We start from the raw sequence: 142793 nt of genomic DNA, 5'->3' as shown, positions 1-142793 counted from the left end.
GGCCTGGCTGAAGAGTCTTTTCCCTAAGAATCATGGGGGCCACCATTATTATATGAATCCGCTGCAACAACATTATGCCATTGGTACATTTTCCTCAGTTTATTTCTTTATTCCACTTCACTGCACTGACCTCATTGACCATCAGTTGTATGACTGGCTTGTTATAACTGTAGATAAGCAGATCAATTGAAACAGACTTTATTAGAAAGTCTATAGATTTAGTTTTCCACATATTCACCATTGGATAGATAAGATATGTGAGGGAATTATATAGACTTATGATTTTTTATGGACTATGGCCACTGCCTGATTCTTAACTGCATGAAATAATAGTTGCAATTACTCATCAATGATCAGTTAATATGCTTTATATTTTAATATACAGAGCCTCTGAATAGAAACATCTTGTGACTTATTTTTTCAAACATTCATAAGTCCTGTGGCCCTCTGTTTATGCTCTCCCTCCAGTCCTCCCTACAATCCAACAGTACAGGTTCAGATTTCCTCCGGTGTTAGTGTGTCGTGTTACAGACCTTTCGTCCAGAATGGTGCAGATGTTTTGGCAGAAAAATAAAAAAGAAGTTGATGACCCAGTGTCCATTGGAGAGACACTGCCCAATGGAGATGGAACCTTCCAGAAGACCATATACCTCGCTTTGACACCGAAGGAGCTGATGAAGAACCGGTACACATGTGTTTTGAAGTTCCTGAGCATTTCTGAAGAAACACTCATCACTATGTCTCAGGACTCTGCGTTTAAATGGAGCCCTGGTAAGGAGCCACAACAGGTACCACAGGAACGTGTACTGCCTGTCATACACAAAGATCAGATATATGTGTGCACCTTAGTGTTTATGTTTTAAAAATGCTCACTAGTGTGTGCATATGTTTGGATCAAAGATGAGTTAAATATGGAGACTAGTTTCCTTAGGTCTATTTACTGGTTAGATAAATGTGTAATCCATTGTGTGTGTGTGTGTGTGTGTGTGTTAGAAACCCACTTTTACTCTAAAGCCCATCGTTCCAAATGGGGACACAATGATGATGAAGACTATGATGATGAAGAATATGATGATGAAGAATATGATGACTGGTAGTGTGCATTCATTCAGAGGTATGCAGGCATTTGATTGAATAAATCCACAAAGACTGGTGAGGTCCAGTTCATGTTTGAATACTTCCTCTTTTCCACAGAGATGATGTTGCTTTTAATAATGTTAGTGACGGTCTCTGACAATTTACTGTAACTCAGTGTCTGGGGCTCCGGCGATCAGCTACAAATATTAAACCACAGATAAATATGTGGCCATAACTAAGTACAAATAGACAATGTAATAGTCAAGATTATTGAAGATTACTATATGTGTACACGAGTTATTCCTCTATGTGTTTGTGTGTTTTCCTGCAGAAAGACCTGAGATTGGATGGAAAATGGCGGCCCTGATCTGATCTGGGGTTTCAGATTTGAGTGTGTGATTGTCTGATTAATCACAAATCTTTTAAATCAAAGAGAATCCTGTGTTACCTCCTCCTCAGCATAACTTCCTCAGGGTGCAATCAATTCTGTTACTGTGAATTAAAATATGTTGATTTAAGATCTTAAATAGGTTATAATATGTAAACTGTATAATGTATGGTTTAAATCCTTTAAAGGGTGTGGCATATGTGACTTGTTTAATTTGTAAATGAAGGATAAAAATACCATTAATGATGTGAACTGTGCCAAAAAACCTGAAAGTGAAATTTAATGTTACACAGTTAAAATGTAAATAATTTATTTTTTTAAGGCATATTTTTCCATTTTCATGTTTTTAATTGACCACTAGGCAATGTTCACAGCTGAGTTTTTCTAAACTCATAAAGGGTGATATATAAACACAATAAAAAAAAGTAAAGCTTTCAAATGATCACAAATAAAACACTTGGCCTAGGTTCTGTTATTAAAAACAAAGCACTACACAATGTTAGGATAAACTGTCACTGCAAGTTTCAGTTCAAGTCCTTAAATGTATAGGTTTAAGGGTACTCTGATTTATACACACTGGGAAAGTACGTGATGCCCTGTGTTGGAGTGGCACTCCATCCAGGATTCTAAATTTTCCATCTTGGAAAAAAATAATCCTGTATTCTTATTTCATTTTTCTGAATAGTTAACAAATATCATAAACGTTGTGATTAGGCTTCTACCTATAATATTACTTGTTACACACTGTTTTCACAAGTTTCTGGAGGTGTAACAGTGGTGGCAATCTTAAATCAACTTGTGCTCACACAACTTTCAGATGTAATTTAGAACTTAGTTTAAAATTTCATATTAAAAAATGGCTTTTTCAAAAAAGGCACATAAACATAAACATTCATTCATTCATTGCTTGTAACCTCATCCAGTTTTGGGTCGTGGTAAATATAAACAATGTCCAATTGCTCAAATATTGAAGTCACAATCTTCACATAATTAATTTTAATACATACATTAATAAATGTTTAAAATAGCAACACACTCGTTTAAATAATTAAAAAAATACAAATATTAAATTTTACCCCACAATATACATATATTGTAAATACGCTCACAGCAGAAAGTCAAAGGAAAATACCAGAGACAAAAGCAGTTTCCCAGACAACAGTTCTAAAAATAATCCAGACTAAAAGTACAGACAAATTGAGACCCATAATATCCACTCAAGACGTGTTGATGCACCAAACTTGTTCACATCATATAAACAGCCCTGCAAGTCTTTATCTATGAGAGAGAGGAAACCAGTTTGCCAGTTTGAGAAAAAACTGAACTAACAAGCAAGAAACGAGTTTAAGAACATTGATCCGATCCATACAAATGCATCACCCGTCTTAACAGTCCAATCTCAAAAATACGAAACACATCGCGTCCAGTATCAGTCCAATACACAACACTGATTTTTACGGGATGATTTTAACGTATTTTATTTGACAACTCTATTCACCGAAATTCGGGAAGTTCTACTAGATTTTAACGTCGTTAAATTTAGGGCACCTTCAAAAGTGTTTCACAGTCACCCCCCTCCTAACTCTGTGATATGAAGCTGAATTCAGCGGCATTTTGTTCCATATTAAATGTTGCGCAAATACATTGTTTTGGTTGGCCCGCACGTCCTAAAACAACGGTGCTAGCGGTGGCTTGTTCTCCTGCTGGCCACATTTGTGGGTCAGGCTGCATTTGTATGTGAATCGGGTGAAATACAGGAAAGTCTTAAAATGCAAAAACCCGCGAGAGGAAATAAATACACGTCACGGAAAACACGTGAGTGACTTGATCCACAAACGCAGATTCAACAATTTACAAATACATTTTAAATTCGAGACTTCGACTTTACAAATATATGCAATGTAAATTTAACCAGATATTTTTATTTTCGCATAAGATATATCTATGAAAACCAAAAACATGTATCTATGAATGTAACTGTACTTGTACGGTGTATGGAAATAAACTATTACAATCAATAATCTGGGCCGAGTCTGGCACTAATGGCGTGCTTCTGGCTCAAACTCGGCCGTGGTCCGGTTATCGCGATTTAGTTATGGCTTGCCGGACTAGGGCCGAGTCATTTGAGCCGAGCCTCAGCCACAACTCTGGGCCGAGAGTTTCCCACACTCGGGCCCAAACTATCGGCCCACTCTACGGCCGTACATCACAACGCCGACTCCTAGCACTTTTCCATTTACAGTCCAATTTACATTTTTTCCTTCATTGGGTTCTTTTGTTATTCTTTATAAATAAGATTAGTAAATAATTTTAATCCAGTACAGTGTCAACATTTTTAGCATTTAATCATTTTATATCAGGCTTATACTTATTATTATATCTCTCATATTTGTTGGTAATGTTTGTATTAGTTTGTTTTCCAGAATAAAAGTCTCTGTGAGTTTAAAATCTATGTGAGGAGATTATAAATGAGTATTTATAATCCTGTACAGGACAGTAATCTGAGTGCTCCGATGGTGGACCAGCAGTGGTCTACAGTCCCTCTATATTTACACAAATCACACTAACAACCGCTTATTTGACGTTTTCGTTACACCTTAAACAGTGAAGCAGTTACAAGTGCATGGATAAAACTGCAGCACCGTTTAATGTGACACAAAGCTGCAACCTTTTTTTTCTATTCCACCTTGAATACTGCAGCTGTTATAGAATTAGTGTTGGCTTATTGTTCTTGTACAATATATGGACATGAAGGGAGATAACACTCCTGTATCGTTTTAAAACAAGGCTTATCCAGTCTCTGAAGCTTTATTTATAGTCTACTTACATCTGGACATCTGGTGGAAAGTAATTGACACTACAGGTGGAACTGAATTTTGATTAGCTGTGCATACTGGGTAATACATATGCGCAACACATCTTATTAAATTATTTCCATGGAGTATTCAGATAATAGTATAAATAGACATCTTTGGAAAAATATATATAAAAGGAAATGTGGGCGAGCCAGTTTCAATGAGCCCAAAGTAGCTAATGCAATAAATAACAGTATTGTAATATTGTGTGTGCTATGTTTGTAACTGTCAAAAAGGAAGGAAGGACGGCCCATTATCAGAATTTTGCTTAGAGCCCCAGGGATGTCCAGACCAGCTCTTGAAGTTGTGAATTTCCTGACGGCGAGTGTCATTTCAAGACAAAAATAAAGAAAATAATTGAATGCCTGTTACGATCTTTAATTAACCCAATTGAAAAGTCACTGATGCACTAGTTGAAATAGCATCATGCTAGCAGAGGAAACCTGATTATTGATGAAGGTAAAGTAAGCCTGCTGAAAAAGCCAGTTAAAATGTTCATGCATTAAACACTACAGTATTTAGAGCAGACTGAATTGATGTTTATGTTTATTCCTGATGTTATGACTGTATATTTATATACGTGCATATAATGAGTTAATAGCTGTTCACAAATCTGTTTTGTTTTTCTACCTGTAGAAAAATATTCATATATTTTTTTGTAAAGGCAGCAGCTCCTCCAAAGGCCAGTCAGGTGAGAGTTTTTTTTTTTACAGTTTAAGGAAAACTTAAAAAAATAAATAAAGTTAATAAAAAATATTTGTAATATATCCTTATGTAAAAAATAAATACACATTTAATTGAGAAACTTTTTGTCTGCTGTCAAATGTCACATTCAGACATCCAGGTTATTAAACAGAACAACTATCCCAGTAAACATTTAGCCGTTGATTCAACGTTGAAATAACGTAATGACTGCCGTCTAATCAACGTTCTCTAAAGGTTGAAAATGAAAGTTGAAAAGACGTCCAAACACAGACATTGAAAAGACGACTATTAGACGTATTTAGGACGTCCATTGATGTTATTAATTGGTCCTGAAATAAATTACTTGTATAAAACGCATTTTGGACGTCCACTGACGTTATCGATTGGTCACCACTTCATCCATTACATGATAATCTGTAACCGCTTATCAAATTTAGAGTCACGGGGGGTCCAGAGCCTACCTGGAATCATCTGGCGCAAGGCGGGAATACACCCTGGAGGGGACGCCAGTCCTTCACAGGGCAACACAGACACACACACATTCACTCCTATGGACACTTTCGAGTCACCAATCCACCTGCAACGTGTGTTTTTGGACCGTGGGAGGAAACCGGAGCACCCGGAGGAAACCCACGCGGACACGGGGAGAACACACCAACTCCTCACAGACAGTCACCCGGAGCTGTGTGACTGCGACACTACCTGCTGCGCCACCGTGCTGCCGTTGGTCACCACTTAACTAACTTATTAAGAAGGACTTTGGACGTCCATTGACGTTTAAAATATGTCTTTGACGGACAGACTACTTTTAGACCTATTTTGAATGTCCAGGGACGTTCCTTGTTTACTGGGATAGAGCAAATGTAAGTTGATTGTACCAGTCTGTATTGTCAGTATTTGAGCATATTTGGGACCAGCTACTGTAAGTAACATGTAGCTTTGCTTTATCTGTACCTTGTCAAAGAAATTTGATGATATGATGCAATTGCCCCTAGCCCCCATTGGTTAAAGCTTAGCCCCCTAATCATTTATCTCTAGTGACGGCCCTGAGCGATGGCATCAACACCAGTGAAATCTGTGCCTGAGAAATTTTAAATTGCACTCTAAGACTGAGCGGCTGTTTGTGTTGTAGTTCCCCTGCTTGGAATGGAGGTCACAGTGATTAATTTACTAGTGCAATGGTTCTCAAACTCTTTAGGCCACATACCGCCCGTTATCAAACCAAAACCTCCAAGTACTACCTTTGAGTTTTATCACTGATGCATGTGCCCCTGGTCCTTCCCCTGTTCAAGGGGCAGGTCTGGGGCATAAGGCAAAGTCTTGAATTTATTTTTGCATGTTTTTTAACTTGAAATCTGCATTCTTTACACATAACTAATAATAATTAATAAAAATATAGAGATAATACATTTCTGAAAATTTTTTTGGTAAATGGTATTAAGCTTTTTGAAAATATCAGTTATGTGCTTAAAAAGGTGCAGCGCTCGAAGAAGCTTACAGCAGTTCTCAGCGTTTGTATCAAGAGGTCAAGGAAGCGCAGTGTTAAACCGTGTATTAGGACTCTAATGGTGTGAGGAGCGGCCATGTTTTCCTTCAGTAGAGCGTTTTCTTCTATTTCGTCTTCACATGTACAGAATTCTTGCTCTGCGTCTCTTATTTTAGTCCTTGATTTTGTTCTTCTGGGCATCTGAGCATTTCTTGGGTCTGGTCTCAACTTGTTTTTCTCTTTTCCACTTTACACTTAGTAATAATGTCCAAATTACTCACATCTGTCTCTAGCCATTGTTTACGTCAGCTTAGCTTTGTTTACATAAACATGGATTTTGTTTTCACAAAATATTAGAGGATCGCATTCCCTCCCTTGGTGGAAAACCGCAGGAAGAACAAGTCCTACCGCCCCTCGCCACCTTCCCTTACAGACGTAATGAACTTCGGTTTATGCCTGGGCCATGTTGTATTTTTTTTAACACAAATGAATTTTAATGAGACCCTGCGAAACATTATGTAATACATGGAAACTTTGGATTTCTATTTTTAATAAATCCCTTAATATTAGTAAATCTTTCAAGGAGGTTTGGCGTACCACCTCTTGGTGCTTCACGTACCACCAGTTGTACGTGTACCACAAGTTTGAGAACCACGGCACTAGTGCATTGGTCAGGATTCATGATGTGCGATCTCTGGTGGCTAGATAGGTGAACTACCAAAATACAGACAGGCTCTCCAATGAATTTTTTTTTAATTAAACAGTAGTAGACAACAGGAGCAAAGATATATCAAGTGATCAGAAGATTTCTGGCCAATATATTCCTCTAATAAGTTCTGAATCATTTCTGGGCAAAAACTCTGAGGCATTTCGTCTGTCTTCATTTACCCAGAAATTCTGTACAATAAGATAAAAATGCAAAATGAACCAGTTGGTCCCACTCAAAAAAGAAAACACAGAAACCAACAAAACCTCATGAGTACAACCCTTTGCTGCTGCTGCAGATGAAGTTTAGTGTCTGAGGCTGATCTCACCGGATCCCTCCTGTTCTATCTTCTTTACTGGTTCCATTACCCAGAGCCCAGTAATTGTTGCAGATAAATGCCGCACACACCAAGAACCAGAAATTTAGAATACTTTAGAATAAATAAAATAAATTTAGAATAGTGACTTATCCCCAGCCACACCAGAGTATTCGAGGCGTTACTAGTCACATTTTCCACCTTCTTCTGGAAGTCCAGAGAGTTGACTGTGACATGCTCAATACATGTATTTCTGCAGGAGCTCACATCATTTTTCCAGGTTTTATTCTCATTCTCCTGAAACAAACCTGGAGACAGTAAAGAACACAGTGCAGTGAACTAGGGCCCAATGAAAACACTGAGGAATCTACAGACATGGGCTTTAATGATAGAAACATCTGATTAAAACTGTGAGTTAAAGCTATTTTTAGTTGAGGTCCTAAAATGCATTCATTCATTCATTTATTCATCGTGTGTAACCGCTTGTCCAGTTCAGGGTCGTGGTGGGTCCGGAGCCCAGCCGAAATTATTGAGTGCAAGGCAGGAATACACTCTGGAGGGAGCGCCAGTCCTTCACAGGGCAGCACACACGCGCACACACACACACACACACACACACTCACACATATGAACGGAAATGTATTTGTCTGCATAAAAAAGAGAATACTTACTGTCTTTTAGAGTTATTGCTGTGTTGACCAGGGTAGGCAGGTTTTGTGTAGCTGTGAGAGAATCGAAAAAGTTAGAGGTGGAGGAAGAAGGTGAGTTTTGTGAAGATTTGAGTGTCGTAGATGAGATGGAGGTGTCGTCAGTAGTCATGCTTTGTGTAGCTGTGAGTGAATCAGATGAGGTGGAGTTGTCGTCACTAGAGGAGCTTTGTGTAGTTGTGAGTGAATCAGGCGAGGTGGAGTTGTCCTCACTAGAGTAGCTTTGTGTAGCTGTGAGTGAATCAGACGAGGTGGAGTTGTCGTCAGTAGAGGAGCTTTGTATAGTTGTGAGTGAATGAGATGAGGTGGAGTTGTCGTCACTAGAGGAGCTTTGTGTAGTTGTGACTGAATCAGACGAGGTGGAGTTGTCCTCACTAGAGGAGCTTTGTGTAGTTGTGAGTGAATCAGGTGAGGTGGAGTTGTCGTCACTAGAGGAGCTTTGTGTAGTTGTGAGTGAATCAGACGAGGTGGAGTTGTCGTCACTAGAGGAGCTTTGTGCAGCTGTGAGTGAATCAGACGAGGTGGAGTTGTCGTCACTAGAGGAGCTTTGTGTAGCTGTGAGTGAATCAGATGAGGTGGAGTTGTCGTCACTAGTGGACCTTTGTGTAGTTGTGACTGAATCAGACGAGGTGGAGTTGTCCTCACTAGAGGAGCTTTGTGTAGTTGTGAGTGAATCAGGTGAGGTGGAGTTGTCGTCACTAGAGGAGCTTTGTGTAGTTGTGAGTGAATCAGATGAGGTGGAGTTGTCGTCACTAGAGGAGCTTTGTGTAGCTGTGAGTGAATCAGATGAGGTGGAGTTGTCGTCACTAGAGGAGCTTTGTGTAGTTGTGAGTGAATCAGACGAGGTGGAGTTGTCGTCACTAGAGGAGCTTTGTGTAGTTGTGAGTGAATCAGACGAGGTGGAGTTGTCGTCACTAGAGGAGCTTTGTGTAGCTGTGAGTGAATCAGATGAGGTGGAGTTGTCGTCACTAGAGGAGCTTTGTGTAGTTGTGAGTGAATCAGACGAGGTGGAATTGTCGTCACTAGAGGAGCTTTGTGTAGCTGTGAGTGAATCAGATGAGGTGGAGTTGTCGTCACTAGAGGAGCTTTGTGTAGTTTTGAGTGAATCAGATGAGGTGGAGTTGTCGTCACTAGAGGAGCTTTGTGTAGTTGTGAGTGAATCAGACGAGGTGGAGTTGTCGTCACTAGAAAAGCTTTGTGTAGTTGTGAGTGAATCAGACGAGGTGGAGTTGTCGTCACTAGAGGAGCTTTGTGTAGCTGTGAGTGAATCAGATGAGGTGGAGTTGTCGTCACTAGTGGACCTTTGTGTAGTTGTGACTGAATCAGACGAGGTGGAGTTGTCCTCACTAGAGGAGCTTTGTGTAGTTGTGAGTGAATCAGGTGAGGTGGAGTTGTCATCACTAGAGGAGCTTTGTGTAGTTGTGAGTGAATCAGACGAGGTGGAGTTGTCGTCACTAGAGGAGCTTTGTGTAGTTGTGAGTGAATCAGACGAGGTGGAGTTGTCGTCACTAGAGGAGCTTTGTGTAGTTGTGAGTGAATCAGATGAGGTGGAGTTGTCGTCACTAGAGGAGCTTTGTGTAGCTGTGAGTGAATCAGATGAGGTGGAGTTGTCGTCACTAGAGGAGCTTTGTGTAGTTGTGAGTGAATCAGACGAGGTGGAGTTGTCGTCACTAGAGGAGCTTTGTGTAGTTGTGAGTGAATCAGACGAGGTGGAGTTGTCGTCACTAGAGGAGCTTTGTGTAGCTGTGAGTGAATCAGATGAGGTGGAGTTGTCGTCACTAGAGGAGCTTTGTGTAGTTGTGAGTGAATCAGACGAGGTGGAATTGTCGTCACTAGAGGAGCTTTGTGTAGCTGTGAGTGAATCAGATGAGGTGGAGTTGTCGTCACTAGAGGAGCTTTGTGTAGTTTTGAGTGAATCAGATGAGGTGGAGTTGTCGTCACTAGAGGAGCTTTGTGTAGTTGTGAGTGAATCAGACGAGGTGGAGTTGTCGTCACTAGAGGAGCTTTGTGTAGTTGTGAGTGAATCAGACGGGGTGAAGTTGTCGTCACTAGAGGAGCTTTGTGTAGTTGTGAGTGAATCAGACGAGGTGGAGTTGTCGTCACTAGAGGAGCTTTGTGTAGTTGTGAGTGAATCAGACGAGGTGGAGTTGTCCTCACTAGAGGAGCTTTGTGTAGTTGTGAGTGAATCAGGTGAGGTGGAGTTGTCGTCACTAGAGGAGCTTTGTGTAGCTGTGAGTGAATCAGATGAGGTGGAGTTGTCGTCACTAGAGGAGCTTTGTGTAGTTGTGACTGAATCAGACGAGGTGGAGTTGTCGTCACTAGAGGAGCTTTGTGTAGTTGTGAGCGAATCAGATGAGGTGGAGTTGTCACTAGAGGAGCTTTGTGTAGTTGTGAGTGAATCAGACGAGGTGGAGTTGTTGTCACTAGAGGAGCTTTGTGTAGTTGTGAGTGAATCAGACGAGGTGGAGTTGTCGTCACTATAGGAGCATTGTGTAGCTGTGAGTGAATCAGATGAGGTGGAGTTGTCGTCACTAGAGGAGCTTTGTGTAGCTGTGAGTGAATCAGACGAGGTGGAGTTGTCGTCACTAGAGGAGCTTTGTGTAGTTGTGACTGAATCAGACGAGGTGGAGTTGTCGTCACTAGAGGAGCTTTGTGTAGTTGTGAGTGAATCAGACGAGGTGGAGTTGTCGTCACTAGAGGAGCTTTGTGTAGCTGTTAGTGAATCAGACGAGGTGGAGTTGTTGTCACTAGAGGAGCTTTGTGTAGCTGTGAGTGAATTAGACGAGGTGGAGTTGTCGTCACTAGAGGAGCTTTGTGTAGTTGTGAGTGAATCAGATGAGGTGGAGTTGTCGTCACTAGAGGACCTTTGTGTAGTTGTGACTGAATCAGACGAGGTGGAGTTGTCGTCACTAGAGGAGCTTTGTGTAGTTGTGAGTGAATCAGGCGAGGTGGAGTTGTCGTCACTAGAGGAGCTTTGTGTAGTTGTGAGTGAATCAGGTGAGGTGGAGTTGTCGTCACTAGAGGAGCTTTGTGTAGTTGTGAGTGAATCAGACGAGGTGGAGTTGTCGTCACTAGAGGAGCTTTGTGTAGTTGTGAGTGAATCAGATGAGGTGGAGTTGTCGTCACTAGAGGAGCTTTGTGTAGCTGTGAGTGAATCAGACGAGGTGGAGTTGTCGTCACTAGAGGAGCTTTGTGCAGCTGTGAGTGAATCAGATGAGGTGGAGTTGTCGTCACTAGTGGAGCTTTGTGTAGCTGTGAGTGAATTAGACGAGGTGGAGTTGTTGTCACTAGAGGAGCTTTGTGTAGTTGTGAGTGAATCAGATGAGGTGGAGTTGTCGTCACTAGAGGAGCTTTGTGTAGTTGTGAGTGAATCAGATGAGGTGGAGTTGTCGTCACTAGAGGAGCTTTGTGTAGTTGTGAGTGAATCAGACGAGGTGGAGTTGTAGTCACTAGAGGAGCTTTGTGCAGCTGTGAGTGAATTAGACGAGGTGGAGTTGTTGTCACTAGAGGAGCTTTGTGTAGTTGTGAGTGAATCAGATGAGGTGGATTTGTCGTCACTAGAGGAGCTTTGTGTAGTTGTGAGTGAATTAGACGAGGTGGAGTTGTTGTCACTAGAGGAGCTTTGTGTAGTTGTGAGTGAATCAGATGAGGTGGAGTTGTCGTCACTAGAGGAGCTTTGTGTAGTTGTGAGTGAATCAGATGAGGTGGAGTTGTCGTCACTAGAGGAGCTTTGTGTAGCTGTGAGTGAATCAGATGAGGTGGAGTTGTCGTCACTAGAGGAGCTTTGTGTAGTTGTGAATGAATCAGACGAGGTGGAGTTGTCGTCACTAGAGGAGCTTTGTGTAGTTGTGAGCGAATCAGATGAGGTGGAGTTGTCACTAGAGGAGCTTTGTGTAGTTGTGAGTGAATCAGACGAGGTGGAGTTGTTGTCACTAGAGGAGCTTTGTGTAGCTGTGAGTGAATCAGACGAGGTGGAGTTGTCGTCACTAGAGGAGCTTTGTGTAGCTGTGAGTGAATCAGATGAGGTGGAGTTGTCGTCACTAGAGGAGCTTTGTGTAGCTGTGAGTGAATCAGACGAGGTGGAGTTGTCGTCACTAGAGGACCTTTGTGTAGTTGTGACTGAATCAGACGAGGTGGAGTTGTCGTCACTAGAGGAGCTTTGTGTAGTTGTGAGTGAATCAGATGAGGTGGAGTTGTCGTCACTAGAGGAGCTTTGTGTAGCTGTTAGTGAATCAGACGAGGTGGAGTTGTTGTCACTAGAGGAGCTTTGTGTAGCTGTGAGTGAATTAGACGAGGTGGAGTTGTCGTCACTAGAGGAGCTTTGTGTAGTTGTGAGTGAATCAGATGAGGTGGAGTTGTCGTCACTAGAGGACCTTTGTGTAGTTGTGACTGAATCAGACGAGGTGGAGTTGTCGTCACTAGAGGAGCTTTGTGTAGTTGTGAGTGAATCAGATGAGGTGGAGTTGTCGTCACTAGAGGAGCTTTGTGTAGTTGTGAGTGAATCAGACGAGGTGGAGTTGTAGTCACTAGAGGAGCTTTGTGCAGCTGTGAGTGAATCAGATGAAGTGGAGTTGTCGTCACTAGTGGAGCTTTGTGTAGCTGTGAGTGAATTAGACGAGGTGGAGTTGTTGTCACTAGAGGAGCTTTGTGTAGTTGTGAGTGAATCAGATGAGGTGGATTTGTCGTCACTAGAGGAGCTTTGTGTAGTTGTGAGTGAATTAGACGAGGTGGAGTTGTTGTCACTAGAGGAGCTTTGTGTAGTTGTGAGTGAATCAGATGAGGTGGAGTTGTCGTCACTAGAGGAGCTTTGTGTAGTTGTGAGTGAATCAGATGAGGTGGAGTTGTTGTCACTAGAGGAGCTTTGTGTAGTTGTGAGTGAATCAGATGAGGTGGAGTTGTAGTCACTAGAGGAGCTTTGTGTAGTTGTGAGTGAATCAGATGAGGTGGAGTTGTCGTCACTAGAGGAGCTTTGTGTAGTTGTGAGTGAATCAGACGAGGTGGAGTTGTAGTCACTAGAGGAGCTTTGTGTAGTTGTGAGTGAATCAGACGAGGTGGAGTTGTTGTCACTAGAGGAGCTTTGTGTAGTTGTGAGTGAATCAGATGAGGTGGATTTGTCGTCACTAGAGGAGCTTTGTGTAGTTGTGAGTGAATTAGACGAGGTGGAGTTGTTGTCACTAGAGGAGCTTTGTGTAGTTGTGAGTGAATCAGATGAGGTGGAGTTGTCGTCACTAGAGGAGCTTTGTGTAGTTGTGAGTGAATCAGATGAGGTGGAGTTGTCGTCACTAGAGGAGCTTTGTGTAGCTGTGAGTGAATCAGATGAGGTGGAGTTGTCGTCACTAGAGGAGCTTTGTGTAGTTGTGACTGAATCAGACGAGGTGGAGTTGTCGTCACTAGAGGAGCTTTGTGTAGTTGTGAGCGAATCAGATGAGGTGGAGTTGTCACTAGAGGAGCTTTGTGTAGTTGTGAGTGAATCAGACGAGGTGGAGTTGTTGTCACTAGAGGAGCTTTGTGTAGCTGTGAGTGAATCAGACGAGGTGGAGTTGTCGTCACTAGAGGAGCTTTGTGTAGCTGTGAGTGAATCAGATGAGGTGGAGTTGTCGTCACTAGAGGAGCTTTGTGTAGCTGTGAGTGAATCAGACGAGGTGGAGTTGTCGTCACTAGAGGACCTTTGTGTAGTTGTGACTGAATCAGACGAGGTGGAGTTGTCGTCACTAGAGGAGCTTTGTGTAGTTGTGAGTGAATCAGATGAGGTGGAGTTGTCGTCACTAGAGGAGCTTTGTGTAGCTGTTAGTGAATCAGACGAGGTGGAGTTGTTGTCACTAGAGGAGCTTTGTGTAGCTGTGAGTGAATTAGACGAGGTGGAGTTGTCGTCACTAGAGGAGCTTTGTGTAGTTGTGAGTGAATCAGATGAGGTGGAGTTGTCGTCACTAGAGGACCTTTGTGTAGTTGTGACTGAATCAGACGAGGTGGAGTTGTCGTCACTAGAGGAGCTTTGTGTAGTTGTGAGTGAATCAGGCGAGGTGGAGTTGTCGTCACTAGAGGAGCTTTGTGTAGTTGTGAGTGAATCAGGTGAGGTGGAGTTGTCGTCACTAGAGGAGCTTTGTGTAGTTGTGAGTGAATCAGACGAGGTGGAGTTGTCGTCACTAGAGGAGCTTTGTGTAGTTGTGAGTGAATCAGATGAGGTGGAGTTGTCGTCACTAGAGGAGCTTTGTGTAGCTGTGAGTGAATCAGACGAGGTGGAGTTGTCGTCACTAGAGGAGCTTTGTGCAGCTGTGAGTGAATCAGATGAGGTGGAGTTGTCGTCACTAGTGGAGCTTTGTGTAGCTGTGAGTGAATTAGACGAGGTGGAGTTGTTGTCACTAGAGGAGCTTTGTGTAGTTGTGAGTGAATCAGATGAGGTGGAGTTGTCGTCACTAGAGGAGCTTTGTGTAGTTGTGAGTGAATCAGATGAGGTGGAGTTGTCGTCACTAGAGGAGCTTTGTGTAGTTGTGAGTGACTCAGACGAGGTGGAGTTGTAGTCACTAGAGGAGCTTTGTGCAGCTGTGAGTGAATCAGATGAAGTGGAGTTGTCGTCACTAGTGGAGCTTTGTGTAGCTGTGAGTGAATTAGACGAGGTGGAGTTGTTGTCACTAGAGGAGCTTTGTGTAGTTGTGAGTGAATCAGATGAGGTGGATTTGTCGTCACTAGAGGAGCTTTGTGTAGTTGTGAGTGAATTAGACGAGGTGGAGTTGTTGTCACTAGAGGAGCTTTGTGTAGTTGTGAGTGAATCAGATGAGGTGGAGTTGTCGTCACTAGAGGAGCTTTGTGTAGTTGTGAGTGAATCAGATGAGGTGGAGTTGTCGTCACTAGAGGAGCTTTGTGTAGTTGTGAGTGAATCAGACGAGGTGGAGTTGTAGTCACTAGAGGAGCTTTGTGCAGCTGTGAGTGAATCAGATGAAGTGGAGTTGTCGTCACTAGTGGAGCTTTGTGTAGCTGTGAGTGAATTAGACGAGGTGGAGTTGTTGTCACTAGAGGAGCTTTGTGTAGTTGTGAGTGAATCAGATGAGGTGGATTTGTCGTCACTAGAGGAGCTTTGTGTAGTTGTGAGTGAATCAGATGAGGTGGAGTTGTCGTCACTAGAGGAGCTTTGTGTAGCTGTGAGTGAATCAGACGAGGTGGAGTTGTCGTCACTAGAGGAGCTTTGTGTAGTTGTGAGTGAATCAGACGAGGTGGAGTTGTTGTCACTAGAGGAGCTTTGTGTAGCTGTGAGTGAATCAGACGAGGTGGAGGTGTTGTAAATAGCCATGCTTTGTGTATTTGTGAGTGAAATAGTGGAGGAAGAAGGTGAGTTTTGTGTAGATGTGTGTGTTGTGGAGGAAGAAGGCAAGTTTTGTGTAGATGTATGTGTTGTGGAGGAAGAAGGCAAGTTTTGTGTAGATGTATGTGTTGTGGAGGAAGAAGTTGAGTTTTGTGTAGATGTGTGTGTTGTGGAGGAAGAAGGCGAGTTTTGTGTAGATGTGTGTGTTGTGGAGGAAGAAGGCGAGTTTTGTGTAGATGTGTGTGTTGTGGAGGAAGAAGGCGAGTTTTGTGTAGATGTGTGTGTTGTGGAGGAAGATGGTGAGTTTTGTGTAGATGTGTGTGTTGTGGAGGAAGAAGTTGAGTTTTGTGTAGATGTGTGTGTTGTGGAGGAAGAAGGTGAGTTTTGTGTAGATGTGTGTGTTGTGGAGGAAGAAGGTGAGTTTTGTGTAGATGTGTGTGTTGTGGAGGACGATGGTGAGTTTTGTGTAGATGTGTGTGTTGTGGAGGAAGAAGGTGAGTTTTGTGTAGATGTGTGTGTTGTGGAGGACGATGGTGAGTTTTGTGTAGATGTGTGTGTTGTGGAGGAAGAAGTTGAGTTTTGTGTAGATGTGTGTGTTGTGGAGGACGATGGTGAGTTTTGTGTAGATGTGTGTGTTGTGGAGGAAGAAGGTGAGTTTTGTGTAGATGTGTGTGTTGTGGAGGACGATGGTGAGTTTTGTGTAGATGTGTGTGTTGTGGAGGAAGAAGGTGAGTTTTGTGTAGATGTGTGTGTTGTGGAGGAAGAAGGTGAGTTTTGTGTAGATGTGTGTGTTGTGGAGGAAGAAGGTGAGTTTTGTGTAGATGTGTGTGTTGTGGAGGAAGAAGGTGAGTTTTGTGTAGATGTGTGTGTTGTGGAGGACGATGGTGAGTTTTGTGTAGATGTGTGTGTTGTGGAGGACGATGGTGAGTTTTGTGTAGATGTGTGTGTTGTGGAGGAAGAAGGTGAGTTTTGTGTAGATGTGTGTGTTGTGGAGGAAGAAGGTGAGTTTTGTGTAGATGTGTGTGTTGTGGAGGAAGAAGGCAAGTTTTGTGTAGATGTATGTGTTGTGGAGGAAGAAGGCAAGTTTTGTGTAGATGTATGTGTTGTGGAGGAAGAAGTTGAGTTTTGTGTAGATGTGTGTGTTGTGGAGGAAGAAGGCGAGTTTTGTGTAGATGTGTGTGTTGTGGAGGAAGAAGGCGAGTTTTGTGTAGATGTGTGTGTTGTGGAGGAAGAAGGCGAGTTTTGTGTAGATGTGTGTGTTGTGGAGGAAGATGGTGAGTTTTGTGTAGATGTGTGTGTTGTGGAGGAAGAAGTTGAGTTTTGTGTAGATGTGTGTGTTGTGGAGGAAGAAGGTGAGTTTTGTGTAGATGTGTGTGTTGTGGAGGAAGAAGGTGAGTTTTGTGTAGATGTGTGTGTTGTGGAGGACGATGGTGAGTTTTGTGTAGATGTGTGTGTTGTGGAGGAAGAAGGTGAGTTTTGTGTAGATGTGTGTGTTGTGGAGGACGATGGTGAGTTTTGTGTAGATGTGTGTGTTGTGGAGGAAGAAGTTGAGTTTTGTGTAGATGTGTGTGTTGTGGAGGACGATGGTGAGTTTTGTGTAGATGTGTGTGTTGTGGAGGAAGAAGGTGAGTTTTGTGTAGATGTGTGTGTTGTGGAGGACGATGGTGAGTTTTGTGTAGATGTGTGTGTTGTGGAGGAAGAAGGTGAGTTTTGTGTAGATGTGTGTGTTGTGGAGGAAGAAGGTGAGTTTTGTGTAGATGTGTGTGTTGTGGAGGAAGAAGGTGAGTTTTGTGTAGATGTGTGTGTTGTGGAGGAAGAAGGTGAGTTTTGTGTAGATGTGTGTGTTGTGGAGGACGATGGTGAGTTTTGTGTAGATGTGTGTGTTGTGGAGGACGATGGTGAGTTTTGTGTAGATGTGTGTGTTGTGGAGGAAGAAGGTGAGTTTTGTGTAGATGTGTGTCTTGTGGAGGAAGAAGGCGAGTTTTGTGTAGATTTCAATGTCTTGGATGAGGTGGAGGGAATCTCTCCCGTGTGAGGAACATTAATAAATGAATCTCCTACTTCTATGCTGTGTCCTCCTCCACGCAATATGTTTCTCCAACTTCTGCTTGGACGATTATAAACAGAAACAGATGCACTCTGGTAGCACACAAAGGGAAGCTGTTCCTCACATCCCACATCTTCCCAGAAGCCGAAATCTGTTCCATTTGTTCTGACAGCCGTGCAGTTCTCTGTTCCGTTCTGATCATTAGGTTGGTTTGAGGCCCAGTATCGGAAAGAAGAGCTGCTCTGATCTGACCAAACCCACGCGTCTCGGAAAAGACCGATCCACTTAAAGTTCCCTGAGAGACTAGAGATCTTTTTGTTCTCATCCTGGTTCCTCACACTGACCAGGTTTGTGTAGCTCTCTCTGCAGAATGTCTGAGCATCAAGCCAGCTCTTCTCGTCCTTATTAAAGATGTAGTAAATGTTGTTTTCTCCTATAAAGACATTAATCACAGATTTATATGTTGTATTTGACTTAATTTGCTGTCAGACAGTAATCTTCAAATCTACAAAAAGGCACCTTAACTAAAGGAAGAAGAAACATTTTTAGCATCAGTGTAAGTACACTTTAAAGTGTACCAAGCATTTCTTGACTATTTTAATTGGTTAGTTCATCAAGAATCAAACAAATTCAGGAAAAATTAAAAACAACTAAAATGGAGATGGAAGGTTCTGTTCCAACAGCAACAAAAAGCAAAGAGTAACTGGACACAATTCATTTGAATACTGAAACAGTTGTGTATGTTATGTTTTGCATACATGCCTACCATAATAACAAACATAACTATGTGGGGTGGAGCAGCTGTCATCAACCCAGTAACCATCCCCTCTCAACACCGCACAGTCCCGACCAGAGCTCATGTTACTGGGACTGTTATGTGCCCAATTACTAAACAACATCTGACTTTTTGTGTAATGTCCAGGCTCCATCAGTGCCCACATCCATGTCTTAGTGTCCCCTCTCTTCAGTCCGATCCAAACAGAAGAGCCAGAGATGGAGGACTGCTTGATGGTTTCATTCAGGTCCTGCACCTGGTACATGTTGAGGACAGTAGCCAGGTCAGTGTAATTCCGTCTGCAGTATCTCTGAGCGTCTCTCCAGTTCCTCCTATCATTTATGAAGTGATACTGAAGAGAACCACACACAGACCCACTGTAGAGAACTGTGAAGAAACACATATATCAGAACCCTCTCACACCAGAATTTTCCAGCAGAACCCTCCCACACTGGAGGGAGGTTCAACTGTTGAATGTAGAATTACCTAAGAAGAGGAGGCTGAAGGTCCAGATCATTTCTGAAAGAAGACAAATACATAGATTGAGTTATAACACATTTCACAAAATATCCGCTCATGGAAATGAACACATTCTTGTGCAAGTGTCACTAATTAGGCTACAGAACCATTACTAAAATAATTGATAATAAAAAGTTCTCACACTCACCCAGTCACTCACAACTATTTCACACTCTCACTGACTCATACACACATTCCCTGTTTTGGACAGTGTCTCACACACACACACCCAGTCACTCACACACACAGAACTCTGGACAATGTCATACAGTAACTCCACTGACCAACATGTGTTTGGACTGTGGGAGGAAACTGTGCACCCTAAGGAAACCCACACGGACACGGAGAACACACCACACTCCTCACAGACAGTCACCCGGAGGAAACCCATGCAGACACAGGGAGAACACACCACACTCCTCACAGACAGTTCCCTGAAGAGAGCATTGATCCCAGGATCCTGAGACCTTGCAACACTATCTCCTCCATCCAGGGAGACTGAAAGGTGATGCTCTGAGCAGAAGGCTGCCAGTTTAAAATGTACAAAATGGGTAGAATCCTATAAGTGATGTTTTAATCCAGATTAAAGATCTTCTTACTGGTGCTGTGAGTTCTGTCAGTGTTTTTCTGTCCTTTTCATTGATTTCTCTCTTCCTCTGAACGTCACTGAGCTCTTAGGTGTTGTTCTCTTCTCTTTATCTCTATATCCTCCTCCCCCTCCACCTTCCAGTTTTGTGTGGTTACAACCAGTGGATGCAAATGTCCATTATGTTCTGAGAGACAGTCATTATTCATTAATACAGGTGGTTTTGTTAATACAGGGGAATTGTTAAACAAGTGGCAATGTTTTTAGCACATCTGCAGTTGTTTGTGTCAGGTGGAGGATGTTGTAAGATTTAAAATGCTCATTGCTTCAAAATCAGTCTGGCCAGCAGATTCTCAGAGGGCATAAAATTAACCCTGCAGTAGAAAGCCCGTTACACCCTCTCAAATCTCAACAACTAGGTCTAGGAGGGAGTGCCCATGCAGTACAATGTGTTTCAAAGAGATGTGAAGACATTCTACAGAGAAAAGAACATAATCTTATTCTTGAAGTGAAATACTGACCATAGTTGACACACCCAGAGAACTGTCAGCATGATTTGCATAAACCTAAAATAATTTTCTGATGAATGTTAACAATGGAGACAAAGGGTAAAATATTTTGCCTTTTACAGTGGAAGTTTGGAGGAAGTGAGATGATGGGGGAGATATTCACTGGACTATTAATGAATAAATTTGACACATGGCCCAAAGATTTTGATTGGCAGCTTCACCCATAGAATAAAGTGTCAGGTCATGAAGTCAAATGGTGAAAGCATTGCGCCCTTCTGCTCAACTGACGGTGAGCAGGCTCTGGAGTTAGAGAAGACCCCAGGTTCTATCAAATGAACCGGATCATTCAGCCTCCTGGAACATCATTGACAGCACACTTATGACATCTGGTGACATAATTCTCTGTGGATTGTGCTGGATTTTCTGGGGGATTCAACTGACAAATCCTTGAAACTACCTGGGGTCTTGTTACCAGGGGTCTTATGACAGTGGGTCCTTATTCAAAATTGCATCCCCTGCTGCCCACCTGACCTGCTCCAAGAAATATTAAGTGCAGGGCTTCAGATATAAATAACCAGTCCTACCACAATAAGTTAACACTCACCCTTGAACGTAAAAATGAACACGGTAATGTCACATAGTAACATTAGTGTGGGAAGAAACCCACGCAGACATGGGAAGAACACATCACATTCCTTAAATAGCACTTTTACACCAAAAGAACTCTGGTTCCTGAACCGGTTCCATTACTGATCCTTGGATCCTCGGTGCTCTCCAGTGAACTGGCCATAGAGCATTTCCACCAGTTTAGATGGAAACTAAGGATATGTAAATTTGATCAAGTTCATAGCCGTGCGCTGGGCTAGTTGAGAAAAGTAGCCAACGTGCCTTGTGTCGCACTAAACACAGATCCAGAAACGCACACAAACAGCACGTTCCTGTTTTATCACAGAATTTTTTTATGTAACACTCTAGCTAAATGATCTCTGATCATTTTCTGGAGATTCGTTATCTTGACTTGCCCATGGATACCGTAACAGTTTGCACCGAACCGTGTCTTTGGCTCCAAAAAAGTTTTGTTGTGTTGGTGGAAACATGCAGAAAGTTTCCAAATTACGTTCACAAATGGGGAGGGTCCAACCTAAAAAAAAAAAAAAGTGATGCTGCCCAGTAAGACAACACAACACGTAACATAGGTTCTCGATGGGTGGTCCATCACACTGTGCACTGTGGTTGATTGAACCTCATTTAACTAATATGAATCAGCCTTTTTCCATATAAACACGGTTAAGTCCAGATATTAGCCCATGCTCACAGATGAATACTTTAAAATCCAATTCACAATTGGTTCAGTAAAATGAAATGTAAATTTCAATACCAAGCACCAAAATTTCAAAACCAAGCACACCATTGTTTTTCTTGTGAAATTCCCTATAAGTTTGATGTGTCACATGACCCTCTTCCCATTGAAAAAACAAAAGTTGGATCCAAAATGGCCGCTATGGTCACCACCCATCTTGAAAAGTTTCCCCCCTCCCATATACTAATGTGCCACAAACAGGAAGGTAATATCACCAACCATTCCCATTTTCTTAAGGTGTATCCATATAAATAGCCCACCCTAGTTAAGAGCTCTCTTTTTCATGTGTCAATGCAATATGGGCAGTGTTTATTTGGATGTGTAAAGTAGGATGAAATAGGTTACTCAGATTTCTTCTATTACTTTAAATTATGGTTGGAAAGCCCCTGCTTACAATTCAGTTATGATCAGTAAGAATAACATTACTGATAATATAAAATTAGAATTGTTACTAATCAAATTCAGAGTATCTACAATATAATTTGTAAAAGTAAAAATGAAATTATATCTGTAATGGCAACTACAATCAAAAATTAATAATTTTAGTTATACCAACACTTTGTTATAACTAGTTATATTTTTTTCAGATATCTCCTATTATGTGATGGAAATCCATAATATAGATTAGGAGATTTACAACTCTTATTGTTACCAGTGAAAATTGCATTTCAGACCGCTGTTCAGTGAGGGAACATATGTATTTACATCTTGCCTATGTCAGGGACAGTAAAAAAGCTGTCTGTGTCCTTTCATTGTACTGTGAGAATAATAGCTACACAAAAAGGGTCTATAAAGATGTAGAGCTGGAGAAAATAAGTCCACACTGAGTTATGGAAATCCTACAGAAGCACAAAGAAACTACTGATGGTCTGTTATTTCAGTGATGGCTTGAACAACAGGGCAATCGTTTTCTGAGAAAACATTCTTGTCTTTAAATCTGGAGATTTCTAGCCAATATATTCCTTCAATTATTTTGAATCCTTCCTGGACAAAACCTCTGAGGCATCTCTACTCTCTTCGTTTACCCAGAAATTCTGTACAAGAAGATAAAAATGTCCAGTTTGTCACACAAACAAACTAAGAAATGAACAAAACTTCATGAACACAAACTTTTATTGCTGCTGCAGAGAGTCACAGGAAGACTGACCCACTGATGATTTCCTCCAGACTGCATTGCTCAGACGAGGTGGAGATATTGTCACTAGAGGGGCTTTGTGTAGATCTGAGTGAATTGGACAAGCTGGAGGTGTTGTGAAGAGTTGTGCTTCATGTAGTTGTGAGTGAATCAGACGAGGCGGCGGTGTCATAAATAGTCATGCTTTGTGCAACGGTGAGTGAATTGGACAAGGTGGACATGTCACTAGAAGAGCTTTGTGTTGATGTGAGTAAATTGGAAGAGGTGGAGGAACAAGGTGAGCTTTGTGTAGTTTGTGGTGATGTGGATGAGGTGAAGGAAACAGGTGAACTCTAATTTGGGGTGATATGAGTGAGGTGGAGGGCACAGGTGAGCTTTGTGTAGTTTGTGGTGATGTGGATGAGGTGAAGGAAACAGGTGAACTCTAATTTGGGGTGATATGAGTGAGGTGGAGGGCACAGGTGAGCTTTGTGTAGTTTGGGGTCAAGTGGATGAAGTGGAAAAGGAAGGTCAGCTTTGTGTGGTTTGTGGTGATGTGGATGAGGTGCAGGAAGCAGGTGACTCTCACTCCCACCTTCTGAGTCTCACTCCTATTTAGCTGTTGAATGTAGACATACCTGAGAAAAGAAGGCTGAAGGTTGAGGTCCAGATCATTTCTGATTCTATAATACAAATTCCCCTGGCTCAACATCAGAGGAAGCCCTGAGAGCTGTTTGCTACCTATGTAAACCTCACTCAGTGAGAGAGAGAGACAGGTTTGTGTTTGTATGTGACAAAGAGACAGCGAGAGAAGACCTGAGAGCTGGTTGTGTGTGAGAGTGTGAGCAAGCGAGCGAGAGAAATGTGTGTGAGACTTGATTTCACACAGTGCTGTAAACCTGAATTACACAGCAGAAGGTGACCAGAAGACAAAAAAAAAAAAAAAAAAAAAGCCAGTTCTTACATTGTATTCCTTTAAATAAAACACAGCAATTTTTTTAAATGACTCGATAAAAAACAATTTAAAAAATGAAAACATATTGAAATATATCCTTATATGAAAATAAAAAAATTGAGAAACTATTTCTGCTGTCAAATGTCACATTCAGACATCCAGGCTATTAAACAGAACTACAACTATAGAACAAATGCTCATTGGGTGTAACAGTCTATACTCTTAATGTCCGAGTGTGTTTTGGACCTGCTACTGTAAGTATGTCATGCCCTGTCCTGTCCTGTCTGTTGCTCCCACCATGTGCTTGCTTAGCACATGGCCTTTTTTGTTATTGTTCCTGCCTCCGTCCGAGTCCCGCCTTAGTTCCTCCTTCTCAAGTCCCTTTGTCTCTGTGTATGTTGGTTGGACATTCCATGTTTGTGTGTCTGTCTTGTTTGTTCCTTGATTCGATTCACCTTCCTGCATATCTGTCTGTTTCTTCCATGTGCTTTGTGTTCTCATTTGGTTTGTCCGTTTTAGCTTCCTGTTTAGCTCTCTGTTTAGTCTCTCTGTCGGTGACGGGTGACTGTCTGTGAGGAGTTGGTATGTTCTCCCCGTGTCCACGTGGGTTTCCTCCGGGTGCTCGGGTTTCCTCCCACAGTCCAAAAACACACATTGCTAGGTGGATTGGCGTGTGTGTGTGTGTGTTGCCCTGTGAAGGACTGGCGCCCCCTCCAGGGTGTATTCCTGCCTTGCACCCAGTGATTCTGGGTGGGCTCTGGACCCACCGCAACCCTGAACTGGATAAGCAGTTACAGATAATGAATGAATGAATAATATAAGTTACATATTAGTAATGATTTTTAGTACAAAATTGTGGTTCCAAAATAGTACACTTTAAATACACTCTAGTTCCATAAGGGTCTTACTGGTGCTGTGGTTTCTGCCAGGATTTCTCTGTCCTTCTCATTGGTTTCCCTCTCTTGAACTTGACTGAGTTCCTGAGCTCTCCTCTCTTTAGCTCTCTTTCCTCCTCCTCCCAGCTCTGAGCAGTGTGGTTTCTTCCAGTGGATGCAAATGCTGAGGGGTAAGCTCTATTAATTAATCTGTAAACCAAAAGTGACCCTGCACTAGAGAACCCTCATACAATGAACAAAAGGTGTGTGTTTTTATCTCCTCATACTTCATGCCTTGGGTCAAACACAGACAGACACATTATCATAAAGCCACCACATCATCATCACCTTTCCGTTTAATCCATCAGGGTTTTATGAATCTGGGAAGGTATGTAAAAAGATCTCAAAACAATTAGAAATCAGCCATTCCACTGTCCGGAACATAATTTACCAGTGGAGAACATTTAAACCAAATGCCAACATGGCCAGGTCAGGTCTTCCTAGCAAGTTCAGTCTAAGAGCAGACTGCAACGTGTGTAAAGAAGTCTCCAACAATCCTAAAATGTCATTATGTGACCTACAAGTAGCTCTTGCCCAGTTGATGTCAAGATACATGAATCTACCATCAGAAAAAGACTGCATGAGTTTGATTTTCGTAGAAGGTGTGCAAGGAGGAATCTCTTGCTGTCAAAAAAACATCAGGGCAAGTTTGCCAGGCCGCACCTAGAAAAAGACCCGGACTTCTGGAATAATGTGCTTGGACAGGTGAATGCAAAGCTGAATTATTTGGGCACATTAACAGAAGACATGTCTGGCACAAACCAACAGAGCATTTGAGTACAATAACTATATCAACCGTGAAGCAGGGAGGTGGAAATGTCATGGTCTGGGGCTGCTTTGCGGCAGCAGGGGCTTGGCAAGCTCTCCATCATAGAATCTACTATGAATTCTTCACTGTATCAGAGGGTGCTTGAGGAATGTGAGACTATCTGTCCAAAAACGGAAGGTGAATTGGACATGAATGCAGCATGTCCATCACCCAAAACATTCCAGTAAATCTACAAGAAATGGTTCAAAATAAGAAACGGAGAGTTCTGGAATGACCAAATCAGAGCCTGGAGCATAACCTAACAGAGATGCTGTGGGGTGATCTGTGCATTCAAGAAACTCCTCAAACATCACACAACTGAATTGTCCAGATTTGGTAAAGTGCATCTTTCCTCAGAGCAAGTGATACACCACAGTAAAGGTGGCAAAGTCAGTGTCATGTACGTGTGACCATTCAGTCATCATATTCTAACCTTAATTGTTTAGCATCTGAGCAGATAAGCTATTGGCCTTTATGTTACTGTATTGTTATCTGTGTTTTATGTTGACCTTTGCCTTAAATATGAAAAATATTTCTAGACCCACAGGTGAAATATTAATTATTTATTATGTGAACGGCAGGCGGCGCTAAAGTGTTATTTCAATGTAACTCCACCTCGGTAGATACGAGTTCATGGGGAGAAAAAGCTTCCCGTTGCTGAAATGGCGGCGTGGGGCAGGTTCGCTTTTGGGTTTCGGGTCCTGTTCAGGCGCTCCTTCTCGGGGAGGATTCACAGGCTTGGCCCCGCGGTGGGAGGGGGCGTTCTAGGCTGTTTAGTCGCTGGTGGTCTTATTCAGTATCGGTCTGAACCGGGTTGGAAACTTTTAAACCGAGCTGTGTGCGCCGAGCAGAAGGTAAGTTTCTGTAAAGTTTCTGAGGTCGCGCCCCAAATCGCTACATTCTCCCTATATAGGGCACGTCGTTGGTCTCAAACTATCTCCTGCACCCTAAACGTGGAATGAGTTGTACATAAGAAGTCGTAAACCGTTTTCTCAAAATAAGTCAAATCCTGTTTTGGGTGTAGAAGCCTCCTAATGTGTCTCGTATCTTATATATCTAGGGTACTACGAAAGGAGTACGGGACACAGCCTTTTGTGTTTATCAATGACAACTCCCTAACAGTGAGAAACACAGTGGTTCTATTCAAATAGGATCCTATCTGTATTGGAATTTTCCTTTCCACCTTAAATCGCACAGCTGCTGCACCGAGTACTGAATGTTCTGCATGTATCTGCTTCACTCTTTAAAGTTAAACTAAGAATTGCAATTTGATGTCTGTGCCAGTCTGTATTGATTAGATATGGTCTTAATATTTATTTTTCTTCTGTGACAAGGGATGCCATGTCAAGCAAAATCACCAGCTCAAACTGTGTCAAAGCCCAGACATCAGAAGCTACAGTAAATTAACATTTATTTGAGGGAATTATTCACAGACCTAACACACACATACTCTTATCCAGTTATCCATAAATATAAGTACTACCTTAAACTTAACCCTAACTACTACGATAATCCTGACATGAACTCTAAAGCTTATCCTAACTTTAAGGCTTCACTTTAAGTTACACTCACAGACAGTCATAAATATGATGGCATGTGTTAACTTGGTATGTCCTTTTTAAGATTTTAAGATTCATGTGACTTTTAATAACACTTTTTTCAGTATATATATATATATATATATATATATATATATATATACACACACACACACACATATTTTGGATGTATTTGAGCTGTTCTGAAGTTTCTCCCATTTGTATGTCGGTGCGTGTGTGTTATAAAGGATGAAGCAGCTCCAGTGCCTGCGGTCTCCATGCGGCGTGTGCGTTTTAACCGCTTTGCCTCCGTGATTTATGATCAGGAGCTTTACATGACACCAAGAGACTTCCTCTACTCCATCATGCTAGAGGATGTGGACCGTGAGTGCCTGAACAACATGCATGCACGTACACACACACACACACTCACAAACAGAGGTTATCTCCACCCACCCAGTTACATGCACATAAGCTTGTTCAGAGAAGGTGTGCGCACCTGTGTTGTGAAGATTACACACATGAAATGCTGGGTAATACACATTACAAAATAAGAGTAATGTGAGTTTATTTTAGATGCAGTGCATCTCTCTTTCTCTCTCATACACATTTTTTGTCTTTGTCTTTTGCAGGTAAATTCCATAAAAAGACACTAACCAAAGCGGTGAGTGTGAACCTCCTCCAGATTAAACTGTACTTTGCTGTTTGAGAGGCTTTTCAGGAGCTAATGAGGGGCATAGCTTTATCCTTGCCTTTGCTTGGTATTTTCTGTTGTAGTGTGTTTTATCAGAGTTTTTGATGTAGAGGGTTTTTAAGCTGTAACAGCAGTTTAATATTGATTGAGCTAAGGTTGATCATACAGAATTACAACAGGATTTTATCTCCAGTGCAGTTAAATGTTTGTTCCCATAAGTAGCTGCATTTTTTTATTAATTAAAAAACCCTTTTTCCTGGTGTATAGATGCTCCTGAAGATTGTAATACAAGAGACATTGTGTGTTGTTTTATTACTGTTATATATTATTATTGTTCACATTACTATTACAGCTTTAGAATTGTGGTGCTTCACTAAGCTGTAATAGAGGAAAATAGAGCCTTTCTCATTGCTACTCCGGGCACAGCACTGCAGAAACTACACTATGTAACTTTTGGAGGCAGAAAGGAAGCAGCAAATTAGAATCGCAAAAACAGAGGAAAGAAGGACAAATAATGGAAGGACCTAGGCCCTCATTTATAAAGGATGCATCCGCACAAAAACAGGTCAAAAATATGCGTGCGCAACATCTCATGCCAAAATTGTGATTTATAAAGAACTACTTTGCGTAAAAATGAGCACATATTTAAGCAAGTTTTGACCCATGTGTAATCAGAAAACTTTGCAGAGAGAACGCAAATTGTTGACATCAAGGCCTTTGCTTGGTATTTTCTGTTGTAGTGTGTTTTATCAGAGTTTTTGTTTTATGTTTGTTTTAGTTTTCTGTCCCGACGATTTGTTTCTCTGTGTGAGCAGTACAGAAGTGAAGATCTGTGTGAAAGTGATTTAGTGATGACACTGATGCTCTAATGTGACTGGTTGCTCTACAGGAGGTGGAGAAGATGCTGAATATGGCTTCTAAAGTGAAGGGAGGAAGCAATCTGTTTAGAGGAATTGGAGACAACGGTTTGTACATGTGCATTTCACACAGGGCATGCATAAATTCATAGTAAACACTTGCACACACTAAAAAACACATTACAGCAGGTATTGACAGGATTCGTTAATGTTTGTTTAGGTCCGTTGACTTAAGAGGTGTCTCTTTTCCAACTAATCTCTGTTTGAAGTCTTGATTTATTGTTTATTTAAAGTCATGTCACATGGTGTGATGTCTCAAGATAGCTTAAAGGCTAACTGGTCCCTTTTTGTTTCTCTTTACAATAGTACAATTCAGGACATGGTTTTGATGTAGAGGGTTTTTAAGCTGTAACAGCAGTTTAATATTGATTGAGCTAAGGTTGATCATACAGAATTACAACAGGATTTTATCTCCAGTGATAACTTAACCTGCTAAAGGTGACCTGTTATCTTATGCCTTTCTTGTTTTATTGCAGGGCTGATCTCTTACACTGAGTACCTGTTCCTCCTCACCATCCTCACCAGTGAGTAATTAATTACACAAGCCAAAGTGGGGTTGTATGAAACATGTTTCTGGACACATTGCTCCCCCTTCTGTTCAAGCAGAGCCATGACAAAGTCCAGTCAGTGCTTGCATGTTCGGTGTAGAAGGTCTTTATTCCCTTCTAGGCCTTGCTAAGCTTGCTTGGTCATGGCGATCTAAAGCTGCTCTGAAGTGTCTATTGAGCAACGCTTTTCTAAGGAGGTTATACCAGCTGCAGTTGTGCAGTTAAATGTTTGTTCCCATAAGTAGCTGCATTTTTTTATTAATTAAAAAACCTTTTTCCTGGTGTATAGATGCTCCTGAAGATTGTAATACAAGAGACATTGTGTGTTGTTTTATTACTGTTATATATTATTATTGTTCACATTACTATTACAGCTTTAGAATTGTGGTGCTTCACTAAGCTGTAATAGAGGAAAATAGAGCCTTTCTCATTGCTACTCCGGGCACAGCACTGCAGAAACTACACTATGTAACTTTTGGAGGCAGAAAGGAAGCAGCAGATTAGAATCGCAAAAACAAAGGAAAGAAGGACAAATAATGGAAGGACCTAGGCCCTCATTTATAAAGGATGCATCCGCACAAAAACAGGTCAAAAATATGCGTGCGCAACATCTCATGCCAAAATTGTGATTTATAAAGAACTACTTTGCGTAAAAATGAGCACATATTTAAGCAAGTTTTGACCCATGTGTAATCAGAAAACTTTGCAGAGAGAACGCAAATTGTTGACATCAAGTAATAAAATAGTAAATGTGCAAAGCATTCTTATATGTATCAGTCCTTAATGCATAGATTAAAATAAAAAAACAAAGATTAAAAATTTAATGAAGATTAAAACATGTTTAAAATAGCTTTAAAAATGCAGAAATTTAAAAACATAAGGATTCGTTGCTTGCTGTATCCCATTCTACTTTATTTGTAGTATTGTTTTAAGCTATTAATGATCTTACTTTTTTGGGAGCACAATATTTTCTGGCTTTTGTGCGCACGCACACTTTCACTCCAGAATCGATGCAGAATTTTATAAATGAGGCCCCTGGTGTTTTGAGACAGACACTAGCTGCAGTATTTCATATAAGAGGGTGATGGCAATTATGAGAAATCTACAAGCCGTAGAGCAGAACGGTGGGGAGGATAAAGAAATCTGAAGCACTTGTGCTTACAGATCTATAAACTGTTTCCATAATGCAATAGGGGGAGTGTTGTCTTCTGAATAAGAGAAAGCCTGACTGCAGAGGCAAAATGAAAACTATTTCCGTAAAGAAAAGCAAATGTTGCATCAAGGCTGAAGCAAATGTTTGCAGAACCTCTAAGCAGTTCTGGGTTGAAGTGGTTTGCACTATGTTCCGAAGAGGGTGGTCCTCTGTCACTGACTGAACTGCACTGTGTGATTTCAGAGCCACGCACAGGCTTTGACATTGCTTTCAAAATGCTGGACGTCGATGGCAACCAGCATGTGGACAAGAAGGAGTTTGAAAAGGTACAGTGCTGCCAGAACTAACAGAACGGTCTGAATGTAGGAATATGTTCATTTTTTTTAATGAATTAATAAAATGTGTTGGGTATTAAATATGACTAAATATTCCTCAGGAATGTCCTCTTGCGTCCACTCAGGAGCAGCCTGGTCTCATAGTTATATATGTTTTTTTGTTTATAAAAGGTAAAAAAAAAAGACAAACACCGCACCCCTGTCTGCCCCATTCTGGCTCAGTGCTGATGTCTCTGCCTAAGGCTGGAGACATTCCCCATATCCTCCATCTCCATGGCAACAGTTAAAGCAAAACCCAGGGGTGATTATTTTATTTATTTCCCCCCAAATCTTGCACCAGTGTGGGCCTGTCCCTTTAAGAGCCTGATTTAAAGGGAGAGTATGGAAACGCCTTTTCAGCATGCAGTCGTGCATGAGCCTGATCTGATGGCCTCAGATTCAACAGCAAGTGGTGAAGTGTAAAGTTGTGTACTGAGCTCGTAGCATTTCTCACACACCACTAAGGACCTGACATGATGCATCAGGATTGTGAGATCAGTCCTCTCTCTCTCTGCACTGAGCGCGTCTGAGGGTCTTGGTTAATGTAATGAGCCTCAGTGTGATCAGTGGCTTGTGTGCTATGCCGCTTTCCCCCCTGTATGGTCCCTACTTGCCTCTACTCTGTTTTTTGTTTTTTCATTAGGTAAGTTTGGCCTTGGTTTCTGGAAATGGTTTCTTTTATAAATCCTGCTCTCTCGTGGTTCTCTAAAGAGTGAGGTGTAAACTTGCAGAGCACTGATTGGTCAGAGAAAGTCATCACTCTAGATCACACAACACAGACGTCCTGCACAAACTCGCCATCTGTAAAATCTTTACAGCAGACATCACATTTGTTTTTATCTGATACACAGTGGCAGCTCATAATTACGTTGTCGTCCTTTGAAAACCTTAAAACGCTCCTTGGATTGTGGACGATGAAGATCCTTTTGAAAGAAGAATGCTGCAACAAGGATAAAAAAAAAAATACTTATCTCTCCCTGAACTGATGGTGGAGCTGTGTTTAATCCCAACCAAAAACACACGAATACACAACCAGGTACCAGGGACCGAACAGAGAGTAGAGTCCAGTAGAGTAGATACCATACAGTGGAAAAGCACATTTTCACATTGAATTAGAAAGAGATACAGGATTGTGAATACTGTGATCTGTCCATTGACCCATGCTGCTTTGTCTTTGTTTACGCTGGCGGGGAACTGCTCAGGTGAATGAGAGGTATGTGGTCAGGCATGGCTGCTGTTGAATGTCAATCAGGCTGAAGTTCCATGGATCTTTGAATTGCCTAAATAATCATGTACTGTTTTCCCAAAGCTGAAGATCATTATTGGACAAAGGAAGGTTACTAAAGATGCCACGGAGGTGGGTTCAGTTTTATTCTCAGTAGTTCACAGAAGTGGTGCTGATATTTTCAGTGAGATAATTTCATCATATTTAAGGTGTGTTGTGTTTCTGCTTTCCTTTATGTGTCCAGGCTGCTGCAGTGGAAGATGGAGATGATCCCAGTACTACACTCCAGGCTTTCTTCTTCGGCCGCAAGGGCCACAACAAGCTCCAGTATAAAGAGTTCTGCAGGTCAGTGTGATTCCTTCAGAGCTTCAGTGTCTCAGTGGGGCTACTTTTGTTTGTTTTTCATTGGTGATTGATTCACTGAGACATGTACTGAAGCAGAAGTTCACACTTGTATTAAAGGGCTTGTATTGAAAGGCAGCTTTCTCTCCTGTTTTAAACAGCCCTATTTAGTACAGCTGCTTTCAACGCCTGTTCCTTTAAATGATAATGTGCCGCTCGCTGTGTTCGCTGTTCACCCCAACCCTGACCCACAGAGCTTGTTTTATCTCACGTTTCTTTGACTTGCGCAGCACACAAACTGACTGGGTGGTCTTGTTTCACAGCGAGTGGATTGATGAGCTCCAGATCCCCACATAAATGTACACATGCACTGAATATGGGATGTTTTTTTTTTTTTTTTTTTTTTTTTTTTTTCATAATTTGTCCCCTTTCAGGTAAAACCAAAAGTCCTGCCTGTTCCTGCTTGGGCGTCTTCAATGATTTTGGAGTAAATTAACTGCCTTACGGAGAAACCCTGCCTCTGACTTTGTGCATTGAGTGTTTTGAGGGTGTTTGAGTTTGAAAGTTGTGGTGTGGTCCTGTGCAGGTTTATGGAAGACCTGCAGGCGGAGGTGCAGGAGATGGAGTTTCTCCAGTTCTCCAGAGGCATGGACACCATGAGGAGGGAGGACTTTGCAGAGTGGCTGCTGTACTACACCAACGAAGAAGACAATGAGGCATACTGGGAAAACATGAGGAAACGAATCCCCACAGGAGAGGTATAACACACAAATATCTAGCTGATTTCTATCTTTTTCTCTCTCTGTCCTCACTTTCCTCTCACACTCTACCCTCCCTCATCTCTCTCTCTTATAGAGCATCACGTTTGAGGAATTTAAAGCCTTTTGTGTGTTCTCTAATAACATGGAGGACTTTGCTTTATCCATGAAGATGATTGCTGAAGCCAACAAACCAATCGGAATGGGTGAGCACTCCCCTCCTCTCTCTGTTTTTATCTCCAGCTGTTATTCTTTTAGTGGCGCTCTTAAAGGTGCCAGGGGCTTTATGATCATAAAGCATTAAGAGAATTGAAAACCTAGATGTAAAACCTTAAAGACATCTTGTACATCCTCTAGATGGTGATGGAAATAATTTTCCAATCTATCTTTTTATTTTCTTGCACTCCCTGTACTGTAGGGGTGGGCAACATGGCAAAAATATACACAGCATTTCTTATGACGCGTGTGCCCCATTATCCTTATCACATTTCAGTTACGAGACATATTTTCCCCCGCAGCTCAGTTTAAGAGGGCAGTGAAGATCGCCACAGGAGAGGAACTGTCCGAGAATGTCCTGGACACAGTGTTTAAGATTTTTGATCTGGATGGGGACAACTGTCTGAGCCATGCAGAGCTCATCGGAGTGATGAAAGACAGACTTTTGCGGGGACTCAGGGTAAGACCTTTTTATATGCTGTTTGATCTCTGTTGTTTAAACCCTCAGTGTGTGTGAAAAGACTCCACAATGAGGACCCACAGTGAGGATTACACTTATCTAAGCTGCACCCAGAACTAGGATGGCCTGGTTAAACATATAGTACTTTATTTATAAGTAGTGCATGAGGGCTGCTTGCACATGAGAACAAGAAAAATCAGTTCCAGATTCAGTGGGTTTTGGTGTATTGAATGAAGTCCAGTCAGGGATTTTGACCAGGTTTTGGGGTCTGAGGAAATAAATAGACACAATGGCTAATTCTGTGTGATAGTATTTCTTAAAGTTCTGAAAAAATATGTAATTGTGTATTGAAATAAATGTGTATTTATTGTGCATTTCTGTCTGTGTCTGTCTCGTTGTTTACCTGCACACAGGTTCGATCCAACCAGGGTGTGTCTGGTTTTTGGAAGTGTGTGAAGAGGGAGACGTTGAAAGGAGCTCAGGAGGCTATTAGCCGTAGCGGCCGAAGCCCTTTCTGAGTGGAACCAGTTTGTCAGTGGAGGGGATGGTCCTGTTTGTTAAGGGGTGGGGCTTGTTAATGGAGGGGATGCCTAAGGGTGTAGAGGGGCCAGTGGGACACGTTAAATTATGGGCACATGAACCTGCTTTTGAGAAGCTTCTGCAGATTACAATTCTGGCTCTAAAGAGATCATGTGAACAGTGTCGTCAGAAGCTTGTGTTTATTAGAGCTGTAACTACATTCTGCAGGACAGGACATTTTACAATTAAAAGGAGGGTGGTGGGTATGTTCACAATTGTATGTATAAGTAACTCACTGAAAATGACTTCAGAAGCACAGTCTCTGGGCAAAGGATGTAAGAACCCCCCCCCCCCCCCCCCCCCCCAAAAAAATGTTCTTTTTAAATACATTAGTTCATCAGACTCCAGATGAGAATCGGATTCTTAATGCCATGTATTTCCAAAGAACACCAGTCATTCTGCAATCCTCAGTAATATCCTCTTCTCTGTGTATCTGTCTGTAATGGTGGTTGTGATGATGGTGTAAGCTGCTCAGAAATTTTCTAGTTTTTGGAGAATCCAACTAAACTCTTGCAACATTTCATAATTTGCAGCTTTTGGACTGAATCCCAAAGAAAGCCCTTTATTTCTGACATGTTTACAGGGAGCGTCTATCTTTTACTTGTGAAATGGTACTATGAAAATCTGTCCTGATGTTCAAGAAAGGTCCCAGATTTGTCCCAACGAAGACGTTGCTTCACTCCTTGTCCAGCAGGACACAGATGCACTTTTCACGTGTTTATAGCTGTGTGATGTTCAGCTTTGAGGCTTATTATTTTATAATTATTAAAAATAGCATTAATAAGCTTGATTCGTATGGGCGTGGATAGAGCTTCACATAAAGCTTGGGTGTGGTTTTGTTTACACTTTATTTATAATTTACTGGGTGATATTTTGATATTCTCTCTTTGCTGTGAGGGATCCTGTGGATGAATGTCATGAACTACTTTTTTATTTTTAATCCTGTGATTTTTATTTTAAACCTGTTCCTTAAGTTTACAAGGGTGTTTATAGAAAAACGTGGAATTACACTGATGTTTCAGAAATTCAGCATTATTTCTTTATTGCAAACAGGCTCATTGAGAGTGGGCTTGCAGTGAAAAACTTTGGGGAGAAACTTAGTCTGAATTGTTCACAGTGGTGGTGAATGGAACCAGATGTCTGCCTCTAACAGCTCCTCACAAAGTGATGTCATTTAATATTTATTATATACCCTATCGTCTGAGATGATGATTTCAAGTATTTCTGAGAAGGTTTTGGACTGATGTATTTTTACAGTTCATTGTGGTGGAATAATGCATTCAGGATGTGACAAGATCAAATTTTCCCCAACAAACACTTTTTTCCACTCTATTTTGCCATCATCATCACTTTATAATTCCTCAGAGAGGCTGCAGTTCAGTGCTGGAGGGGGACAGGAAGTAAAATGCAGGATTTTGTTTGTGGAGATGAAGATGCCTGGTTCCATTCCTTACCACAGGATAGAAATCTGAATCCACAAATTACTCTTCATTAACCTCCTCACACCAGACACTTTCCATCACTGTGTCGACAGCTCAGAGATCAATTTCTACTGAGGTTTTGGTGGAATTCTCCTTTTAAAATGGATTTTTACTGTGACTTGGCAGGTGAAGTAACCTAGCCCAAGACAAGGGTAATCTGTGTCAGAGACACTGTCAGGCAGCATTGGAGTGTGGCTGGTCTCAGTTCTGTGTTTATATATTTTCTGATTAAATTGGATGTAGTTGGGTCTGTGTGTAAACAGATGCTTTGTTTCCTGCTTTTTTTTGTGCTGGTGCTGTAATGTGTGGAAATCAGAATAAAGTAAATGGTTTACAATAAATAAAACATGAAAGTTAAATGTGAGAGTGTGAGACTGGAAAAACACAACAGAAAACAGAATATTTCACTCAAGGGCATGGGTAAAACCAGCCTGCAAATTGAGTCCATCTCTGTTCAATGTCTATAATCAATAAGTTAGCAGCGTTACTGGAACAATCTGCAAACCCTGGACTCAACCTGAACAACATGAAGGTTAAATTCCTGCTCTAAGCTGCTGCTGCTGTCCCCCACAGAGAATGCTTGTGCAGTTCTGTCAGAACTGGGACCTGACAGTCAATTTGGGAAAAACTAAAATTGTAATCTTCCAGAAGAAACCCAGGTCTCAGAGAAACAGACACATGTTCAGTCTAGGAAACAATGCCCTAGAGCACTCTTACAATAGACAATTGTACAATTGGCCTGACTGTAAGCACCTCAGCAGGCTTTGATCAGGGAGTGAATGACCTAAAGGTATAGGCATGAAAAGACTTCTGTGCAACAAATTCCATAAAATTGCCCTCCCAGTCAGAATCTCTTGCAAAAGTTTTAAAAGTGTGATTGCGCTGTGTGGATGTGAGGTTTGGGGTCCACTCAGTAAACTCAACTACAGTAGATGGAACAAGCATCCCACAGAGCCTCTGCATGCACGATTCTGCAGAAATATATTAAACGTTCAAAGAAAAATATCCACAAATGTGTGCATGGCAGAATCCAGCTGATTTCCATTGTTGTTCCAATTCAAAAGAGAGCTAAAATAATTTTGGCTCCATCTAAATTCTAGAGAATCAAACACACTGCAGTACAAAGCACTGAAAACCCAAGAGCTCAGCCCTAAACCCAGTCCCCTGTGTCAGCTGGTTCTGAGACAGACTAACCGACTGACCCCTAATACACCACAGCGTCAGTCCAGCAGTGCTGACCATAATCCAGTTAGACTAAACCAAAATATCAAACACACACAAACCTGCCCATCAAGAACACTGGGTTCAAGTCTAGATTAGAATGCTATCAGACCCTAAACAGACCATATGAATTGGCAGAGTATCTCTACACCATCAGAGATCCACAGATAGAGTGGTGAGGCTGAGAGAGAGCTACACTTTATCCTCCACAGCCAAAAATTCTGAATTCAGGAAATGAAAATTCGACCTAAAAACTCGTCTGAAGTACAGTGAGCAACACTCATCACTCCTCCCACACACTATTAACACCCATATCAAACACTGTAAATAAGAATGTAAATACTTATTATTGTACATTACTTTGTTATATTTCTCAAAATACTCAACATCCTGATAGCAGCCAGTAAGTTTAAAGATCTGATGACATAAAAAAAGATTTGTTGTGTATTTAAGCCAAGAAATAGCAAAAACTGTAAATATTTATATCCAATCATTTCTTTCGGACCCAAGAAAATGATTGAATGGCTTAACTGACAATGTACTTACCCATGACCGGTCCAAAATCTACGCTTTCACACCGGACCTGAATGTTTATTCGTTTCCACATGCGCTGCTACATACATACATTCATACATATACAGTATACTGGAGACAGAACCGTTGTTGAAAATGAAAGAATTGGGTTGGACTTTTTAAGTAGGATTTCTTTCCAACCCCAGCCAGGCTGACTGGTTTCTACAAAATCACCAACCCTAGCTTTAACTAATATTTTATTCTGTTTATTCAGTAATATTTTACCATGATATTTTTAGTGGATTAATTGGCTGACTTAATTAATATTATCTATTTAATTTTATTTGATCAATGAATTGATTAATTTCTTAATTAATTAATTAATTAAGAAATTATATTTGTATATATAACATATATTCCGTATATATATATATATATATATATATATATATATACACTGAATATATTTGTTATATATACTTTAATGTATTTTAATATGTTGTTCGTGTCCATTTATATATATTCGTGTCCAGATATATATATATATATATATCTTAATTCTAAAGGGATTCTTTTATTCAAACATGTTTTGAACTGTCAAAAACTTGAACGAAGTTGGTAAAACTCAGTTTAGCCAATCACAGTGCAGAAGCTGCGGTATGTCAGCCAATCACAGCGCAGAAGGGCGGGGCTAATTAGGAAATAGGCGGAAAGAAAAGGCAGCACTCGAGATGCCGGTGAACGGTTGCTACGGCAACAAGCGATTTCACTTTAGACCAAAACAATCTCCTCTCTTTCTTTCCCTTTCTGCCTCATCTTTTTCATCTCTACTCTTTTCTCTCTATCTCTTTCCCGCCCCTCTTCCCCTTCTCTCTTCTCCCCTTTCTCTCTATCCTTTTCTCTCTCTTTACGATCACTCTCTTCCTCTCCCCCTGTGCGGACATAAATCTTATAACAGTGGAAAGAGTTCATGGCAAAAGATGAGTAAGTGAAAGTGTGAGAGTGAATGCATATGGAAGAGTGAAACAGAAGTGGTTGAAAATGTAGGTAAGTTAAAGAACTGTCTGTGAAAGAGTGAGTGAAAATAAATGAGTGTAAGACTGATTGAAAGTGTACACTTTCACTCGGGAGGAGGGAGGGGGGGGGTGGCGTGCGTATGTGTGTGAGCGAGAGAGAGAGAGAGAGAGAGAGAGAGAGAGAGAGAGGTGCACGCTGGTGCACTCTCGGTTGATTTTGGCGCCTTGTGGAAACCGGGGAGGATAGGAGGAGAAGAGTGTAGCGGATCAGTGGAGTGGAGTAGAGTGGAGGAGCGCGGACGGTGGTGGTAAACGTGAATCATCCAGTGTCTTCGGCTCGTTTCTGTGGTTGTTCCCCGTGTTTGAGACGCTCCGCCCGGGGGAGTTTATGCCCGCGGGTCGGCTAGAGGATGATCGCCGGAGGGCAGCTTCAGCACAACGGGCTGCAGCCGCTCGCCGAGCCGGAGAGCCTCGACTCCCGCAAGAGAGCGTCCGAGAGTCCGGCCGAGGCTTCGGGGAGCAACAAGAGAACCAACACTGGGGGTAAGAGGACCCGGAGACATGGAGGGGTGGATATGAGTTAGATGTGGGGTAGCACAGGATTGCTGTGTTAGATTCGGGAACATTTGAGGCACCTAGAGGGCAGACTGGGGTTCGATTCCCAAACCAGGCAACCACAACTATACCACACTGTACTTGGGCAGGACTCCTAATTTTCAAAATGATATTTTCTCTAGATACGAGCGTTTGGCAAGTGTTGGCTAGGGACTAGTTTCATTCCTTCTTGGTTACAACTGGCTAGTTATAAAAATAGTTCTTTCAGTGTCAATACAATATTTAGCCTTGTTTGCTTGGGGGTATTATAAATTAAAATACATATCCTGAGTGAGATATATGGTCAACAACGTGGCTGAGCATTTCCATTTTGAAATTGCAGCATTCCAAACCCACTCTCAAAAACAGATTCAGACAAACCGAGTTTCTGACATCACACACCTACGGAACCAATCCGATCAACTCATAGGGCAGGGCTTTCACAATGCAGGCAGTTGATGCAATGGTGGGCAGACATAGAGCCAGGGAATAATTGAATAATCACAGATCGGCGCATAATGAATAAAGGTGAAAATATAGTTACATTTAAGAAATTTAAGTTATGGTTATATTTGTAAATATAATGAAGAAGTTGGTTAAATTGAGAACAGAGAAGAAAAATAACAGAGCTCTTCTCCTTGCTCCTCACTACAGTGTGCTTGGATAAGGGTGAACAGCAAACAGCCCCTTGTCATTTAAAGGAACAGGCGCTGAAATTGGCCATTCTGAAAAGGGCTGTTTAGACAGGGGGAGAGTGCTGCTGGGATATTTGATCCTTGTGGTGTTTTAAGGAAAGCAGGTCACAAACGGTTCATTAAGACATGAGTAGGGCTCTGCAATATTGTATTGTGTGCAATAATATCGTAATATTAAACGATAAAAAAAACTATCATGATATTCTGACTTGTTTACATAATGACGTCATGCAGTTACATAATATGGCGTACATTAATTATGTGAGTCATTTAGGCACAGCGACAGGTATGGTGGAAATTTGCTCCAAAAGACAGGTGACTTCAGTTGTGTGGAGGTGGTTTGGATATTAAATATAAATATTCTAAATATTTTTTATACATTGTCAGATTTTTGGTAAGTTACGGTTGTTTACAAAATAAGCAGAGGCTTACACATTTATTTGTTATTTCTTCTGAATATTTGTAATTGTTACATTTGTACTAAAATAAAGTGTAATTAAATATTATTTAAATAAGAAATTAAAAATATTATTAATTCAATATAATTCATATTAATATAACATTTATTTTGTTGCAACAGTGTGTTATTGAAACTAATAAAATTTTCTTCTGTGTTTTGTGATATCGCCAAGAATATTGGTATCGGTCAAGAAATCCTTGAAAACCCAACTCTTCCGAGAGTATCTCTTGCACTGAAAGTCTTTCTTTAATGCACTTATTACTTCCTGAAATATCGTGATATTATTTTAGCACCATATCGCCCACCCCTAGTGCTGAGTAACACTGAGAATCTCCACAATGCAGAAGGGAATTAGAGGGTCGTGCTTAACCCTGTCAACGACAAATGATCAGTACAGAACGTAAAGTGCAGTCTGTGTGATTTGCTAGCTCTGTCAGATTGTTTAGTGGGAACGGTCTGAAATAGGATGGGAGCTTTCCAGAAATATCGAGTGTCTGTCTTTTTAATTGTTTACGACTCTGTGTGTATGCTTCTTTTTAACGTCTTTTTAAGACAAGACAACTGAACTAAACAATGCAATCAAGACAAGCTGTGAGACGTCCTTTGTTTTAGTAACAAAAGGAAAGGAAATAATGGAAAGAAAACATTCAGAAAGAACAAAAGCTATTAAGAACCAGACAGAAATCAGAATATTCTGCAGAGACAGAGACCTGGGTTAGTTGTAGTAGCTGTGAGCTGATTGTAGATGCTCTGGGGGTGGTTGTAGAAGCCCTGGGGGTAGTTGTAGCAGCTGTAGCATGGTTATAGAAGCCATGGGGTGGTTGTACAAGCTGTGAGGGGGTTGTAGTACCTATGGGGTTGGTTGTTCCCTGTGATTCTGGGTGGGCTCTTGACCCACCGGGGCCCTCAACAGGATGAATCAGTTAGATGAATTAATGAATCTTTAATGACAGTAAACAATCCGCAGCACTTTTCTGGCGCACAGTTCCATGCAAACTTCATCAAAGCACCAAAATCAGAGCATCTAAACCCCGGCTTCCTCTGTCTGCTGTGACCCTGTCTTCCCTCGGGCCTGCAGCGACAGTGGTGGGGGTCAGCAGGGGTCCGAGTGTGTCGGCCAGCTTTGTGTGCATTGGGCTAAATTGGGCGTAAAATGAATGGAGCGCTTCACGGCTCTCAGCAGCCGCAAAAGTGAGGCCTATTCAGATGCAGTAATAGACCCCTATGGAAACAAAAGCTTTAATTCTCTCTGTGTGAACTGAGGCCAGCAGCCAATCAGAAACACTGTGTAGGGGCCTTTTAAAGCCCGGCTGACTGAAAACTGCCGGGAAGGACTGGGAGGATGTGGGAGGGTGTTTTAAACACTTAAAGTGATTTCTTTTTAGTTTGAAGTGCCGCTGGGCTGGCGGATAGAAACATTAACGTCAGTCTCTCAGCCGAGTCAGAGACGAGTTTTACTCTTCTTACACATCACTCGGAAACTGGAGCTTTCATTTCGCTTTAGTTTTAACTTAAAGCAACAGTCTGAGGATTTAAAATTTGATCTGAAATCTCTATCAGGCTAATCTGACACTCGATTAATAATAAGCTTAATATTTATAGCATCTTTCACACTCGGGATTAGCTCAGCATGTCTCCATAGACTATAACAGATGAGCCCGGGCAGCTGATTAGAACCGAAAAGCGCTGGAGTATTACAGTTGGAGCCAGTAGGCAGCTGTTTGGTTTATATGAGTTTTACTGTGTCAAAGAGACTCAGATTGGACCTGCTTTCCCAGGACAGCGCTGCTCTTTCCTGCAACAGTTGTTTCTCTCCTGGAGAAGTGTGACGCCTCTTAGCGATTAGTGTGTATTACATGTTATTAACTTGTTTCCAACAACTAGTTTTGGTAACAGAACATATTGTGCTTGGTCTAAAGCAGAGGTGTCTGTGTTTAAAAAGTAAGTTGCAAATTAGTTTAAAAAAATCACTTTATTCAGATCTCATTAATTATTTCTTATTATTATTCTTTCATATTCCACAAAGTCAAAATCTGATCTAATGTAATGCAATAATATTAAATATCAATTTAAAAAAATGAACTACTACTTTGGGTTCAGATTGCATTTTATTTATGCTGAAATATGTATTAAATGTCGGCTAAATCTCACTTTCTCACCCCCCCCCCCCTTCGTCTTTTCTTCTCTCTCTCTCTCTCTCTCTCTCTCTCTCTCTCTCTCTCTATCTCTCTCTCTCTCTCTCTCTCTTTCTCTCTCAATTCAATTCAGTTCAATTCAAGGTGCTTTTTGGCTTTTAAGTTTAATTAAATTTGTAATGTGAAAGCCTGGGTTTCTTCTTTGAGAAGAAAATAAACATCCAAATGTACACATTTGTAATTAAATATTTCCAAAAGGTAACATATTAGAATCTTGGAAACGAACAGTAACATTTAACACAAGTAACACTGGCCTGGAACCTCAGCCTTTCCAAAAAAAAACAAATTCTCTTTCTCACACACACACACACACACACACACACACACACACACACACTCAGAGAGCTCCTCTCTTACCTTGTTTAATGCATCTGTTTCTCTCTTAAAAAGTTGTTGAAACTGGAGAATGGTGGTGTTTTATTGTTTAAGCCCAAAGGAGCGTTTATTTTCTCCATTAAAGATGTGGTGTCTGTGCTTTTGTTCGATGTTAAAGCTCCCCTCTGAAACCCAAAAATCATCAAAAGTACACTGACATGATTAATCACAGAACATAACAAAATCTGAGTGATTAACAAAACAAAAGTTTTACGCCACTATTATACATTTATTATATATACATTTTTTTAAAGGCCTCAGTTTAGAGAATAACAAAAATGCAATTCATTTTTAATCAATTGACGGACAGAAAAAAACACTATACATTTTAAAACACTATTTAAAAAAAAAACTTAAATAGTAGCCAATTTAGAAAGTAGCAAATACATTAAAAAGGTCCAAATAAAGTTTGTATATTTTTATGTCCAAGAAATACATTTATATTTAGAACCCTCTGTATCTGTTTAATTCCTTAAATAGACTGTTATTAAAGTGCCTTTAAGACTGATTTATGTAAATGTAATCTTTTAAAATGCGCTCCTTATAGCTTCGTGGTGAAAGAGTGGGGGTTGACCACTAGGAGCAGAAAAGTGGGGAGTTCATGTAAAGGACGTCATAAAACCTTTTTTTATGAGAGCTTATGGGAGTTTCTACTGGGTTAGTCTTGCAGTGTACTTCGCAGATCAGAGACACTGTGGTACTTTGAGAAATTTAACTCATGATTTCAGGAAAATAAGGTTTTAAAAGTTTCTGATTAATTTTGAAATGATAGTTTTGCAGATCAGTGCTTAGAACACTATGGGATTTGAAATAGATTTTAGGGCTTTATGAAATTCACCACCGAGTTAGAGAAAGTGTAGTGTGTTAGGTTAAAAGTTTTTGGTGTGTGTGTGTGTGTCTCTCTGTGTGTGTATTGAAAAAAACAGCCCCTGCTGAGGAGAGAGTGCAGCTGTATCTGAGTGTCATTGTAGCAACATCTCTCCGGCGTCTGAGAGAAGAATGTGGCTGAGGAGAAAGACACACACACACACTCAGAGAGCTGTGATACCACCCGTGGATATCATTGTTTGACGCCAAGAAGCTTTTGAATGAGACAATACAAAGCCCACACAGTGTGTAAGAGAGGGGAGAGTTATAGACGTCTCTGTGCTGACATCTCTGATATAGTTTATAGGGGATATATTATTAAAAAAAATAATAAAAATTATTCAATACATGTACACATTAATGTGTGGATCTGGAGCCCACAATCACTGGGAAACAACACCACCCAGTCAGTTTTTTATGTGCTGCCAGTAAATTCAGGCAACATTGGATTAAAAGAGCTGTTCAGATTCTGCTCCGCTACTGACGTCAGCTGCAGAGACTTTAGAATTCCTCCGCCCCCTCGTCAAAATCCTTCCAATCACAGTGCTGGACCCGTGTTTATTTGAGAGAGCAAAAAAAATAAACACAATGAGCGTGGAGAAATAAAAGCACTGAATAAAAACAGTGAAAATGAGAACGGAGAAGAAAGAGAACCAAATGAAAACAGCTAAAAACTCACTTCTCACTTCTGTGCACTTAGTTTGGGGTGAATAGCGAATGGCTCATTATCACTTAAAGAAACAGGCACTGAAAGTGGCCGTTCTAAACAGGGCTGTTTAGACGGGGAGAACGCTGCTGTGAGGCTTGTTGGGTTTTGACCAAAGCAGGTCACAGACATTTCATTAAGAACCAGAACTGTGTTCCCTTGGGGAAAAGGGGGAGAATACATCCCTTTAAGTCAATTGAACAGTATTAATGACTTAAGGGTTGCTTACACCATGATGTTAGTAATCACAGTGGTTGCAGTTAATGAATTGTTGATGAAGACCTGTTTTGTCTGACTGAATCGGAGCCGGGAAAAGGCTGAAGGCAAAAAATAATCTCAGAGGCCACTCGTGCCACAAGCGTTGCATTTTTATGGAGACTGAAATGTGAAATGTAAAATATTGTGGCTGGGGGCCACAATATACTAGCCCTGCTGTATATGAGAATGTGTGTGTGTGTGTGTGTGTGTGTGTGTGTTAGAGAGAAGGACACAGGTGCCCTTGCAGTGTATGGTGACGTGAGTAGACTGTGAATGGGGCAGGTGGCGGGGAGGGGAGGGGCTCATGGTTTCTAGAATGTCCAGTCCGTGCTCTGAACGTGATTGGCTTGCCTGAGCATTCTAGCACATCCTGCCTTGCCTCTCTCTGAGTCTCTCTCACACACACACAATGCGCAACACACACACACACTCTCTTTCACACAGAGCCGTATAGACAATTTGTAGCTGCGAGATGAAAAATGGTACTATGCAAATGGAGCAGTGACCGTGGGGGTTAGACACGATGCCCCTCCCCCTTGAAAAGCACCACACATTCACATATTGGTTCTTGGATGCGCGTAGGATTTATAGGCGCTCGTTTAAACCGGACGGTCACTCTGCGGCAAACCTTCCCTTCAATTTTCACATCTTCCTCTTTCACTTTCCCGTCTCTCGGCCTCTTGTATCTTTAACCCCCCCACCCCCCCCAACCAACACCACCACCACCACACCACTTTCATTCTCAGGGTCTCTCCCTTTCTTTCCTTTCCACCCCCTCCCTCTCTCCATCCCTCCCTCTCTTGCTCACTCTCTCACCCTCTGTCTCTCTCTCTGTCTTTTCCCTTTGTGTCTTCCATCCCTCTTTCCCTCTTTCTCCATCCGCGTTTTCCAACATGGCTGTCCATGGCGCCCCTCCACCCCTTTTCCTCGCTCGCTGCACCTCCTTTCCTCTTCGCGCAAGGTCACTCCCTCGATTTTTCTCTACCTCTGCAACCTTCCCCGCCATCGTTCCACCTTTCCGTCTTTCGCCCGAACGTGTGTGGGGCGCTATGTCTTTTGCCGTGCTGCGTCAAATAGGGTGGTGAAGTAGTAGAAGAAGAAGAAAGCCCATGTGTGTATTTGTGTGTGTGTGTGTGTGTGTGCGTGTGTGTGTGTGTGACGTTGGGGAGGGGTGCAGGGTGATTGGACACGCTAGGTGCCTCTCTGTACAATGCTGCAGAGCGCTGGAGTTGTCCATGAATATGGATGAGAGAGAGCGGAGAGGGTGATGCAGTAGGAAGATTCCCCCCTTCAGTCCTCCAACGCTTGAACAATACACAGCCTCTCAGCCTCCAACACACACGCACTGACACAAACACACACACACACGTAGACGCACACACGTACAGCAGCTGCATAAAGATCTCACACAATCAGAGAGAGAACGAGAAAGAGACGGGGTGCTCTGTGGGGATGGAGAGACGGACTCTCTGACGTTGTCCCCCCGTATCTCTGAGACTAACCCGGATAAAGAGGGGAGGAAACGAGCGTTGACCGTCCAAATTCTTCGACGCAGAACGCTCTTCTCCATGCCCATACAGCCGCCGGCTGCTTCGCGCCTCGCGTTCATGGCCGTCTGAGCTGATTCGGACCACAAGCTCGCCACAATGGGTGAGATATCCAGCTCCCCTTTTGTTGACTTGTTGAATGCGGTGCGTCCGGATGAGGTTTTTTTGTGTGCGTTTCATCTTTTTCTTTCATCGCCATCCATCGGCGTCCATTCATTCATTCCATGACTCAGAGTTGCTTGTTTGTCCTTGCCGAGCGTCCAGGACAGGCCCCCCTCTTTTTCACATGGGTGCGTATTGGTGAGTGTGTGTGTATATTGGGGTCCCTACAATGCAATCCCTCTTGATGACCCACCCCCCTTCATGTGCTTGCACAAAACTCCCTTGACACTTTGAGTGTGTGCATATATATATATATATATATATATATATATATATATATATATATATATAATGAGTATGAGTTTGTGTGGGTGAGAGTGTGTGTGACTAACAGATATGGTTTGGCTTCAGTCTCCTAGTCTCCGCCTGCATTCGTGGCTGTGTTAGTTTGGTTCCCTAGCGGATCGCAGCAACAGATTGTCATATTTACTCTGGAGCAGGATGCAGAAAAACCTGTTACTCATGCCGCGGCTTCTCCTCGCACCTCCCCTCTCATTATCCACACGCGGCACAGTGCCGCAAGCAGGAGGGGGAAGATGGCTCACCACATTCTCCTATGCCTCTCTGGTACCAGCTCTCAAACACAGTGCGATTTTGGTGGCTTTACGTCCACAGGTAACTAACATGAAGCCACTTACCATCCCCGGGACCCTGCACACCAAGAAGGTGCCATGAAGAATGTGAATGCGTCTGTAGGAGAAGGAGACATAACGGGAGAAGAAAGCCTGATGCCAATCAAAACTTGTCCACAATCAGATCAGAATTGTTCTCATGATCTCTGAGCCAGGTCTTTACTGTGGTGCCATGACCCCATGAGGAAACAGGCATTCCGGAAGGGGGGCGTGAACTCACGGTGGATGGAGGAGGGGAAATCTTCTGCACGCCAAGGTCAAACGCTTGTCTGGAAAAGGCGGTCGCTGTGCCTTGTGTTCTACCTATGGTATGAGGTTCACGCTATTGTTGGTGGTCATGAGATGCAGGCACACTTGAGACATGCATTTGGTGATGAAGTGCGTGGCAAGATGCCGGCACATGAGACATGGAGTTGTGGCGCATCATATGCTGCCTTTTGGAAGGTTGGTGTGAAGTCACATTTTGCGGGTACAGTCAAGTCATAACCCTGGCTCTAATGTGATGCGCTGAAATGTTAGGGATATGTGCCTTTTATGTGCGTGACGCATTTCACACAATGATTATGGCACATTTGGTGGTTACACGGGTGACATGTCCATGGCGGTTTGGTGGGTCACGTGATGGACAATGTCACTGTGTGGCTGACATATGTTCTTATGAAACATGGAGTCATGGTTCCCCCAGTTGATCCATTCTTCAGTGATCACAAGAACGAATACTGCCTTCATTTTGATGGTGGTCAAGCTTCAATTGGTATTCATTTTCCTCCTGTCTTCTTCTTTTATCATATTAGCACACATCCTCGATCCCACAGCCTGGCCGAGATCTACTCAAACCTCTGACGTGCTTCCGAAGTCACGTCCGCTCTCCCCTGTCCACTGCCTACTCCCTTATTAGCAGTGTAACCCTTTAGAAATGACTGATATTATGTAGATCTTTTGGAACACTCAGAACCTCTAAATGTCTTAGAATGACCTTCTAGGTCCCTTGGAAGCAGCGGATCTCTGCGATGGACTTCCGTCTCCTCATCCGTCTGCCGATTGCCCCTTTAACAAAGTCCGCATTGATGAAGCTCACCCTCACATCCTCTCCTTTAACAGCTCTCTCATTGAGAAGATTGGGATCGGCCCTCTGTGTGTTGCTGCAGCTCAGTGTGTGAATCAGAGTCGTATCATTAGATGTCAGTCAGGCAGCAGTGTGAGGCGAAGAGGGAGGGAGGGAGGGAGGGAGGGAGAGTGATGCCGGAGCGATGATGTAATGCATATCCCACTGCGCACCTGGGCTGCTGCAGAGGACAGGTACGAGCCTCCATCACCATCTCCAGCTTACCTGCTACCAAGGCCATTCTGCTTGGCCGGAACATCTTCCCTGTCCTTCCCTCAAACTCGAGGAAGATTAAGAACATGGTTATGCAGCTCGGTCTTGTGCCGGAAAATTGCCTCTCGGCGGCCAGCATTTGCATTGATTATTTAATGAACTATTTTCTCAAGAGGGCAAAGAACAGAGCGAAAAAGAGAGAGAGAAATGAACAAAAGAACGTCAGCATTGCAGATAGTGCTTCTCGGATTTAAATTAAAGGGGGAAGAAAGGCAGTTCAGTTGAGCCTTAATGAACAGCTCATGTTCAAATCTCCGTGTTTGGAAAACAGAGAGAGTGTTTTCTATATGCGATTCTGGAAATTTCTTTTGCCATTTAAATTCTGCTTGAGTACCAGCAGCGTCTGCACAGCTGCGCCTGAGAAACACAGGTTGATTCTCTTTCAGTCCTTTCTTCCCTCCAATCACCCGCTTGCGTTCAAGCAAGCTGCTGTTTTCTCTAAGTTGGATTGATCTCGCCTTGATCAGCCCTCCCACTCGGAAGTCGATTAAGCGCGCCCGGCCTGGCTGCGTCCATCCTTAGGTGGTGTCAATTAAGTTTGTCTAGATTTTCCAGATGGCTCTGGTGTTGATTAGATTTGTCTAGATAGGGCCGGTCGCTCTGATATCGATTTGAGTTGCCTTCCAGGGAGAGGGAAGGAGAAGGACTCGCTCAAATGACCCCCTCAGAGGATAAAGGCTGCATTCGCGGCTCTCGGCTATGCAGAGCTCATCTAAGCGATGGGAAGGGTGCTATTTAGGGGACTTGGTTGTGGTTTGGAATGCATCCAACCCGTCTCTTTTTAAAGACTTTACCACTCTGAGAGGTAATCAGAGTGGCTTCGAGATAGTAATAAACTCCTTCTGCCCATGACTATCACCATCATCACCACCCACATTCACACAGTGGCCTTTCTCGCCTGGTCAGTACTCTTTTACATGTTTGCAGAGAAACTTGTACAAAGGTTACAGCAAATAAAACCACTGTTTATGTTTTCATATGCACATGATGAACATATGCATTCCAACAGATTGCACCACACAATCGGAAGTGCTGTGGATCCAGTTTTCACAGCGGACTGAAAATACTTATCACAGTATTGCAACTGTGAATAACTTAGAATAGTTTGCTCAGTTAGCAGTGACTAAAATAATCATTAGTTGCAGCCCAACTTCATTCACAGGTTTGTGCATGATAGTTCCTTCACTTTATGACCACAGGTAACTAGTGCAGCCTGAGTGATGAAAATATTCAAATAAGTGACCTATTTTTTATAAGTTAATGAATATAAGTAACAGTGCTTTTTTAAATTTTATTTATTTATTTATTTTATTCAGTTGTGACTATAGACAACATGTGCAGCTAATTAGGCAAGAGCTAAGTCAAATTGATTGTTTATCCTGGGTGTCCAGTTTACTAGAGAGAGCAACAGGAGTGTGAAAGGGAGGGAGAATAACGTGGGAGTGAGGACAGCGTTAGTCTTTTCACTAGGGAGAGCGGGAGGGACTCAAGAGTGAGGACAGTGTGGCTGGTTCAGAGAGAGAGAGGGAGGGACATGAGAGTGAGGACAGCATGGTTGGTTCATTAGAGAGTGTGAGGGTGAGGACAGGGCCTGCTCCAAAATAAGGAAAGCTGATGAAGAAACCAAGCTGAAAAACTGAATGAGACTTGTTTAATTTTTCATATTTTGATTCTGTCTTGTCCAGGACCAGTGTTTGGAACCACTGTTTCAATACGACTAGTATAGGAATCCCTGTATTACCTTCAAATATCCCAGCGATCTCCTGACCCAAACTGTCGACCAGAACATCAGGAGAGCTGTAATTACACTGGAAACGTCTGTACAAGTCATGAAGTGTGAAAGAGCTGCTAATGGTGTAGATTGCCTTAAACTCAAAATACAGACACAGTTGGTGCATGGTTCGTTAGAGAAACCGAATGGCATCATAAACTCCTCGCTCTCGCTCAGTGTGAGCCGCCCGACAGGTTTAGTGCGGTGGAGATGAAGGAGAGCTGAGCTGTTTAGTGATTTCTTTCCGAAGAGAAGCACTCTTCGGTCCCCAGGTAGACCTGGGAGAGACCTGGGTAATTGGGCTTTAAATTCTGCCCGAACATGACTGTGACCGAGGAACACTCTTAACAAACATGAACATAATCCAAAAAGACTTTGTACCAACTATTCGTCTCAAATCTGTCTTTGCCCAGCACTTTGTCACAGAGTTTTCCTTCGAGAACCTTAAATGAAATGGAAGTTATGGGGCAGCCATGGTGTTAAGGTTAGAGAGGGCTTTGATCTGGAAGGTCACTGGCTCACTGTCATCTCCCTCAACATTCACGGCTATTTGAGCAAGCCACCTAAAAGCTGTGTGTTTGTGTGTGTGCTCGCTGTCCCTAGTGCATTAGTGAGTGTGTGCGACAGGAACCCAACAAATTTCTCTCTGACCCTGAATAAGACCGAACCGTCCAAGCATTGGAGGTGGACTGAGAAACCTGACCTTTCTGATCCAGACTTATTTATTTATCTATTACACTTCTATATATGCTTTACAATCAACACTCAACATTCAATCCACACACCCACTGGTGAGAAGCGGCAGCCAAACGCACACAGCGCACTTGACCAACCCTTCACAAGAACAGCCAGCTGCCATTGTCTCTGGACAGATGTTTTAAATTTAAACTCTCTGCCTATTCTCTGGTGCTCAAGCTGTGTGCTGGTCAGACAGGTTCTTATCATTTTCTTCTGACCAGCATCAGATAAACGGCAAATCAGAGATGTTGTGTTAAGATTTCTTCAAATGTGAAAGGTGAGAAAAAAAGGGTTGCTGTCTATGGCAGAGACCATACAGTCCCCACTCAATTGATGGACACTTTTATTTGGAAGTAAGGGTGATTGGCAGGGTCTCCCAAATCTAACTTTCTCTACTTCTCCTTTTTCCTCTTTCTCTCTCTCTCTCTCTCTCTGCAAATATTTTAAAAATATTTCTGTCTCTTTCTCCATTTGTGCCTCTCCCTCTCTCTCATTCTGTGTCAGTAGTTTTCTTTTACCACTTTCTTCTTTCACCTTTTTTTGAATCTGTCTTTCCCTCTCTCCATTGGCATCTCTCTCTCTCTCTCTCTCTCTCTCTCTCTCTCTCTCTCTCTCTCTCTGCAGTAGTAGGGGGTCAGTTGCAGTAGATTGAGGGCAGGCGAATGTGTGGAACTCATCTTATCTCTCAGATTTATTACAGGCACTTTAACCAGAGTAAAGATTCTGTACACGTCCCTCTCTCTCTCTTTCTCTCTCCCTCTCCCTCTTTCACACCCACCCACCCACACACACACACACACAGACACACACACCTGTAGCTGACTCTCAGCACTTCTCATAATACACAGAAACAGGCCTGCCTCTTGCATCTCACTCACAGATTAGGAACACTTGAGCTCTCCGCGGCAGACCGAGTGGAAGCAGTCTTCTCCGCTCTTCAGAAGGTGCAACTCTTCACGCGCTTTGTTTTGAGAGAAAGAAGCTTTGGACAAACACAGCGGAAGCAGCAGAACACTCCGTACACAAAACCAGGGGTGTGTTCGCACAGGCAAACAGGCTTTTGTTTGCAAATTTTCCCAGAGAAATGCTGGATTGTTTTTACTGTTGGCTTTAGGAAGAAAGGCGAGTGGTCCGAGGGTCTGGGAGCTGCAGGTGTTTCATTTATTTTCTCACTGGGGCCTCTCGCAAGCAACAAAAATCTGAAAAACAAGCGGGCAGGAAAATTTGTTTTTTGAGTAATTTTTTCGTAATACTGGAGTCAAACTGACACAATATATTGCAACTATAGAATTATTACATTGTTTTACACCTTACATCTTACTGTATGTACACTGCATTTTCATCGTGATTTGTAGATTTAAATACATAAACTGGGCTGAACGGAGTTTCTCAAAGATCTTTGCAAATCTTGTGTGAAGTGAGAATTACATTAAAAGCTCTCCCAGTTTAGAGGGTCCTAATATGGCAGAGATGGTCTTTAATCTGCAAATCTGTTGGGAAACTGGGGCCAGAACTGGCCGCTCAGTTCTCTTCTGTGTCCACTTCAGGGACTAGTCTTAAGCCTTTATTTCCCTGTTATTGATTTTCTAGCAGTTCTTCAGGGTCTTTTATTAAATGATCATTGCATGTTATGAATTATTCAGTGTTAAAGGATCCAGATGCTGTTGGTGATTTGTGATTAATTGTTTTTATCTCAGAATCACAACTTGAAAGAGTGAGATATTAATTACATCACACTTTATTTAAGTGAGGAAGTGTGTGTGTGTGTGTGTGTGTGTGTGCGTGAGAGAGAAAGAGAGAGAGAGAGAGAGAGAGAGAGAGAGAGAGAGAGAGAAAGAAAGAGACCTCTTGGGGAACATTTGTCTGTGTGTGGTTACTCCTCTCACTGAGTTTGTGTGTGTGTGTGTTTGCATTATGTATGTGTGTAGTGTATATTGTCTTTTATGTGATTGTGTGTGTGTGTTGTCTTTCTGTGTGTGTGAGAGAGAGTGTGTGTCTAACTGTTGGCTGGATCCTCCAGAACAAATCTGAGGCTTTAGCTCCATACGCTGCAGCTCTAGCCGAACTCAGTCAATTACACATGGGCCCACAGCCTCATGTGCACACACACACACACACATAGAGCTACAATTCACTAGTAATCAGCGCTGACAGGGGCAGTTTGTTCATTAGGGCGATGGGGAGATGCACCACCAAAAGTGAAAGGAAGAAATTATATTTTTCATTCTACTACAGTAAACATCCATGGCTCTGTATTAACCAAGCTCTGCCAGAGGGTTTGTCCCGCTTCTTAGTATCACAATCCAATCAGTGTTAGGTTGGTTCCATACAGTCCCGCCTCTTTTTCTGGCAATTTCAAGATGGTAGAAAACTGCCCCAGACTCCTCAAATAAAAGCTCATGTTAAGGCTCTTTTTTTTCGAGCGGCACAGCGTTCAGTACCTTCTCAGTGGGTTCTGGGAGGGCTCACCCCAACATTCTTTCGTCATATACAAGGCGAGGCTTGTTCCAAATGGCCCCATGCTCTATTCCCTACATTGCTTACTATGTAGTGAAGTATGCAGTGAATAGGGCCACTAAGCGCTGAGATTTTACTCCAGAAGTAAAACAAACTGAAGGTAACAAATCCACTGCGTCAGTTTCTGAATCCAATCTTTTTTTTGATCAGGAACATCACTGGGTCTCTGTCTGCTCTCTGCGCCTGGGGAAAATCACTTGGGTTTAAATTATTTAGAATTAAATCTCCAAATCTTTTACATTTTGTTTGTAGTCTGATTAAAATCTTCTACCCCTGGTTTATTACTTCAGTGAGCACAGAACCAAGAAGAACCCAGACTTTTATTCTTTTAAGAAAAATAATCCTGAGCTTTGCTTTTAAATTTATGTGTAATTGTTTTAATAATAAAGAAATATAGGGTTTATACCAGAGAGAATACACTACAATTTGTGCCTCCACGCTGTGAAAATAATTGAGCAGATCCGCTTCAGGGAACACAATGATAATTCTACCTTTTACATTTTTATTCTGGGCTTAGCAAAATATATCATTATACATTTATAAATAAAAAATATGTAAATAATTTATTAAATGTGCCTTAAAATTTTTTGCATTTAATGCGTACATGAAGTTATATATTAAACTGAATAGTAATCAGTATATTTAAATGCATATTAAGTTCTATATTAAACTGTTTATAGAGTAAAATGAAAATGTTAGAAACTGAAAAATAGTTCATCTTTATAATTTAAGAGTTTCTGTTAATCTGACAGCATGATGATGTATCAGTACAGTAATATTTAAAGCTACATTAAGGAACAGTTAAAATATCATTTTAATTTAAATATAATTAATGTTGCAACATTTTTGACCAATTTTATGATTTAATTTTGATTATTTTCTATAATAACATTAGGCCCAGACCTGATTTTATAACCAAGACCAAGGATTTCAGGCACTAATTCTGAGCACTGAATGTTGGGTGTCATGCGGTCAATTAGTTGTGGTTGTGGTCATGTCTGCAATATTCAGTTGTCTCTATAACTGCTATAACTCTGTTATAGAAGGTAAATGACCCCCATTTAAACATGTTAAGATGTTGTTGATGACGCAGCCTAGAATTAAAACAGCTCAGTGATCTGAAAACTGCACCCTTTCAAACCGCGATTTTGACATAAACGTCTTTCCATTCTAAATATAATTATAAATAATAATCTATAAATAAATGACTCTGTTATCTGTTTAGATGCTGTAATCTCTGCTTAAACCGAAAGCGAAAGGAACATGTGAAGCAATGCAGCAGCTCTTTCATCTCTGCTGCCCTCAAATCCTTCTGATCTGAATCAAATGAATTATGCGTAAGAGGTTTCCATCACATTCCCTTTTATGAAACATGTAGCGACCTGTGGGGAATCTCACTTGTTGCTAAAAGGCGTTGTGACTATTTCAGGCTCTTATTGAGATTTGTTTATTTCTCCGTTTGTGGCCGTTGCTGTCCAGTGGGATATATGTGCGTGAACAAACAGATCAGACTCTCAGCAGTCCTCCAGTGGTACAAGAGTGAAGAAGAAACACGTAATCTGTACATTAAAGAGGATATATTAAAATTTATGTATTGTTCGGTGCATGTGCACATTAATGTCTGGATCTGGAGCCCACCAATTCACACAAGGTGAAACAAGGCCACGCAGTTTTCTGTGTACTGCCTAAGTCAGACAACATGAGAAAAAACGAGCTGTTCTGATTCAGCTCCACTTCTGATGTCAAGTGCAGAGACCCACATTTATGTGAGAGCACATAGTCAAGCGAAAGTGCCTAAACACTAGAGCTTCTGCTCCTCGCTCCTCACTGTTGTGCACTCAGGTCGGGCGTTCTGAACAGGGCTGTTTAGACAGGGGGAGAATGCTGCTGTGGGACTTGGGAGGTTTTGACCAAAGCAGGTAATAGACGTTTCATTAAGAAGTAGAACTGTGTTCCACTGTGGAGAAGAGGAGAGAAATATCACCCCTTAGAAGTAAATGTAAAGAAATGTTAATCTAATACCTTTAATTCTTTGTTAGCCAGCTCACTCATATTTGAATCTTTTCAAGTTCATACTTCAAAACACACCTTATCCCATATATTACACACTGAGAGGAGAAGCCACCTCCAGAGATACCATTTGTGAAGCACTGAAAGATTGTGTAGCGCTGTTTATATCAATATCAAAAGTTTAAAATCAGGCAGTTTTTAAATCACTGAGCTGCAGGTTTAATTTCACTCTATCAACAACAATAGCACCTTAACGGGTTTTAAATGGGGGTCAGTTAGGTTCTATAAAGGTGTTGGACCAATCAGAGGTGGCTGGACACCTGGTGCTAGGCGCTCAGAGCTCAGAATTACAGATGGATCTTACTGTTTCTGATTATAAAAAAAACTAATTGTGATTTAAATCACTTTTCCAAAATTGCAGTTAGAGATTCAGCCAGACTGCGTATTCAGTCATGTTCATTTTATCACTGAATCAAAGTGGAAGTGTGAAATGTGATACAGAAAACATGTTCTTCATTATTTATGAAAATGGAATTGTGTAAAATATTTTGTACTTAATGTACTAACGTTTTAAAAATAGAGTAAATCTGTAAGAAAAACATATTTAATTCTAGAAGCAGAACCTGCAGAAGTTCTCACGCCGATCCATTACTAGTTTTTGTCCTGTGTGTGTTTCCAGTAGGTGTCTGTGTCCGAGGCCGAGGGGTGTGTGTGTGTGTGTGTGTGTAGGACGCAGTGTCGCTGTGATGGTGCGGATAAATTTAGCCTCTGCCAGCCCAAAGCAGGTCACTCTCCTCTGCAAGAGAAAATAAAAGTGGGACAGTGTAAGAATCATCAGGAACGAGAGAGAGAGAGAGAGAGAGAGAGAGAGAGAGAGAGAGAGAGAGAGAGGGAGGGAGTACAAAAAAAGGACAAGACTATGGAGTCTGAGGTCATTCTCCATTAACTTCTTAAACTCTGAGGGTCAGTCTGTGGACCCCCGCTTCAGTTCCTCACTCTCCTGACCACACAGGTGTCGTTCACTGTAGTTCCTGAGATGTTTTTCAGAGTTGTAGACATGAATTAGTTTAGTGTCAATAGTTGGTTGCATTTTCTGCTGCTCAGAATTTAAGGAATCCCAACCCACATTCAGTGATGTTGAGGTCTGGGCTCTGGGACGGTCAGTTCACAGTACTGAGAACATCAGCAGCATATTTTGCTTGTTCTTCTTTTGTTTCCATTTTATCTTCCATTTCAGACCCACACTGTCTTCTCACAGTGGGAGGGATGTACACAGACAGGTGTGGCCAGCTGTGTTCTGATCTGAAGTGAGAGTGGAAATTGTTCTGTCTCTCACCTAGAAAAACTTTATACTACAATGAGGCACCAGATCTTGCACGGTGGTTAAGAGTCCCACCTCTGTACCTTTTGTTTGTGCCCAAAATTTCTTCTCCATTTATCAGATGCCTTGGGAGTGGGGTGAGCACATGCTTCCTCTGAGACTCATGAAACAAGACGATTCAGTCAGTTTTTTGAGGACTGAGTCTAAAACATAGCAAAAGCCATTCTGATTTTGCTCCGCTTCTGTGAACTTTTTCAAGTCTTTCCAATCACAGTGTTGCACCTGCGTTTATGTGAGAGCACAAAGACAAGGTTAAGTTCAACAAAAAAGACACAACGAGCAGGAAGAATAAGAGAACTGAGTAAACACTGAGAAAATGATAACGGAACAGAAAGAGAACCAAGCGAAGACGGCTCCTTGCTCCTCACTGCTGTTCATTCAAGGACAGGGTGAACAGCGAGCGGCTCATTATCATTTAAAGAAACAGGCACTGAAAGCGGCCGTTCTGAACAGGGCTGTTTAGACTGGTGGAGAACACTGCTGTGGAGAAGGGATAGAATATGTCCCTCTTAAGGACATACCTGAGTATGAAGGGTTCTGTCAGGCTCCGTGTGCTGGCTGCTCTGTGGCTGAAGCCTGTGGAGAGCTGTGGACTGTTACATAACCTTACTACAACATTCCCAGATAAGAGTCACACACACACACAAACCCCTTCAGGTCAAGTCATGCCACCTCACACCAGGCTGATGTAAATTTTAACACACAGCAAGGTCTTACATCGCAGCTCTGCTACCTGGCCCACAGTACTCAACGCCAAAGTTAATGCCTGTGTGAATCAAGAGAACGCCGTTCCCCTGCTGTTTGAATGGCCTCTGAAGGACAGCTTTGTAATCTGGGGACAGTTGGGGGCAGCTATGGCCTGAAGGTCAGAGGAGTGATCCTGGAAAATGGAACTCACTGGGGCTAGTGCACCATTTTGTGTGTGTTTGTTTGTTCACTGCCACAGATGAGTAAAATGTGGAGAAACAGTTTTGTGGTAATGCAGTGCAATGATGATAAAAGCATGTTTCATTTCATTTCATTTTCATTTCCTTGGCCTTCATACACTACACAAGGTTTGTGGACATTGGCTGGATCACAAACACCACTCCAGCTCATCCCGGAGGGTACAGAATGACGCTCTATTTCAACAGACAAACAGACAAACACCACTCTACGCGTGGGTTGCTGTTTCAGAGTGTCCAATTTCATTTCATGCTTTTCTATGTAGATTATAGAACAATTGTGTCAGCAAAAGGAGCATCTTAAAGTAGCTGAATTCACTCATTAGGAGTGTACACACACTTTCAGACATAGTTTGGAAGTGAACCCTCTCAAGGACGTTATATTCAAGGTGCAGTTCCCTCCACACCTCGTTTGTTGAAGAAGAAGCGGAGATGTTATATTATGATTGTTATTCGACTGAACACTGAAAAACATTACTTTATTTTGTACGTGCAAAAATAAATAAATAAATAAATAAAAAAAATATATATATAAGTAACGTAATAATTATCAGTTATATCTCTGGATGTACACACTTTAATGATTTAAAGTACATTCATAGTCTTATTTCAGTGAAGGTTACTGTTGTTTTGCTGTTACCTGTGAGCTCATAGATACATGTATAATATACATTATAAATTACATACTGTACCTATAACTTTACATATAATGTTATACATAAGAAAGCATACATTTAATGCATTTATGCATTATTAAACTGATGATGTCCCTACACTTCTAGCTTGTGTTTGCAATTTGCTTTTTTTTTTTTGTTTTGTTTAAAAAAGAAATTGTGTTCATATATTGTACTAAAAATACAAATATGTTAATGTCATACAATACTATTAATGTATTTCTGAGTTTTAAAACTTCTCTGTGATCTGTGGCTTCCGCAACAACCCCCCAACCCCAAAAAAACTAATTTAATTTCTAATGCTAACCCACGAAAGTGAAACTGTGATTGGGAAAGTCTCCATGTGGAAAGGAGAACTGTATCAGGGATATTTTCCTCAGATAGTCTTTTGATGATTTACGTCACTCCTCTCTCTTCTCCGAACAACACATTCCAGAGTGTAGAGATGGAGAAGAGAAACAGATCGTTATTCCTCCGTACTTTATTCCAGGGCTGTAAATCAGAACAGAGCAGGAATGGGTTCAAATCCACTGACGGTTTTATGATTTTGCTGAAGCCATAGTGAGTTTATGTTTATCTTAATGTGATATAGAAATGAAGACTGATTTTTCTTTAATATTCTATTTATTTCTGTGTGTGTGTGTGTGTGTGTGTGTGTGTAGAAGAGGGTGAGTACTTCCTGAAAGTGCTGATCCCCAGCTATGCAGCAGGTTCGATTATCGGTAAAGGAGGACAGACCATCGTCCAGCTACAGAAAGAGACCGGCGCCACCATTAAACTGTCCAAATCTAAAGACTTCTACCCAGGTAACACCATGTCTTTTTTTACTGATGTATTTTTCATTTAATTTTAAACATCAGCTGATTTTACATTGTTTGAACATTTCTGAGACGAATGAACCAGTAGGGATCAGAGACAGCACCATGTTGCTTTTGTTTCCTGATAACAACATTGATATTGAAACCTGAGGACATTTAAATACTACAAAGCTTTAACGTGTGTTTAGACTGTGGGAGGAAACCTAGAGAGACACAGGGAGAACACACATGCGCTGACATGCACCAACTTTAATATTTGAAAGCAATTCATGCCAAAAAGGAAAACGCAAAAATAGCAGAACATATGTGCGGTATGTTTTTTTTTTTACAGATTTATGTTCTTTGAAAAATTCAACACCTGGAAAACAAAAGCCGTTTTGGCAGGTTCACAGAACGCAGACTAAAGACAGTTTAATAAATAAAGAGCAGAGCATCTCTGTGAAATCTGGAGCTTGGACAGAGTGCAGGGTCCAGCTCCAGACAGCTGCAGTTAAACTGCGCAAGCGACTGTGCTTAACTAAATGTGGTTAGGTGCGTTTGTGTGAAGCTGCTTCATGAAATAAATACAGTGTGATGTGTGCTAAAGTGGATTTAGAACTGGTTCTCAAACATCCTCTTTAAAAGTGACTTGGATTTAATGGAACTGTAAAATAAAGTATGATTCTGTTTAGAGGTGCTTTACTGGTTTAACCCTTTGGGGTCTAAGGAGTTTAACCCTCTGGCATCTACATCTTTGATGTGGTTTTTAAATACTAAGTTTATGCTAACATGATGCTACAATATCCAGCACATGTTGAACTCACTTAAATTATATTAATAAAGATAATGAAGATAAATGAACTTGATCTTGGTCAAGATGTGAAAATGCAGTTAGTAAATGGTAAATGGGCCTTTTACAGTTAAGACGTAACATCTCTTTTACTTCAGGTGTGTTTTGGTGGGATTTTGTCATGTGTTAGCATGTTATGTGTATGTGGCTAGTCAGTGTTGACGAGCTAGCTAGCTACTCTGACCTCCAGTTTCCTTTTTGACTCATTTAGAAATCTGACACTTTCACACCCAAATCCTCATTCTGGATACGAGATCAGATTTGCCCCAAGAGACGCGTCTGACTCCGGCTGTTTTAATGAGCATTCCTCGCTCGGTTGAAGCTGTGATCATTTTCTGGTAAAACTGCTCAAAAGGTTTAGTTGCTAGATTTGATTTCACAGTGTGCATAACATCATCACACTCAGGGAAGGACCAGCAGAGAACAAGCGAGTGTGTGTGAGAGAGAGAGATGGGGTGAAGCGGAGTGAAATGTATTTGTGATGATTGCTGCAAAGTGTGGAACTGAATAGCTGTGTTTTCATTCAGTGCCTTAATCACATATGCAGGCTTGTGCACACACACAGTCTTGTACCTGTGCATTGTGGGGACATTCACAATGGGGATACCATTTGTGGGAACTTGCGATTAACATTTCCAGATGTTCTATTATATTAACATTAACTCACAAACCTTAACCTTAAAATGTAATGATTTACATTGTGGAGGGTGTATACGGGTCCCCACAATGTGTTATGTCCCTGGTATACACACACACACACACACTATATATATATATTTTTTAATGTGCACCCGTTACTGACACACAGCTCATATAATCTCCATAGCAAAGTAAAATTAAACGCAGATGCTCTGGAGCAACTGCACATGAGCCTAAAGCTAATGACAGAGCTCCATTCAGTACCTTTAAGACGAGCTGCAGTGGTGTTTGTGATAGCGAATTAATCATTAATCCATCAGCACCTGACCTCACTGATGTTCTCATGGTTGAAAACCATCAAATTCTCACAGAAATGTTCCGACATCTAGGGTCCAGCCTTTCCAGTAGAGTGTTACTGCAGTGAATGGTCACTTTCAGATATTCACTGCTACTAAACATTTATGGCGCTTTTCCACTGCATAGAACCTACACGACTCTGCACTGATCTTTTGCTTTGCCACTGGCCAAATCTGGTGCCTGGTCCCTGGAAATTCACCATGAAATTCAGAGCTCATTCAAATCCAGCACAAACTCACTGCTTGTAAAATCTCTTAAATTACAGCAGCTTTCACATTTATTTTTATCGGATTCACAACAGCAGCTCATAACTTTAGCTGTTTTGAAGGGGTTTATATGCTCCTTGGGTCGGTGGCCAACGACAATTTCCAGTGAAAGTCGAACGTGCAACAAGTAAAACTGATCTGTGAGAACTGAGCCGTGTTCGGTCCAAAAAACAAAAACAACACATGAATACATAATGAGTAAACAGAGCCTAACTTTTGCGCTGCCGTTGTTGTGTTTTTTGAAAAGCCAGCGATTCCTGTTAGAGACAGGATTTTGCCACGTCACCAGGTCCATTTTGCGGAGGAGCCCTACCAGTGGAAAAGCTTTAAATGTGCCGAGCCGAGCCGTGTAGATTAGAGATGGACACATGCAGTGGAATGGTATAGGATGGCATGGTCATCACTACAGTTACACACACAGAGGCTGCTTCTACCTGTAGTTTTCAATTAAATAGTTATAATTTATACTGCGTGTGACCAGAGAAGGATGGTGCACTCTGAGTTCCCCCTGAGGTTTCTTCCTGCCATTGTTGCCTTTGGCTGCTCACCTGTGGTTATTCATTTAGATTTAGTTTTAATTCTCAACGTCTGTAAATCTCATTTAATACACTATCCGGTTGTAAAAGGCGCTATACAAATAAATTTGACTTGACTTGCCTTCCTCACTGACCTGTGGTTTGGTACTGGTCAGTTCAGTAATAAAAATGAGAAAACAATGCAGGAGATTTTTGGGGGGAGTCATTTGTCTTGAAGCTGCTGAGAGCTCAGCATGTGAAACTCCTCTGGATCACAGGGCACCTATAAAAAGAAGCCTCTCTAATCTCAGGCTTTACTCCTGCTCCTGTGTCACACACATACACACAGAGTGTAACCAGTTTGTAAAATGCCCTTGTTTCTACATTCAATGTCTATACTCTCAGCTTCAGTGACCATACAGAAACACTTTGTTAGTTCCTCTTCACCCTGTTCCTCAATGCTCAGGACACCCAAAGCGTTAGTGTGTGTTGTGTGCGCTGGTATGAGTGGATCAGACACAGCAGTGCTGCTGGAGTTGTAAACCCTGTGTGTACTCACTGTGCACTCTGTTAGCCACGCTTACCGCTTTGGTCCACTTTGTGGATGTAAAGTCAGAGACTGTAGCCCATCTGTCGCTGGGCAGTTTGGGTTGGTCTTCCTCTAGTCACACTGAGGGGTTTAAAAACTCCAGCAAGCACGGCTGTATCTGATCCACTTGTACCATCACAACACACTAACACATCACCACCATGTCAGTGTAACTGCAGCATTGGAAATGATCCACCACCCAAAGCATACCTGCTCTATGGGGGCCCTCTGGGGTTCTGACCATTGAAGAATAGGCTGAAAGGGGTCTAGCAAAGTATGTAGAACAACAAAAATGAACAACAGCCTGCGATTGAAGCTGAGAGAAAATACAGTGTGTGTAAAAACAAGGAGACACACATTTCCTGCTCTCTCTTTAGTGCTTTGTGTGTGCGTATGTTTGTGTCTTTCAGTGATTGATCTAGACTAGATGTCCACACACATCATACCCACTGAGCACCCACTGTCTGAGCATGAATGAAGGAGTGTGTGGGTGTTTTAGAGGGATTTTCCTGCACACACATATGCACATAAAAGTACAACAGAAATATGAGACCCCTCTCCACTTTACTCAGACAGACTGGCGATGAAACTGAAAAGACTATTTTTACCTTGCAGTGCGCACACACACACACACACACACACTCGTTAGTGAGCAGATTTTTAAATAACTAATATTGAAATAGTGGGAGTTTCTCTCTCTCTCTCTTTCTCTCTCTCTCTCATACACACACACTCACACACAGTGTGAGTGGCATGGTTTGAATAAGAACAGGTGTTTATGAAACAGATGTGTGATACCCAATCTGGTGAGAAAAGATGACATCACAACAAATGAACACATACACACACAGTGTTTCCCTCTCTCTCTCTCTCTCTCTCTCACACACACGCACACGCACACACACACACACAGCCAAGATTCAGCACTGTTGCCCAGAAACAAACAAACCAGTACCAACCAGCTGCTTTTTCCCCTCTCTCATTCACTCCATTTATATCCCTCCATCTCTCTCCCCCTCTCCATTTCTAATGCTCTCACTCCATCTCAACCTCTGTGTGTCTCTAACTCTGTCTCCCACATTCTCTCTCTCTCTCTCTCTCTCTCTCTCTCTCGCCAGAACATTAGTCAGAGGTCAGATGCTGATGTTGAGTGATTAGTTCTGGATCACAAACACCAGTTTAACTCATCCCAGAGGTATTGGACGGCGCTCCATCACTCCAGAGAATGCAGTCACACTGTTCCCCTACCCAGTGTTAGAGGGGTTTCTCACTGCTCATGCTGTACGGCATTTCTTTGGCCTGCATTATCATCCCCACTGTTAGCCGTATAGCTTTAGTGCAAAACTAGAATCTGACTGCAGAAGACAAGGGTCTATCTCAGATGTTCACACTGCGGCTTTAGATTTGTTCCAGTAGCTACAGAACGCCACAACACCCAGAGAACAGGGCTGTTTCCATGGCGATGCCTTTGATAGTTCTTTAACCATAGCAACAGGCTCCCAGTTAGGTCAGTAGCAGTGATGCTGAATCCCACCAGCAAGGGGTCAACATCTGTGTGTGAAGCAGATGTGGAAACAGCAGGTTTTGATCTGTCAGTCACTTCTCAGATTTCACACTCATTACAATATTCATTCATTCATTCATTTTCTGTAATTACTTCATCCATTTCAGTGTCGCAGTGCCTACCCAGAATTATTGATTGGCAGGAACACACCCTGGACAGAGCATCACACACTCACTCAGTCACTCGCTCTCTTTCACACACACTCACACACACCCATGGACAGTTTCAAACACTCACTTCCTCTCTCACACACACAGACACACACCTACACACACAAACACATACACGCACACACCTGTGGACAGCGTCACAGTCACTCCACCTACCAACATGTGTGTTCGCACTGTGGAAGGAAAACGTATGTATACCAGGTTACACAAACACTCAAACTGTTTTCTCTCTCTCTGTATGTGTGTGTGTGTGTTTGCAGGGACGACGGAGCGTGTGTGTTTGATCCAGGGAACAGTAGAGGCTCTGAATGGAGTTCATAACTTCATCGCTGAAAAAGTGCGCGAGATGCCACAGAGCAGCCAGAAGAGTGAGCCAGTCAGCATCCTCCAACCCCAGACCACAGTTAACCCTGACCGCGTCAAACAGGTCTCTCACACACACACACGCTCTCTCAATTTTAGTCATGATACAGAGATGGTTAAGGGTCTTGCCCAATGACTTTTACTGCTGTAGCATGTTGTGCTTACCTAAGCAGGGACTTGTACCCCACCCCACAGTGGTGTTACTGTGCTACTTTAACCACAACACACTCTCACACACACACTTTCAAAAAAGACAGTTGAATTCTTGGCTTTTTTATAATTTGACATTATTTTACTGTACTGTTTTAAAACGCACTTTAATCAAATATATCAATACCTGACATTAAAAAACAACACTCATTCACAGAAAAAAAAAAACACACCTATCACAGAATATACAAAAATACAAACCAGATATACATTAAAAACAAACTTATTTAAATTTATTGCATTAGCATTAAAAATGTCCATGAATGTATCTTTTTGGCTGTCTTATATGTTTGTTAATGATTTAAACAGTTGATTAAACACAGCTTTAGATCATGTTTGAGTCTAACGGACAACACAAGCTTCCGGTCAAAAGCAGACCTTAGATCAGGTCTAAAATCACTCACAGGTCAATTTCCTTATGTTATCTCTGGGCCCTTTATAGATATTTCTTGGGCTTAAATGATTACACTGTATTATTCTGTTGAATATATTTATGGTTTAAACAATGATTCTAGGGCTACTTTAAATTTCATCGTCCATGATCCACACCCGTGTCAATATCTGTCCTGCAGCCCTCGCTGCTGCCGTTCCTGATTTAAACTGAGGGCTGGATGCTGACAGCAGTGTGAGATTGTGAATCCTGAAATGGCCTCCAGAGTTCTGGGTCATTAGGGGAGACAGGCTGGGGGTCTTCCCCAGGGAGATGGGGTCTGAGTGGCCCCGGAAAGTGTGAGAGAGCTGGGTTATTTTTACCAGGTGTTCCAGGGAAAGAGAGAGAGTAGGAAAAGGGAGAGGAGAGAGAGAGAGAGAGAGAGAGAGAGAGAGAGAGAGCAAGTAAGCAGCTGCACAGTAAGCCCTGGGATCAACAAATGGCTGAGATAAGCACTGAACTGGCAGTGAGACCTTACCCAAATGCACACACACACACACACACACACACACAGTGGCCTGGCTTTGGCCTGTTATGTATACTTGCTTTGTGGAGTAGTTGACATTGCTGTCATGTAGTTGGTGTCTGGAAACATCCCATTCAGGTTCCTCCAATTGTGTAAGAAAAGGCCAAGGTGAACCGATACAACAAGTAGAACTGAGGTGTACGTCATTGAGCCAAGCCACTGGATGTACAGTCAAACATGAAGGTTCTAGCTACAAGTAAGTTCTCTAGTATAGTAGTTCACGTAGGGACAAATGATGTTTGTGATATTACAAGCCAAAAAAATAGTGGGCTTTATAGACAGTTGATCTGCTTTTGCAGATAAGCCTGGTCTTGCCTTTTGCGGTGGGATTTTATCCACCCTTCAGGCACTTGTTTAACACATGTGCACATTAATGTGTCCATCTGGAGCCAACCAACCCACACACTGTGAAACAAGACCACACAGTCAGTTTTTCTGTGATCAGCCTATGTGTGAAAACATAGGGTAAAACAAGCTGTTCAGAGTCCAATCACAGCGCTGGTCCCACATTTATGTGAGAGCTCAAAAACGAGGTTAAATACAGCAAAACAAACACAACGAGCTCCAAGAAATAAGAGCACTGGGTAAAAATTGAGAAAACGAGAATGCTAAAAATCAGAGTTTCTGGTATTTGCTCCTCCCTGCTGTGTGCTTGGTTCGGGGTGAATGCTACTGTGGGGCTTGTGGGTTTTTGACCAAAGCAGGTCAGAGACATTTCATTATGACCTAGAACTGTGTTCAGCTGTGGAGGAAGGGGGAGTATGTCCTGTTTAAAAAATATGAAGGGGTCCCTGTGTACTGGTTTGGTGATGGGGGTGTATATGACTCTTTTATTTGTAGATTTTTCTTATAGTGTAAGGGAAAACCTGCCAAGGACATAGAACATGCACATGCTTACAGAAGTATGACCGTGTACTGTAATCTATTATAAAAAGGGTGCACAGACACACATATAAATCTGGGGCAGGACTCCCGAAAGCATTGTCTTGAAGAACAGTAACAGATTGTTTTGCAAAGTGTTTACAATGTTTCCTAAAAGCACAACACACGGGTCGATGTGTAGGAAGCTTTTTCTCAGAAACAAAATACAGTTCTTGAAGGCTTCTCTCTTTCTCCCTCTCTCCTGTGCAGGCTAAACTTATCGTCCCCAACAGCACAGCAGGGTTGATCATCGGTAAAGGTGGAGCCACAGTGAAATCTGTGATGGAGCAGTCAGGGGCCTGGGTGCAGCTCTCCCAGAAGCCAGAGGGCATTAACCTGCAGGAACGTGTGGTCACCGTGAGCGGTGAACCTGAGCAGAACCGAAAAGCTGTGGAGATCATCGTGCAGAAGATTCAAGAGGATCCTCAAAGCAGCAGCTGTCTGAACATCAGTTATTCCAACGTCACGGGCCCTGTGGCCAACTCCAACCCCACCGGCTCTCCGTACGCGAACAGCACCGAGGTCTTACCCAACGCCGCCGCCGCTGCCACCGCCTCAACCTTACTGGGCCAGGCGGGTCTTGCAGGAATGGGCGGCTTCCCTGCAGCTATGAACAGCTTCTCCGGGAATGACCTACTGGCAATTACGTCGGCTCTAAACACACTGGCCAGCTATGGCTACAACACTAACACACTGGGACTCGGCCTGAACCCCGCTGCCGCATCCGGTGTTCTCGCTGCAGTTGCCGCTAGTGCTAACCCTGCAGCTGCTGCCGCAGCTAACCTCTTGGCGTCTTACGCCAGCGAGGCTTCAGGAGGCGCAGGTCACCCTGCAGCTCCAAGCCTCGGGGGCTTTTCTCTGGGTTCCCTTGCCGCCGCCACAGGAGCGTCCAACGGCTACCTGAACCCTTCATCCCCACTAGTGGCATCCTCGCTGCTGGGTACTGAGAAGCTGGGCGAGGGCGGGAAAGAGGTTGTGGAGATTGCTGTGCCCGAGAATCTGGTGGGCGCCATCTTAGGGAAAGGCGGCAAGACTCTGGTGGAGTACCAGGAGCTGACAGGGGCACGAATTCAGATCTCCAAAAAAGGCGAGTTCATCCCTGGCACACGCAACCGTAAAGTGACCATCACGGGATCCCCGGCAGCGACGCAAGCCGCCCAGTATCTCATCAGCCAGCGGATCACATATGAGCAAGGGGTGCGTGCCACAAACCCACAGAAAGTGGGCTAGGGACAGAAACCGAGCTGTGAGAGGGAAGCAGCGAAAGAGGGATGGAATGGACAGATGGACGATTGGAAGGAACAAAAATGGGGAGGGAAGAGGGTGGTATGAAGTTCAATTTCAAAGAAGAGAGAAAAAATAGCGGTAAAAAATGTGGAAATGTGAATGAATGAACAGTGAGGAGGGAAAGGTGCTCGGCTGTGGGCTTGGGGGAGGAAGTGTGTGATCTGTGAATATGAATTTGTGACTGAAACTCTGCTGTTTTTTATTTTATAAACTCGTGTTGATTGGTGTGGGATTGTGAGGGTCTAAATACTGAACCCTGTGGCACTCCGAGAGGGAGGAGTCTTAGACCTCACCTCCTCTCTCTCCTACAGCCAGGGGCCAGACAGGTTCTGTTTTGTTTTTCTGCCCTGGGCAGAACTTGTACAAATTAGTTGAACTATTTAGCAGGGGCCTCGATATGGAAGGTGGGTTTCCCAGTAACCCTTCTTTGCGTTGGCTCAGTATCAGCGAAACCACTCTTTACAGTTACATGTGCTTGAAGCAGTCTGGCGGTCCGGTTGGGTTAGCCCTATGAGCGGAAACTAAGCAGACACTTTGAAAACGTTTTGTTGCCTCCTATTCACGCCGGCTTTTGTCGAACCGAGGCATGATCAGCTCGCTACCCGCTTCAGATCAACATTACTGGCTTTCTTCTGTTAATCGGACGGCTCCGATTTCTCTCCATCGCGGTTGGTTCCACATGGCCTCACCCTGACGCTTTTAGATATTACTTAAACCTGAGATTCCAGGTTGACCTGAATGTATAAAGACTTCCTAATCTTGATATTTTTTTATATGTGATTAGAGGATCAAACCGAGTCTCTGTTTAGCATCGATGGCTAAACTCAGCGGAAGAAAGGCAGACAGACCACCAATGTCAAAGGTCAGACGCTTTGTTTGAGAGGATAGGAATGTACACACACACACACACACAAACACACACACAAGCAAACACATCCACACATCTTGCAAGTGCAGTTCAGTCAAGGGATCCCTCTCTGGTGCTATGAGAAATTCACTGATGTATCCGACATCCAAGATTTAAGAAATTTCATGATCTTACCTATAGATTTTAGCATTTTGGGGTACTCTGGGTTCTCCTTACCCTCGGATTAGTAATCAAAAGCACTGTTGTGATTTGATCATAATGCCATTTCAGAGCCTATGAGCCACACATTAGAGACTCTTGATATTTGAATAAAAAACACTCCTCACCCACCAACTATCTCATCTCTGAGATAACTGACACAGCACTGATTCAGTCGGTCCATGACCTTCAATGCATACACTTGAAAAGTGAGTTGACCTGACTGGACACTGGTCACACCTCTACAATGCTCTTGTTCTCGTGACTGGGGGTTCAGACAACAGCTAGGCACAGGAATGTCACCTGTATTCAGTGAACGCTGGCAGGGTTATACCCCACTCTGCACCTGTTGGTGTTCAATACTGGTGATTTTAAACTGTGGTTACTTTTTTGTTTTGTTTTCTGTTTTTTACGAACTGAGCTCAAGCTGATATACCTCATGTTTGGACAGAATGGGAAAAATACAGTACAGTTTGTATGCAGTTCTAAAAAGCCCTTGGTTGCGTTCCAGTTGTTGCCTAGTTCACTGTTTAGTGACCTGCTCTTGATGTCAGGCTGTCTGCAGAGGTCTGGCAGTGGAAAAGTATGAGCATAAACAATGTGACACAGCCTTTGTACTAGTAACAATAATAATAATAATAATAATAATAATAACAAAAATAATAATAAAGATAATAATAAGCTGTTGTCCTCACCAGTGCTGATGCAGCTTGGTGTAGACCCGTGTGGATCTGGAGTTGAGCAGAGATAGTCCTTCTCTGAGAAACTGCACACTGCAGGCTGCGTCTCCCTGTTCTGGGCACCGTGCAGAGCATCTTTGCCCTGACACTGCCCTAACCTTACAGTCGTCTTGCCGTCCATAGTGTTTGTAGGATGCCTTCTTTGTAAAAACAGCATGGCAGATTACTGAAAAAGCATTTCTTTTGTGACATTCGCACACAGGATCAATGTTTCTGCTGCTACCTGCATTTCGTTTTAGACCAGATGGGGGGGATATGAGATACAGAACGCGCAGGGACTCTTGTACAGAAAAAAAGAAGGCGGCAATCTCTTTTAAACCACACTGTGAACAGAGCGGCCGATGCCATCAAAAACTCTGGAATGTACTGTAAATACTACACCGTTCGTTAACATACAGCACGGCAGGGCTAAGCAAAGAACCGGAGTGAGCATCAGGAGCCAGGGGCTGATCTGCTGTGGTATGAGATCATTCAATCATGAGATTGTTTGTGCAAGACGATCATCGAAACATTGTCTTAGACAGTTCTACCATGGAGTCATAGTCTGAAATGGTTCTACCCTGGAATACGTCACTGTACCACCGTTCAAGATGACGATTCTACTGTGGAACCACAGTCTTAGACTGTTCTGCTGTGGGTCTGAAACAATTCTACCTTGGAAGCATGAGACTGTTCTGCCATGGCGCCGTAGTCTGAGATGGTTCTACCACGGATCTGTGGCCCGAGGTGGTTCTGCCGCCCAGTAGCAGAACCACTAAAGGTCATGCCCTGACCGCTCTGCATTCAGACCCATCGTTAATTAGCAGATCTCCATTTGAACCCTGATCTTCTATATATAACCGTACGGCAATGCCCAATCTTCTACTGACCTAAATACACGCGCACAAAGACATTCATCAACTGCCTCCAATTCCCAGACCCTAATCTGCTTTGCAGTGGAGGGGGGAGACGGAAACAGAGAGAGGCAGAGGAGTACAAGAGCAAGAGAGAGAGAGAGAGACAGAGAGAGGGAGACTTTTATATGCATTGCATAATTGCGATGAAGATTGCCATAAGAAATCTTATCCCCATCTCTCACGCGTGGCAGACGGTATATCAACAAACCGTTTTATGATCTTCATCCCTTCAATGACTTCTGGATACAGAGGAGCAGTTACTGTACGTTACTGGTTTGAGGCTAAATAATTCATTTCTGAGATTGGAGATGAAAGCGCAAATGCAATTTCAAAAGCACAAGCGCAGCGCGGCTGCAGCCGCAGTTCGAGACTTGCACCGCCGCTGTGCACTTTTTGACAGAAAGGGAAAGTTTAACATGGTTAGAATGAATTTTAATCAAACTGAAAACTACACTAGGTTATCGCAACTGGAGGAGAGCTCTCTCTCTCTCTTTCTCTCGACAGCTCTCCCTTTCACTACCTCTTTCACTACTCTTTATTGATGACCTCTTTCCCCACTGTGCTCTTGGTCTTTTTGTTTTCGACCATCTCTCTTTCTGTTTCCCACTAGCAGACTCATCACCATCTAAACTCCTCTCTGCCTTCCTCTCGAGTTAACGTCGGCAGCAGCTGATTGGCTGGTGCTCTTCGAGGCAGCGGCTGAGCGTCGAACCCGACATCATAAGCCTTTCGCCATTAGACCGTGCCGCCCGACCCACAAGCTCCCGTCCTGTCTGTGAACTCTGACCTGAACGCAGTTCCATACCTCTACCTGACGCCATCTCCTGGTAGATGTGGGCCTTTTACGGCTGATCTAGGATCAGTTTTTCCCAGTCGCTGACCGTAAAGAACCATCACTCGAGAAACCTCTGAACTGGACTCAGATCAGTGTAAAAGGACTTCTTGTTTTTTTTGGTGGTTGTGCCAACACCCTGAAACACAGGGAGCCGGAGCCAAGTCCAGAGCTGAGAACTCCGGACGGGAGGAACTTTGAGCTCAGACGACGACGTGGCTCACGGTTTAGCGCCCTGTGTCTCTCTCTCTTTAGGAGAACGGTTTGAGGTCAGTCGTTTCTTTCTCCCTTCTCCCCATTTTTATGAAACTGTGGATTCCGTCCTGTCCCATGGTCTTCGTGGAACTTTAGTGTCGTTCTCTAGTTTGTAGTCTAAATGCAGTTGTCTTGCGCCGTGGGTTTCAGTGTGTGAACTCCGTTATACTCGTGTGTATGACGACAGTGCCAATCGAGCCAGATTAAGATTAGCTTTCGCCATTTGTTTGTGCATTAGAAACGCTCTTAATCGGAGTGCTGGTGTCCACATCAACGTCACTGATGATTTTAGATCTACATAAAGAAAAATGTAAAGAAATATTGGAAGCAATATTGTAGCATGTTGTCCAGTTTTTTGTGTTTTTGTTATGTCCGTTGTATGAACCCTTGGATTTAATACAATTTTGAATGAATAGGTTTACATGTACTTTTTTGTAATACTGTAAGTTAAAAAAAATGCTGCTATTTGATAAGTGAAATATACCAGAAATATTTTAGTTGAAAATATGTCTGATCTGTTCATTAGAGTTATGCTCGTTTTTGGCAGGAGCACAAACGAGGTGTATCGATACTAATATCATAGTCAGTCAACCTGTGCCAGATTAGAGCCATGCAGCTTCTCAACATGTAGACGCGTGAACAAGCATTTTAGCTATCGATAAACTTTAGATGCATCGATCAAGTGCCAATCAATCAGTATTTTTAGTTTCAAATGAAAATGATAATCAAAAGAGTTAAAAAAATACATGAATAAACACAAACAAAGAGCAATGTCAGTGTTGTTTTTAACTCCATCGCTGCATAGAGAATAATAACAATAACAATAGTTCTTTTATGCATAAACATGGTTTTATACCCTCAGTCGAAAGAGCATCCTGTGCATTCGTTTGACTTGTGGCTTCCACGCAGCTCTTCCTTCATATTCTCTCTCTGTAGGTCGGCATGGAGTAGGCGTAACATGTTATAATCATGTCGTTAAAAAAAATGAAAAAATAATTATAAAAAAAAACAACAAAAAAAAAAAAACAGCAACACGTTATTGAGCATTCATAACATGTCCCATTTATGAAAGTGTGTTTTGTGGAGTTAGATGTTTATCTTTTTTGCACGTCTCTATTGCATGATATCCAAGTGAATTATTGGGGGGCGGGGGAATCAAAACTAACATTTAAAAAATATAAAAACACTATAAAAAAAAAAACTAACGTTTAAGTTGCGTGTCTGGACTCATCCCGAGGCACAATTTTGCATGTGGCACAGATCGAAACACTTTGTTCTGGTCATTTTTCTTTTTTCAGTTTTGATTTCTTTGGGTTTTTTGCGGAATTGTCAGATCGCCATGGCCACTGTACCTGCTCTGTACAAAATATACACTTCAAGAGGAAAAAGCAGCAGCGTAAAAATGCTTTAGAGCAGAGGTATTTAAACTTTTGGAGCCCCCAGTGCCATTTGTTTGAGAACTTGAACCCCACCCACTCAACTAAAGCATACTGGTCAATATGTAAAATACCTCAGCATCTGTATAAACCAGTCAGCTGAAAACACCCCATTTGTGTATTACAAACCTTCTACACTGTGGGGCTTTCTCTTCTCATCCAGGTGTCCATCAACCTCCTGCTAAACTCCTCGATGATACATTTCTCATCTGACTCGCTTGATAATGTTGACTCTTATTTATTTATTTTTTAAAAATCAGTTTAATGAATTAGTGGAAAATAAGAAGTTTTATTAAAGAGTCATTAATATATTTATATTTTGCACACTCGCCTCTGCCCGCCTGTAATCTATTCTCCCCGACAGTTTGAATACCTCTGCTGTAGATCAGTGTTTTACAGTTCAGGGACAGAGACGTGGTGGTCCAACATTCGGAGAGAAGGTGCCCATGCATGCTGACGTCTGTTACGTCACGTCATGTGACGTTGCACTGCATTACGTTACTTTGCATTAAATTTCAAGCTTCCGTTTCTAACTCTGAGATTCTCCTACCGTCTCGTAGCTTGATTCTCCTAACCCCAGATGTAATTTATGAATGTATTTGCATTTTTTACATAAAAATGATAACAGAATGTTCTTCAGTGTTTCCGTGTCTATAGGTGGAGGCTGTTTAAACTCATGTAGCCGTACGTGTCAGTGTACGAAAGGCCCCAAGCCTCATTAGCGCCTGTTCTTAATCCTGACGCCATATTCCTCCCTTCCTTTTCTCGTCGTCTGCTGTGGCATTGAATGCACTTTACTGAGCATTAGGTTCCCATCCCAACACACTCACATACACACATTCACACACACACTCACACACACACAGTCCGAACCTCCTGGATGCAAAACCGAAACCAAGCAACCTGTTTTTAAACATTGGAAACCTTTGACAGATAGTGCTTTTATCTTGTTGTTGTATTTTTTGTTTGTTTGTTTGTATGTTCACTGTTGATTGTTGTTGTTATTATTATTATAATTATTATTTGTAACAGAAAAGGAAAAGTTGTACTTTTTTAACCTATTGATTTTTTGTAATTTTTGTTCCTTTTTTGTTTTCTTTGAGGGAGATTTGAAGGTGTGTGTGAGAGATTCCAGCATTCCCCCGCCGTCTCCCCCACTGCATTCCCTATGTGTGTGTGTGTGTGTGTGTGCGCATGTGTGCTTGTGTGTGTGAGAAGGAGAGTGTGAGAGAGAATGAGAGTGTGTATGTATTTGTGTCTGTAATTTACTGACACACAGACGCTTGTTACTGTTCTTTTTCTTTTGCCAATTGTCTGAATCAAATGCTTTGAATGTGAAAGGTGTTCTTTTGATTTGAAATCTGTAAGTTATGTTCGTTGAAGAGGAATGGAAAATAAAACAGAGAAACCTCGAGAAAAACACACAAATGTTTGGGCGCTATCGATCAGCACAAAAAAACCAACAGTGGACGGGTTACCGACGTCTTCCAATTTTATTCTCACTGTCACTTACAGGGACACACAATGGTCTAATAATACCAGACACCACAAGGGCTGAGAGTCAATCCCAGAATCAATTCTCTGATTCCAGATATTTGGGAATCTATAGTCAACTTCAGAGCTGTGGACTTGATTCAAGACAGTGATGTTTCAGATTTGAGTTTTAGGGTGTCCCTCCTTTTTTGTCTTCACCTAGTATAATGTTAGTCAATGCAGACATCTTTTAAATCATCTGTCACTAAACACGGCTGTTATGGCAATTTCACACCAGAGGTGGTGCTCAAAAGCATCAGAACGACTCACTGACAAATTAATTCACACTGTTTCATTAATTCACACGCGAGGCAAAAGCAGTTTATGTTTTTCCTGCATTTTCCTGTGACAACACCATTTACAAATCTTTATTATTTGTAGTGCTTAAATAAACATTATGTTGTCTAAATTTAAACACAGCTTTTAGTTTGAAAAAGATCCAACAATATAAACATGATTTGCTTCCACATCAGGCTTTTGGTCTTGTTACGTGTACAAGGTCAGGGCTTGAACTCTTGAAACGCTGCCACAATTTAAAATACTGTAGAATGCTAGAGTGCTGCGCGCGGCACAATGTTCAATATAGACACAAAGAATATATTTGCGTGTTACGTGCAAGACTAAACTGAGTAATACGGCAGTGTGACGCACGGCATGACACGCAGCATGTTGAGATGCATTTATTACGTTTGGTGTGAAATTAGCTTTGGTGTGAAATTAGCTTTGGTGTTCTTCTCCAAGTGTTTTGAGTCTCAGCGATGCTAGCAGCAAGTGGTAGAGGGTATGTGTTTCAAGGCAAACATGAGCTGGTCTTCCTCACTTCCAGAATCTTTCCTTTCACAGTATTTCTGTGGCATTTTACTAAATTTACAGGAACTGCCCTGTAGGGACAGTAGGGAAAAACAGCACACCATTTCTTTTCTGAAATTCAACTAGTGTTCACAACTCTCTCTTCCTAATCATTGTTAAATCCCTGTATGATATTTTTTTATTATTCTGTGACAGATTCTCAGATTTGACTTGGAATAGGCTCGGAATTGGAATCAGCCCTAATTACAACAAATAACAACTAAAATCCTATGTGAAATACTGAAGCAATATTATGAATATAGTATATAGTAGTGTGAGGAGGTATGGGTGTCTGTGTGATGATGTCAGATAAGGGAGACCTAGAGCTCCAGCTTGAGGCCAGATTTCTCTGTCTCTCTCTCTCTCAAACACACACTCACGTACAGAGGTGACACTGCCGCACTGCAGTGTGACGGTGCGGTCTGAACGTAATTATGACGAATGGAGAGACATGTATGAGTCTGAAACCCTGTACGTGATGTTACAAAAACACTCACTCTGCTTTCAGTGTAGCAGCACATTCAGCAAAGTGAAAAATATACACGAAAACAGCTAATAATAACAGTAATAATAATAATAATAATAGCTGGGGTACTTTTATTATGCTCCTGTTCAACACTATTGCAAACAAGCGCCCATAAAGGCACTGTTGTGGGGTTACAGGATGCAGGCTGGTGTTGAATGTGATTACCAATGATTACAAGGTAAAAGAGTCTTTATTATATTTATTCAGAATGTCTGTCCTATAATTTATTTTAAAAAACTGTTCTTATTTTTATCCAAAACAGAGCCAGGCACTATGCCTGACTGTTAGTGTTAGCTCTGAACCTCTTTAACCACAAACACACACACACACACACACACACAGAATCAAACCACTGAGTGCCAAAGTAGAGCAGGACTATTTCTAGAGTTCTTTCAGCTCCATTTGTGCCACACAGCCGCAGTCTCTCAACACTTTCAGACATGCTACAGGGATTAACGCACTAGCTTTGCACTTGGTGCAAAATTGCTAGCTCCTATTTGTAGCTAGCTAATTAGATTAGCCTGCTGAGTGTGAAGGCACAATGATTACAGCAGGTGGAAGCTAATGCTAACAATGGCTTGCATTTATAATGCTGCTAGCAGGCCGGCCAAGCCGGGACACCTGTTAGCATCTCCTATTTGTCGTGAGAGTGTCTCACGTGCCGTTTCACCTTTTCTTTTCACCTCATGAACTCACTCAACTCATTTCTCCGACAGCTGGTGATGCCCAATATGTTTTTACTGAAAACTGGTCTTTTGTGTTTAGGTTTTTACACTGAACTGGTCAAAGAATGAGAGGGAAAATAACAACAACAACATGTTGCTGGTGTGTTTATTTCCGGAGTGTTCAATGGGAGTGGATGCAGAATGGGACCGTTAGCATTAGCCTCATTGTGGCCTGCTGGAATGAACTGTGCTAGACCAAAGTTGATGTGTCACTGTGGCTCATACAAATCAAATCATACATTTTACTCATCCTCACGGCATCCAGAGAAAAGAGTGTGTGGTGAGAGTGGACATGGAGGATTGGTCCCATATTTCCATTCCCAGTCCATACGCTCCACTTTCCCCCTCAGTCTTTACCCTGTGCCTCCTACTCTGCACAGAGACACGCCTCTGTAACACACAGCTGGAGTTGATATGAACTAAATGTGCCGAAAATTTACAATGAAAACCTTTAAAGTAACTCAAATATGAATGTAAAAAGGTACACCGTGCCAAACGTGAGGATCCGACCAGGATCTTCCACCAACTCCATCCAAAAGCTAAAATGCTATGGCTAAAAACAATGACCTGCTGCTACCAGTCCCATTCGCAACGCCTGAGCCGGAGTGCGGAGTTTCTGCCTGATCTCTTGGTTTATCTGTTGTATTTCTTTTTAACGTCACTGTTTAAATGGAGGGTGATTAATATCTAATGTTGCTGTGGTACTGTGTTTGTTAAAAAAAGACAATAAGATGAAAACAACAAACAAACAATGGCGTGTTGGATTTCTTGCCCCTGGCATTTTGAACACTGATGGCATCAGATTGAACATATATACTTTTATTCACTTAGAAACAAATCAGTTTTTTTTTGGTCCTTACATCAGGCATTTGTAAATGAGCTTTGTTCTGACTGGCTGAACACTTCAGAGCCTGTTATTGGGCCTAATTCAAAAAGACAGTCCTTTAGCGCTTGACCACATGGTACCTACTTGACTGCTGACATCATGTGATTGTTGGGACCCGGTCCATGGTATCTTTTCCATTAGCACAACTAACCCCTAAAATGATGCCTGTGACTTTGCAAAACCCTATCTTTTACAGGAACTGTGGGTTTTGGAAACCAAAACAACAGCAGCAGTAATGTTAAGTGTATCCACCATATATCTGCATATTGTTGCTGTTTGAGACTAAACACAGCTCTGTCACCAGTTTAGACAGATCAGTAGAGTTTTTTCCTTCCTTGTTGTAGCTTCCAGCTCTCGCTGTATTCTTTCCTTGGCCACTGATCCAAGGAGTATTTGAACCTCCTCAAAAGACCATGACATAAATTTATGAGCTGCCGCTGTGAGTCAGATAAAAACATATGTGATCTCTACTGTAGCTGGAGATTTTACAGATGGTGAATTTGTGTTGGACATCTGCATTGTGTGGAATAGAGTGACGACTCTCTCTGGCCAATCAGCATTCTGCAAGAGCAGGTACTAAAAAACAACTCTGTTTCATGTACAAGGACCAAATTTACCTAATGGAAAAGCAAAAAAGCAGAGTAGGGTCAAGTAGGGACCATGCAGAGAAAAACAACATTGAGGAACAAGACTCTTTAAAATATTAGCCTGACTGGATGGAGTTAAACGCTGTAGACTGAATGGATTCAGAGTCTGATCACACTCCATTCAGACTCCAATCACAGATAAATGACAGTCCAACACACAGTCTGATCACAGTTCACTCACCGCCTGACTCACAGTTAAACCTGCTCTGCCGCAGTTCCATACATCAATGACATCCCAAGGTCTTTGAGAATAATCAGAGCATACAGTAACAGCAGCTCAGACAAATACCAACATCACACATCCTCGAGATTAGACAGTAGCTCTGGGTTGGATTCAGGAAGCTTCCTGGTGCTTCTCCCAGAATATACAAACTGAGAAAGTTCTTGGTCTGCACTGAGCACAGTGTGAGATATCACTGAGACCTCATACTCCAGAGGAGACACAGGACATTCCTGGACAAACATCTGAGCAGCAGGAGACACAAGTTACAGTCTCCACCCTCTCTCCATCTGACATCAGTGTCCTCCTGGAGACACTACACACATATAAATGAGACATTGCAGAGATATTAAGGATACGCAATAGAGGTTTTAAGAGATATTATGGATATTAATGAGAAACTACAGATATATTTAGAAGATACTGCAGACATGTTAAAGAGGAACTACAGTGATTAAGTAGATACTGCAGAGACATTAAAGGGACTACAGGTGCTTTAAGGAGGATCTACAGAGATATCAACAACAGTACAAAGGTTTTAAGGAGGAACTACATAGACATACTGAGTCTTCCTAATGAGAAAGATGTATTGTATAGGCATAGGTCGTACATTCTCTCCGACCCTCCCTTACTCTTATGCTCCCTCTTTTCTTTCAGTGTAAGATAGTTATAGAGAGGATTTGATGATAAGAATCAGGTTGTCAAGGCGACAGGTTTGCCGCTCTGAGGGTATTCCTGTCACGACTGCATCGCTATGCCGCCGTAACCCTGGCAACCCAGAGCTCCTCAGCATCCACACTGAGAGCACCAGGTGAATGCAGTGAAACACCACCACTGCTTGAGAAGCTTCAAGCTAATTAGCGACAACTCCGCTAGTCAGGCTAACCTAAACGGAATTAGCGAATTACGCCATCGCCAAAAACATTGTACAAAAATCCCTCTAAATGTGCTGTAGTGTAATGTGTGTGCGTGTGTGTGTGTGTTCAGAATGATAAACACCATTATGATTACACCATATGTCCACTGGCTACTTTATTGCCAACACCTCTGTTATATTTCAATTTAGTTTTCCACAGTGATTAGCTACTTCTATATTAATTTACTTATTTATTTATTCCTTCAGCTCTAAATGTACACTCACTGTAGGCAGAGAATGTATATACTCCAAAGTTATGTACTTGATGAATTCCATCACTCCTGTCTCTAGAGAGGAATCAAGTACATAACTTTGTTTACAAGGCTGAATGCCATCAAATCTTCACAAAAATTTTCCTCCACTTAGTGTAAAGCCTTTCCAGAGAACAGAGGACTCTAGCAAAGAAAGGAGCACACTCCAGTTCCGCTGACACATCGAATGAGCAGGTGTTCACTTTATTAGAAACCCCTGACCTTAAAGAGTGTGTTCTTCCTAATGTGTGGCCTGGTCAGTCTAGTCAGTCACTAAAGGTGCTCTTTAAAGTCTTAACAGGTTACAGCAGTGAATCAACAGCATCATGTCTGTGGCGCACAAAGAGAAGAATGGCATGAAGGGAAAAAATAGAAAAGAAAAGAAAAAAGACCCTCATACTGCAGTGGACTACACCATCACTGTTCTCAGGTCAGAGAAGTGTCCAGAGCTGGGTTTTCTCTACTCCTCTGTTTCTTCTGAACAAACACAGCTTGGCTGCAGCATGAAGGGGCTCTGCTGCGGATTCTATCAGGAGTCTGATCAATAACTGTTAATGACGGCCAACCGGAGCTGATTCAAGATGCGGCTCGCATGCTGCCGTTGCCATGGAAACCTTCGCTGCAGTGCTGCGGGCTGAAATTGGGAGTCAGAGAGGGAAAAAAACGGGGAGGGAGGTGGAGGGGGCAAGAGATTCAGGTGGGATGGGTGAATAAGAAAAAGAAGAGCAAAAGACACTATTGCCTGCACTCTGCTTAAAAAATACGACAGGGTTATCATTAGTTATAGTGCATTTTCCGATTTATCATTCCTGGCTCAACAGTAGAACCCCACAGTTAAGAGTTGTGGTTGTGATAAAGGTTTATTTATTATAGTGTAATTGTCCAAGTATGAGGTTCAGCCTCTTACAGCCTGCTACCCATCGTTCCACAACTCTCAAATGAGCAGGGGAGACCTAGTGACTTTCTATTAAATACAAAATACACGTTTATTTTTGCATAAAATAATCACAATATATTTATTTATCTTTTGTAAGTGATACTTCGTGCTCAGGTTTGAGGTGGGTTCGATAGTCTGCCTAGACACATTGTACAGGGCACTAAGCCATTTCAGGGTGTCACACACTAACATGTGTGGTTATTCCACCTACCAACAAGTGTATTTGCACTGTGGGAAGGAAACCGGCGCACCCAGAGGAAACCCACGCAGGCACAGGAAGAACACACCTTCTGAACAATACGGCGAATGAGGCTTAGGACCCACAAGACACTGATCAGGATGAAGAAAGAAAGAACAGAAAGAATTATTGAATTCATTGATGCATGCTTTAGGTCAGGGGTGTCAAACCAGATCCACGGAGGGCCGTGTGGGTGCAGGTTTTCTTTTCAACCATGCAGACGCCACACCTCATTCCACCTGTTTTTAATCATTGGATCTAATCAATAGATCTTGACTTTCAGTAGTGTGGGGCTTTTGTGTGGTTGAAAAGAACACCTGCACCCACACGGCCCTCCGTGGATTTGGTTTGACACCCCTGCTTTAGGTCAACATCTTAACTTCAACTGTTGTTTCTCATGCATCGTTCATAATCACTTAATACATTTGTGTAGGGAGCTTTTCGGGGCAACTTTGCCACTGTGAAAAATTCATTCAGTATGTTTCTATTTAATGGAGCATTTTCCATGTATATTGGGTGAGATTTATAAAGCTTAAACTTTGAAAATATGGTGGGGTGCCCGATTTATACTCTTCTGTCCGGTAGGGGCGGTATGGACTTTTTCTCCTTCAACAATGCGCCCTCAAACACCAACGAAGTGACAGAAACTCGGCAGTTTTCGCGTTTTAACGGCACTGAAACAATTTAAAAACAGGATGATTCAGATTATGAGTAATTAAACACACGCCTTTAAAAAATTATAAGGTGTGCTTTACGCTTTTCAAGCTTTAGTTTCGAAGGAGACTCCAAGACTGACAGTCGTCTTCGTCTCAAATCTAGCTCTTCTGCCCTACATAGGGGACACTATCTAGGGCCCTAGGACCTTTGCAACGTTTAGGTGCCGTAGAAGATGGCCGTGTTCGTGACTCGTTTGCTACAACCACGCGTCAATTTGAGACAGAGCCGACGTTAGATTCGATTGTTTGTCAGTGCTAAATATAAATTCAGGTGTTTGCAGTATTTACAGCGTTTTATGAATAATGGATAAACTGTGTACGGTGTCTGAAGAGCTGGAAAAATACATTGTAAAGGACGTAAGTGCGGTTTTATGTTGCTTGCTTCATTTTTAAATGATACTCTTTTCAGTTCAGATCAATTAAAGTCAGTTGTCATTTTATTTCGTGAACACAGGCGCCTCCAACTGTTTACTACGTTCCGGACTTCATAACAGAAGCAGAGGAGCAGTATCTCTTACAACAGGTAGAGCTCCTCCAGTTTAAAACAAGTGTTTAGCATTGTTAGCATGTCCCTGTTTTTATGTACTAAAAGATATATCATGAGTGAATATTTAATCACTGCAGTGGCAGCGCATTTCAGTTTTGAAACTGCAGCATTCCAAACATGGATTCAGACAGCCAGGGTTTCTTACATCACATACCTAATGAACCAATTCTCTCAACTTGTGGGTGGGGCTTCTGAGCTGCATGTGAGCAGCAGAGGTGAAGGTGTAAAGTTAAATTTGAACCACATTCACTAAATTAGGGTTGTAATATATATTAGGAAAAATAACTTGTAAATATGAATGTTTGAACAGTGGTGAGTTTTAGGGGTTATGTTGAAGAAAAAAGGGGGACTTTAATTGAGAAATGGACAGAAAATAATCAGTAGATGCTTTAGAGAAGTCGCACATGAGCCATGTCTCTGTAACCAATTGCAAGTGTCATTAAAAGAAGTAATAAGTCCCTTAGTAGTGGAACTGTGTTTTCTGGAGTAATGACACTGATAAGATGTAGTGAAGAGGTTATGATCCAGATTCAACACAAGCTTGATCAATGTGAAGCAGTTACACAAGTTGAAGGAATGAATGATTATGTTTCTTCTTCCATGGGGCCACACATTGCTGATCTTATATAATACAAAGTGTTTCCATATGAGCAGAGTCTGCTACTACTACCAAAGGTGGATACTCTTCATTTCAGAAGACACAGGTGTCTACACATGTGTGGATATAAAATATTCCATATACGCCTAGCTTGTTTGGTCCTGTCCAGCAGATGTGTCTGTAACTAACCTGTGTGTGATACTCAGGTTTACAGAGCCCCCAAACCCAAATGGACGCAGTTGTCTGGGAGGAGACTACAAAACTGGGGTATGTGTTTCTTCCAGATATCACTGGTGTGTTTTTGCTGTTAAAGTCAACAAAACATGCCGTACTAGCAGGAGTGCTGAAAGTTCCTGTTCTTGCCTCTCGTAGCATGTCAATGGCTTTAGATCAGACAAGAATTTGCCTATAAAAATCTAGTCACCAGGACAGTACTGATTGTGTTGTGAGCCAGGTGCAGTGTGGTTGAGATGATATTGGAGTTAACTGTGATAGGTTTTCTGTCTTTATCCAGGTGGATTGCCTCATCCTAAAGGAATGCTGGCAGAGAAGCTTCCTGATTGGCTGTTCTCATACACAGAGAAAATATCTGTCCTTGGTGCCTTCGCAGGGAAATCAGCCAATCACGTCTTAGTCAACGAGTACAAGCCTGAGGAGGGCATTATGGTGAGATGTGAATTTTGTTGTTTGTTTTAAAGATTTGCTGCAGATTTTTTTAAACACTTCTTGGTTGAAATTGGTCCACAAAAATATCTGGATGGAAGCATGATAAACTGACCATTCGTGAAGAACTAGAGGCTGACTAACAGAGACGGCAAATAAAATGGAGGTGTTTCCGAGAGAGTGCACAGTTTTTAACAACATTTTTATTCTTCATACATTTGTACTAGTGCAACACACACATCCTACATGTTAAGTAAAACACTTAACACTATGACCATTTGTCACTGTGCGGATGTGGACCTATATTGGCATTTCAAGTAAACCTACAGCATCTCTCTCTCTCTCTCTCTCTCTCTCTCACACACCCACACCCACACAGCCCCACGAAGATGGTCCTCTTTACCACCCCACTGTAACCACTATCAGCCTGGGCTCCCACACTCTTCTGGACTTCTACAAACCTGTCGATCAAACTCAGGTACATGCCACACACTCCAGTTAAATGGGTCACATCACAGATTAATTTTTCCACCCAATAATTACATTGTATTATCTTGTTAATTAGTATTAACCAACACATTTTAAAAGTACTGTATACTGATTATTGAATACATAGGAGATAAAGAATAATGTGGAATCAATTTGCCTCTCTCTCTCTCTCTCTCTCAGCCAGTTCCTCAGACGGAGGAGGGTCGCTACGTGATGTCGTTGTTGCTACGGCAACGGAGTTTGCTGATGTTGCAGGATGAGATGTATAAGAGTTACCTGCATGGTATTCAGCCAGTTACCGTGGATACCCTGACAGAGCGAGTGGTGAACTTGACAGCAGCAGGTGGGCAAGTGGGTGAGGCATTGACCCGTGGCACCAGGGTCTCCCTGACTATTCGCCATGTCCCCAAAACCTGCCACGCAAACCTGCAACTCTACAGGAAGTGATACACATACGGAGTCCCCAAAACCTTGAAGTGACTGACTACTAATAGACCTTCATGATGAGACTTTTTAAGGCATAGTGACTAAATCTCTGTTTCCTGTATCTATATGGTTCTGATAATCATCACAGATATTAATTTCAATGCATTTACTTGTACTTCACAGTATTTCATCCATTTTTCAGAAAACATCATCCACAAAGCTGCTTAAAGGAACACTATGTAATATTTTTACCTTACAGTTACAGCTTCAAAATCCTTGTGATGCTTCACTTATCTTCACTAGAATTCCTTCAACAAATGACCACAAATGTGTCCCTCTGCAAACTAGCACCCTCTCACACATCAGCTAAAGAAAGCCTATGCTGAGATTTAAATATGGATACAGACATTGACTTCTGTGGTTTTTTCCTTTGTACACGTTCTCAACATAAATTGAGCAGCACTCCCGGAAACATGGCGTCCGTGAAGCCGATCGTTCAAGCCTCACTCATACGCTCTGTACAAGTTCCCATGATTGATTCGGGGGGCCAATTGGCAGAGAAGGTTATGGAATATCCCATTGTCAATTTCTCTGTGGTGATATAAGTAAAAATAACTCCTGTCCATATTTTCCAATGCATTTTATGGCCTCAGACCACCAGCTCCTCCACTATCACAATGTGGATTGTTGCCAGAGACTTTTGTCCCTGAGCTGTTTCCTTTAATGGATGTGTTGTTTAACACCCAGACCAATGTAAAGGACGCATGGGAGTGTGGGACAGTGATGGTTACTGTGCTTGAAACGGATGTCTTTGTGTTCGTACATGGAGAAATAATGAGCCTCTCAGCCTGAAAATATTTGATGAAAGTGAAGCTGTTTAAACATTTTGAAAGACTTTACAAAAACTCCAACTTTAACCCGAATGTTATCACTTTGCCAAGGTATGTTTTATCTGTGAAGTTTGCTTCTTTACTTTTTCAAGTTGTTTTTGGAGCTAAAGACGTATAAGATATTTAGTGACATCTAGTTGACGTCTGTTACTTATTTACATTAGCCTTGCAGCTCCTGGGCAAATACAGACTCAAACTTCAGACAGCCGTTCCTTTAACTGTATGAATTGCTAACGCACTTCACTCTGATGAAAACAGAAATCGGAGCCTGCGGGTGCTTCGTGCTGACCGTGACTGAATTAAAACTCATTTATGAATTTTGTTTCGTCAGCAGTTGGTGAAATCTTCATTCTACAAAGCACTCATCTAGGTTTTCTTTTTCATTTCAGAAAATCAGGGACAATGCTGTAAGGAAAACAATTTTCTTCTTTTATCAAATAAAATTCTATTTTTCAGACAAAGAGACACTGCTGTGCTGTCTTTCAGTTTTACAAACTGTTTGTGGATAGCAAACATAGCTTAAGTGGGTGGAGGAGTTGCTGGAAAAACTAGTACCACTTGGACAGAATACAGGCAGTGCAAACAATACCCTACTACGATTACATTTTCCAGCCTCTACACACTTATAAATTATGATGAAGGTTATTAAAGGAAATATTTCTATATAGAATCCTGAGCACTTCAAGCATGTTTTGCATGATTAAAGGGTTCTTGGCATCATGAAATTGTTCTTCAGATTGATGGAGAATGTGCTAATGTTTAAAGTGTGTTAAAGTTTATAAAACAGGTTTTTCACTCCATGATCTAACTGAATGCTGGTGGATGTTTGCTTTCTTTCTTTCTTTCTTTCTTTCTTTTTAATATTATGACACTTTGTAGATCTAAAATTGCATAATGTACTCAATCTATTACGCTAACCCCAGGTATAATTTGGGCTGTGGATCATTCTCAACACTGCAGTGACACTAATGTGGTGGTGATATGATGCACTGGTTCAAGTGGATCTGGCACAGCAGTGCTGAGAATGATCCAACACCCAAATATTACCTACTCCCAGGTCCTGACCATTGAAGAACATAATGAAAGTAGTCAGACAATGTATGCAGAGCAACTGATGTACTACAGTTTGTAATGGTAGAAATACAGAGTATGGTCAGTGGAGCTGAGAGAATGGACAAGAGTTTAGAAACAAAGAGGGGTATTTGACTACAGTGTGGAAACATTTGCAGAGGTCCACATGGGCCCTTTAATAGATCAGTCATGGTCCACACCCTATGGGCGTCTCAGCTGTAAAATCAGCAAAGCCGCACGGGCGGAGAAATAGAAAGTACTACTCTGTTTTGGTAAGGTTTACGTTTTTATTTAATTCTTATTCTAAAAAAAATATTTAGAGGATTTTCTGTAGACACAAGCGTTAAAAACTAACTTTGATATTCATTCCTGTTTATATTGCGTAATATTTGATGCTGCTTCTTGGAATTTCCCGTTCCACCTTAACAAGCGCAGCGGCCCTTAATGAAGCTGCTGCGCCTTTTAAGGTGGAACGAATAATTCTAAGAGCAAGGCAGATTCAGCGCTATATAAACAAGCAAATAAAAACTAACCAATGCTTAATGTAGTTTGAACACGTATCGTAAGTGATTAGTGTGATAAATTACCCATAATCGTATCATTTTAAACAATATTTAAACATATTCCTCATAGGCGTCTAACTGCTTTAGATTGTTGTACTGTAACGATACCTTGAGTTGTTTGCCCTTTTATATGCTTTTGTCGACGTTTTATTACACTACGTTTTAATATTGCAGTCCATTATTCCAGTAGTCCAATATTCAGACTTAAGTTAAAGTTTCGCATTTCCCGTGACGTTAAGGTTAATTAGCTATCACTAGCTAATATTCGGCTTATTGTTCCGTTCCACTTTAAAAGACTTAACGCTCAAAATTTAGGTGACAAGGCTTTACTAGTTTTAACAATCTTAACAACTGTGATCAGTGATGTATAAAAACACGTGTTAAAATAATAATAATAATAAAGTCATTTTAAATGTTATACCCCAAAGCTCCATGCCACCTTAAAAACTTTAAAGCTTGGTCTGCTTTGCGAAAGTAGGCTAAAACAAAGCTTTTTTTCCTTTGAAAAAGCTTACTTCCTTTGAAAGATAGCCATGAATTGTAGATAGCTATATGTAGTGAATTTGACTGTTAAAGGTAGTCCTATTCCACATTAAAAGCTTGGTCTAGTCTAGCAAAGCAGAGCCAAGACGAGGCTTTATTAGGATTCATAAACCTGAGTAACCAGTCTGGTAGATAATTAACCAAACAAAAAGCTATATTAGATGCTTTTAAATCTTAAGAGTTCATAATGTGTAGTTTTATGTTTACCAGTTTTTCTGGTATGCAGCAGCAAAATAAAAGTACCACATGCACCGATGATTCAACAAGAATATGCTTCAGCTCTGTCTAAGCTGAAAAATGTAATTTTTGACTAGTTGTTTAGCACATTAATTGTGAACTACAGGGTTTTTGTCCTGGTTGAGTGTGGAGGAATTCCCTGTAGTTGTGTGTAGTTAGGCGTGTCTGTAAACTCCGCTCCACAAGGCTGAGGCGAGGAAGAAAAGCCTGGTTTGAAAAGATACTAATCTCTCAGGAGGTGATTCATTTCATTCATGATTCATCCTCAGTGTCGCTCACAAAGAAAGAGTTAACCACAAAACTGCCAGTGGGAATTATATCTCGCAGTCTGCTTGTTTGGGTACTAAAAAACTAAATGATTCTTGAGGGTAGGTTAAAAAAGCTTTGAAAGATCTATCCTAAATAAAAATAAAAATCAAAGTCAATGAGTTAAAAAGCCCAATTTTATCTTGTGATAAAGTTTACATCTCTTAGAAATCCTGTACACTTAGTAAAATGAGGTCATTTTGTTTATCAACTTTTTTCCAGGGAAACAGAATGAGTCAGAAGTGAGAGAAAGTAAATTAAAAAAATGAGTTGATAAGGAAAGAGATACAGAGGTTATCCAGTTGTGTTAGCAATATTTTAAAGATGTTTTGCTGAGAATAAGTACATCTTCAGTTATCAAATAAACAGATGTTACAACAGAGATCTGGGTATAAATAAATAATGGTGATTTTTTTTGAGTTGTGATTGTGAATTAAACTGTTAATATTTTATACAATTTAAGGTCCAGTCCTATACTTGTAATTAAGATTTGTCTTTCTGAACACTGAATGAATATTACATGACTGTCATGTACTTGTGGTCCTTGTCCTGTACTTAGCACAGTGTTTGGCTAACTATGACTGGCCTCTGTTGTAGAAGCTAGATAGCCCTGTTTAAAGCTAAATTTAATTTAAAGTAAATATTTCAGTGCTGGCTGCAATTTTTTAAACAGTTGTCTGCTGCTGATCAATGTGCTGAAGCGTACTGGTTACTCTGCGGACAAACCCAGAAACCATGTGTGTAGTAGTCTGTATTTAGGGTTGTATAAATTGCTCTCATTCTAGTCATTCTAGACCACATTACTGCTGAACCGTCTACACAAGCCCAGTTCGTTAACAGCTCTGGTATTTGCTTTTGATTCTCTCTGGTAGTTCACCCTCCCCATATTTTCTTTTCTTCTCTTTCTTACAGAGAGATCCCACTCACCAGTGCCAAAGATGTTTACGGCCAAGCAGATAATCGGTGGACTCATCGATGTGGTCAGGTGAGTGTCAGAAGATTTGGGGCTTGTTTCTCAGATAATTAAATCCTAAACTGATTAGGCAGTGAGTCAGCATTGTATTGGGAAATAGTTTGCACAGACCACACCTAAGCCATGCCTGTCAGTATTTAGCATAAAGCATGATTTTCTTTGAGAATATGAGCATAGAAAAAATGACAAATGCTGCGCATTAGCATTAATACTGCTAAAAACATTTTCTCCAAAAGTTTGTTCACTCTTGAAAAACTGCATCATGTAGTCAGTAAAATCTAACATGCAGAAACGTATTCACTTAAATGGGGAAAGCCCATAACGCTCAACCAGTCACTTTGGTTTTTTTTTTTTTTTTTTTTTTTTTTTACTGTTCTGTCCTTTACTTTAAGTGTTTTGATGTAAATCTCCTGTATTTTTAGTCTTTCTTAAAAAAGAAAAATAATAATTGACGGTAACATTGATGGTAGGCACAACAAGCCATTGACACCTGTTTGATGTGTTTTCTACAATCCCCTTCAGTAGAGCAGATGACAATATGTAGAACATTAGCTGTAACAAACAGCAATTGTCTATAAAACAAGAGAAGAAGGGAAAGTGGATAATGGAGAGGAAAACAACAGGGTGAAGATTCAAGGAGGAATGAATGTGAGAGGGATGATGTACCTGCAAAAAAAAAAAAGGCTACAAGTTTGTGAAGTTATCTCCTCATTAGGGAGGAGGTTTACCTGCACTCAGTGAAGAGAAACGTGCAAATCCTTGTAAAATTGATAATAATAAAACCTTTATGTGGATAATGGTAAGTGTGGTGGGTTTTCTGTCCCCTCACGTTCCCTTACTTTTAATTCAAATATTGAGAGGTATGGAAGGGACATGAAGGTATATCAGAAAGCCTTTTGCCCTCCTGCAAAGTTAATTAAGCAATAATACACGAGGGGGAGTGCTAACAACGTGAGATATTTGCATTGGTGCGCTGTGGTCGAAGATCAGTACACCAGTGCAAATATCTCATGCTATAGTATGAACCTCGAGTGCATTATTGCGCTTATACCATAGTTCATAACCACCATTTATTAATAGGTTTTAACATAAGGAAATTGGTTTGTTTATCAATCCTCCACAAGGTATAACAGTTCCAGTCACTCTCACATTCCCTTTTGCTCTTTTCAACGAATTCTGGATCTTTAACTTGTGCTATGTTGGACCCATCCAGGATTTTTTAACTTTGGTTCTCTCTAGCGAGCCGGTCCGTGTTCACACCAGATTTGTTGAGAAACAATGCTGCATTATTCAGAGCTGCTCTCTGTCAACATCAGGACAGAAGTAGAGATAAACGCGTCAAGTCAATAAAATGTCATGGTTTAACCATTGTTTACAGCGGATTCAGAGCGTAGTGATATATAAATATATATCATATATTAAAAGATGGCAAGTTCTCTCCAAGTTAAAAGTGAGTATTTGAGTATCACTCTAGAGTATCGCTTTTTCTGAGTGGACAGCTGCCCACCTGTCCAGCTGGATACTGATTGGATGACTGTCAAACTCTCCTGCTACCTGCTCCAGCCCAGCTGCCCATGCTCTAGCTACTGCCACTTGCCATGGACTAGCTGCCCACCCTATATTGAAATTTTCATGGACTCCTAACTATTACTACTACAACAACAATTAATAAGAATAATACAAATATTGTCCTCCTTATATATGATTGATTCAGTACACGTGAGCATAACAACAGACCTATTTGGTGGATAGGGTCCTTTTTATTTTTGTCAATAATTTGTCGGTAGATTGACCATGGAAGGATAGATCCCTCCTTGTGAGTCTTGGTTCCTCCCAAGGTTTCTTCCTCAGCAACAAGGGGAATTTGTCTTGCCATTGTCACCCCTGGCTTGCTCATCTGGGGTTTTACATTTCATGTTCTGTCTTTACTGGAATTCTCTGAAGCTGCGTTGTGAGAACATCCGTTGTAAAAAGTGCTATACGAATCAATTAGATTTGATGTGATTTGACATAGATGTAGCATCCCCCCCCCCCCTTTAAGTATTTAACGTTCCACTGTACCATAATTCAATGTGCAAACGGAAAGGAACCGGTTTCCCGTTGGGTGAAAAAGTTCAGGCACAGTGCTGTCTTGTAAGTGCTGGTGACGTTGCTAGGTTACATGTATTTTGCAGAGTGATACCTGAAGAGATTTGGTCAGAGTGACAATATCGTGTAATATTGGCACTCCTGGAACGTCTCTCAGACAATTTTGCAAGGTCAGAACTAACTGTAGTATAATCTAGATTAATCCTGACCCATGAATTTACAGATAGCAAAAAACATTTAGCTTTTTTTTTTTTTTTAAGCTTTGCCTTTGTTTTGCTCTCATTTGTAGCCGTTTTCACTTAATTCCCTTCTCTGTTCTTGATTTCTCCATTTTTACTCTGTTCTCTTATGCGTGCTCACATATGAACATGGATTTAGCGCTGTGATTGGAAAGACTCAGACAAGGGGGCGGGGCAATATTAAAGTCTCAGCACTTGACATCAGGAGCAGAATCAGAACAACTTGTTTTATCGCAGGTTTTCTTACTTGGACAGCAGACACAGTGTGTGGGTTGATGGGCTGGAAATTGATTAAATGTATTAATTTGTAAAACATAGAAGAACTAATGCATTTAAAATTGATTTATATGGTTGAGATGTCCTTCAAGTAAAGGATTTTTATGGATAATGTACTTTTATGTGAAATTTCTATCATGACGTTGTTTTCTCTTCCGTTCACAGCAACCTGGGTCCTGGCATGTTCGTGCCCTCAGACCCTGTAAGTGATGAGGCTTATTCTTTTTGTTTGTTTGTATGTGATAGTATTACACACAAGTGTGTCTTCTCTAATGTGTGTGGTTCTCGAATACCCCATCATTGGATCATTGTTATTTTACATCATTAATCCATAGCAGTGATTAATATTACAGCTCAGAGACCCATCAGTACATTGGTTAAACAGGTGTTTATCATCGTAAATGGGACCAGCCATTGTTAGAGCACTAATCTAATTGTTATAGATATCTTTGTAGCATAAAGACATTAATTAAAAGGGAATCACGTGCACGTGGTACTGTCAACTAACTCTACATATTGATATTAAGTTATATTTTTACATATAATGATTATATAATTATATATATAAAAAATTCTGTTTTGACAGTATTCTTTACTGTCCATTTGCCTATTTTTGTAGTAATTATTATGGGCTGTAATGTAATTATAGTAAGGCTGTATCAACATTTTTCATACCGTCTCAAAATATCGCGGTATACGGTATTACCGTGGGGAGGAGGTGGTCTCTCGGGCTGCGCTAAACCTTAGATATGCTATATCAGTGAGCACAAAGTCGAGTGAATTTAGCTAAACACAGCCCGACAGTGAACACTGACACACGTTTTGACGATAAAAACGCGTTTCTGAGAGAGTAAATTTCAGCAACTGGTGCTGAAGGAACAGAAAAGTTCGAAAAATAAGTGAAATAAGACGGTGTACAGGCTTAAAACACACATTTAGAGGATAAAGCCACATACCTGTGAGCACAAAGTCGATTGAAGGATTTTCTGAGAATTTTGTCAGTTTGCAGCTTTCTTCCACTCCTTTTTATTTATTTATTTTATTATCTAAACTCACCGCTAAACTCGCACTGCGGTGGAAAACTGGGCTTGTGTTTTATCCCCCACCCGTTTTCAGACAGTGACATCAGCAGTCAGTGAGCTCCCATAGCGCCCCCTCCCTGTGGCGCTCTTAAATGCACATGAACATTTGAGCCGACTTTTAAAAAGACACAATAGAAATGACACGCCACACATACGTCATAATTACCGCCCTCGGTTTATGATATCGTCCACATTTTTAAACAGCGGTATACGGTGCTGTCGTTATACCGCCCGAGTTTAATAATTATAATCACATTTTATTTCTATAGCAGTTTTGAAGGGCTTTTACATATCCACAAAAAATAGGATGAACAACACAAGAACAGCCAAATAAACCTTCAATCCAAGGAGAACCAAACAAAGAATCTTTTCTATATGAGATAATGGAACAAATGAAATGAAAAAGCAAGTAATACAATTATCAATTTAAAGAAAATATGTAAAAGTAATTAATTATGAATAATGCTGAAATCATGTGACTGATCATATGCTATGTTTCAAATTGTGGTTTAAAATGTCCGCTGAGCCTGAGTCTGCCTGTTTATTACTTGCACAGTTTGGGTGCCTAGTGGATGAAGGCTGCTCCCAAAGTTTTCTGAGGAGGACTTTGTAGGGTCATGAAAAGACATAAACAAGAACTCAGACATGTAGCAGGGAGCGAAACCATTAAGAGCTTTGTACACTAGTAGAAGGACTTTAACATCAGTTAGATGGAAGACGTCTGATTTAAGTTTTAATTTACACATTAGCAAGGTGAGGGGGAAAAAAAACAGCGTCTAAGATTACACCCAAACATATGTTAAAAGATGTCAGCTTTAAACTAACCCTGCTTCTAAACTTGTATTGAACATGAAAATGTTCTGTATCCATTTTTTTTGGTATGCCTTCCCATCCATTTATTCGTAGCCTGTGTGTTATTAATAGTATGTTGTTAATTTTGCTCTCTGTAGTAGTAGATTTTATTCTGACAGGTATTTTTGTGTGTGTGTGTCTTGTAGCCTCCACCTCGCAGACCATTAGCGTATGCTGAGGCGAATGAGTCAGATGAGGAAAGACAGTTCCGGAAAGTGTTCCAGCAGCTCGCTGGAGATGTGAGTGCATATCTATCTATGTATTTCTCATATATACACACAATTACACAGGGCATCAGTGTGTGTGTTGCTGTCGCAGGACATGGAGGTGAGCCCTGGAGAACTGATGAACATCCTCAACAAAATAATCACTAAACGTAAGTAAGGTACCTTGCTGACCAAATACCAGCATTACAATTATATGGCTTCCTAAATTGCATGCTGCAAATACACCTTAAAAATGTACTAAAGGACAGCTCCACAAAATTTCTCTGAATTTTCTATCAAACTTCCTCTATAACTTGATTATAGAGTTGATTGTAGATTCTCAGATTTCTGTTCAGTTGAGGTGAATAGAACCAGGCATCTACCTATCTGCAATGCAGTGATTTATACATTTTTCTTTTTAATTATATGAAGGCCTTGAATCTCCAGAACACCCACAAAGATTTCTGGAGTTGAAATAGTGCAGGATTCTAACAGTAAACGACACCAAGATTGGATGGAAGCTCATTTTTGTTTTGTCTGTGCAGATGGTGATCTGAAGACTGACGGCTTCACTATTGAATCCTGCAGGAGTATGGTAGCTGTCATGGATGTATCCTTCTCTATTCAATGATGAGTGTATGAGAATACCGGTTTTATCCCTGGTAATACCACAGGTGTCTGAGTCTGGAAGTCCAAGAGAGCACAATTGGCTTTGCTCTCTAGGTGGACCACATTTCCTACTCTCCCCTAAGTAACATAGTCCAGTTTCTCCAAAGCTGTGCCATGACAGGTTATACTAGCTTACTGGAGCATCACAAATTATTATTATTGTTATTTTTATATATATATTTTTTATTTTATGATAAAAATACTATCTAGTGTTCCTTTTGAAAGCACTGGTTTCTCTGAGAAATCATTTTGAAAATCCAGGTTAAAAGATGTTTGTTGTTGATCCTGACACTGCATAAGTCTGACAGCACAGGAAAACTGGGCTTCCATGAGTTCAAACACCTGTGGAATAATATCAAGAAATATCAGGTGAGTGTCACAACTAAACTGCTCTGTTTATGGATATGTTTGATTTTTGTTTGTGTATGAGGTAATATGTAGGTCATTGGGTTTGTTTGAACTGTGCACTGAACTGTGTTATTGGGTACATTTTAGTTCACAAAAATTAAATAGCGGCTCCCTTAATAGTTTTAATAACAGCTTCTGTATATATATATATATATTCAGGGAACGATACACCCCAGTCCACCTTATTGGTTTACTGTAGGTATTGTGTGTGTTTGTTGTTGTTTCAGGCTATCTACAAACAGTTTGATAAAGATCGTTCTGGTATGATCGGAGCAGATGAACTGCCCGGAGCTTTCAGTGCTGCAGGTAAAACTCTGCTCAAGTGACCACATTCTTGTACAGAATATTCACTACAGGCAATTATCATACTGTGTGTGTGTGTGCAGGTTTTCCTCTGAATGACCAGCTCTACAAGCTGATTATCCGCAGATACAGTGATGAGAGTGGAAACATGGATTTTGATAACTATATTGGATGCTTGGTTCGTCTGGACGCCATGTGCCGTGAGTTCATTATTTCAATTACAAACACTGCTTCCCATCCATGTCTCTCACTGATCCTGATGAAGCTCTAGTTGGGTTGTACTTAGTGTAGGAAGACTGTGTATTTGGGACCCCTTCCTTAGCTTGTGGTCACATGTAGTCATCTTTGATCTTTATAGGGAGTTAAAGACTGAAGAAGATAAATATATATATATATATATATAAATTCAAATAAAAGCAGAAAGATAATGGCAAAACAATTTATGGATGATAAACAATATGGTCAAATAAATCATAATAACATGTACAAGGCTAATATCAGTAGCTATAAAGGGAAATTAGCAAGATTTTAAATAATAAATATACACTTGGTCTGTATAATATTCATCCTTTGATTTAATAACACGCTGAATGGATTGGGATTTCTGAGCTCCAAAATGGCCTCTGCTGTGTGTTATTGCAGCTGATTCATTACTAGCTGGAAGTTAACTTACAGCACCCCCTAGAGGACAGGGTGGTGTTAGCATTTGATGTTTATATCTGCTGGGCATGTTCCTGCAGAACCTATAGCTTTAGCTGCAAGCCACATTAATCCATAAACAAACTTCATAAAGTTATTGTCCATGTTGCCAGCTCTAAATTTCCAGCTGTGCCATAACTATTAATTGTCTGAACTATATTTCATAAATTGTATTTTATATTATTCAGATTTAAAATAATTAATTCATTATCTGTAAGCGCTTATCCAGTTCAGGGTCGCGGTGGGTCCAGAGCCTACCTGGAATCATTGGGCGCAAGGCAGGGACACACCCTGGAGTGGGCGGCAGTCCTTCACAGGGCCACACACACACCCCTATGGACACTTTTGAGTCACCAGTCCACCTACCAGCATGTTTTTTTGGACTGTGGGAGGAAACCGGAGCACCCAGAGGAAACCCACAAGGACACAGGGAGAAAACACCAAGCTCCTCACTGACAGTCACCCGGAGTGGTACTCAAACCCACAACCTCCAGGTCCTTGGAGCTGTGTGACTGCGACACTACCTGCGGCACCACCATGCTGCCAGATTTTTAAATAATGAAGTTCTCAAATACAACCTTAATGTGCATTCTATTATTTGTCATTTTTGTAAGGTATATTAGAATGACACATTACATTTTCTGTTATTAGATAAAATTGTTTTGTTCAAATGAAGTAAAATTGTCCTTCTGTTTAAATAATTCTGTTTTTGCTCTTCTCACAGGTGCCTTTAAGACTCTGGATAAAGACAACAATGGCACCATCAAAGTGAATATCAAGGAGGTGAGGAGTCCGGAATCGCTGTTAAATTTACATTGTAAAGTTACTGACTAGTGTTTAGTTTATATTGATCTAAGCAAAATGAGAAGTAATCAGGTGTTCTGACATTTTGTGGATTGTGTTGTTTGATATTTCATTTTTTGATACATTTCTACCGTATGTTTTTCATTGATAGTAACAATTTTGAACTGTACTGTTAGATAGTATAGTTGTACTTAATTTTTCTATCACTCTGTTCTCAGTGGCTACAACTGACAATGTACTCCTGAACATCTACTGAACATCTGTGGCAAACTGACCTTGCTTTCATACAAATGACCTGCATTTACAACAGCCCATTAACGCCATGCACTCTCTCTATCACAACACGAAGAAAACAAGCACGAGACCCCAGAATTACTCCAATGCCCCTGTGCTTATTTACGTTTTTAGTTAATCCTATTAAATGTTACTGATGTTAATCCTATTAAATGTTACATATATTAGCTAAAATCATTTATATGAATAGGTGCCAAGAGACATCTTTACAAAGAGTCCTCTGAAAATCAATAGGGTCGAACATGGAGTTTATGTACAGCATAGTATATGACATGTATGTAAAACAAAGCGGTGCCATTAGAGCATGTATCTAGCTGGGCTGCCAAAGTGAAACGGAGGAACGAGTGGACAGCTGAAGTGCCCAATGTCCTATTTTATATTAAATAAAGGATATTAAGAAAAATTTTAAAACTTGTGTTGTCATTTATTTGTTTAATTTGGTTTACATAAAACATGTCCAGTTTGTTCAGTGTTATTTTTACTATTGAAAACGAAATTATTTTGGAATGCACATTTTATCAATGAAAGATATTTAAGGATTCACTGAAGTCGATATAACACTAAGGACATTTTAGTGATTTATATTGAGTAAACACAACCTCTAGCTTTAGCTAAGCTGTTGTTTGTAGTAAGTTTAGGCTCAACAGCGCCGTTAGATGGCATTTGTGGAAGAAGGGTGTAATTGCAGGGTCCTGTCGCGGAGGTGGAGACGGAGTGCGTCGCTACGAACTTTCTAGATTTCGGACGCGAATTTTATTCCAATAATAACATTTGGAGGTAAATCTGCATTAAATGGTTTTACTTTGGGCGGTGAGGACTCTTTGAACTTTATAAAGTGTCTATAAATCCCCCCCTAACTGTGGTATAATGGACGAAGCTGAAGTTTGTTTCATATTCGACAGCTTCTGTATGGAATTCTCCTTTCCACCTTAAATGGTACCACAGTTATTTTAGGTCGCTTTGAGCTCCCTAATGCAGCTGAGGTACCATTTAAGGTGGAACGGAGAATTCCATACAGAAACAGGCGATTCACTATTGTTACAATTACAGCGCGTAAAGACCTGGATTGTTTCGTTTTTGAGCGAGTCGCTCTTGTTTTTACCTCTTAAAACAAGAGAATGACTATTTAAGGGTTTTATAGCGTGTTTCTAGTCGTTAAATCTGTATTTTAGTTGTTTTTTCCCCTCTAGCTAGCTGTATTATTTTGGCTAGCTAAGCACGATGGCGCCTCACACGGAGGGGCAGCTTTGTTGTGAAGGTTCACAGTATGTTTTATTTTCCGTCGTTTAATAAGTCTGTGCCCGTTTATATCTCCAGATTGACCGCTCTGCCCAGTTAATGAATTAAAATTGTGCTTTATAAACTTATTTCAGTATTATTTTCTTTAGTTTTTAAACCATACGCTTATTTGTATATATGCATTTACTGTCCCATTATTTCAGCTTAACTGACCATAGAGGAACACTTTGCCGTTCTGCATTTGCAGATTGTATTCCATCTGTTGCTCTGTATACTTTGTTAGCCTGATTTACACTGTCCTTCAGGGGCCAGGACCCCTTATGTTCACAACAGAGCACGTATTATTTGGGTGGATGGTAATTTTCATTTCTGCAATTATAGTAAAAAGCGCATTGGGGACATTCCTATTGGACAGTCCTTAAATCTGGGCTTTAATTATCTGGCTAACTGTGCAATACAGCCCAGAGTAGCTGAACTGATTTTCTTTTTTTTTAGTTGTGGATTGCTATCACGCAACAAGGGCTTAAGCTCACTCACTGGATGTAAAATAATTTATATTTAACAAAATAATTAAAATTCCTGCAGAACTTAGCCTAATCCTATATTTAAACTAATGGCTTGTAAAACCATAAACATGCTACTTATTTAATTGTATAAGCATGCAATAGAGCAATACTGAGCAACATTTGCACAAATCGATTTTGTTAAAGCCAGCCACTTTAACCTTTAGGCCATGGCTGAAATAGCCATGTGTTGTTAATGTGTTTTTTGTCCATACAGATATCTCAAGACCAGGGATTGGGAGTTTGGTGAAGGAGAGGAGTAAGGATGTCCTCTTCTTCGCTGTATCTCAGCCAGGAAAATACAGTCCGCTACAAAAAGCGAAAAGCCAACTTCACGTTCAGCGAAGTTCACATTCTGCTGGATGAGGTGCGGAAGAACCGGCACATAGTTGTGGGTGAGTGTGGGTAAAGAGAGCTGGGGTGGTTTGAGTATATTAATGAAAAAAACACTGAGAAACAATTGAAAAAACAAACAAGCAGAGCATAAACTAATTTAAATTCAAATTCTAGAGCTGTTTAAATATGACGCTAGAGGAGGTAGGTTTTCATCAGCATAAAAGTTTAGAACTGGAGCTTATTGTTTGCCACCATGTTTTTTGTTCCTGTGTAAATGCATAGGACATCGTTTCTTGTTGGATGCATTTTGGTAAGTGTTTTCTCTTATTTTATACTTGCTTATTCAGAGAAATGATAAAGTGTTTTTTTTTTTGTGCTTAGTTGTAAAATGTCCTTGGTTATGTTAAAGGTGTCTTAACGTGCAACATTATTTATAAATACAAGCAGAGGAGGAAAAAAATAATAAAATTAAATAACTAACAGTAACATAAAATAATAAATAAAACTGGATTATTTATCAGCTTTGTTGGAGATCTGCATGTCTTTACAGATCAAATATACAGTATCGTTTGCAATCGGAAATTCATCAATGGAAAAGAGCATTTTTTAATTGATTTTAAATTGTTACTGTGTTGTTTGTGTGTGTTTTTAGGTAAGTTTAACACAGGGGTCCCATCTGACGTAAAGAGGAGGAAGTGGGCGGAGATTACAGAGCGTGTGAATGAGATTGGAGAGTGTGACCGCGAAGTTGGAGAGGTCATCAAGAAATGGTCGGATCTGAAATGCGACACCAAGCGTAAAATAGCAGCGCTGCACACAGGGAATGTGCCTCCAGCGGCACTGGCTCAGGCAGAGTTGTCTCCGACTGAGTGCATTGTGGAATCCATCCTGGAGCTCGATAAAAAGCCATGGGAGGCGGCTGCGTCCTCTCGCTCTCGTAGCCGTGGGGCAGATGGGGACGACGATGAAGATGCTGGGTTCCTGGGAATCAGTTCCGTCCACAGTTCCCCTGGACTTGTGACAGAGAGGACAATGCCACCTCCAACTGGAAGTACTGCAGGAGCCAGGGAAACACAACAGGACACTAATAACCCTGCAGGTGAGAAGATTAATGAAGATGGGAATAATAATAATTAACATTTATATATTGGTAAATCTAACTGTTTCCTTTTCTTTCCTAAGCAGATTCTCATTTGATAGACTCTGACGACGATCACCATGACGTTTTGCCGCCTTCTTCTCGTTCGTCTGTAAATAACTCGTATGCTGAAGATGATGTGACTCTTACAGGCGGCAACCCGTCTAATGTCTCCTCCTCCACGAACCACAGCCACAATCACCAAGCCCCACCACCCACCACAGCGGCAGAGGTGGATATGGACAGAGCGCGGGAGCAGTTAGCTCAGAACGCAAGCCTCAGCGTCCAGGAGCAGCACACCACCAACGCCCTGCTTGGAACTATTTCCCGCTCACTGGAGCTGCTGGCAGAGTCGGTGCAGCAGCTTGCAGAGACACAGCAGGAGTTTGTCCGTGAGTCACTTCAGCTACAGCGGGAGACAGTCCACGTACTCCGAGACTTCGCCACCGGAGCGCTGACCCTGCTGCACGAAAAAGTCAACGGCAAGCCACCACTGCTTTGAGGACAACAGCGTGTAAGATTTTCACACATGTTCTCAGAGGAGATGTGTCTCCAGCTTTGAAAGCTCCTGTTTGAAGTTGTTAAATGTTGGAGGACCTCAGGACAGGACCAAGAAGAAGATTGAAGATGATCTTTTTCTTTAAGTAGAATTCTGACACAAGGCATTGGTTAATGTGAGACAGCGTGATATTATCGCTATTAAGTTGTGTAACCAATTGGGACACATTTTTCCAAAAATGTCATAGTACACATTAGAAGAATTGTTTTCATCTTCCTCAACTGCCACAGAAAAGTGGGATGTGTCCTCCTCTGAGAGGGCTTCTGTTTTTGAACAGACAGTTCCAACCTGCAACTAAAATACTTCCGCCTCGTCTCTTTGCCTAACACTAATGAATCTGATGCAGCCAATCAGGGAGTTCTGGAAAAGCTAGTTATCTGGAGCAGGATTGTGGTGGGCTCTCCAGGGCCAGGGCTGGTGACTACACCATTACATAACAGTTATGTGCACCCCTGCTCAAACTACACATTGATTTCTAAGTGAACGTAAGTTTATATCCTCATAGAACATTTAATGTGACTTAAATTTGAATTTTTAGCCTGGTATTTTCCTCTGCGATGGGCATGTTCCTATATTTTCACTCAGAAGATACACAAAATATGTTGTTTGAACAGAGGAGCACAAACAACAACAGCTTAAATTCAACTTTGACCAAAGACAAATGCTAATCGAAACCGCACTGAGGACCGCTTTTTACATTTCACCTTGTTTTACAGAAATACTCCAGAGTTTTATTAGGTACACACATGTTTTGTTTAGTGTAACCAAACTGTAATACAAAATTCAAACATTCTCCCACTTTTGTCATTTTTGTAGTATTAAAGCTGACAATTGTCATTTTGTTCAAACAAAAAAGAACCTAAAAATAAAGTAGTTTGAAAATGGTGAATGAAGAATTCCATCAGGAAAAATCACTTTAAAAGCATGTTATCAAACTTTCTGTTCTTGGGGATAATATTGTATCCAAAAGTATGTGTGAAGTTTGGTTTAGATGGTGAATATGATGTTAGTGATCATGAACATATTCATACTTTATTTTAGGGCTGGGCGATATGTCCAAAAACTCATATCTCGATATGCCTAAAAGAAATGGCGATATACGATATGATATTATGAAAACCATAAGAATGTATAATGTCCGATCTGATACTTAGATTTTCCTAGATAGCACTGTTACACAATGCACACTTCAAATAAACTCAGCCCAGTGTATCTGCTTGACACTGAGTATCTCACATTAAGAAACGATCTGTCTGCATCCAAGCTGCTACTTAATTTATTTTTTTAAAAACAAAGTGAAGCAAATGGTGTCTTCACAAACAATTCATATAAATAACTTAATATTATACACATAGCACAAAAAGTAAGGAAATATGTGTTTGGTAGATTTTCTTTGTTGTAACAATGCTTCTTGGCAATAAATCTTATGCCATTGGAAAGCTTGTTAATTTCCCCTTTACCCACATTTTTAAGGAACATACATTTTTGGGATGAGTAGTAAAGCTGAGTATGTGGGTTGTGCCCATGAAAAATTAGCCTCTCTGCCAATGCCAAACAGCTTATTCTGTGTGATGGTGTGGGGCGGCACCTCCCTCATTGGAAAATCGAGGCTTGTCATCATTGGAGGCAATCTCAATGCAGAGAGCAACCAGTGGCAATATCATATCTCTACTCTATCCTTATCAGAGACTACCTCCAGAATTTGGGAGTGGAGAGGATGGAATGGCCTGCCAGCGTTCTGACCTCAACCCCTATGAACATTAACATGCTGGTCCTGCCAGAGTGACCAACACATCCACATTGGCTTGTGACAAATGCTGGTTGAAGAATGGGGTGCCATCCCACAGCAGTGTGTGACCAGGATGGTGACCAGCATGAGGAGGAGGAGGAGGTGCCAGGCCGTTGTGGCTGTGTATGGTTCTTCCACTCACTACTGAGGCTCCTGTTTGTTAAATGAATAAATTGTCAAATGTAATTGCCAAAACGTCTTGTTTCTTCAAACTTTAATCATCCAGTCACCAAACATCAAATGTGTCAATGGCAGAATAAGCTGTTTGGCATTGGCAGAGAGGATCTTGCAAATATTTCATGGGCACATACTCAGCTCTACTGCTCATCCCACAAATGTATGTGGCAACATTTAAAAGGGAAATTAACAGGCTTTCCAACAGTATGAGATTTGTTGCCAAGAAGCATTGTTACGACAAAGAAATAATCTACAAACACAAATTTCCTTACTTTTTGTGCTGTGTTTTTTTAATCTTATATGAAATTATCTAATGGGATTTTTAATTACACTTATTCTAAATGTCAGTCAGTTTTATTGTCATCACAGATGTGTTGAGAGGGAAATTAAATGTAATTTCTTAGAGAAATGGTGCAAAAATAATAATATATTATTAGTATTATTATTAATTTATTATTTTTTTTTAAGGACTTACCTGTTTCTCTCAGCGCTGCCATAAAACCAACGAACCCCTGTAGGCGGGACTGTGATTCCATTGGCTGCAGCACTAAATGATGGACAGCTAAGTGTGGCTGCTGATTGGCTGAATAACGTGATGACCAATGAGAAGCGCATTCTCGGCTTAGGAGCCGTGGAGTTTCTGTCCCTCCCTTCGGCTGAGGGAAAGCAGCGTGTCTCAAAGTCATGGTTTAAACAGCGCTCTTGTATAACGAATGTGGTCATTCGTGTAAAAAATACTATGGAATACATGGACATTTGCAATATATCCCCCAGCTTTAGCTTGAGATCAATTGATGTTTGAAAGCTTGTGTTTGCGTCGCAATATCGCGATAAGGCAAAATTCTTATCGAATTAAAAATTATACCGGTATTATTGTGAACAATATTATAATATATCGCCCACCCCTATATATATATATATATATATATATGTAGTGTGTGTGTGTGTATAAAATGGTCATTTTCATTTTTAACACTACAGAACAGTTACCATAAAATGACAAGTGTTAGAATATTTGAATTTTGAATTACAATCATACCTTACACAAAATCACTTATTTGTACATATAATACATCTTAATTTCTCAAATTTATGCCTGTCATTCCATTCCTAAATATAAGAAAATTTATATGCCAAGAAAATTCCTGACTCCCTGTCCCTGGATTATTCTGGAAGACTCCATGTTTCTGAATTTGTTTCAGAATTGACGTGTGTAGTACTCGATAGTTAATTACGCAAGTGATTTTCTTTGAACAATGAGTGTCTGTTTGTTTGTGTTTAGTTTATTCTACTGATTGTGGGGGCCACTCCACAGCCTTATTGGTCTGAGAGAGAGAGAGAGAGTTACAGTTATGCACAGTCTAACAACTTCACAGCTCCAGCAAAACTAAAGACATTCAAGAAGAGCTCCCCAGCAGGAGAGAGAATCAAATTTGGAGCAAAAAACTCTGAAGATGTGGCCCTCCTGGACTGGACTCTCCCTGTGAAACCTGGTATGGTTTCAGATGAAGAGGGTGTTCTTTTGCTGCTCTTTTGTGTATTTTTGGACTTTTTTTCTCTTTCAACATTGTCTAGCTGTTTTGTGTTCTTTCCACTTCTGCACAGAGGAGAGGTATAAAGCCTCGTTTCTCCTTCTGTGAAGATCCGCATTCCCATATGAGAACATTTAAATGAGCTGGGAGGCAGGTCTTGTGCTCCATTGTTCAGAGCCCATGGAAGAAAACACAAAAAAATGATACTGTATGCTGTATAAAGATATACAGTACTGTGCAAAAGTATTAGGCACCTGAGAAAATGAATTAAAAATGTATTTATCTGAACAGTAAGAGTTTATTTGCTCAAAGAATAAATAAATAAATAATAAAAACACTGATTGTGATACTGTGTGAGAATGTGTTGATTTAACCCTTTCCAAATCTCTCCTCCTGACAGTCCAGTGTTATTTGAGGTTATAATTTAATCTCTTGTTTTAGCGGTTAATAAATACTTCATTATGTTAAATCAAGGGTGCTGTTGATTTAACAAATCCATATGATCAAGATATGGAAACAAACTTTGTCCTTCACACTCGCTCACAACACATCTATTCGTTTTTAGAAAATAAATAGTTTTATTCATTCATTGTCTGTAACCTCTTATCCAGTTCATGGTTGCGGTGGGTCAGGAGCCTACTCAGAATCATTGGGCGCAAGGCAGGAACACACCCTGGAGGGGGCGCCAGTACTCTAAAGGGCTACACACACTCACACCTATGGACACTCAAAGTAGCCAATCCACATACCAACGTGTGTTTTTGGAGCGTGGGTACTCCATGGAAACCCATGGAGACACGGAGAGATCACACCAAGCTCCTCACAGTCACACACAGCAGGGCTTAAACACACAACCCCAGGACCCCAAGGAAGCAAATTTTTTTATTCATTCATTCATTATCTGTAACCGCTTATCCAGTTCAGGGTCACGGTGGGTCCAGAGCCTACCTGGAATCATTGGGCGCAAGGCAGGAATACACCCTGGAGGGGGCGCCAGTCCTTCACAGGGCAACACAGACACACACACACACGCATTCACTCACACACTCACACCTACGGACACCTTTGAGTCACCAATCCGCCTACCAATGTGTATTTTTGGACTGTGGGAGGAAACCCACGCGGACACAGGGAGAACACACCAACTCCTCACAGACAGTCACCTGGAGCGGGAATTGAACCCACAACCTCCAGGTCCCTGGAGCTGTGTGACTGCAACACTACCTGCTGCGCCACCAAATTTTTTATATTAATTGTAATTATATATAGTTTTATAAAAGCACCAACCGTACTAAGAAGACTATGACAAACTATTTTAAATAATACTTACAATAATTGTAGGTGTCTAAGATGTTTGCACAGTACTCTGTCTAGAACTATTCACCCGTCTTGTTCTTAGTGAATTCTGTTCAGTTTAAAGCAATGTGTATAAATACAATGTCACAATTGTAAACCTGAATACAGAGGACAAAGCGGCATAAATATCACAATACACAACATTTTTATACATTACACAACAGGGCACACATTCATTTTAATCACTTCCAAACCCTGAACTAAAGATTTAAATCCTCTCTGTAAGATCTATTTTGTTTCCAGATGTTGTTGGAACCTATACGGCTGCAAACAGGACAGTGATGAGGCAGATGTTTTTGCAGTGAATTATGGCAAAACATAAAGTTACTGACACTTCTGTCTCATGGTGACTCTGTGTTATAAACTCTAGCTCACTGAACACTGGAGGGGAAGTGTTTTTTTTTTTCAGATTAACTTTTATTTATTTATTTATTTATTTATTTTAACCCTTTCCTTGTACAGTAAGTATGCAGACTGTAGAAATTGTAAATATGTAAATAAAATCACAGTTTAATAATGTTCGGTGTCATCCAGCACGTTCTTGAGACAAAACAAGGCAAATGTAATGGATTTGTATTTCTTTTATGCAAAACATGGAAATGTGGTGTGGGTTTAAAGTCTCTACACAGGTTCTGTGCTTGTTTAAATGAGCATTGTGATGTGTTATCATCTGACAACTGGGCTTAACACACTACAGTGTTCAGTAGGGGGCAGTACAGGTATTAAAATTTCTACACACACCAGTCCACTTTATCAGAAACACTTGTATTTCCACTAACTGAATATTTAACCACACAGCTGTGTGTGTGTGTGTGTGGTGTGTTGTGGTTTTACATCCAACAGTACCACTGCAAAAGTATTCAGACATGAACCAGAGCAGGTTATGGTCAGAAGCTGATGACACAGTGTGTCAACCAGCGAGGCAATGAACAGATCGCCAGCCATTGGGGGGTTTCTGATAAATTGGATGTGCGTAGTGACTCACAGTCCCTGGTCGTGATAAGTGTTCTCCTTTTTATTTTTGTCCATGTTGAGTGTTCATTTCACTTCAGAGCAGGAACTGGTCTATGGCGTTTTTCCACCTGCTCCACAGCTGTAACTGATGAACAACGTAATCCTCTTTTTGGTCAGTTTTTCATGCACTAATTCCTTTAATTTGCATAATAAACGATGTGGCCGGCTAATTAGCTTACTGTGTATACACTCCACATCTGCCTTCACCTAAATGACCTGTGGATTTTCATAAAGCTGATTTTTAAGTGAAAATATTTTTTAATTTTTTCCTGCAGATGGAAACACATTTAGGAATGTTTCTTATCTGTTAAGGGCAAAAAAATAAAGTGGACCATTGTTCTTAGATCATTATAAATAAATAAAAGCAGAGGTATTCAAATGTGTTCCTCCAGAGCCCCGACTCTCAGTCTGTTAGTTGTCTGTTAGTAAAAAATAAGACTAATAGTATGAAAAGTTTTTTTTTGACCATCACGTCTCTCCCCACACACCCCAGCAGTTATTACAGCCCCTCAGGTTTAATACCTCTGGCATAAAGCATGGAATCTAACCTTGACTCTGATCTAGATGTAACTGAGCTGGGGGACACGTGCATGCTTGTGTGTGTGGTGCTCTTCAGCTCCTTAAAGTGAACAGTGCTTAAACAGCTGCCTGTAAGTGTCTGTGTGTGTGTGTGTGTGTGTGTGTGTGAGAGAGCGAGAGAGAGAGAGAGAGAGAGAGAGAGAGAGAGAGAGAGAGAGAAAGAGAGAGAGGGAGGGAGGGAGAAGCAGCATGTTGAGGCAGGCAAGCTGGGGTTAAATTCATAATGAGAAGAATGGGCAGAAGGCCATCCCACTGAGATGCTCTTCTGAATGTGTTTGTGTGTGTGTGTGTGTGTGTGTGTGTGTGTGAGAGAGAGAGAGAGAGAGAGAGAGAGAGAGAGAGAGGGAGGGAGAGGGAGGGAGACTGTTTGAGTGTGTATACCAGGTATCACTCACAATGTGGGGACATGTCTTCTTTTGGGGACCACAACCTGATCCCCAGAAATATTGTTATATTTTAAAGTGAAGATGTGTTTTAAGGTTAAAGTTAGAGTAAGTCTCCATAAATCTATGCAGGACAGTGTAATATCCCCACAGTTGATTCTATATTTTTGTGTAGGCCATTCCACAGAAATACACTTCTGAATGTGTGTGTGTTTCCTGATGCAGAACCATATCTGGGTAATGACTGTGTTTTGTGTGTGTGTGACAGAGAGAGAGAGAGAGTGAGTTTCAGCAGCTGGGCCCTTGTGTCTGGTTAGAAACCTTCTGTATTGTGTCTCAATCTGTTCACTCCAGTGTGTGTGTAGTATATCTGTAATTTATTATCCTTTATATCAGTCTCACAAACACACACACACTAGTTTGTAGACTGTAAAATATAATTTTCTCCTTTTTCCTCTTCCCCCAGATCAGCCGTGGTATGTTTTGAGCACAGTGGGCTTATCTACTTCATCATTGGATCTATTAAGCTACCGATGCTAATAAACATTTGATCTTGTTATTCACACAAATCTTTACCACAAAATCCCTAAAACATCTCTCATTATCATGTTTTACTGTGAACTAAACTAATATTAAAGTGTTCTACATGTGTGCGTATGAGTACATTTGTATATGTGGTGTTGGCCTGTCGTGTGTATGTTTTCAGTGTCGTTCTACCGCCAGCCGTCACCTGCCACGGTGACAAAAGAGCGAGGGATTAGCGGCAGAGGAGAGGAGAAAGGGAACGGCTCTATCGATTGGTTTCCTCCCTTCGCGCTGTTGCTGCAGTGACCTGCTGACCTCTCACTTTTCTCTTCCACCTCCCCCCTGCAGACTCCCTCCTCCTCTCTTTCATCCCACATCTGTCACTCGGGAGGAGTGTGGCCCCTCGTTCCTCCTCTCTAAGGCCCCTGCACCTCCACCTACGACTCTCCTCTTTACCTCTCTTTTTCTCTTTCTCCTCTTTTCTCTTTTCACTCTGCTGTTTAAAAAATCTCTTCCTTTACAACAAACCTGTTCAAGCAGCTGAGACAAGTTCAGGGTCTGAGGTTTGTTTCCTCCTGTTTTGCACTAGAGCTATGAGGCTAATGTAGCTAACATTTTTTTAAAATTTTATATAAAATGCAGTAAATTCAGGAATCATGATGTGTTCATTCTCTTAATGACAACAGCAAAAATAAAAGATTTCCAACGTTGTCACTGACCAATGCCATGGGATTTTGTAAATATAAATACATTTTAGAAATTGATGTCTGCAACAAGCTCCAAAAAAATTGGAATGGAGACGAGAGTCCTGCCCCATCACTTTTCATTTTAATTACTTTGTTTAAGTGTTAGGGAGGCATGGTGGCGCAGCAGGTAGGAGTCGCAGTCACACAGCTCCAGGGACCTGCATGATGTGGGTTCAGGTCCCACACTGGTTGACTGTCTGTGAGGAGTTGGTGTGTTCTCCCTGTGTCTGTGTGGGTCTCCTCCGGGTGCTCTGGTTTCCTCCCACAGTCCAAAAACACACATTGGTAGATGGATTGGCAACTCAAAAGTGTCTGTAGGTGTGAGTGAATGTGTGTGTGTGTGTGTGTGTGTGTGTCACCCTGTGAAGGACTGCCACCCCCTCCAGTGTGTGTACCTGCCTTGGGCCCAGTGATTACAGGTAGGTTCCAGACCCACCTTGACACTGTACTGGATAAGTGGTTTCAGACAAAGAATGAATGAATGAATGTTTCAGCGTTTGGGAACTGAGGAGACTTATTGCTAGTTTTGTGGTGGAATGTTTGCCTATTCTAATTTCTTACCTGATACAAGATTTAAGCTGCTCAACAGTCCACAGTAGTTGTTGCCTGATTCTCTTTTTTATGGTTTGCAATAGGACAGTGGTTCCCAAAATGGAATACATGGAGCTATTTCTGTGGGGGTGGTTAGGGCACAGCGGGGCAAATGAATGAGATACATAATTTAATAATTCAACTGGAAAGGTGATTTGTCACGTTATTTTATTTTGGTCAATATGAAGGTGCAGTATATGAATTGCAGTGTTTAAAATAAATTCAAGTGGAGTCTGAAGCAAAAATCTTGTACGTGTGTGTCAGCAGAGAGGCTCAAAAATATTGTCATCTACAGAAAGAGACGCAAAATGTTTGGGGACCATTGCAATAGGAGACAGATCTGGACACAGGCATGTCAGTCAAGACCATACTCTGAGTCTATGAAGCCATGCTGCTGTCGCATGTACAAAATGAGGTCTGGCGTTGTCCTGCTGATACAACCATGGACTTCCCAATAAAAGATCACCTTATTGGCTGCATATGTCTTTCAAATACATTATGTACACCTCCATATCAATGGTAAGTCAACGTTGTTTCTGGATGCATGTCTTCCCACTTCAATAATAGAGATTCAGCTTACACTTCTAGATGTAGCAATGAACTATGCTCAGTGACAACTATTTTTTGAAGCTCCCGTAGAAAGATTTATGTGGAGAATTTGTCTCTCCAGGGGCCTGGAGGTTGAGGGTTCGATTCCCGCTCCGGGTGACTGTCTGTGAGGAGTTGGTGTGTTCTCCCCGTGTCCGCGTGGGTTTCCTCCGGGTGCTCCGGATTGGCGACTCAAAAGTGTCCGTATGTGTGTGTGTCTGTGTTGCCCTGTGAAGGACTGGCGCCCCCTCCAGGGTGTATTCCTGCCTTGCGCCCAATGATTCCAGGTAGGCTCTGGACCCACCGCCACCCTGAATTGGATAAGCGGTTACAGATAATGAATGAATGAATGAGGGCTTGGAGTTCATGGTGTTCTTGCCTTTAACAGACTGTGATTTCTTTGGATCTTCTGCTACATTATATTTTTAGAGGTGGTGCACCTTGTTGAACTGGCTTGTAACTTAATCAATCATATGCATACTCATATTAAGAAACTACACCTCAAGGGGGTGCTCTTCAGTGCTTTTTTTCTTTTGTCAAAGATACTGTCTTCAGTGTGTTATAAGGAGACACTAGTTGTCTGTTTCTAGAATTCATGTCAGTATTTTGAGATCCAGCTGCCAGACATGAAGACAGAGACAAACCTCAAGTAGTTTACAGTGGTTCAATTGTTTTGAATTTGAATTCAATCTCCAAAAAATGTTTTGTCTCATGTCTGATATCAACACACTGCACACAAATGCACACACGGAAACAGACCTGGGACTCAAAGCAGCTGCTAGGGTCAGTTCATTAAACACACACACATGGACAGAGCACATGGTGTGTTTGACCCTTGCCCCTCTTGTCTAAGTGGTTTGATTATGAGGTGGGGGTCAGCAGTCTGCAGTAGTGAAGATGCTGTGTGTGTGTGTGTGTGTGTGTGTGTGTGTGTGTGTGTGTGTGCATCTGTTGAAAGGAAGCTGATTTCAGGGCATGATCGATGGAGTGTTTGTGTGTGTGTGTAGATTTTGGAGATAAAAGTATGTTGGTAGATGTTGCACTAGAGCAGATTTCAATGTGTGTGTGTGTGTGTCATAATGGTTACCCACTTGTTTAGGACTGATTAGACATGTCAGGACCTGTCTGTAAGAATGGTCAGCTGATGACATTTACAGAGTATAACATATCATCACTGTCCAAAGAAAAAATATGTATCTCCATTTTTGTGGATGTTTAGTTTACTACATCATTTGTCCTTCACACTGTGTGAAAGCTAAGAAGGTTTATCCATCTCCTGTAAAGTTATTATTTGGGAGATACAGGTTTTTCATTGGACAGTGACCATATTATCTGACCTAAAAATAAAGCATACCGCACAGAGCCAGTCACACAAGCAGACTGGAGAGCTAGCAAATGGCAAAGTAACATCTTCTGGATTTTTTTGAAGTGTTTTTTATATACTATCGTGAACTTAAAGAGGAAATCTAAGATCCAGGGCTGGTCCCAGATAGAACTGCTCATACTCTGGACAGAAAGAGGCAAAACTAAACCCCAGATGACAGCCAAACACCTGAGGAGGTGACACAGGAACAGGGAATGGTCAATTAATAATATTATTTAACTACAGTCATGAAAATATGTGTGTGTGTGTGTGTGTGTGCATTTGCTTATGTGGGTATTTAGCGACAAAAGTGTTTCTCTTTAGGGAAAGCAGTATAGCAGTTTAGGGTGATGCTGTGTGCGAGGAAGTTGATCCTTAAAGACTCTAGGCAGGCAGATGGACTGTGTGTGTGCGTATGTGTGTGTGGAAAGATTTTACTATAGTGTCATTTACCGGGTCATGTCTTCAGGGGATGTGGACTGTGTGTGTGTGTGTGTGTGTGTGTGTGTGTTTGTGTGTGTCCTGAGGGAGCTGATCTGCAGGCCAAGCAGATGCCATGACGTGTGTGTGTGTGTGTGTATGTGTGTGTGTGGACCTTAAGTTTGATACCCATAGATATTGAATCTATTGTGTGAGGGTTAAAGACAACTGAAGACAAAAAAAAGATGTGTGTGTGTGTGTGTTTGTGTGTGTGTGTGAGTGTGTGGAGCTTTTAACAGGTGTAAATGGCTAGAGAGAGAGAGAGAGAGAGAGCGAGAGAGAGAGAGAGAGAGAGAGAGAGAGAGAGACTGGGAGTGAGGTGGACATTATCAGACACTGACAGAGATCATGTAACTTGTGTGTGTGCCAGTAATACATGTCATTGTGTGAACCAAACCTTGCTTACACACACACACACACACACACACACACACATATATTGTGGGAGTTCTTCTTAATCATTACATTTTAAGCTGGAGAAATATTTTAGGATTGAGGTTAGGGTTAAGATTAGGCTAATTGTAAAATGAATTTCCACAAAATGAATGGAAGTCTATGTAATGTTCCTGCAATGTGTGCAAGCAAATATATATATATTGACTAAAATGATTCATGTTTTGTTTACAGTGCACACATACACACACGTGTGTGTATGTGTGCACTGTAAACAAAACATGAATCATTTTAGTCAATAAAAACATAACAACAAACAAACAAGAACACAATGGGAAGTGTCCCCAACACAGAGGATAATTCTTTTAAAATAAATACATTTTTTATTAAAAATAAGGGTGAGGAAGTCTTTATAAGGCCGAGGTGTGTACAGTGAGTGTAATATGGATTTTTTAACGGAATGGTGTATATTGGGAGTGAAATTTTTGGACTGAGGAGTTTATAGGGCTCAGACTATTTACTGAAACTCAATGTACTTTAATTTTCATTGAAGTAGCTGCTGTTTCTCTTCAGGACGACTTGATGTTGATGTAATTACTCTTTTCTCCTGGAGGTACTGGTATGCAAATGAGTGTTTGTGTGACTTTTCTGGGGCAGTATGAAAGACCCTGTTTACACCTGGTCACTTCATATGACTAATATATGAATTGTATCCTGATAAGATTTTAACCACATGTGTTTACACTTGGTAGTCAAATGCACTGGTAGTGTCTGGTAACTCAGACTGAAATCTGAATGCTGTACACACCCCTCGAACTCTGAAATTAACTTTGTAACTTGCAGTAAACATTTTCTTGGTGGTTTACACAGTTTAGTTACATGCCTGTCTTCGGTATTACCTACCATTTGTTTATTTGAGGCCTGGACAATAACAATACACCACAGAGGACAAATCACTGTAAGAACCATAACAGGTGCACTCTCTGTGTGTGTCTCTCTCTCTGAAATGAATAAAAGTTTGTTTATTTGAGGCCTGGAAGCTGGAAGCGACTGCAGCAGTGTCTGAAATGACATTATTTGCATGTTAGTGCTGTATTGAGTTCACTGATCATTTCCGTGAAATACTGATGTGTAAAATTTAATTTGTGAGGGACCTAGAGTGCACTACAGTCTCCTAAGGTGTTAAGTAACAGCAGCAGCGCTGTGCAACTTAAAACAAAGACCCTGAAGCATTCATTAAAAATTCATGCAGAGGAGGCACTGACCACTCACAGCAGGTCACTGCCACCATAGAATTAAATGTGTAGTCATATTTTTTTAAATATAATTTTTTATTTTTTGTGTGTTGGAAATGAAGCATTTAACATCAAGTACAACCACTAGATCATGCCAAGATTATGAATATGGCTTGTTTCATGGAAGAGAGACTTTTTAACTGAAACTCATGGTACTTTCATTTTCATTGAAGTAACTGCAGTTTCTCTGCAGGACGGCTTGGTGTTGATTTAATAACCCCTGCTGTTTTCTTCTAGAGGTACTGGTATGCAAATGAGTGAATGATAATTTTGTAATTGCCCATATGCATCTGTGTGTGTGTGTGTGTGTATATATATATATATATATGTGTGTGTGTGTGTGTGTGTGTGTGTAGAGTAGTTTCCTCTGTTTCTCTGTTTTCTCATGCTCCTGCCACGCTTGTGTCACCCCCCCAGGGGAAACACTTCCCCCCATGGACCAGAAATCACAGTCACCACCCATCTGCTGCTCAGGCTAAAAGTGAGGATGCTAGGAGGACTCCCAGCCCCCCCACATACACACAACGCAGAGCCATATATACCATTTCCAAGATATCATGAATAAAATGATCTGATTTGAATCACATGATTAGCACTGTAATTACCGTTGTGTACAAATGTGAGTGACACAGACAATTTTCATTTGTTGCATAAATACACTACATCACTTTATTGGGAAGTTATTTCAACTTTAGGTTTAACACTGTGTGTGATTGTATGTGCTTGTGCATCTGATGAGAGCAAGGAGATCCAGCAGGTCTGGGTGTTTTATGTAGTGCGTGTTTGTAAAGGAATTATACATTTATATTTCTCCTCTTACGTTACCATTTATATAAGTTTGTGAGTGTTTTCAGTGTCAGGGTATATGAACTCACACTTTTACTGTTTGTGTGTGTGTGTGGGCGTATGTATGTGTATTTGTTTACATTTTTGGGGGCAGTATGAAAGAGATCCTAGAGGCACACTTCACTCATTACAATAACAATACACAGACAATACAACATAGAGGACAAATCAGGGTAAGAACAATAACATGCGCATACACACACACACACACACACACACACACACATTCTCTCTCTGTGTCTCTCTCTCTGAAACGAACTTTGTAACTTGCAGTAAATGAATGTTTACTTGAGTTCACTGATCATTTCTGTGAAATACTGATGTGTAAAATGGAATTTGTGAGGGACGTTGAGGGGACTACAGTCTCCTATAGTGTGTAAGTAACAGCAGCAGCACTGTAAAATGTAAAACAAAGGCCCTGAAGCTGGCATTCATGCAGAAGAATCACTGACCACTCACAGCAGGTCACTGCCACCATAGAATTAAATGTATATCCTAGTCATATTTTTGGAATAAGTATTTTTCAATAAAAATGTTGGAAATTATGCGTTTAACATCAAGCCCAACCACTAGATCCTGTAGATGATTTTCACTGAAAGAGAGCCACTTACTGTAATCAGACAGGAGTGTTCACAACTGAGGTGATTGGAACCAGACATCTGAATATTACAACACACATTTATTACAATCAAAAGGTTATTGCTTTTGTCCATATCAAGATTTAGTTAATGCCAGTTGTTGTAAAGTCATAATGGTTACGTGTGCTGAATTAAAAAGTGTGTGTGTGTGTAGTTAATGCGATAGCGTCCAGTCGCAGGAACAGATGCTGTATGTGCCTGACTCTCTGGAGAAGGACAATAGATGACCATGTGCCGCCTATTATCATACAGCTGTGTGTGTAGACCCTCACAAAGCACACACACACACGCACACAATCCCCCCCACCGACTCCACCAGCCCCCAGCAAAGTCTGGCTTCACTAAACACACCCACCAAACCACCACCCCCTAACCCCTCACCTACACACACACACACGCACACACACAGACACACACACTCACTGAGAGCAGATGAGGCTGAAGCCCTGCCGCACGCGCCGGGGTAATTACTCCAGACAAAGTGAATAGAAAAATGGGCGGAGCCTCTTACTCCACACTTGCCCCACACCCATCGCTTTCTTTCTTTTTATCTTGCTTTCTTTCTTTCTTTTTTTTTTCCCTCATTTCTTCTTCCGGTTACAGAAGTAAGATTTTAGACATCAACTTTGGGAAGAGAAGCAGACACATTTAGCATTAGCAGTGACGCTAATCAGAAGTGATAATAAAAACAGTTCAATAATAAAAACACAGTTAACGGTGTGATATGATTTCCAGCATTAATCTGCTAATTGTGATGACCACTTTTGTCCATTTTTGTAAATGCAGAACTGTACCACACATCTGGATCTAAAAATGAACATCAATATAAAATGCCCTACATTAGAAGTTACTTTTCATTTTATTTTACTTTTTAAATACATTGCTTAATATTCTATTTTAACACAATTCAAAACCTCCCTGTTTCATTGTGTGATTATCTTTTTCCACATTCTTGACATTTCTGCTCCAGTTGCAGAAGTAGACATGGGACTACAGGACAGCCTGATCTGCCTGTGTGTGTGTTTAAAGTGTGAAACGTCTACAGAAAACACACTAAATTGTGACAGATATATGTTTATGTAGATAGATAGACAGATAGATACATAAAGAACATGATGCTAAGTTGCATTTCCCATCAGGGCCCCTAGCCCCTCCCTGATGGCACGGCTGGGGGCGAGGCCTGGGGGTATTTAAACCTGCTCCATTCATTTGGCCCCAGTCTAAAGAAGCAGGAGCAACGTGAAGAGGACCAAAGAGGAACAAAGAAGAGAAGAGGACAATAGTGGACTGACGTGGACAGAGGGACAGGCCGTGTGGATGAGATCTGGACCTTTGTGGATGTTTTAAAGCAGCTGGAGTAGGAGCTGTGGGGATTAAGTGTCGGATGCTGGGACGTGTCTGTAGCAGGTTCTGAGGAGATATGGCTAAAGTGGCTCTGTGTGTCCTACTGCCTCTGGGGCTAATGCACCTGGTCAGTTCTGGTCATCTGGGATCTCTAGACTTTAGTTTTTGAGTTTTAGATCTTGGTACTAGACTTTGATTGAGTTTTAGATCTTCCTATTAGAACTGTGTTTAATTTAAATACTTAGCTGTATTAGCTGAAACCTCTAGTACATCCTGAAACTGTGGTCAACAACATCATTATTCCAATTTAGTTAGTTTTGAACTGAAGGAAGATTTTTTTCAGCTCTTACATTTGTAATTTGTAAAACTAAGATTAAAGTCAGTCACATTTACCTGTATTGGTTCTTAACTTGTCTTTACTTTTACATGTCCTTCACTGCAATATTTTAGAATATGACATTTAAGAGAAGGAAACTGAATTATATATACGCTTGTTATTAATATAATATATCATTTTTTAATTTAATAATTTATTAATTTCTGGTTAATTTCAGGATGAAGTTGAAATGTTACACAACTCTAAATTAAATTTTACTTTGCTAGATCTACACCTTCTCGGTCCAGTTTTGTTTATTTATTAATTTATTTCTATGTGTAAATCTATGTGTCCTCTACGAGTGCTATTGTCTGTTGTGTTTATTGGTATTATAAGTCTGTTCTGAGGTGTGTAATTCAGTGTGTCTCCTCTAGGTGGCGTGTTCTGGTGTGTTTGAGCTGAAAGTACATGCTTTCAGCACGTCTCGGCGGTTCTGCAGACATCCTCGTGACTGTAATATATTTTTCCGAGTGTGTCTAAAACACTCTGAAGATGTGATCTCAGCAGATCCTCCATGTACCTTTGGGACGGGACAGACGGGTGTCCTGCGAGACGAACACAACGCCATCGCCAACAGTGCTGCCATCCGAGTGCCCTTCCACTTCAAATGGCCGGTAACTTCTTCTTTTCCTGTTTGCTTTAATACAGAGGTTTTCTCTGGATATAGTATATTGCCGTTATACTGGCCCCTAGTAGACTGGATGAGTGAGCTTTTTTAAACACGGACAATTAACATGTGGGACCCACTCTATGGAGGATAAATTGGTTTATCATATCATTAATGTGTGAATTAATCAACTTGGTGATTCATTTTCACTTTTTCAGGGAACTTTTTCTCTGGTTATTGAAGCCTGGAATGCAGAGTCACCGAAAGAGCATCCTGACCACACAGGTAAGAGTGGACTTAAAGGACTTTTAAAGGAACAGCGAATTTTGGACACACTTACGTAAAGAAATGGTCATATTTTAGCATTCTTAGCAGAACAGGTTCTTTTATGGAAGTCCAGCTCAGTGTGTGGCTCTTATTCATTAATTATTTTCCTCTTAAAATGCTCACTGAACTGGATAAGTGATTACAAACAATGAATGAATAAATGAATGAATGAATGAGTGAATACAGAGCAATGCTATAAAATATTATTTTAAAAACTCAATTTAAGGCCAATCCACCTGCTTAACTGCTTTTGCATTGTTTTTATTGGTGCTTGACCCAATGTAACTCATTTTTGCATACCATTTTTGGCAAAATGCAAAAGGTATATCCACCCCCATTCTATTGCTTCACCCCAAAACTAAGTTAAATAAGGGTAAACATCTTAAAGCAACACTAGGTAAGATCTGGTATGTTTGCTCCTGGGCTACCCTACAGTTGTAGAGTGTAATTCACTTTTACAGCAATGTCCTGAACTCAAGTGGGGCTAACTGCCTCAAATCATAACATAGTGCAGTTTCTGCAGTGCTGAGCCTGGAGTATTAAAAACAGAGACTCTATTCTCCCTAATACAGCTCAATGGACATTTATTTTGAAGGTATAAATGTAAGGTAAAAATACTACCTTGTGTTACTTTAATATTGAGTTTTATGAATATTAAATAAAAAAATAAAGGCAGTCGGGTAACTAGATGTTCATCGTAAACAGTGTATCTTTATGTTTTGCTTTCCTCCAGAGAACCAGAACAACCTGATCAGCCGCTTGGCGACACGACGGCGGCTGGCAATCGGTGAGGACTGGTCTCAGGATGTCCACTTTGGGGAGCAGAGTGAGCTGCGATACTCCTACCACGTCTTCTGTGATGAGTTTTACTACGGAGATACATGCTCAGATTACTGCCGACCTCGGGACGATACACTCGGTCACTACTCCTGTGACGAAAACGGACAAAAACAGTGTCTGGACGGCTGGCAGGGCGACTACTGCTCTGACCGTGAGTATCTTCTACACTTACTCTTACCTACCTGTTGTTAAACTCACCTTATCCAGACACTGCTGTTTAATCAGAGCAGAGGGCATCCTCTGAGAGTGTTAGACACAGGGGTCAGTGCCAAGTCCTGGACAGAAGTTCAATAACAAACAGGAGTCAAACACAGAAGTCACAGATTAGTGCAGGACAAGACAGTTCAATAAGAGCTATGTTTACATTCACATGGATATTTGTGGCTCTCATACAGTCCCTACATCCCCACACTAAAAGACAAACAACACTGACCTTGAAATTCTTAAAAATAAACTGACAGCAGTGGAAGGTGTGACAAATAAATTTCACAATACTTTAACTCATGATGTTCAGGTGTGGGATCTGGTGAGAGGTCATTGTTCTAAGAAAAAAACAGTAGCTTTCATTTCTCAGTGAGGGCTTCTCTACAACTCCTTATTCTTTCAGACGACCAGTGCTGAGGTGTTCCTCTCACACTGGAAGGTTGGACAGTAATGGGTAACGTTTTGAGATCATCTGAAATCATCAAAAATAAGGACTGTATTTGGACTGCAACTTAAATAAATTGAGGTCTCTGACTTTGCACAGAACTGTATGTAGAGTTGTGTGTGTTGGGGGCAGGTGTGTGGTAAAATCAGTTGTGTGTGTGTGTGTGTGTGTGTGTGTTTGTGAGCGAAGGAAGCTCGTTGGGCTCTTTTGTTCGTCTGAACAATAGGACCCCAGCATAAGACCCACTAAACACATGCTGGAGACTCGTTTAGAGAGAGAGAGAGAGAGAGAGAGAGAGAGAGAGAGAGAGAGAGTATCGCAAAGACAAAAGCCTGTCAGCTCACCAGCTGCCAGCCTCAACACTTAACACTCCCATTCATCTGCTCCCATTCACCCAGGCGTGAAGTGTGTGTGTGTGTGTGTGTGTCTGGTTTTGTATATTTCCAGGGCACAATTTTCTGACTTTAAACGACATTGAATCAGATTTAACCTTCTTTATGTAGCGCGTATATTCATTACTCCACTACACACACACACACACACACACACACACACACACACACTATGCACTGTTATTATTACACATCCAAGTTATTCATTTTCCGGGAGATATTTCTGAGGACATTTGATAGGAGATAATCAATTTGTTTAAGGAAAGAGAATTCAGAAACATAAAGTTGGATTCGTATCAACAGCGATAGGCCTTGCACCAAACTGTCCCCATCAGACTAAAAGCCACTACAGCTTTCATCTGAGAGAGAGAGTGGAGAACATCTAGCTCCACTCTCTCTTCGATTATGAGCACATCTCGTATATGTGTCTTTCCTTCCACTGTGAGAACAGCTCAACTCCATGGGTGTGAATATGACAAATGTCCACCCAATGTTAAGCTGCTGTTTTCAACTTATGTAGTAACCTAATAATCAAAAACAAAAAAGGAGATACAGATATTTCTTTGGACAACAACAGTGTAATAGATGTCATGGGTACTGCCATTGTATAAAAACAAGCATGTGTGTGTGTCTCTGCTCCCTGCAGCGATCTGCTCTGTGGACTGCAGCATCCATCATGGTTACTGCGAGTCTCCCGGGGAGTGTAAGTGCCGTCTTGGTTGGCAGGGTCCGGGTTGTAACGAGTGTATTCGGCACCCGGGCTGCCTCCATGGCACCTGTACGCAGCCCTGGCAGTGTGTGTGTAAAGAGGGCTGGGGAGGACTCTTCTGTAACCAGGACCTGAACTACTGCACCAACCACCGGCCCTGCGCCAACGGAGCCACCTGCACCAACACCGGACACGGCAGCTACACCTGCTCCTGCAGGCCCGGCTACGGAGGGACAAACTGCGAGCTGGAGACAAATGAGTGTGACTGTAACCCCTGCAAGAACGGGGGCAGCTGCAACGTGAGTTTTTAATATTTCCGTTCATGTACCTCAAAAATAGTAACTTAACAGGAGAAGGGGGGGAAATAGCTTATTTTACAATGGAAGCCAGTGTTAAAATGTTTTATTCCATGTAAATTAGAGCATTTCTATTGGTCAATTCAGATGATGTAGTAAATTAAGAATTTACAAAAATTGATATACTTTCTTTGTATTTTTCTTTGGGCAGTGACTACAGGATCAAAAAGCGTCATTATTAATAATATGAGCTTGTAAAATAAATAATTTCACAGCATTTTGTGTGCATATGTTTGCACAGGTGTAAAATATTTTGTTAACATACAAATATTTTGTGTATATGTGATGAAAAACTGAGGTTTCACAAGTCTGAGATACAAACGTCTTAGTGTGTAACACTGAAGTTACAAGCACGAAAGTTGTCTCTGTTTTATGCCTCAGCTGACTAACCAATCAGCAGACGGCAGTCACTGCGGGTCCGGGTCATCCATGATAACAGAATACACATTTTTCATTGTACATTGCATGTAACGCCAATAAAACAGTTAAATAAATTAAAACGGAGATATATTTTTCATGCCTCATGTAAGCAAATAAGTGCTGGTTGGCTAGTGGATCTGCAGCCTTCTGATTGGCTAGTGGGTCTGCAGCATGCTGATTGGCTAATGGGTCTGCAGCGTGCTGATTGGTTAGTGGAGCTGCAGCGTGTTGATTGGCTAGTTAGCTCCGGCCTAAAAACAAGACAAAATTCGTGCTTATAACTTCAGGGTTGCATACGAACATAGTTTGTGTCCCTATCTCAGACTTGAGAAACCTTAGATTTTCATCATATATACACAATATTTGTATGTGAACAAAATACTTTTACACATGTGTAAATTATATCTGGGTGTGCAGTTAAAAAAAACAAACTAAAAATATTTCTGCAGATGCATACATTTTTGTGTTTTTTTTTACAATTTCACACATTCAGATACGTGTATGCATTTTCATAAGCACTCAAAATGTGATATACAACTACAGACTTTGAATGTATTAGTAGGAACCATTTTACAAGCTCAAAATATTAATGGATCTTTTTTTGATCCCATAAGTGATGATTTGTTAGATGCACTTATTCAGAGCAGGTCACAATGGTGCCGATGCAGGGAAACAATAGGAGTCTTGCCCAAGTACTCCTAGTGGTGCAATAAAGTGTTCCTGAATAAACTGGAAATCAGCCAAAATGGGAATGCTACCAGTCTTACCATCTCTCTTTCTTTCTCGTTCTCTGTCTTTCGCCCAGGACCTGGAGAATGATTACTCGTGCACGTGTCCTCAGGGTTTCTATGGTAAGAACTGTGAGATTGTGGCGATGACCTGTGCTGATGATCCATGCTTTAACGGTGGAACATGTGAGGAAGGTTTTACTGGAGGATACGTGTGCCGCTGTCCTCCAGCTTACACAGGCTCCAATTGCGAGAAGAAACTGGATCGCTGCAGCCACAAGCCCTGCGCCAACGGTGAGACTGAAAACAGCTCTCTCACACGCACACACAATCAGAACTGACTGTAATAAATTAATGTGATAAGTTCACTAGACAGAGTGACAGACATGAGAGTGAGGACGTGGTCGGTTCACTAGAGAGAGCAAGAGAGAGCACAAATCTTGAGGGTTGGACCTTCACTGAGGAGACATTGTAGCAACCGGACCTCACTGAGTGATGCTCAGTGTATGAAGAATGTGGACTTGTGCTATCAGTGACACCTAGTGGTGTGAAATGTGTACACATGAACCAGGCAATGTGTAAATGCAAACTAGGACATTTTTGGACACACCCATGGAGTGTCAAACCCTGTAGTCAATAATGTAGGTCTGCAAAACTCCTGCAACACTTCTGGTGTCCTAAACAAGGGGGAAAACCTACTTTGATATTATTTGACTATAATATTTCCCCATCTTCTGGTGCTGGTGACATCTAAAGTCGCATCAAAGATTTCAGAGAAACTTTCAAGTTCACCAGGGACTTGACTGTCATTTTCTTTCCTCTCTTTCTTCTGCAGGTGGTGATTGTGTGGATGTGGGTTCTTTGGCTCTCTGTCGTTGCCGCGCAGGTTTTTCCGGCCCGTTCTGTGAGATGAACGTGGACGACTGCGCTCATTCCCCATGTCAGAACTCAGGCACCTGTGTAGATGGGATTAACGACTACAGCTGCAGCTGCACGCTGGGCTTCACGGGCAAAAACTGCAGCGTTCGGGCACATGCCTGCCTCACACACCCTTGCCTCCATGGAGGAACCTGCTACACACACTTCTCAGGGCCTGTGTGCCAGTGTGTGCCTGGCTTCATGGGTCCCAGCTGTGAGTTCCCGGTCCTGGAGCGGTCCTCTGCTGCCGCTGCCTCTGCTCGGACCTCCAGGAGCTCCTCACCCTCAGCCGTGGCAGCGTCGTGTGTGTTAGGAGTGTTGGCTGTATGCTTGGGGGTCTGTGTGGGGCTCGTGGTCCTTAGACGTAGAAGACAAAGACTGCGAAGGAGACAACTTTGTGATTCTGTCTTTAACGACCTGGAGACAGTGAATAACCTGGACAGCAGTCGGCAGCAGTCGTACCCCTATGAAAGGGATTTCCTGACCAGAGCCATCAGCCAAAGCAAGCCCAGCAACACAGAGGCCAGGCTAAGCTGCCCGTTAGCCCCAGCACACACACTCCCAGCTGGGCGGGACTTCCTCTGGACTGCCGGAGGGGTGGGACTCAGATAAAAAAAAAAATCAAACATGCTTTCAAAGATTCAGGAAAACTAGGTTTGCAAGAGCAGGACACACAAAGCAGGGGAGTTATAGAGCTCTGTTACCATGCATCATAGAGTAGACTACATCATGCATCATGCCCATATTAGGAAGTCCAGATCTAAGCTGATTATTATTACTATAATCAGTAAAATGAAGGTAGTTTACAGATACAGAAAATAGGATTATCTCCCCAATGTTTCAAACTATCCTTTAAATTGAGTCTTTTAAGCAGTCATAATTTACATAATTCTAAATCCATATGATTTAGCATTTCCAAAAACCTCATACAATAGAATTTCCAAATTTGGCTGAAAAATATACAACTTCCAAGGGGCATTACACAAAAGCAGGATTTCCTAACTAGCCACATAAGCTAAAGCACCAATTTGCCCAGCATTAATTTATCCAGCTAAACTTTGAAATCCTACTTCATATTAACATAAATCCTGCTTTGTGAAATAATCTTTGCATAAAAACTAAACTCAAACACACACACACACACACACACACACACACACACACACACACAAACAGGGATTAAGGGTAAAAATGTGAAAGTAGCACTTCTTTTTTATCCATTTCCTCATTTCCATGTGTTCAGAGACTGAAAGCATGAATAATGAAGTGAAGCCGATGAGAAAGTGGAGTATGAGGAGGTGGAGAGTGATTAAATTCTCTGTCCAACAGGTGGGAAGATGGAGTTTAGTCTCCAAAAACCAAAAAAAAAAAAAAAAGGACTATAAATAAAAGAAGATCCTCAGACTCAGACAGACACATCTATCTAAAAACACAGAGGAAAGCATTAAAGGTTTAAAGTAAGAGGAATGGTCTTGAAAACGAGCAGTGGGTCAGTTCAGTTCAGATCATTTTGACTAGTGTCACTGCTCCAGAAAACTAATGTCAGGTTTAAGAACAATAAATAAAACTCTTTTTTTGGTTATAATTCTGGAGTTTATTAATGGGGGAGATGTTTTTTGCTCGTTACCTCATTGTTTTTTTTTAATGTTGACCTCAAAGTGAGATGTTTTTCAGTTAGCTTGGTAACTTGATGCTAACAACACAAAACTAGTCTGTTATAGAGGTTACCATTGGACCCTTGGCCTGTTAGCTGGTTTCCGTTTTCCAGCTGAGTTTAATATGTTTTAAGATCCAATTTACTGGATTTATTCTAGTTTAAATAATCCAGCTAACAGTTGTTATTGTGGTTAAGGTTTATCCAGCTAGTCCCTTTAAACTGGTTTATATTATCCAACTAAGTAAGTTTATACTTGTTCAAGATTTACAGCTAAATAGCTTTAAGCTGTTGTACTTTAAGCCAATTATTTTATACAGTTAGCTGGATTTGAGTTATCTGGATAACTGGAACGCTCGCCTGGGGAATATGACGTCTGCATTTCCGCCGACATTGAATTGTAGCAGAAAAAAAAATCCCCCAAAATCTGACTAAAATGGTGCTGTCCTCGGTACGAGGATTATAGTAATTTGTTTGTCTGATCTACAGAATGGAATGTTAGAGCTATATTCCTATTGTTGTTTTTAATGTAAGAGATATATAATAATATTTTCCTAAGACAAAAACGGGGATGTGATTCCCCACCGACGATGTACTGCTGTGTAGCAGCGAGCTTCTTCCCTCCCCACTTTTCAGGAGGAAAATTGATGTTTTGATTCCTTTTATTTTTGTTGTTGACTGCATTAACAGAGCATTCTGAACATGTTTTCTGATTTCTGTGGCCATTTCACCCTCATGAAATTTAAGCCTGAGTTTATGCCTAAGTTCCTATTTTTTGCGTTTTTGTACTTTTGCTTTCAATCATTGTGCTTGTAAAAATTTATGTTAATTTATTTTGTATGTGTATGTTTATGTCGAAATAAAAAAATAAATAAATGTGATGGAAAATTAATTTCAGAAACTCGAGACACTTTCTAAATCAGAACATGTCCAAATATCACATTCATATCCCAGAGTGAGGTTGAACAAATATTTCAAAACAACACCAAACCAAGTAACTGATCAATTCTGGAACTCTGGATCCTATGCTTTGTTCCATGAACATTTTTAACAACACTATTTTTTTCCACACAGACAATATTAAAAATTTCATTACAATATATTTCTGCAACTGTTTAAAATGAAGGCCAATGTAGATCCAGACGCCAGCGCGCGACTCTCTGTTTATCGCCAGGGCGCGCGATTCCCTTCACTTTTCACTTTTCCTCCTCCCTCTCTCACCCAATCGTACTCTCTCAAGCGCGCCCAGCCTGTCTTTCTCTCACACTGTCTCCGTTTTAGCATCTCCCTTTCCCTTTCACAAGCTCATTCTTCTTCTCACTTTATTTTTCACTCAGTCTCTCTCTCTCTCTCTATTATGGCTGAGGAGCAGAACGGCGGGCGTCGCGAGGACTCTGACGGTTACCCGCGCGCGGGCGGTCAGCTGAGCGCGCAGAAGCGTCAGTCGCGCGTGACGGTGAAGTACAACCGGCGGGAGCTGCAGAAGCGGTTGAACGTGGAGAACTGGATCGAGGACACGCTCGAGGAACTTTACACGGGAGCGGTGAGTCGCGAGCTAAATTCCGAGGACTGGGAACGCGGGAAAAATGTGAGGCGGGAGGGCTTAGTTTTGAGCCGAGAGGGACAAAAAGTGTAAAATAAGTAAAAATTAAACCTCCTGTGAGAAAACGTGGGAAAAGTGAGGCGCGAGAGCTTCTCTGGGGTGACCTGCAGGTTTAAATGAAGGTTTGGATTTGAACTGATCTCAAAGGTTCACTGATTTAAAGCACAATATTAGCACCGTTCACATTTTGTATTTGAGAAATAGCACCCAATTCCTAACCACGAGTGAGCGAATGAAGGTGTGATTGTGGATGAGTAAATATTATCATGAATATTTATGTGAGTTAAATTTTGGCTCCATATATGGATGCTATCCAGTCAGTTTGGATGAAGGCCGATTTATGCTTCGATTTAGTGCAGAGTCTTTTGCACAAGTGTCCGACACAGCTGTGAGCTTTTATATTTGCGTTGGTGTCTTTGTTCTGCAAATACACCATCAAAACACTAGGCCAGAATTTCTGTTATTTTCACCCTATGTAGTGCACAGTGCAAGTAGTGAAATAATGATTTCTGCACTGAAAAATTGTACTGTAGGTCAGGTAATAAAAAATGTGTGTGTGTATATATATATAATACCTAAGCTTCAGCTTGCCCTGTCTAACATTCAGTCCACTGTCTGGATGTAGTAGTATTAGGTTTATTATGTGTGACACCCACTATATAGGGAGTAGGATGCTATTTGGGACATACCATAGTTTACATGCAGTGTCAGGAATGAAACAAATGCTTCCAGGGTCCCTGCCTCTCAGTGGTTTTTTTTTCTTCTTTAGAGGCATCAGTATTTTTCCCTTATGTTTTCACTTTTGGAGAATTGGATGATTATGGATTGGGCTTGTCCTGATTGTTGTGTAAGTGGAACACTGGCAACCTTTAGACAACTGATAACATTTGGAGACATCAGTGTCTCAAAACCTTTGGTCAGCTTCCCCTCGTTCTGTTTATTCACAGAAAATAACAGTGGACTGTTGTTTTCTTGTTCCAGAAATGTGTCCAGGGTCTGGCTCATGTGACCAAGTGAGATAAGGCCATTCCTCCATTCACCAACAAACCACAATACACAACAATAACTGCACCATATACCAGTAAGAAGATTTCATAGGCCTATAGATATTGTAAATAATAAGAAACAAGATTAAATTACTTTAAGATGGGTTTAGGACCAAGGTGAAAATTAGGTTTGGGATTTAAGATTAGGTTATGGTCAAGGATAGGCTTAGGGAAAATTAAAGAGTATTTACACCCAGAGAATTTTACAATATAATTTATATTTTATTTTTTGAATTGCCAACAGAAATACACTGCTCTGAAATAATAAAACATACTAGCCTTAAGATTTGAGCAAGATGGACAAAAATATTTTCACAATAACTACTGATCAATATAAAGGTTTGTAGCATTTTTATAATTTTAAAAGAAAATCCTTCTAAACATTGTAGTGGTAACACCAAATGTTGTAATGGTGATGCTTTTGTTATCATTATTTAAAATATACAACTATTTATCAGAAAATAACATACAATAGGCCAATTATTCAAATTCACATCTCCAGACCTATAAAATGTATGCTTTATTTATCCTGCCCACATAATAACTCCAGAGTATGCTTAAAATATTCCACAGTTCAGTGTAGTCTCTGCTTTTGAGACTTCAATGCAACATTTAACTGTATCAAAACACAGGCCAAGCCATTTTAGCACCATATCTCCCTCACTAGCTGTAATCAAAGAGACATCATGTTAAAGAACTGTTTGGAGACTGTATAATCACATTTGTTTATATTGTTAATGTTCTCTGATGCTAATCGGCTGGTTAGCACTTTGGCTACTCGAAGTAAGCTCACTGTCACATTTCAAAGTATGACGATATGTCATATTCTGCAAAACAGCCGACCAATCTTAACGCCTCCTGATGACATCCACCCAAGACCCACAAAAAGATTTTGAAGTGTACGAGTTCAGAGGGTGTCAACTTAAAACTAAACTACATAAGATTTTTTGTTAAAACTGAAATTAGTGTATTATTGAGTCTAGAGGAAAAAATATGTGCTGAGATATAGATCCCTGCTGCGGCAAATCACCCTGTAAGTGTCTGAAATACTTATTCAACACTTAACACAACAGTCCGGTCAGATTTGGCGGGGTGTTTTTTCTGACCACAATGTCTTTATGTACTAACATTACATGCACAGGCTCAGAAATAAGTTCTGAGTAAAGGTAGTGGAGTGTGGTTTAGTGTGGATTTGTACAACACCGAAAGTTGGTAAATTGGAAGCAAGATGTGTTACTGAACAGAGAATGAGCTGACTCACAGGGAAGAGGGAGCTTATTTGTAAAATAAGGACCAAGTTTGGTCATCTATTCAGATTCAAATGATTACTTGTGTTTGTCCAGTTTTTACTGCTTCAACATGAACACGCTTGCATCAGAAATCCATTGGGGAAATGGATTGCAGCACAATTCATGTTACAAAATGGCCTTCTGCACCTTTTGTGCAGTTGCCACTCACCCAGTCACTTTTGCATACTTGTAGACACTTAGACTCTCACTCACATCTGAGAAGAGTATCACACAGCCACTCCATGTTGGGAGGAAACCCTCGCAGACACAGGGAGAACACACACCACACTCCTTAACTTAGACAGAACACACCAGAGACAGTAAACCAATGTGGGACTAGAATTTTTCATTAGTTACATCCCATGTTGAGAATGGCTTATTGAACGCCTGCGGCAAAATAAATAAAAAACAATGATAAGAAAAGCAAATTATCCGAAGCATTAAAAAAGCCTCTACGGTGATTTCTCCAAACAAAGTGTTATCTAAACTGTTTCAGCCTTTGATTTAGAGGTTGTTTCACAACAGGGAACATTCCTGACCTCTTCTCCTAATTTGATGTGATAGCTGACCAAAGATATAAGGCTGTTTGAGAAGGATTACTTTGCAAGCTGCCGTTGTGGGTCGGATAAAAAACAAATGTGATTCTCTGTTGTGGCTTGGAGATTTTATCGAAGGCGAGTTTGTGCTGGACCTTCGACTATGTGGCATAGAGTGATGACTCTCGCTGGCCAGTCAGAGCTCTGCAATGTTTACACGTCATGGTTTAGTCCTTACTAGGCTCGCTTGGAACCAAAAGAGGGCAGAACCCAAACTTGCATAATGCAGGAGCAAAAATAAAAGCAGAGTAGGTACCATGCAGTCTGAAAGCACCAAAAATAGATAGAGTGAAGATCAAAGTTCAGTAGATAAGGGTGTAAGGACAGGACAGCCATGACCACATGTCAGAAATGAAATTCTCCACGGTATTTGGGCGTACTTATTGTATTGTACATCAGGGCTGATATAAAATTGTCAGTCCATATAAATACCTCCAGGTTTTTTCTCACTTGTGAAAGGCTGGAATGCTCACTCCTCCATCCTTGCCTCCTGCCTGACCACTCTCCCTCTCAGGGCTTTATAAGGAGCTGCACTGTGTTGGATCAGCAGGTAGACGTGTGCCGTTAATCTCATGAGATTTCTGTTATAAACTGTTAGTGTGAGAGTATGAAGCTCGAAACAACACAGCACTCTTGTATGGCCACAGATCATCTACAGGGCTTTTATACTAGATGCTGGAACATTGCTGTAAGGATCTGATGGCATTTGATGGCATAAACACGTGAGGTCAGGTACTGAGGTTGGATGAAGTGTGCATCACAACTTGTCCCTGATGTGTACTGAATGAATCTCCATCTCCCTAGAGAACACAGTTCCACTGCACCACAGTTCAGTGCTGTGTGCCTCTTTATCTCTCTCTCACTTTCAAAACACAGACATTCTCTATCTTTCTCTCCCACACACACAAACTATCTCTTTCACATACACACCCACACAGTGAGCTGTCACACAGATGTGCTTTGGACAGATGTGTGAGGGCCATATAAGGCCAGACATTTGGTTTCTCTGAGAGGGATGAGAGACTTCCTCTCCCACACACACACACACACACACACACACAGTCCCTGGGCCTTATCACGGCCTTAGATGGCATTTTGTGTATGTGTGTGTGTGTGTTTATATACAGTTCCTTGGCATCCATGTATGAGGTGTGTGTGTGTTTGTGTTGTTGTGTTAAGCAATATTGCATGCTGTGTTGTGCAGTTTTTTAGTGTTGTGTTGTGCTTGGTTTTGTCAGTTTTTAAGAACTTGGTTTAGAAAGGTCTCTCAGCTGCAGGAAGCAGTGCATTTTGTGTGTTTGTGAGAAAATTATAGTGTGTCTCAGGAGAGTGTGTGTTTGTGTTTATGCAGTCTGATGTGTGTCAGTGATGTGGAAACTTTCTCCATTTAGTTTATTTAGTTTCACTATCATACATCTTCAGGCACAGTTTACATTCTCTCAGTACATGACCCCCACAGGGCCACAGGTTCCAGGAGAATGGTTGGTTTAGGTCTGTGTTGTTAGCGATTCACATGGGCACTGTGGCTAAAAGGTTATCACAGATTTCTTTATATGAGAATCAGTAGAGGTAATTTATGGCTAACACCCCTCCTTTCTCGCTCTCTCACACACACACACGCTACATTTTGAGCCCACTCTACATGTGCTGGCCTCACCAGATGACTGAATGTATGAATGTACTATTAGATGTAAATGTGGATGTGTGTGTTTGTAGCAGGTTTATGCCACGTTGTGGAGACCAAAACCTATTCATCCAGTCTTTTAAAGTTGATATGTGTTAAGTTTAGTGTAAGTGTAGGATTAGGGTTAGGGTTAAGGTCAGGTTTAGGTGAATAGCAGTAATGGTTTGGACTTGGAAATTAATGTGTGTCTATGTAATACAAACACGTGTGTGTGTGTGTGTGTGTATTTGTGTTTTCTGCAGGAGGACGAAATGCCAGATGAGATTGATATCGATGATCTGTTGGTTCTGCAGCGAGATGAAGAGCGAGCACAAAAACTACAGGTCCCATCATCCCGTGCTTCATCACACAACTTCCTGTTCTTTCACTTTCATTCATTGCTGATATACTTCACACAAACAAATCTCACTTAATAGTTTATTTTTAATTCTTTCATCCATTAATGAATTTATATGTTCTATATATTTTCCAACAGGACCTGCTGCATACCTGCAGAAACAACACACAGGTAAGAGTCTGTCTCTCTCTCTCTCTCTCTCTCTCTCAGTGACTGACACTCACTTGTACAGCAGATGCACAAGTGTTCTTCAATGATTTGTTCTAGTATTCTCTCCCTTTCTCTCTCTAGTGTACATCATCCCTCAAACTCCGTTCTTCTCTCTCCATTTTGTTTCTCAGTTTCTCTCAAAGATATTTCTCCTGCACACTCATATTTTCACACAATTTCTACACCTTTCTTTCTTTCTTTCTTTCTTTCTTTCTTTCTTTCTTTCTCACTCTGTCTCTGTCTTTCTTGAAAATAACATGACGCTTGCCCTGATATTTTCTCTCTTCTTTTTTATCCCCTTTTCTTTATCCACTCTTATCTTTCTTATTTCTTTCCAATAAACCTGCCGTCTTAGATCCTCCACTAGTTCTGTGGTTTCTTGGCTCCATCAGCACAAAGACGGCCTTTGATCAGAGCTCTGTAACAGTTCACACTCAGCTCTAATATATGTGTGTGTGTGTTGCTGGGTCAGCTGGTGTGGTCAGTGCTGAAGTGATGACTCACACACACACACAAACAGAATCACAAATTGACTGCAGTCTTAACGGACGATATAGACACTGATTGATATAATGATAAATTGTCTAAGGATGGATCATCTGTTGCTGGCACTAGACAAAACATGATTTTATTACAAACACACGAACAGAGAGAGTTCAAAGAAAACTAGACTTTCAATGACGAAGCCTGAGTGTTTAGACTGGTTCTGTAATATATTTTAAACCCTGAGAAAGATGGTGTTTTCCTTTCTCTCTAAAAGATAAAAAGCTGTTAGGGCTGTTTATCTGATGGAGTAAGTGTCAGTGTGGCTTGCGTGGTTGTTGTGAGTCCCATGTTCCCTTTATTCTTCAGAATAACAAAGGGTTTGCATTTTTAGGACTGTCTTTTTTTTTCTTTTTCTGTCTATGCTACAGTTTCTGTCATTTCTGAAGTCATGAACTTTACCTTTCACTTTCCCTTAAGATGTGAGAATATGGATGAATACCATACATTGCACTTTTGGCTGTTGATTGTATCCGTGAATCTGCAGGTGTGTCTCTGTTCAGCAAAACCTGTTCTGAATGAATTTCCCCTGAGTGCTACTACTGTCTGTTCAGCTTTTTTTTCTGGAATGAGAAATATGTATCAGCCTCTGTGTGTGTGTGTGTGTGTGTGTGTGTGTGTGTGTGTGTGTTTAGCCATTTATCACTGAGCTGCTCGAGAAGCTGCATGGCCTCCACAAACAAGAGGAACTTCAGAACGAGGGCCTCGGTCATCCCTGTATACATAACCATCCCCATCACCATGGCAACGTCCATCACCACGGTAACATCCATCACCATGGTAACATTCATCACCGCGACAATGTCCACCACCATGACGATGGCCATCAACAGCAGTCGACGCGCCAGACACTGTAACTGCATCCCAAGATGCTGGTCAAGGCCCCCTTCTCACACAGACTCTGAAAATACACACACGCACACTAACACACACACACAGATGTGATGTCACTAGAAATAATCCCAAGGATTAAATATTTAACTAACTAGCTCAGTCTGATTGCTAAGTTGCAACAATTAAGTGTACAAATGAGTTTTAAAACATTTTATATAATGTAACGATTGTAATTCAGAATTCCAACATTTGCTCGCTCTTTTGTCATTTTATGGTAACTTTAAAAAAAAAAAAACCTACAAATTAAGTATTAATACGCAATGTTCATGATCACTAACATTGAAATCACCATTTTTAAATCTTCTAAGCCAACACTCACATGTAGTTTTGACAATTGTCATTTTATTCAGCAAAAAATAATCTAAACCTTTTGTGTGAAAATGACTGTGAGAAGAATTTATTGGTCACTGCATTCAGGAAGATCCAAAAGCATGTGATCAATTTGTTCTGTGCAGTTTGGGGATAATATTGTATCCAAAACTGTGTGTGAGTCTTGGTGTAAATGATTAAAGATGGGGATCTCTATTTTAGCGATCGTGAATGTATTGTTGTTAATACTTAATTTTTAGGATTTTTCTATATATTTTTTACAAAAGCATGAAATGACATGTGGGAGAATGTTTGAATTTTGGATTACAAATATACATTACACAAAACACTTTATGAATTTTGTAAAGCCTCTTATTGTACACTTGTTCTCTAGCAAACATTATGCAACAACTTTTATGATGTTGATGTTTGTGTAAACCTTTGTGTCTGAATGAATGAGTTACTGTAATTTTTGGATAATTAATGAAGCAGTGGCTCTTGTTTGTACCACCTAAAGTATCACTACAGCTGAGCACAGTCCACCACACTAATAACACTACATGATGAGATACAATGGGATGAACACAAACTAAGCCAGGGATCCAGAGCAGAGGAGTGGACGTGGCCAGTATGTGGCCTGTCTTTGATGGATCTTTCGTAAAACTGACTCTCCTAAAGGATTTGTAAATACTTCACCACTCTGTTGAGCTCACGAGGTACAAGCATGTTTCACTAAATCACTGTCAACTCAGAGGTGCTAGGTCCAATTATGTATTAATGTATTTATGTATTTTAAATCACCAATAAACATATGAAGGAATGAGTTTGTAAAGGTTTTTTTAACAATGTGAAAACATCATATTAATATTACTAAGAATGGCTGATTCCTGATTGCTAATCCGGAGCCCACCAACCCACACACTGTGAAACAAGACCACCCAGTCAGTTTTCTGTGTGCTTCCTAAATCATAAAACAAGTCAAAAATCAAGCCATTTTGAATTTGCTCCTCCTAACGCCAAGTGCAGAGACTTCAAAATTGCCCCGCCCCTCATCTGAGTCTGTCCAATAACAGTGCTGGACCTGTGTGTGAGCACAAATATAAGATTAAAAGCAGAAAACCGGAATTTGAAGTTGAAATGTTATAGTTAAATATTACCTAATGATGTTTTGCATACAAGGATTCCAGCCATGTAAAACCAAAAGCAGCACACATTATCACTGGTGTAGGGGATATTTCTGTGGGGGTATAATAATTTTTCATTAAGTCACATACAGCCATGAATGATTACAGTATCATATAGAGTTCCAGCTTACTGCACAGCCACAGGATGTGAGGTGATCCTCTCACTCCTTTAAGTGTAAACACACTGAGAAGTGCGTTGTCTAGAGTTTATGACTGTGTTGTGCCAGGGCTATTCTGCACTCGCGCGAAGGGGAGGGGTTTCAGAGAGGGGGGGTGGGGCTAGAATGGAATTCCAGGGCCATGTCTTCTGTCGGCAGAGATATACTCGTATCCTCAGGGCCAGTTTTTCTGGTTATGACAAGTTTCAGTAGAAATGGAATGTGAATTAAACAGATATGTGCATGTATTTGTGCACAAGGGTGTGTTTGGCTGCATGGTTGTACTGTGTGTATGTTTGTGTGTGCTTATGTCTTACCCATACCTCACCTTTTAATAACCATAATGGCTCCAAATAAACCTCCTTAGAACGGTTAGAGGCCACAGCTGGGGGTGGAGAGGAAATGAAATGCTGGTTGTTTATATAGAGACGACTAATTTCAATTCACCACCACTGGAAAATCCACAAGATCTTCTACAATCAACCGCTGCACACCACAACACTCACCGTCACTGTGTTTACAGTTTAAACACTCACTTATAAAGAAAATTTGAAAAATAAGGAGTTGTCCTTTTAAGTATTTTTTTCGTATGCACTGCATTTTAGAGCCCACCAGAGGGCAGAAGAGGACAAGAGGATATTTTTGAATTTGCGTTTTTGTGAGAAATGAACTGGAGATCTCAGAAGGGTGTTCCACGTAGTAGCGCTTCTGTGTAAAGTCGGATAAATTAGTACAGTGTCTAAAAAGGGAGATTCCTTTGGAGCAGTGCTCAAATGTGGGCTTAAGTTATATGGATAACTCATAAATCCTGCTTTGTGGGTCAATGCCCTGGGCTGCAGTTTAGTTTCAGAGGGAGGAAGCTTTTCCTAAAAAGTCCGTGAACAGTGATGGAGAGTGTTAGGTGTGCAGTGTTTGCTTATACACATAACATTTTATTCCTTCTCTCTACCACCAGAGACGTCCACATGTCTATAGAGCTGTATATACAAGGGTGATAATGATGATGGGAAAATAGCAGTAGATCTGGGCAAATATTGTGTCCACCATAGGCTCCGTGTACGGTGGACAGAGTGAGGGCCAGGCTGGGCGCATCTTTGATGTTTACACTTGTACAGGCATAGTTTTTTTTTTTTTTTTTTTGTTAAGTTGTCATGCACCACCTTCATAACCATGCCCCCTGACAGTTTGTGTGTGTTGGAAGTGATGGGCTGGGTGCTTCACAGAGCCTATGTTAGCTTTTCCACCAAAAAAGTTCTTACGTTTTCTTGCTCTAGGGAAAAATATCATCTGTCGCAGCCCAAGTACTGTTCCATTTAAACGACCACAGAGAGGCAGTATTAACATGCCAGTGACATCGGCACCTTACGTACGGGTGACAGTGGCATATATATTTTTTGTTTTTTTAGTGACAGTGGCATCGATTTTTTTTTTGACAGTGGCATATGCCTCTGTTTTGCGCAAATGCCGATGACATTGACATCCGTTTTATGACACTGACATATACTCCACTTCATTGTTGAACATCTGCCAGTGAGTTTAGCTAGCATTTGGATGTTTAAACTAGCTATATATTTAACTACTCAGTAAACAAGGAACGTCCCTGGACGTTCAAAATAGGTTTAAAAGTAGTCTGTCCGTCAAACACATATTTTAAACGTCAATGGACGTCCAAAATCCATCTTAATAAGTTAGTTAAGTGGTGACCAATCGATAACGTCAGTGGACCTCCAAAACGCGTTTTATACAAGTAATTTATTTCGGGACCAATTAATAACGTCAACGGACGTCCAAAATACGTCTAATACTCGTTTTTTCAATGTCTGTGCTTGGTCGTCTTTTCAACGTTCACTTTCAACCTTAAGAGAACGTTGATGGCAGTCATTACGTTATTTCAACGTCGAATCAACGGCTAATTGTTTACTGGGAAGCACACGTATGCTACTAGCATGTAAACGGACCAAACAAGTGACATGCTACAAACATAGTCATGTCACTGTGTTCATGGACAAGTGAACTACAAGTTCTTCCCAGTAAGGGGTATACGACACTCCTCAAACTCACCACTTTCAAGATGTCCACATACCACAATGCTGCCAAGCAACATTACTACTGGACTACTAGATTAATTAAAATGTCTTTATGGCACGTGAAGCTCTAATAGCCTTGTACAACACTGCATGTCAGATTCTTGAAAGCTGACGTTTCAACCAAGACAATGTATGACTTTCTGATTAAGGCTCATAATATGTGCTGACATCCAATTCTACTGACATATAATCCAGATTTCCCCTAAATTTCTCCTTTACAATAAAGCCCATTTGTTTATTTAATGACTTCTTTTTAAGTCTTTAACTTGTCCACAAAAACATGGCACTGTGAAAAGATCTGACAGAAAAAAGAATTCAACATTATGTAATTACTACTGAACATTTAGTTTAACTGTACAAGTCATCAAAAGTCTACAAAAACAACAGATCATAAACAGCACATCATTTTTTAAGTTTTTAATCTCAATAATAAGACAATCATACTGATCACAAAGGAACATTTTGGCCATTAGTATTTCCTCAGCATTTATCAAAATAAATATACCATTATTAACATAGAAATTCAGATTAGAAACAGACTGCTTACTATTGCTAGCATCTTTAAAAAAACAGAATACTTGAGATGTTTTTTAGAGATGTGGTCCTGGGTGCACTCATCACACTTTCTACAGAATGGACAAGTACTGTGAGCCTGGATGTCATGAAACAGACCATCAAGTGTTTTAAATGTGTGTCCTAAAAAGCAAAATAAATACAGGATAGAATTAAGGTATCAATGTTAACATGTCAGAGACTTGCAGCACCAGAACTCAGGCACACTAAACCTTATAGTATAGTCCTCTGCCACTTTTAATAGCATTCCTATACAGCATTCTATTGTATATTAGCAGTATAAAATGTATTTCCCATATATTACTGATAACCAGTGAACATGATACTATACGGCATTTAACATTACCTGTATAAAATAATATTAATAATAATGGTAGCTACACCACTATTTGTACTCATTTAATACGTAATTGTACAACACACCTACCATGCAATGTCCCCATATTGTTTTCTCGTTCTTCTTGAGAAAGACCTTTGGCCCCTAGATGATGCCAGTGTTCAATTTTCTGATTAGGCCTAGCAGGGTTGCTACCTCAATTTAAATTCGAAAATTTTAAAAAGTAATGTTTCATTTAATACACTGTCATATTAGATTTTCACTCTATATACACACACACACATACATATACATACACACACACACACACATTTATATATATTTATATATTACTGCCTCTCATGTTATCGCACGGCAGCATTGTGGTATGTCGACGTCTTAAAAGTGGTGGTTTTGAGGAGCGTCGTATACCCCTAACTGTCAAGAACTTTTAGTTCAATTGTCCATGAACACAGTGACAGTGGACTGTGTGCGAATAAGGGATGCTATGTTTGTAGCATGTCACATGTTTGGTCCGTTTACATGCTAGTAGCATACGTGCGCTAGTTAAATATATAGCTAGTTTAAACATCCAAATGCTAGCTAAACTTAGTCTACTGGCAGATGTTCAACAATGAAGTGGAGTATATGTCAGTGTCATAAAACGGATGTCAATGTCATCGGCATTTGCGCAAAACAGAGGCATATGCCACTGTCAAAAAAAAAAAAAAATCGATGCCATTGGCACATGCCACTGTCACCAAAAAAAAAAAATCGATGCCATTGGCACATGCCACTAAAAAAAAAAAAAAATAGATGCCATTGGCACATGCCACTAAAAAAAAAAAAAATAGATGCCATTGGCACATGCCACTGTCACCAAAAAAAAAAAAATAGATGCCACTGTCACCCGTACGTAAGGTGCCGATGTCACTGGCATGTGCCAGTGTCACGCGAACGTAAGATGCCGATGCCTTTCCATGTTAATACCGCTACTGGGACCACATCTAGCCAGGTACAGTCCAAATACCCGGTGTTCTTGCCCTGCCCATAATATCGAGGATGCACTGGGAGGTGACTTCTGTGGACTTCAGAGAGTCAGATATCCCAGAATGCATTTCGCACCAAAAAATTTTTTCGCGCCATACAGAACGCCGGCGTTCCATTTACAGAATGACGAAAGCATGGGAGTTTGTACACGCGAGTTGAACTCGTCAAGTTTGTACTGCTACCAAGTATGGCAGTTCGAACTTGGTATCCTTTGTATTAAGAAACTGCTTAGTTCTTGAACTGGTTCCGTTCCTATTTCTTGGAATCTTTGTTCTTTTCAGTGAACCGGCCGCATTTCAGTTTAGAGGGGAACCAATGATCAGCGGGGGAGTCACTGTGGCTGAATACAGCACCAGTGCCACAGATAAATAATCATGTCTAGGTCATTATTTTTTTTAACATATTTTTTTTACTTTGGAGTCAGATCAGAGCAAGATGTAATACTGTGTCGAGTTCTGAGCTGTCCTGCTGAGCTTGTGAACAGTGGAGAAATGTAAAGCAGCAGACATCTGGTTATATTCATTGCTACTGTCAACAGTTCCATTTGGGTTCTCTAGATATCTTGGAATGCTTAGATAATTCTTTTCATCTAGAATTGAATTGGATTTCCAGAAGGCTAGAGTTCTGGGAGAACAGAATTGAAGTATTCAAGTGGTTAGGGAACTGGGCTTGTAACCGGAAGGATGTCAGTTTGATCCCCAAAACGGGCAGGTCATGACTGAAGTGCCTTTGAACAAGGCACCAACTGCTCCCCGTGCGCCATGGCTAGTGCAGCCCATGGCATGTGTGCTCACTGCCCCGTAGTGTTGACTAGTGTGTGTGTAAATGTGTGTTTCACTGCACAGACTGAGTTAAATGCAGAGAACAAATTCCACTGTGTGCAAGCACAGTGGCCAATAAAATTATTCTAATTCTAATTCAAGCAATCCAGACTAATGAAACAGAATTCCATATGAATAAGATTCTTATAGAATATAATTCAACAAGAATGGAATTCTAAGATAATAATGCTTCAAAAGGAGTGAATTCCCAAATAGCATATAAATGACATTCAAGAATAGTAGGATTCCAGATGAATTGGTTTATAAGGAAAGAAGAATGGAATTCTAAGGGAATAGACTTCTATGAGAATTTAATAGAATAGTAGGATGCCAGCAGAATAGACTACAATTCCAGATAAAATGGGATTCTATGGGAATATAATGAAACAAAATGGAATTCTATGTCTATGATTCAATTTTAGGGAACATAATTCTGAACTCAAGTTCCAAGAACCAACTTCTCGCTGTCACCTGGGATCCTCGGTGTGTGTGTGTGTTTGTTTAGGGAGGGTGTCTCTGTTTCCTCAGGATAACACATCATCATGTGTTAGTGAACTGAGCCACAACCCCCAAGATTCTATCAGAACACTCAGACACCTCACACACACACTGGGCTGCATGTTCTCACTGTGTGGAATGGCCCTGCAGTGAGGAGCCTCTCCATCAGCTGAAGGTAAGACCAAGACTCTGTGCTTTAACTCGCCTAAACTCTCTGAATGATTTTTTAGCATGAAGTGTTTTAGTGAGAGGTCTCATTGTAGAGAGGGGATTAAGATGCTCTGGTTTTGCTTAAGTCTCAGAAACTTGGTTCGCATCTCTGTTAGAAAAAATCTGCCTGTTTCCAAAAACTGTCACTTCAGCAGGGAATGGACTAACTACCCATATTTAAGATGTAATGCAAATTAATGCAGTTAAAATGTGTTCTGTGTCATTTTTAGGCTGTATCTGTTGGTCCAATGTCTGACACATTGTAAATATCAGCTGAGTCAGAATGTTATGATGTTTTAAATATTATGTTTTAAAAAGAGTTTTATGTCAAAAAAGAGGGGATTAGATCATTAAGCCTTAATCATTCAGCAATTCCAGAAGAAAAGAAAAATGTTTTCTAGAGCTGCAATTTTAAAACAAATATTTTTCCTCAATTCAACCTCCACAGTTAAACACATTATATATATATATATATATATATATATATATATATATATATATATATATATATATACACACATCCATATTTAACCAATTACATAACCAATGTTTGCAACAGTGATGGGGAAGCTACAGGCTGCTTCTGACTAAAAGTAAAGCTATAGCCAACTGCTCTCTTAAAAATACCCCTCTGGACAACATTAAATATGTTTCAGTCTTTTTCTAATAAGAAGTCTCATAAAAGTAATATATGCTGTACACATTTGAGCACCTTAATATAAGTGAAAAAACAACATGCGTGAGGCAGCACTGTATTTAGTAATGCTGTACTTCAAGCACATTTAACTTGAAATAAACAATGAATCAATACATGAGAGTATTTCATTTTTAAATTATATTAGCACTCTTAGCCTCAATGCTAATTACAATGCTAATCTGGGTAGAAAGTTAGGTCTGCTAGCAACAAGCTAACAACTGAACTAAATATCATATATACTGCATATATTTCATATACATCTAATGCTCTGTTTTGTCTTTTCTTTCACTTGCCGTTCCTTTAGCTAGCATTATCTAAGCTCACCAGAGTTTTCCATTGCAAAATAGCCACACATGATGTCAGTTTTGATTCAGAGTAAAAACAAAAACCTCAAATAAGGCAATATAATACTCTTATTAGACAGTCTGGACAGATTTACAGTTTCTGAACAGAAAGAATCCTAATAAAAGCGAGACAACACTAGCTCCTGAGACAGCACAAAGTCAGAAGGAGAGAGGGATAACCTTTAAAGGAGCAATCTGTAGGATATTTACTGTACTTAGTCATAAAATGTCCAGGGTGTGTGATCATAGATTAAGGAAACAGTCAAAGCTAAAACACTGCTGCCTCTTACAGCATTGCTGAAGCAGTATATTCTCTTTGAGAGGGGCCCAGTCCTGAGCAGAGCTCCTCTGATCCCACCCTCTGTCCAATCATTTTACAAACCCACCGCTGCCAGGTCTACAAACAGTGTCTTGCACCATGAAATGACCAAGTGAACAGAGTTAATGTTATATTTTACCGGACCCAAAAAGCCCCATTGCCCTTTTAAAAATCTCCTTGACCAGAGACGAAGTTAAATGAGAGGAAATATTGACCTTGGGTTTGAAAGGTGGAGGCAGTTACAAGCAGCAACACTACAGAACAGAGCCAGAGCTGGCTAATTTTCTCCTGAACTGGTAACAGCAGATAATTTCTGAAAGAATGCAGAAGTACAGACGCCTATGTAGAAATTAAAAGGAGTAAATGCCATAGGTTGTGTGTTTCATATAAAGAACGTGTGTATGTGAAGAAGGTGAATAACAACATGATTGAAAGGTTTAAAAACCATTGTTTGTTTGTTTTAACGAAATTCAGTCAGATTCATGTGTGTTTCTCAGTGTGTGTGTGTTCTAAACAAATTAAGGAGTAACTATGGAGTAATTATGTTTGAAAATTCTCACATATTCATATAAGGTGGAACAGAGAAAACACAGCCTGTGTTTCACTAGTAGGTAGATGTTTTAGTGACATGATAAATACTTAGTTGTGTGTTTTAAATGGATAAAATGGGACATAAGAAGTGTTTCAAAATGAGTTTTGTTTATAAATCCTAGCGCCTGCTTTAGATTCACATAGCTGTTTAAGTAGGAAATGAGTATTCAATAAGAAGCTGGAGAATGTAGTAAATAAGATTTTTAAAGGGACCCTTTTAAGGTGGAACTAAATGCTTGAATACGAAAATTATGAATAAGAAGCAAGGATCTGCCTTCTAAATTTACATTTATGGTTGAAGGGAAAATAACACTTTGTCTAGTCTAAACTTTTAAGGTGGTTTAGACAGTAAATTCTTGTAAATGCAGGGAATACTGGGGGGGCTCTTCCCATTTTTGCCTTTCACTTAAATAGTGACATTACCTTACATTTCATTACATAATTGGTTTGTGTGCTTTAAATGGATTAAGTGGAACAGATAATTCAAGAACGCCAATAGAACTCGTAAACAGACACATGTAAGGTGGAACGAAATATTTGATTACGAAAATTGTGAATAAGAAGCACTGCCTCCTAAACGACATTTATGATGGAAGATTAAATCGAAAGTAACACCAGTCTTGTCTAGTCAAAATGTTTAAGGCGAATTTGGACAGTAAAGGCTTGTAAATGCAGGGTAATGGTGGCTGCTCGTTCACTTTGTCTTTTTCTTGCGTAGGCAGATGTTTGAGTGAAACGATGAACAGTTTTCTGTGTAAATATGTTGATTATGGCACATTGTTCTTAGCTATTTCGGCACAAAGTTCTTAAACTAATCTGTTTAAGACTAAGCTTGTTCGTTCAGTTTCCCTCAAACTGGCAACCCGGTCATCACGTCTGGGGAGGAGGCAGAGAGTTCTCTCCACTGTTTTGAAACTGAATTATAGTTCTGATTTTAAACACTTGGTGTCAGTATTACAGATTGCTTCTTTAACAGTACATGTGCATTAGAGACCAGTTCAGAAATATTTTGCTTTTTTAATGAACTACAGGTCACTGGGATGAGCTGATTACAGAGGATTAGAAACATAGGGTTTAGTAGGGTTTAATAATCTGTTGGATACAAGACCCGTGCCTTCACAAAACCCTGATCTTCAGATATGTTTCACTAGATCTGTGTCCTCCGGCTACAGCAGGAGCCTTTCATTAACTTCTAATAGAAAAGTGAAGGGAAGCACATTCCTTAAAGTCCAGAAGTCTCTAATTGGACAACCACACAGTGGCTGCACATTCCCACGTGTATTTATAGCTCGCAGCATTTCCGCATTTTCTTACAGACAAGACTCTAAGTGGGGGCCCTCGTTAGGCTTAGCCTAATTAAACCCAAATTTACTTCACTTTTTTCCAACCTAACTGATCTGGTACAGACATGTTCATTAGAATTATATATTTACACTTTAGCAAATTTAAATGTCTGTATTTGATTCCACAGGATGAATACTGATAAATGACACTGAACACAACAAAAACAAATGCACATAA

At 41.0% G+C, this 142793-nt stretch overlaps 9 protein-coding genes and 1 long non-coding RNA gene across 18 annotated transcripts in view; 9 read left to right on the top strand and 1 right to left on the bottom strand.

Moving 5' to 3' along the window:
- Window positions 1–3285, top strand: part of LOC136687227 (major histocompatibility complex class I-related gene protein-like) — a 4998-nt gene extending 1713 nt beyond the window's left edge. For both annotated transcript variants that reach the window (XM_066661537.1, XM_066661538.1), the window contains exons 4-7: window positions 1–83; window positions 469–771; window positions 994–1114; window positions 1409–3285. The exon at window positions 1–83 is cut by the window's left edge and continues 226 nt beyond it. In XM_066661537.1, coding sequence (XP_066517634.1) covers window positions 1–83; window positions 469–771; window positions 994–1097 — 490 coding nt within the window. In that variant the 3' untranslated portion in view covers window positions 1098–1114; window positions 1409–3285. The remainder of the gene's footprint in view (window positions 84–468; window positions 772–993; window positions 1115–1408) is intronic.
- A 22502-nt stretch (window positions 3286–25787) lies between these two features.
- micu2 (mitochondrial calcium uptake 2) lies at window positions 25788–34245 on the top strand. The gene is made up of 12 exons (XM_066662035.1): window positions 25788–25999; window positions 26932–27067; window positions 27316–27347; window positions 28267–28342; window positions 28771–28818; window positions 30239–30321; window positions 31679–31726; window positions 31839–31939; window positions 32523–32694; window positions 32792–32900; window positions 33213–33370; window positions 33784–34245. The coding sequence occupies exons 1-12, from the start codon at window positions 25808–25810 to the stop codon at window positions 33886–33888; spliced, it is 1260 nt and encodes a 419-aa protein (XP_066518132.1). The 5' UTR covers window positions 25788–25807; the 3' UTR covers window positions 33889–34245.
- A 4154-nt stretch (window positions 34246–38399) lies between these two features.
- nova1 (NOVA alternative splicing regulator 1) lies at window positions 38400–77155 on the top strand. 2 transcript variants are annotated; one of them, XM_066659964.1, is made up of 4 exons: window positions 38400–38723; window positions 58747–58890; window positions 64092–64258; window positions 66492–77155. In XM_066659964.1, the coding sequence occupies exons 1-4, from the start codon at window positions 38591–38593 to the stop codon at window positions 67509–67511; spliced, it is 1464 nt and encodes a 487-aa protein (XP_066516061.1). In that variant the 5' UTR covers window positions 38400–38590; the 3' UTR covers window positions 67512–77155. The 2 variants fall into 2 exon arrangements, with proteins under 2 accessions (XP_066516061.1, XP_066516062.1); XM_066659965.1 differs by lacking the exon at window positions 38400–38723 and adding an exon at window positions 45550–45980.
- A 2505-nt stretch (window positions 77156–79660) lies between these two features.
- On the bottom strand, window positions 79661–92237 carry LOC136684741 (uncharacterized). Its single transcript, XR_010799846.1, has 3 exons — window positions 92103–92237; window positions 80495–80613; window positions 79661–79980 (listed from the first exon to the last, which is right to left on the bottom strand). It is a non-coding gene; the product is annotated as an uncharacterized lncRNA (long non-coding RNA).
- alkbh6 (alkB homolog 6) lies at window positions 81148–85429 on the top strand. Its single transcript, XM_066660291.1, has 6 exons — window positions 81148–81594; window positions 81692–81760; window positions 82589–82649; window positions 82897–83048; window positions 83425–83523; window positions 83715–85429. The coding sequence occupies exons 1-6, from the start codon at window positions 81541–81543 to the stop codon at window positions 83979–83981; spliced, it is 702 nt and encodes a 233-aa protein (XP_066516388.1). The 5' UTR covers window positions 81148–81540; the 3' UTR covers window positions 83982–85429.
- On the top strand, window positions 86059–96850 carry capns1a (calpain, small subunit 1 a). Its single transcript, XM_066659238.1, has 11 exons — window positions 86059–86193; window positions 88483–88555; window positions 91312–91348; window positions 93227–93319; window positions 93399–93456; window positions 93832–93896; window positions 94256–94324; window positions 94591–94669; window positions 94750–94866; window positions 96090–96148; window positions 96388–96850. Exons 2-11 carry the CDS (start codon window positions 88509–88511, stop codon window positions 96412–96414), a joined length of 651 nt encoding a protein of 216 aa, XP_066515335.1. The 5' UTR covers window positions 86059–86193; window positions 88483–88508; the 3' UTR covers window positions 96415–96850.
- A 247-nt stretch (window positions 96851–97097) lies between these two features.
- zgc:153990 (uncharacterized protein LOC768125 homolog) lies at window positions 97098–104156 on the top strand. 7 transcript variants are annotated; one of them, XM_066661791.1, is made up of 4 exons: window positions 97098–97240; window positions 98483–98660; window positions 99254–99700; window positions 99784–104156. In XM_066661791.1, exons 2-4 carry the CDS (start codon window positions 98531–98533, stop codon window positions 100239–100241), a joined length of 1035 nt encoding a protein of 344 aa, XP_066517888.1. In that variant the 5' UTR covers window positions 97098–97240; window positions 98483–98530; the 3' UTR covers window positions 100242–104156. The 7 variants fall into 7 exon arrangements, with proteins under 7 accessions (XP_066517888.1, XP_066517895.1, XP_066517894.1 ...); XM_066661798.1 differs by having other exon boundaries at window positions 99787–104155; XM_066661797.1 differs by lacking the exon at window positions 97098–97240 and adding an exon at window positions 97256–97273.
- An 11819-nt stretch (window positions 104157–115975) lies between these two features.
- dlb (deltaB) lies at window positions 115976–122922 on the top strand. Its single transcript, XM_066660838.1, has 7 exons — window positions 115976–116064; window positions 116688–116927; window positions 117139–117205; window positions 117981–118238; window positions 119775–120136; window positions 121419–121635; window positions 122177–122922. The coding sequence occupies exons 1-7, from the start codon at window positions 116014–116016 to the stop codon at window positions 122869–122871; spliced, it is 1890 nt and encodes a 629-aa protein (XP_066516935.1). The 5' UTR covers window positions 115976–116013; the 3' UTR covers window positions 122872–122922.
- A 2147-nt stretch (window positions 122923–125069) lies between these two features.
- ppp1r14aa (protein phosphatase 1, regulatory (inhibitor) subunit 14Aa) lies at window positions 125070–132703 on the top strand. The gene is made up of 4 exons (XM_066659939.1): window positions 125070–125456; window positions 130374–130454; window positions 130607–130639; window positions 131857–132703. Exons 1-4 carry the CDS (start codon window positions 125271–125273, stop codon window positions 132076–132078), a joined length of 522 nt encoding a protein of 173 aa, XP_066516036.1. The 5' UTR covers window positions 125070–125270; the 3' UTR covers window positions 132079–132703.
- A 6491-nt stretch (window positions 132704–139194) lies between these two features.
- The window catches only part of exoc3l2a (exocyst complex component 3-like 2a), a 20942-nt gene continuing 17343 nt past the window's right edge, over window positions 139195–142793 (top strand). The window contains exon 1 of the mRNA XM_066660536.1: window positions 139195–139286. The gene's annotated coding sequence lies outside the window, so the exon portion shown is untranslated. The remainder of the gene's footprint in view (window positions 139287–142793) is intronic.

The sequence above is a fragment of the Hoplias malabaricus genome, chromosome 2, assembly GCF_029633855.1.
Source record: "Hoplias malabaricus isolate fHopMal1 chromosome 2, fHopMal1.hap1, whole genome shotgun sequence".
NCBI classification, from domain to species: domain Eukaryota; kingdom Metazoa; phylum Chordata; class Actinopteri; order Characiformes; family Erythrinidae; genus Hoplias; species Hoplias malabaricus.
Note: the sequence above shows the minus strand (reverse complement) of the source record. Positions and strands in the feature narration are given on the sequence as shown.

Excerpts from the sequence above, each read along its gene's own strand:
- micu2 (XM_066662035.1), top strand. The coding sequence starts at position 25,808 with ATGGCGGCGTGGGGCAGGTTCGCTTTTGGGTTTCGGGTCCTGTTCAGG. Across the intron at positions 32,901-33,212 it reads CAACAAACCAATCGGAATGG|CTCAGTTTAAGAGGGCAGTG; the intron begins GTGAGCACTCCC and ends TTTCCCCCGCAG. Across the intron at positions 33,371-33,783 it reads GACTTTTGCGGGGACTCAGG|GTTCGATCCAACCAGGGTGT; the intron begins GTAAGACCTTTT and ends ACCTGCACACAG.
- nova1 (XM_066659964.1), top strand. The coding sequence starts at position 38,591 with ATGATCGCCGGAGGGCAGCTTCAGCACAACGGGCTGCAGCCGCTCGCC. Across the intron at positions 58,891-64,091 it reads ATCTAAAGACTTCTACCCAG|GGACGACGGAGCGTGTGTGT; the intron begins GTAACACCATGT and ends GTGTGTTTGCAG. Across the intron at positions 64,259-66,491 it reads ACCCTGACCGCGTCAAACAG|GCTAAACTTATCGTCCCCAA; the intron begins GTCTCTCACACA and ends TCTCCTGTGCAG.
- alkbh6 (XM_066660291.1), top strand. The coding sequence starts at position 81,541 with ATGGATAAACTGTGTACGGTGTCTGAAGAGCTGGAAAAATACATTGTA. Across the intron at positions 82,650-82,896 it reads GAGGAGACTACAAAACTGGG|GTGGATTGCCTCATCCTAAA; the intron begins GTATGTGTTTCT and ends GTCTTTATCCAG. Across the intron at positions 83,049-83,424 it reads AGCCTGAGGAGGGCATTATG|CCCCACGAAGATGGTCCTCT; the intron begins GTGAGATGTGAA and ends ACACCCACACAG.
- capns1a (XM_066659238.1), top strand. The coding sequence starts at position 88,509 with ATGTTTACGGCCAAGCAGATAATCGGTGGACTCATCGATGTGGTCAG. Across the intron at positions 93,897-94,255 it reads GTATGGTAGCTGTCATGGAT|TCTGACAGCACAGGAAAACT; the intron begins GTATCCTTCTCT and ends ACACTGCATAAG. Across the intron at positions 94,325-94,590 it reads ATAATATCAAGAAATATCAG|GCTATCTACAAACAGTTTGA; the intron begins GTGAGTGTCACA and ends TTGTTGTTTCAG.
- zgc:153990 (XM_066661791.1), top strand. The coding sequence starts at position 98,531 with ATGTCCTCTTCTTCGCTGTATCTCAGCCAGGAAAATACAGTCCGCTAC. Across the intron at positions 98,661-99,253 it reads GAACCGGCACATAGTTGTGG|GTAAGTTTAACACAGGGGTC; the intron begins GTGAGTGTGGGT and ends GTGTGTTTTTAG. Across the intron at positions 99,701-99,783 it reads GGACACTAATAACCCTGCAG|CAGATTCTCATTTGATAGAC; the intron begins GTGAGAAGATTA and ends TTCTTTCCTAAG.
- dlb (XM_066660838.1), top strand. The coding sequence starts at position 116,014 with ATGGCTAAAGTGGCTCTGTGTGTCCTACTGCCTCTGGGGCTAATGCAC. Across the intron at positions 116,928-117,138 it reads CCTTCCACTTCAAATGGCCG|GGAACTTTTTCTCTGGTTAT; the intron begins GTAACTTCTTCT and ends TCACTTTTTCAG. Across the intron at positions 118,239-119,774 it reads GGGCGACTACTGCTCTGACC|CGATCTGCTCTGTGGACTGC; the intron begins GTGAGTATCTTC and ends TGCTCCCTGCAG.
- ppp1r14aa (XM_066659939.1), top strand. The coding sequence starts at position 125,271 with ATGGCTGAGGAGCAGAACGGCGGGCGTCGCGAGGACTCTGACGGTTAC. Across the intron at positions 130,455-130,606 it reads AGCGAGCACAAAAACTACAG|GACCTGCTGCATACCTGCAG; the intron begins GTCCCATCATCC and ends ATTTTCCAACAG. Across the intron at positions 130,640-131,856 it reads CCTGCAGAAACAACACACAG|CCATTTATCACTGAGCTGCT; the intron begins GTAAGAGTCTGT and ends GTGTGTGTTTAG.